This window comes from Dipteris shenzhenensis, chromosome 7, assembly GCF_047967505.1.
Source record: "Dipteris shenzhenensis isolate YYH24624 ecotype China chromosome 7, Dip_SZ_1.0, whole genome shotgun sequence".
Classification (NCBI taxonomy): domain Eukaryota; kingdom Viridiplantae; phylum Streptophyta; class Polypodiopsida; order Gleicheniales; family Dipteridaceae; genus Dipteris; species Dipteris shenzhenensis.
Genome location: NC_141602.1, coordinates 53,397,402 through 53,541,580, shown reverse-complemented (window position 1 = coordinate 53,541,580; position 144,179 = coordinate 53,397,402). Strand labels below are relative to the sequence as shown.

Genomic DNA, 144,179 nt, shown 5'->3' with positions numbered 1-144,179 from the left:
TCTGCAGCTCAAACAACCTCTTCATGAGGTAAACTTTATTAGAGGCAGTTTCCTTCTCATAAGTGGCACACAGTTTCTTCCACAAATCTTCCGTAGTCTGCTCATTTACTACTGTGAAATAAACTGACTCTGCAAGATGAAGTCTAATAGTAGACTTTGCTAATGCATCCAACTCATTCCAATCATCCTCAGACATATTTGCAGGCTTAGCTTCAATCCCTGCCAAGGGTTTAATCTGCTTCTTTTGAATAAGCACATCCCTTATCTGTTCTTTCCACAGAGAAAGGTTTGTCCCATCAAACTTTTTAATGCTGAAAAACTCCTTTTCAGACATGGAAGAGGATGCCATGATGCAAATGAAACAAAATCCCAAATGCTAGTGCCTGCAAGAGAGAATCACACCAAATACCAAGTGCACCCAAATGTGTATGCCACAATAAAGTGAAATATCACCAAAACTCATGTCTCAAAGCATCTGACTCATGTGCATATACTATGCATCCATATGAGCAAATCTGGCCCAAAAGAAAATGCCAACTACAATGGCAATCCAAAATGCCAATAAGTGCCAAATGACTCAAGCATAAACACCGTCCACTAGCATATGCATCAATAATATCTCATCCAAGAGAGCATAACACTATCAGTGCATCACTTGCAATGTGTCAAAGCTGTCCCTCAGCATAAAATAGCATCCATGTGCAAAGCGTCCATAAAAAATAGCATCCCACAAGGCAATTTGGGCCTATCAGCGCATCCAATAAGGACCGTAATGCATCCAAATGGCCTATAAATCATCCACTGCAACCCAATGCATACCACAAACGAACGCACACTGCTCAAACTGCAACCAGAGTGATCTGCATAAGGTATGCTCAAGAAATCATAGTCCCATGGTAATGACCGCTACTGAAAATAAAACCTGAGATGCCTCAAAACATGGGCGCCATTGCATAATCGGACTCAACAAGAAAATCTGCAAATATCTCTCTTCTACCAGAACTCTAAAATCCCAACCGATGAGTGAGTGAAATCATAGTCCCACGGTAATGACCGCTACTGAAAATAAAACCTGAGATGCCTCAAAACATGGGCGCCATTGCATAATCGGACTCAACAAGAAAATCTGCAAATATCTCTCTTCTACCAGAACTCTAAAATCCCAACCGATGAGTGAGAAATGGGAGTCAACACTTATCCATTGCCATGTGGCATAAATCTAAGGTTTCAAAACTTTAGAATGAAAAAATGCATAACACAGAGACGAAATCGAATACACAGAGATCTATAACTCTGAAAATCCTTCACCGAATCGTGCAAGAACTGACAGGTAGGGGTTTTTGGGCGTCAGAACGCAATGGGACAGACGGTTTTGGAAACCGTGGTCTCAATCACTAGGTCCAACACACGGACTGAAAAACGTTTTTGGAAATAGAGCTGTTTGTAAACTCCACCGGAGTGCGAATGATGAGCAACATATAAGTTTTAGGACCTCTTGAGTCCACCGGAACTGACAGATCTGCAAATGGTTGCTCTAAACTTGAGTTCCAACACCCGGGCAAAAAATGCAGAAACTGACACAATGAGTCAGAAATCCAATGAAATGATCCCAGATTCAAGAATGAAGGTGTTTCCAAGCTCCTGAAGTGAAGTGGACACCAAAAGCAAGCAATAGTTGCCTCTACAAGTCAATATGGAGTCTCTGTCATCGAACGAAACAGGGAAAAGCTCAAAAAACGACTTTTTCTTTGAAAGCTCTTAATAGGCTCTCAAAACCACTTCGCAAAGCCAAAGTGACTTTTCCAAAGGTTCCTCCAAGGTCTCTGCACACTCGGATGCAAGTAAAGTCACCCACAAAGCTTCCCATAGAGCTTCTCCTTCCTCCCACAGAGCTACTGAGCTTCAAGCATTCACGCACGCTCAGCTAGATCACCCGGGCTCTGATACCAGTTGAGAGTGCTCTCAACGGAAGTAAGAATGGAAGAAGGAGGGAGAGAGACAGAGAGCCACACAAGTTTGGTGGGTGCAGAACCACCCTAATCTTCTTTTTCATTCATTTATATATGTGTTTGAGTATTGTACATAACCGGGGTAAAGGCACAGTGACCTTTAACCCCCACATGTATAGAATAAAATTTTTATGTTTTTGACTAAATTGTTATATAGCACTTGCAATGCTTTAATAGTCTCGTTCTAAATCCTTATTCCAAAATTTTTTGCTCTCATGTTCAATTTGGAATGTGGACTACAACTTGAAGAAAGTTTGCTGAATTTCGTTGAGCAATGCATAAGTTATGGGTCATGCAAGATACCTATATGTAGAAACATCCCTGAACCTCACCAAAACATTAGGGGAGAATTGGGGTCTCAAAAGGGCCTCCAATTAGTGTTTCCTAATTTCAAGGGATTAGAGAGTGATTTGAGGTGTACCAATGAAAGTGCTAGAAGGTGTGGGGCAATGGCATGTTGAGGTGGAGGGTGGGCATGTTGAGATATCGAGCTCCACTCGTGATATGCTAGGATGACTGTTGTGCATTTATGTCACCGACTTGTTAGCTGCAGATGCGGTTGGTACACTACCCATGAATAATAGCTGGATGATAGCTATCTTTATGTACTCTAGTTAGTGGCTCAGTTAGTATGCCACCTAGGTTAGCTGAGTTTGGTTTGAGACCCACATATAGGGTTCACCTATTCCTTTTGTACTAAGAGAGAGTTCTTTTGGCTTTCACAACTAAGAAGAGGAAAACGGTTTTCAGCTTCCACCTTTGTGTGTATTCCACCATTGTGTATGTGACAAAGCTGCAAGTGAGACTCCTTACTTCTCTCCCACTCTCTTCACAGGGCAGGCCTACAGAGAGCCCCTATTGGTTGCTCCCCTTACACTAGGGACCACCCAAACCATCCCCCCCCTTTTAACCCATGTTTGACCCTCCTACCAGGTGCACCTCCCCCACATGAGCCCAAAACTACCTTCAATGGCATGGTAGGGCCCTTGTGGCGAATTTTTCTTCTCCCTTCCTCTTTCTAGGACCTCTGCCCCCCACTGTTCTGGTCTAGCCTGTCAAATCACTCAGATTTGAACCAAATCCCACGCATTTTCCCTCTTCCCCCTCTTTCTCTGCTCCCTCCTGCTCTGGCCTACTTGCTGTAGCTCCTCTCTCTCTCTCTCTCCCCTGTCCCTCTCCTGTGCCCCTGTGCCTCTGTTGGAGCTACTCTGTCCCTCTTCTTCTCCCTCTCCTGTGCCTCTGTTGCTATTGCTTTGTCCCTCTCCTTCTCCCTCTCCTGTGCCTCTGTTGTTGCTGCTCTGTCCCCCTCCTGTGCCTCGGTTGTTGCTGCTCTGTCCCTCTCCTTCTCCCTCTTTTGTGCCTCTGTTGGAGCTACATTGCCTTGTGTAGGAGTCCCATTCTTGCTGTTGCAACCGCTGCAAGCATGATGAGGAGAAAGGCTACAAGACCACACAATGTTGTGACCTCTTGTGTCTTCCACAACATCAGAAATGCATTGGATGAGTGGATCCCTTGCACCTACAACTTAAATGATTGGATAGTGATGAAAGGATCAGCCAAAGGTCCACATAAGCTTCCCAAGAGCAAGAGAGGTGACATCTTGCATGAGTGGAAGGGGCGCATCTTGAAGTTCAAGTTTGGGAAGAAAGGATGGCTCGCAAAAGTGCAACATGTTTACATGGGAAAAGATATGCGGCTTCCTTCATCATTCAATCAATCTAGGATACCATCACACTATAAGCCTTTCTATCTATGTACCTTTTTCACTTGTAAATGTAATGAGTCTATTTGGAAATTTTGTGTTTGGTTTCTAAGAGCTCTTATTCATGGTGGCAAATGTTTTCCCTTTGGACCTCAAGGAGTGGGAACCAGTTGAATCATTCATAGGCAAGTTCACAACAATTCATGAGGATTTAGGTAAGCAAATGCATGCCAGGGAGAAGTTGGCCTCCTTGCGAATGAAGAATGTGTATTGGTATAATGCAACATACATCACTCCAATGACATCATCAAGCTATCGCCGTCTGCAAACCATTGCACCACCACAACTTCAAGACATGGATTGCAGCAACGTGGACTCGAGGACATTGCAATCGTATAAAGACAAGATTGCAAAGGATGTGGGCATGGCCATGAAGTTTACACTTAGATCCAAATGGGCAAGGTTATCTTGGTTTATGCCTCTACACATTTTTGCTTCTTTATTTCAGAATATATACATATGCATAGAACAAAAACTATGTGGTCCTGCAAGCATGTAGATGAAAGTGCTCTTGAAGATTTACTTGGGAACTAGGTCAAGTGAATTAAGGAACTAGGTCAAGTGAATTAAGGAACTAGGTCAAGTGACCAAAAGGGTGATGTGTTTCAATGTCATGCATGTAAAGACAATGTGGTTATTGGATACCATTTGTCACGCCAAATGTTGTATTTAGCTTTTCAGTATAGGCACTGGAAGAAAACAAATGGCCGGTGGCTTCCCCTAGACTCTAATGATGAAGACAATACAAGGGTAAGTTTGTCTATTGATGGAAGAGGGAGATGTCAAGAATGTGAATGTCACATTGCAATGGACTCTAAGGGATGTGTGAGAACACCTATTGGTTATGGAGGATGGCATGATAGAGTCCTTCTACTTTACCTTAAATGGTGGTAAGATCAGCCACTGTGTGGAGAAGTGCATGCATAGTGTCAATTTCATTCCTCCTGCAACTTTGAAGATTGCTAACAATGTGTTTGACTAGTGCAGCATTTAATTTTTTGTCTATCAAATCCTAGTTATTGCTTCAAAAGATGATGGACAATTAAATTAAAATGTTATTTCTTTTAATGTTTTCTCCTTTCAGTTCATGGTGGTAAATGTTTTTCAAAAAATTTGGGAATTTTATGATTAATTTTAATTTTTAGGGTTTTGATATATATTAAGGGGTAAGAGCCCTTTTTACATCACATTCTCACTTTCACATTTAGAGATCCATAGAAACTCCCGTCCTCAGAAGTTACTCCCTCCATCACTTGCTATTTGCCATGGATTCGGCTAGAACTATGTTCCATGACTTCATCTCACGAACTGCATTTGCAGATCGTGAGGAAGAGCTATTTTTAGTGTTTGATAGGACTTTAGATGTCCTAGGCACATATATGCGAGCCAAGGATGACTTCTCAGATCTCATCCTTTACATGCAAGATAATTTCTCAAATTTTGCCTATACACTTGACCACACTTCAAAGAGATGGGTTCCCATAGATTACATAAAGTATATGTTCGTAGAGGAACCCAAGTTTGTAAAGCGCTTGGCCCGCTTTTGTGACAACCTTACTGATGAAGGGTTTAGGATAGTCGAAGTTCAAGACATCCTAGACGCAGGGATCACAAGAAATACAGGCACCAAATTTCTTTCATGGGAGATGACATTTATATTCCTTCTCCAAGAAGGAAATTTAGAGGAAGAAACCTCATCATGTAGCACCCCCTCTATTAGAACTGCTGATCTGGTCATCCCTTGATGATCCAACAGAGGAGATGGAAGCAACTCAAGCATTGAGTCTACTTCAAGAGCCCCTAGTATAGCAAGAATTTGCATCGGAGACCATTGACCCAGACTCAGAATTATGGTCCTTGTCCCCCCTCATCATCGATGGAGAACAGTACATATTTCTCCATGACATAGAGATTCTTTTTGGACTACGAGAGGATGAGGCACTCGGAGTCCTATCGGGGTTCAATGTTGACTTAAGTGTCAAAGATCTCAGGGTTTTAGGTACTGAAGACCAGACAATGGAAGACTTTCTCTTGACGACGCTAGTTTCAATGAGGGATGCAAACATGTTCGTATGTGATGCACAACCCTCTCATGTAGAAGCTTCCACCTCCAACACAAGTCAGGATAAAGCATCCACCCCCCAAATGGAACATCACATAGCACCTGGTTCCATCAACATTGCAAATAAGGAAGGGATAGAAGCCGATGATGATGTAGTTGTAAGTTCAAACAATATTTTTTATTTTGATGTTCTTTCAGTATAATTTGTTTTGTCGGTCTTCTAATGTTTGTTGAATTGTTGCAGGATGCACTCAAGCTTGATGAATTCTCATCTCGACGGGGTAATGTTCACAGAACATTTGGGCAAGATCATTCTTTGGCCCATTACCTTGGCAAAGTCGCAAAGCATATTGTGGTCTTTCATGGCAAATTTTCTCCTCGAGGTCCTTCGGAGCTGTTGAAGTGCAAGGCATTGTCGCGCACTATCAGATACTCTAACATTACTCAGAATGCTGAGAAAGTCATTTTGGTACACCGCCTGGCTACTATCAATGCCTTTGGATCGAACATTCATGGCAGGGTATTGACGGCAACGGCTATATCTTTGGCAACAAGAGAGGAGGATGTTAGAGCTGTTGCAGCTATATTTACATCTAGGAATCCACTAAGGGATTCAAACACCCCTATTCTCAATGTACTTGAACTAGCCAAGAAGAAAGATAGCCTGTGAGGCCTTTTGTGTGTATAAACATATATTTAAATAAATATTTCAATGGATACATGACTACATGTCTTTATTATTTATTTTAAGTTATCATTGCTCGTCATGAATTCCATCGTATTTTGTCTAAGTCGATGATATATTTTCTCTATCATTTTAATTGTGTTAATTTAATAAATTTCTAGCCAATTTAGTATCATTTTCACCAATTCTGGGTATCAAGAGTTCATTTTTGTCAAATCCTGAAGGAATTTCACCATTGCATAGAAGGGAGAAGTGTCCGGCACATCACCAGGACCCCAAAAAGCCCAAAACCCACCACGATGCAAATTTGGGCAATCTGGACTTGCAGGTTTTGGGCTTTTTGGGGTCCTGGCAATGTGCTGGATACTTTTCCCTTCTGCACAATGGTGAAATTCCTTCAGGATTTGACAGAATACAAAACTTAACTTAAAATGATCATTTACTGCAAGCATTGAAATGAAAATATACAACAACGTGATAATGTAGAGAATGTCCATATATTTTATTTTAAAAAATTGACCCTTGGGCCTTAGATACAAGATAGTGCCTTCAAGGGCAAGGGGTGGTCTAAGTCCTAAGAGTGGGCTATAAGAGAATCTAGGGCTTCAAACTTGGGTCACTCCATAGCCACTTTGCTAGAGCCATGTCCTTGTCCATGACTGTGATGCGCTTTGCATGGATGGCACACACATTGGCATACTCGAATAGAGCGGTGGTCACTTACTCTGTAGCCTCTTGGAGCGCCCCCATAGATCCTGTGCTGAAGCGCACGTCATCCTTGTATCCCTGTGCGATCTCTCCTACCACACATTGGAAGGGAGCACACAGGATCAAGTTGTCGGTGGTCTTCTCCATTTGCTTGATCTCCTTCTTCCTTAGGTCCCGCGCTCCTGGTTTTGCTTGGTACGGCTTCCTGACTCTTGATAGAGGCCTTACAAGTACCCGAACACCTTCCCATGGCCTCCTATCTGCCTTGAACTTCTTCTGCTACTCCTGTCTATGTTTGGTCCTCCTCTGAGTCCTCCTCTCACTGACGTCTGGAGCTTTGGCCTTCTTTGGGATGGGGCTTCCTCGAAGTCTACTTTACCCTCCTCATGGGCACAGGGGTCATCTCTGCCATGGGCTGTATCTTAGAGAGAGGGAAGATGGTGCTCTTCCTGGCACTCTGTTGACCCTCAGGAAGCCTCTCTATATTCGGGAGGTTATCGAACACATTTTGCTCAATCGGGAGAGGGATCTCATGGGGAGGGGAAGGCCAAGGGGAAAGTTGAGGGGAAGGCTAAGGGTCAGGCTGAGGGTGAGGGGAAGGCTAAGGGGAAGGTTGAGGGTCATGCTGAGGCTGAGGCTGAGGGGAAGGCTGAGAGGAAGGCTGGGGAGAAGGCTGAGGGGAAGGCTCATGCTCTTGGGGCTAGGGAGTGGGCTCACGATACTTGGAAGGAGAAGAAGGCTCAGAAGACTAGGGAGTGGGCTCATAGGACTTGGGGGAGTTGGGGGAGGGCTCACGAGAGTCAAGGGAGACACCACTATAGACCCAGATAGGTTCGTGTGCATGGATGTCATGGAGGTGGTGGAGCTAGAGGAGGAAGGGTGGAGGCGGCATCCACAGGGTCTAGTAGTGTTCTTCACTCTTGCCATTCAATAGTGAGAGTTAGGGTTTTTTTTAACTTTTTATAAGGGCCCATCATGTTTTGACATTTAGGGTTTCATCGGGCCTCCTAACCCCTCCAACCCCCCCCACCCTCGTCGCCCTCCCCCCCCCTTGCCCTCCCCCTACTTGCCCTACCCACACCTGTCGCCCTCCCCCATACCCCCATCCCCCCCTCCCCCTACCCTTGCTACCACTCCACCCCTCCCCTTGCCCCACCCCACACCCCTCCCTTCTCTCCCCCCTCCTTCACCATGTCCCCACTTTCCCCAACGTCGTGAGTACAAAAATTGTGGTCAAAATAAGCAAGATATTAAAGAGTGTACATAAATTGTGGTCAAAATAAGCAATATATTTATTTCATATTTGTATACAATTACACAAGAGCTTCTATTGGTGGTTGGACCCATCTGCTCCCTTCTCTCACTCTAGCTTGCAACCAACGTGTGACTCCTTGACTCCCTATGGATGCTTTGCAAGCACTATGCCTTCTATTCTTTGATACAATTTGAACTGCTTTTGCAAGTTCTGCTGCCTTTGCCTTTTCAAACTTCAAAGTCCTTCCTAGTAAACATCTAAAAAACTAGTCGAACATCTCATGCAATGCATTGTTGCAAGTAACACCACCACCATGCCTTGAGTTCTTGAAGTAGACTGCCTTGGCTCTATAGTGCGACTTCTCCATGCCTTGTGTATTCCAAATTGACCAAGGACCCCAATTTTGTACAAACCATGGTCCGTGTGCATAAAGAATATGTTGCAAACAGGATGAGAATCAAATTAGCAACAAAAACTATTTATAAAGCAAGTGCTAAATATTATGATGGTGCCAAGATTACCATGTAATGTGTAATGTGCAACTCCCCCCATGCTTTCACCATTAATTGCATAAACTCTTTCACAGCCATCCTTAACCTTTCATAATATATCTCATTGATTTGAACTTGGCGAAGCAATTTTATCAATGCATCTACCTTTGTCCATACTTTAGCTCTCAAAGTTGCTACTTGAGGATGAGAAGCCTTATTGGTCGTGCATTCACACAATGCTTTCCAGTATTCCCAGCCCAAACTACTTTGAGACAATGTATGTTTGTCTTTGTCGAGATTGTGGTTCGATAGGAATCTCCTTGCTTCCCTCCACCCATGGACACTTTTGCAAGAAGATTCTATGTTGCCCCAAACATTTTCTTATCCTCCTTAAGTTTGACATGTTCTCCATGGAATCCCATCTCTAACAACAACTTCTCAACTTCTGCAATGCACCGTGCAGATACTTCTTGTAGAATTAAATTCCAAGAATAAACAAGATGCAAATACAACTTATCAAGTACGCACAGTTTTGCGTGTAAAGTACATATGTGTATTCTCTCAAGTGGGATGGGCAAGATGGGATCCCACTTTGGATCCTTCTTGTTGTCATTCGAAGCTTGCATTTAGCTGCAAGATAGAATGCCATTCTCCCATTGTAAGCCAGCCTTTTTCTTACGTTGCAAACACATGCAATAAAGGCATGTGTTCATTGCATTTGCCCCTGTATCACAACCATGCTAGCACTTGAGGGTTTTCAAATCACCATCAAGATGCCATTCAACTTAAAAGGTTTCATGGCCATCGATTGTCAATGTTTGCCCTTCCTCTTGTCTTCAGATGGTCGATGGGATTTATGTTCTCTCTAGAACCCACTTCAATGTCTCATGGCACTCTTTCGGAGTCTCAAATGCTGCAAGCCACCATATATCTTTCTTTGATTGCACTAAGAAATCTTGCTCTACTTCTTCATCCCCTTGAATAAAAGCTAAGGCTTTATTCATAATGCAAGTGCTGACTCTCTCTAACTTGTGTTCTTTCATCAATTGAGCTTCATCCATTTTGATGACAAATATGAGCTTTCCATTGCAATCTGTACAACAAAAGAGAAAATTCGGTAGGATAAACATGATATAGGAAATGAACTAAGTAGAGTGCAATGCTATAATGGATTTCCTCTTAGCATCTTCTCTCATGCCATAGAATTTGCCATTGCTTGTTGTAGTTTCTCAACATCTAAGTAGACATTGTTGAAAGCATTCATCTCAAAGGTTTGCAAGCTAGATTTCTTTTTACTCTTCCAAGTCATTATGCCCCTTACGCAATGGTACCCTCCAAGCATTTCTCTTGCACATTGGTTTGTTTCTCGCCGTGCACGTCTCACAGACCAAGGTGTGGGTAGGGGCACCTGTAGACTTCTTATGCTTTTCCAAAATAGTAGACTTGAAATTTTTGAAAACAGATGTGTAAGCTTCATGACTTACACCGGCAGTATCACAAGCTGCAAGCATCTCCTTTGCATCCACAATATCCTTGAAGTCCTTCATCACCTCCTCAGCAACTTGCACATGTAGGTGCTTGTGTCTTGGGTCCCTTAGTATCCCAATGGCATCGCTTGACTTCAATAAACTAGCTAGAGCATATGAACAGTCAATATCATCCCCGTCCGTTCTTCCCATCACATCTTCCATGAAGTTCCTAAAGAAGAACACAATAAAAACTTAGTCACAAATAGTGTAGCACAAAAGAGTGTAATCTCATTGGAACATTTGATAGCCAACCTTGTAGCCCATACTCTCCTCTTTCTAGCACCACCAATGGGTGCCAATGCATCCATGTTATGTAAGTACCTTCTTTTCCTCTCCTTCAATCCCAAAGGTGCTTCTTTCATCTTTTGCACTCGTTCTTCTGCCTTTTCTCATTCCTTCTCTATGGCTCATCATACTTGATTGTCTTTAGATCTTTCCAAGCCTTTTTTGGACTCAGCTAGCTTTTAGAGTGACTCTTCTAATTTATGCCGCTCCAAGACCAATACATTTTGCTCCAAGCCTAATGCTTTGGCTTTATCATAAAGATCTTGGTTCTCCCTTTGAAGATCCTGCATAGAGTTATGCATTGCAATAATGGTGCTATTTCCTAAATGTGCTAGCATCTCTGCTTGGGCTCTATGCATCTCGCTTGCTTGCATAGCCATTGACTGAGCATTGCTTAACCGATTGCAATAACCAAGCAACCTCGCATGTCCATTTCCAACAAACCGAACTAGCTCATGCATTGTATGGAAAGGAGGGCTCTTTTGGTTGGTAGGATCTAAAGGATACAAGGATCCTTCTACCCAAAGGTCGAGATGTTTCTTTCCTTGAGAACAAAGACTGTGGATTTTGGAAGCTCCCCTCAATCCTAGACTACATGTGCTTGCATATTCAACCTCCAACTCTATGTGAACCTGGTACTTGTTGGAGACGTCCTCGAATGGTGCCATGAGTAAAGGAGTGTAGAGAAGGAGAAGGTGTGGAGATGCAGGATTAAAGGAGCAGCATGCAAGAAGAGGGAGGGTGAGGAGGAGGAGGGATGGGGGAGGGAGGACCAGTAGTTGAAGAGGAGGAAAGGGGGGCAGACCAGCAGATATGGAGGGTGAGGAGGAATAGGCATGGAGGAGAAGAAGGGAGGAGGGAGGAGCAAGAGGGAGGGGGGAGGAGGAGCAGCAGTGGAGGAGGAGGGAGGGGGAGGGCAGGAGGAGCACGCATGGGGGAGGGAGGGAGGGGGAGGGCAAAAGGAGCCATGGAGGAGGGAGGGAGGGAGGGGGAGGAGGAGGAAGGAGGAGAAGGGAGTGAGGAGGGGGAGGGGAGGAGAGGGGAGGGGGAGGGAGGGAGGGAAGCGGAGGGAGGAGGGGGAGGGAGGGAGGGAGGAGAGAGAAGGAGGGAGGGAATTCAAAATTCGTATTTTTGAATTTTGAATTTTTTGGTTCCCACCTAGGAGTAAGAGTTGTGTAAGAGGTGGGGTCACTTGTGGGCTTAACCCACCTAGGTGAGGAAGGGTTAGGACTTTTTGGGACCTACCTTGGCCCTTTCATTAGGACTAATCCATTCCTTATGAGGCCCTTTTGAGGCCCCAATTCTCCCCTAATGATGGCTACACCCAAGCAAACAATGACCCGAAAGGATTCAAAAAGTTTATGTACTATAAGATCAATGTTGTAGTTAGTTATTCTCACTATATATCCATCATCTATAACATTATTATTAATAAATTCATATGCACCTCATGAGTATCATGGCATGTGGGAAAGATAGAACTCTTTAAAGGAGATCTCCATATCAAGCATCAATAACACTAGGAGTGCCTCCATCAAAGTTGTCTACTTGCTTCATATATCAATGTGATAGCGTGTACTATTGGAAAAGAAAAGTCATTGTTTATTCTGTTGACATTAATTCGAGTCACATCGCATTTGTTTATGCATGTGCAAGGAAAACAAGAGCTTGGAAGAGTGACTAGAATTCATATTGACCTTAGGACCTTCTTTTAGAGTCAACACTGAATTTTGAGCTTGAGCTCACAAGAAAAAGATTTTACTAGATAATAAACTCAAATTAAGGTAAGACCCACGTCGAAAGAGTAGATGATGCCCAATTGTCTTTTTAATGAAGCCTTGCAGACATAGATTGCTCTACCAAACATAGTAATTTCACTTACACAATTTGGTAATTTGCAATATTTGCAAACTTCACAACAACCAAAAGATTTTGTGAAGGCACTCTATCACACAATAGGTGCCCCCAAGAACAAGCATGCTTTATTCTAGAGATTCTGGCAAGAAATTGATAGATTGATATTCCTTGATCTCTCATGCTAGAAACTTTGTTTGCTTATTGGTTTCCCCCTTTATATTTTAAAAAAAAATTGCTGAGTTTATGAGGGGGGGTCTAATTGGTTTTCCCCTTGTATGTATGTATCTTTTTTGTAGCATGAGTATGGTAAATGGTTACTAAGCTAGAGACTTTTGATGAATCTTAAGACTTTTAAAATTAAATAGATGATGATATAGGACACTCTTTACCTAGCATCCTAGAGGAAAGTTTCCTCTTTGTGAGCTCTCCTTAAGCAACATGTCATAATCTTGGACCTTCATCTTGAAAAGATCTAATGGTCTATATTGTGCTTTTTTTTGGGATGTGGATTGCTTTTTTTATTTGCATTAATCACATGATACAGGGCAGTGAGTGAGCAAGCTTGTGGCTGTGGTTTTTCTATGTCGTCGGCTTCCATTGATGGTTCCTCACATGCCCATTGCTATGTAACTCCTCGCCATTGGTTGTTTCTCCTTGCTATCATGTTCTTGTTCATTTTACTTTTCTTAATCTCCACAAGGAATGAATAAATGCAAGGGAAGTACTCAAAACCCATCTAAAGGGCCATAATCTTTCAACACTCTAACTTTTTTGTGATATGCCCATGCTTTGTTGATGGTATGTAGCCTTCTAGGAGGCCTTGGAATTTTGTGCAATTTAGTTATTTGATTTGGAAGAAAATCTATATTTGAGTCCTAGAAGTAGATGGGCAATGCTATTAAGCTATTGAGATGGAAAAAGTCAAAGGCATGATGAGGTTGGCATGGTTTGGAAATCGAGGAAAAAAATAATAATAAGGATGGGATTGATCTTCAAGAAAATAGATAATAGATATACCTTGATGTTTTTTTTTAATAAAAATATAAAAAAGAAAGGGAGGCTGATGTTGTGTGTCAAATTGGTCATGGTGTTGTATCAAAAACTGACATTTAATATGTTTTTATAGATAAAAATTGCAAAATACAGTTCAAATATTGCCTAATCTTGATTTTGAAGACGAACTGTTAGGCAAGAATTATAAGTAGCACCTTGTTCTTCTCATGTTGGTGTTGAAACGTTAATGAGAGCCTACATTTCAACACAGCCAAAATTTGCTATTGTTTTTGTTCTTCTCTTGTAAGCTCCTTACAAGCTTACAATGCTCAAATCTGAGTAGCACTCCATATCCATAAGCTCCTGCATCTCTTTGTTGTTCCTCCTCTTCCTCCTCCATCACCCAATGCCCACCTTCTAGTATACCTTGAACTCCTCCTCCTTTGAAGCTCAGTCATTGCTCTCTTTCCTCCTCCTCCTCCTCCCCTCCCCTTCCCACCCCTTCCTTTTTAATACCACCTCCTCCCTCCCCCCTTGCTCTTGGCTTGGCGTCTCCTGCTCCCCCCACTTCTCCTCCCTCTCCCTCTCCCTCCCCTCCCTCAACCTCTTCGGCTCCCTATCCCCCCTCCACCTCCCCTTCCTCACCTCCCTTAACCTCTCACACAACCACCTCTCTGGCCCTATCCTCTCTTAGTTTTCCCTTCTCTCCTCCCTCACCATCCTTGACCTCCACCAAAACCTCCACTCTGGTCCTATCCCCCCCCAACTCGCCCTTTGCTCCTCCCTCTCCTTCCTCGACCTCAGCCGTAACCCCCTCTCTGGCCCCATCCCTCCCTCCCTTGGCTCCCTCTGTTAGATATCAATGCTCCACTCTCGTGTAACTATGTGGGAACCAGCTAACTCTACTTGTAAGCCCCCACATGAGGAGAAGGCATTTGAGTAGCTCGGTTTTTCGGTAGATCCTGGTTTAGACACCAGATGGGGGCCATGTGTGGCCTAATGGTTGGACGGCTTCAGATAGAGTTGGCACACCACCAACTAGGCTACATGCAAGTGCGGGAAGGCATCCCTTGACTGACCGCACTGAGGGTAGATGGAGCATTTCCCAAGGTAGCCCACTCTTGGGTTGCGGGGCCCATTTGGAGCCTCAGATGATCCCAGATGGCTCTGGGCCGAATGGAAACCGTAGGTCGGTTGCTCTATTTTGCGCATCGATTCTATCGTATGGTCGGTGGCCTATTTCGGGACCGACCCCCAGTCGACCGTTTTGGGCAGACTGGGTCAGTCACCCAATTGAGCCTAACTGACTACGACTGGTGGCTATATAAGAGCAAGCCCGTGAAGCCCATTTCATCACTAGCTACAGCAACCCTGATTCCTTAGCATCCAGCCTCGGTCTTCTACTGTTTCCAACATGCCATCGAAGCTTCTTTCATAGGAGTGCATGGTTGGGAGGCAGCGCCATCTATTGTATCAGTTCTACAGTAATCAAATTTTTGATTCTCCATACTATCTTGTTTTCTCTCTTGCGTACGAGATCCTGTTATCTGTTGAGCATAGACGTTCTATTATTTTCTTACATGGTATCAGAGCCTGGACTCTAGCAAGAAGATTTGGTAGTGTGTTTTGTGTTTGTGAGCAGATTGTGAGAGATGGCCGAGCCCGCAAGACTGCGAATCCCACCGTTCAGCGAAAGCGAAAATTGGATGGCTCTAACTATCCACTCTTGAAGTTCAAGATGAAGACCATCCTAAGTGCATACGAGCTTTGGGACACTACTATTGGGGTGGACGTGAGGCCGATTACGAGACTGGATCTAGCCAATGCAGGACAACAAATGGTACCAACTGCGGATGAGATTCTCACGTGGACAAGAAGAAATGCAGATGCACTGTGTTCTATTGTCTACAGTCTTAGTGATTCCATCATGGCGTTAATTCAACATGTCACCACAGTAGAGGAGGCATGGATGGTCTTGAAAAATCAATACGAGACCACGAATCGGATGCGGATTCAGACTCTAGAGACTCAACTCACGAATGAAAATTTGTATGAGTCTGAAGCGGCATAGAAGTTCATCACCAGGGTGAAGAACCTGCATGATCAAATGACTGCGATTGGCATCACTATCACCAGCAAAAATCTAGCACGAAGGTGCATATGGATTCTCCCACCAAAGTACGATAGTCTTGTTACAGCGTTGAATACGCAGAATAGAAATCCACCCAACTTTGAGGATTTCAGTGCAATGTTTCTAGAGGAGGAGATGCATCAAAAGACGAGGATTGGAGAAGATTCAGCTTTCTAGACTACAGAAGACGAGGACTATAGAAGGCTTGTGGGCAGCTTGATTTACTTGTGCAACACACGGCTAACATCAATTTTGCGACTGGTGTACTAAGCAGGTTTTCCAATAAGCCTCGAGAGAACCATTAGAGGGAAGGGATGCAGGTGCTGAAATACACCAAAGACACACTTGATTATGGCATCACCTATACTAAGGGCAATATCTTGATCGAATTATGTGACTCGGATTGGGCAGGAGACATGGACAGCAGGAGATCAGTGACAGGGTACTGTTTCTCACTTGGATCTGGAGTTGTGTCATTGGTCAACAAGAAGCAACCCACAGTTGCTCTTTCTTCTACCGAGGCCGAGTACAAATCTGCATGCTTTGCTTCTTGTGAGGCAGTGTGGTTGAGGAGGATTTTGGGGGACATGGGTGCAGTGCAGAGAACAAGCCTACGTAGTTATCATGTGACAATCAGAGTTGCATGGCGATTGCAAAAAACCCGGTGTTCCATGCTCACACAAAACACATTGAGATTCAATATCACTTTGTACACAAGCTCATCATGGATGGAGAGGTCGACTTGGTGTACTGTCGGACTACAGAGAATGCTGCGGACATCTTCACGAAGGCTCTTGGAAGAGACTTGCTGGAGAGGCATCTTCATCGACTTGGCATTGGGCTGAAAAGTTAAGTTCACTTGCAGGTGGACATTGAGGGGGGGTGTTAGATATCAATGCTCCACTCTTGTGTAACTACATGGGAGCCAGCTAACTCTACTTATAAGCCCCCCATATGAGGAGAAGGCATTTGAGTAGCTTGGTTATCCAGTAGGTCTTGGTTTGGACACCAGATGGGGGCCATGTGGCTTGATGGCTGGACGGCTTCAGATAGAGTTGGCACACCGCCAACTAGGCTACATGCAAGTGTGGGAAGGCATCCCTTGACTGACTGCACTGAGGGTAGACGGAGCATTTCTTGGGGCAGCCCACTCTCGGGTTGCGGGGCCCGTTTGGAGCCTCAGATGAGCGAACGGTAACCGTAGGTTTGTTGCTCTGTTTTGCACACCGGTTCTATCGTATGGTCAGTGGCCTATTTTAGGACTGACCCCCAGTCGATTGTTTTGGGCAGACTGGGTCGATCACCCAATTGAGCCTAATCGACTACGACTGGTGGCTATATAAGAGCAAGCTCGTGAAGCCCATTTCATCACTGGCTACAGCAACCCTGATTCCTTAGCATCCAGCCTCGGTCTTCTATTGTTTCCAGCACACCATCGAAGCTTCTTTCACAGGAGCACATGGTTGGGAGGCAGCGCCATCTATTGTATCAATTCTACAGTAATCAAATTTTTGATTCTCCATACTATCTTGTTTTCTCTCTTGCGTACGAGATCCTGTTATCTGTTGAGCATAGACATTGTATTATTTTCTTACACACTCCTCCACCTCTACGTGCTTCAGCTCCACAATATCGACAACCTCACTGGTACCATTCCTCTAGAGCTCACTAAACTCTCCAACCTCACCCACTCCTCTTGCCCAATCAGCATGCCCAATCAGCATCTGTGTATCCATGGAAGTGTAAGTCAAATGACCTGGCATAATGTAGTCCATGCTCCCATGTACCATGAAGGTATCTGAGTCCTCTCTTCGCTACTACAAGGAGTTGGAGTCTTCTTGGGATTCTACATGAACTGGCTAAGCACACCAAGTGCATATGATATGTCTGGCTTGGTGATAGTCAAATAGATCAAGCTGCCAATGAGCTATCTGTACTGTAGAGGAACGAAAGCTGGAGAAGTGTCAAGTGGTGACAACTTGATACTGCATTCCATAGGAGTAGGGAATGGCTTGCAATTATGTAGGTGAAACTACTTAAGTACCTTTTGAGTGTACTTTCCCTGAGAAAGTGTAATCCTTATGTGATCTCTCCATATTTCTATACCAAAAAATCATGGAGTTCTCCCATATCTTTCATGTCAAACTCTAAGGTGAGCTGACTCTTTGTTGCTGAGATGAGATGTCTACTGGAGCCAGTGATGATCAAGTCATCAACATAAAGCACTATGGAGCCGGTGATGATCGAATCATCAACATAAAGTGCTATAAGAAGGATGTCTTCTGTAGTCTTTCTAGTGTACAAAATCGATCTAAATTTGATGTCTTTAAATTAGATTTCAGAAAGTGACAATGAATCCTTGCATTCCATGCACGAGGAGCCTATTCAAACCATAAAGTGACTTTTGCAACTTGTAGACCTTTTGTTCCATCCTAGTAACAACATATCCTGGAGGTTGTATCATGTAGATTTCCTCATCTAGAAATCCATTGAGGAAGGCATTCTTCACATACATCTAGTGGATGGGCCAATCAAAGTGAGCTACAAGAGCTATGGCTATCCTGATGGTAGTCATCTTTGCAACTGGTGCAAAGATCTCCTCATAATCTGTACCATACTCTTGGACATATCCCTTGGCTGCCAACCTAGCCTTGTATCTGTCAACCTCACCATTTGAGTTGAGTTTGAATTTGTAAACCCATTTGCAACCTATGGACTTCTTCTATGTAGGAAGATCTATCAATGTCCAAGTATGGTTCTTGAGAAGAGTATTTGTACTATTCATCCATTGCATGTTGCCACTTAGGGACTTGCATTGCATCTTTGAAGGAGGTTGGCTCATTAAATTCCATCACTTTGCATTGAATGCATAGATTCTCTTGTAGGTCCACCTCTCAGGTGTCTTTCAATCACGAGCAGATCTTTAGAGATTAGAAGTGGAACTTTTAGGAGTCTCAGTGATGACTATGGTAGTTGCTGTATCCACTATGTCAAGGACCTTTTCTTTGCCTTTACTCTAAGTGGTCATTGTGGATTACATACTATCTGACTCTGCAGGCAAAGAAATCTGATGTATCACTCACACTGTTGGTTGAGGCGGAGTAGAAACTATAGTCAGACTATCAAAGTATGATGAAGCCTCATCAATGATAACATCCCTGGATATAATCATTTTTTTCTAAACTGAATCATAGAGTCAGTATCCTTTTGACTCTACAACATATCCAAGAAAGACACACTTGACTCAAGTGACCAATAGGCTTAGTTCCTCAAAATGCCTCTTCTGGTGTCATGGTTTGCAATGAAGCAGTGGGACTCCTATTCATCAAGTACACAGCTGTGTCACATGCCTCAGCCCAATACTGTCTTGGAGCATTCTTCTCATTGAGCATGCATCTAGATGACTCTGCAATCACCCTATTTTTTTTGTTCACCAACCCCATTTTGTTGAGGGGTATATCTGCATGGGAACTGACATGTGATGCCATTATATCTACAAAAGGCATTGAACTCTGTGGACTTGTATTCACCTCCATTGTCACAATGAAGGATCTTTAGGTACTCCAAAGATTTGAAGTCTTTGAAAGTGTTAAATGCATTAGACTTCTTTTTCAAGAAGTAGATCCATTGATGAAGGTCATAAAGTACAAAGCCTTGCTAAGAGATGGTGTAGTAGTCGAACTCCATAGATCTGAATGCACAATCTAAAGGACATCGGTACTTCGAGTTACAGATGTTGGAAAGGGCTGTTTCTATTGCTTACCCATGCAACAATCCTCACATACATCTTTTTGAAAGCACAACTGTGGAAACCCGTGTACCATGTTTGTCTTTTTGAGGGATACAAGGCTTCTAAAGTTGAGGTGACCATACATCTTGTGACACAATGTACTCAAATAAGCATCCTAATTTTGATGATGAGCTGCTAGGGCTCTCTGGATCAGAATCACAAAATAAAGTTTGAACATTCTTCCAAATCTTAACACCCTGAGCAATGATGGATTTGGGACTCTTGAGCTCTCTCACGGTAGATCCATACTTGTTGAAGACAACCTCCATATCACTCTCAGTCATCTGTCTAGCAGAGAGAAGGTTCTGTGCCATTGTGGGGACATAGAATGCACCAATGCTCCCTATGTTGCCTGCATTATTGTGCAAAGGTATGCTGCTGATTCCTTCGATCATCCCCCAATGTTCTCTTGGGTTCCGGTTGGGAGGGAGATTGGAGAACCATTCTTTCTTAGGTGTCATGTGGTTGCTCGTACCAGAGTCAAACCATCATGTGTCATCATCCTTTTGAGTTTGAGATGTAGATTGCAAAATGAGAACTTTGTGTTGATGGTCCTGAGAATTGTCCTCATCATAGGCATAGTGGGTGGATTGCAGTTGATGATGGTTTCCTTGATGACAGTTGTGAGACCTATTTGACTGGCCTGCATTGCCTAAATCCCTTTATTTCTTTCTACATTCTGGTTCCCAATGGCCTAGGGTGCTATAGTAGTTGCAATTTCCCTGACGTCTAGGTGTACTTCCTTAATTTCCTCCTTTATGGAGTTACCTATACTCTGGGATTCCATGTCCCTCTTTGTGTGGGAGGACCATGACTCTGAGTAGATGAAGATGGAGATTGGTTGCCTTGGTACTGACCTCTGCCTTGATTGCTAGAGCATCCAAAATTCTTGCCTTTTCCTCTAAATGACCCTCTTGCGTCTCCTCTTTCTGTGAAGGCGGTGTCACGATTCTTTGAATCCATTTTGAGATGAAGTCTCAATTGCTCCCGCATGAGCATGTTTGACATGAGTTGAAACATTGGTGGTGCATCTCGACTGAATAATGCAGTCACAAACTGCCCATAATCTGATCCAAGTCCATTGATGGCACACTGGACTAGTCTCTCTTGTTTGACTTCGTGTCCAAGTGATGTGAGCTGATCGCCAAGGTCCTTCAATCTGAGTAAGAAGTTAGGACCTAATTTCTTTGGAAGCATTGGATTGTTGTTTAGCTAATTCGCCAACAAGAGAATACGTGACATGTTGTTAGCATTGTACCTTCTTTCTAGAATCTTCCAAGCAAGTACAGTTGAGGTCTGGCCATGAAGAAGAGGGATCATCATATCTTTCACATTGAAGTTGATGATATTTAAGGCAAGTCGAGCCTTTGGTATCCCACTCTTTCCATTGCTTCATGAGCACTAGTTACTTAATTGTGGCAGTAAGAGTTGTCGAAGTACGCTCGGGTCTCTTTTCATACTCCCTGACAATGTCCCATAAGTTCTTCAGGTGAAAAATGTTCAACATTTTGAACTTCTAATTACCATAGTTGTTATCATCGAGCTTGCTACTCTGATCAAGAAATATGACATCATCATGTGATTTTGCCATGGTGCACCAAGAATCAAAACTTGTACACAAATAGCAACCAAGTGCCGATGATAGCTAGAGGCTTTACAAGGCTTGAAGAAGTGGTGCACAAAATAGTCGACTAGTGACTTTACAAGGTGGCATGTGAGTGTGCAAAAGGTGCAACTCTCCTGAAACCAAGCTGCCAAGTGACTCAACAAGTGTCAATCTACCCTTTATCAAATAATGGAATAGGTATCGGAATGTGTGAGATGAATACCGATGATTGGTTCCATAGGGACTGATGCCAGTTTGGAAACTAACTGGGAAATTTTGGCTAGGGCTTCAGTTTTGGCTTGTTTTGGAGTTCTCTCCTCTATGGTAGCTAGTCCTATAACTAGTCTACACTTCGATCGAGATGAATAAGAAGCAAAATAGATTTTGTCTTGATTTGGTTTGTGTGGGTTTGGAGAGGATGTGATCTTATCAGGAGGGGTGCCAATGAAGAGGTTTCTGCAAATGCTCTAGACTTGGAATCCCAAATGTCAAATCTAATGTGACAGGTGCATAGAGCGAGAGTTGGTGGCAATTTTTCCTTTTTGGAGCATCTCCAAATTCCACCTGAATAAAAAGATACGGCCCCTAGAAGAATGGAAAATTTTTTAGCACAAGAGGGCCCAAAAGTGATGCATTGATGATGTGGCAGTGGGTGATCACATGCAGTGTGGCTATGAAACATAGATGTTGAGGTGGCACTGGGGGCTAGCACTACCATGTGTCAGGTGAGGTGGCAAGCAGTGAGGTGGTAGACTAAAACTGAGGTCTAACCATGGTTAGTTGGACCATGGCCAGATTGACCTAACCTTAGTGTGCCTGTAACCTTAACTAAGGGTTTTCCCAATAACCTTGGTTACTTGTTATTTACCATGTGGCCAAAACTAGACCAAGGGCAAATCAACGTGTCCTAACCTAGGTGTAAGCCTATCTACCACATGGCAGATAGGGGTGACGTGAGTGAGTGTAGAGAGAGAAGAGGTTGTAGAACCTCTGTGCATGGGAGAGGCACTGATGAGGAAGACTAGCATTGGCTCATCTATTTGGTTTTGCTCGTGTAGATGGTGTTCACAAAGCTTAGCGCTACCACTGCAGTATGGGCATTGGCATATGGAGGCCATTTGATGACGTGGTGAAGAAGGCTTTTCCATCGATTGATACATTGCTCCATCAATCAAGGAGCCATGCAAGAGGTTAGCCAAGCATGGATGGCGTATCTGGTACTACTGTCAGGAGTCTTGTTAGCATTGTCATTGCTTTGAGCTAGTCATACGGGGCAGTGGAAGGTGTTAGTGTCCTAGGTCAACCATCATGAAGGCATGGGGCTTGTGAGCCCTATGCAATAGCCAGTCATTGGAGCTTGATGTGAGCCACTTTAGAGTAGATTCTAGTCAAGACCTTGTTTGCCCATTGGAGAGGCTTGTTGTTGGGCAGTGCTAGAGCTATCAGGTGGCTCTTGAAGGAGCTAGTGCATGCTCAATTCGTGGCTGAGCATGGTGTTGCTTTCATGCTGGTCATGTTGATGTGTTGTGATCTAACAACTAGAGTCGCATGTTTGCTAGGCTTGCTGGTCTGCTTGTTGTAGTCGTTTGCTATGGCTGCTCGCTAGTCGGTGATTTTGTTGTTTCTCTTAGGTCGTCTGTATCTTGTAGTTGCATAGTTGTCCCTTGCTACTATAGGGGCTTAGTTCGTGGTTGTAGATGCTATAGCTTAGAGCTTTAGTCGATCAGAGCTTTGCCGCAAGTCAATGTTGTCGAGTCAAGATTTACACCTCTTTACCTCTATCAAGAAACCTTGATTTCTTTCTTTTTGTGACAAAACTCAAACTTAAACTCTCTCACATACAAAATGAATCTCTCTTGAATAGAGTAGAAGAACTGGCTCACAAGTCTCTCACGAGAGGAATAATGTGTACCAAAAATGTTTCTCTCAAATGAATATAAATCCTCACAAGCACTCAACTGAAATGTTCCTCACAACTCTTAAGAGAAGAGAATGGACGAAATGAGGTTGACAGAAATTTCTCTCAAAATGGACAACTCTCTCTAAGAAGAGCTCTCCAACTCTCAAGAATTCAAAAATGGAGAATGCCTCAAGGGAGGGCTTATTGCCTTGACGACATGCAAGGGCTTAGAAGCACGTCATGCTTAGATACCATGTTAGCAAAGAGAGAGAGAGAGAGAGAGAGAGAGAGAGAGAGAGAGAGAGAGAGGAGTGCACACAAGATTACCAACTTGTACTCCAAGGAAAATAGGAATATATACATGGACCCCTTCAAGTTAGGGTTAGGGTTTTGTCCCATAATCCTAGGGTGCAATTTACACCATTCTTAACAAGAACAAATAGACAAAAAGCTTGAGTACGGGGTTTCAATTGCAAGAATGGAAGGAAATTTGGAAGCCCATCATCTTGGAGCTCTAGGAGGTGGAATTAATTATTGAGAAAATCCAAGTCTTGAAGCGACAGTAGACCGACCTCAACGAGGAATTCCAAGTCATCGTATATGCAATTATCCCTTAGTATACATATGCTTCAATAGCTAGCTAGCCTTTAACATCTTGATTCAATAGTTTATTATTTTTGTTGCCAGCAAGTATGTTGCTAATCCTCAAGTTGATCATAATATAGAGTGTCTGATTTTGTTATAGTTACTCTATTACCAGTGTCTAAGGATCCAAGTGCTCTCTACTATACGTTGTTATTGCCATGGCAATTTTGGGAAAAAGGGAGATAGCTAATTGTCACTCATGAGGATAAGGCCCTTAACGTGGGGACTCAAGGAGGGAGGAAGAGGGCAAGTGACCCTAAGAGCACTTGAGGGCAGTACTGCCATTTGTTAGAGTCCATGAAGGAGATGGAGCTGCGTGAAAGTCTAGCATAGGATTTTCTACCTCTTTTCTTATAGTGTAACAAGTGATGCGATCATAGCAAGCGTTGTCCTACAAATTCTAGAAGAAACAAATGGCAAAGTGCAAATTCAAAACAAAGCACTAACATTGCTCGTTTGCTTCTATGATTGGGTTTATGGGATGCGAATAGCTAAGTAGCTAGTATTTTTTATAGCCATGTTTGATTGTAAGGGCTACAACGCTTCAATGCTAGGCTGCCCAAAATCCACAGGAGTGCAATTTATGAGGACTATGAGTAGAGTGACGTCTCAACCTACTGTGAGCATAGCAACATAGAAAAACTATGGTAAACTACAAAAAAATTGTACAATGAATATTACAGCACAAGCTACAAAGCATTGAACTGAATACCAAAAAGACAAATATAGTTTTTTAAGAAAGATCTTACCTCATGTAAAAGCCAACTAATGCCACAATCACTCAAAACACTCGAATATAGGTGAACCATAATTGTGACAAATGTGGTAGGAAAGATTTAGGTGAATAACTTATGTATGCTTTGCAAGATTTTGAAAATCCTTCGATTGCTTCTAGATTAGATTGATTTTAGATCAACCACCTAGAATCATTTAGATGAAGGGTTTAGAATCCTACACTTGGTGCAAGGAGAGCTCACAAAGTCAAAACATGCTACTAGGCGTCCTACCATAATGATATTTGAGGGTGCTAGTCACATAAGCAAAGAATGGTATTTGGACTCAGACATTTAATAATTCTACTTAACTCTGGACAAGGAAGGCTACTATTGTGGGTGCAATGGGTCAAGAGCAACTTTCCCCCATCTAATAGCTACCTTACCTATCTATGATTTCTCTTTTTATGCTTTGCACAATAACCTTTGTAAGCTCTTGTTTTCTCCTTCGAAGGCATTTTCTCATAAATAGACTAATTGTCCCTAACACCTCCTAAAAACCCCAATCGTATGGACCCTTTGAAATGTTAATTTACATGGCGCAGCGGAACAGAAACTGAACAAAGAATAGAGAGTACACAGCAAACTGGAGGGGAACAAACTTTTCCTTCAATACTAATGTAGTACAGATGATGGCTCCGTCCACCTGTGCACTCCCATAGTAGAGCTTAGATGGCGATCTAGACAGATACTAGGTGAAGAGCTACTAGCTAGAAGATTTGATCTGATTTGAACTGATCTGATACGATGGACTGGGGAGGTTGCCTCTTTATAGCTATGAGGGCGATAGTCGGATCAACGTAGTTGGTGGAGTCGACCAATCGACCTAGTTGATGGAGCTGACCAGTCAACCTAGTCGGTGGAACCGACTAATCGTCCATGGAATATTTAGGGAATATTCCCTATACCGTCGCCTCGGGGGCTTCCACTAGCCCCAAACCCCCACCAAGGGGGCAACTGGCCCCCAAGCCCCAGCAAGAATAAGGGCCTTCCACACAATCACCTTTCTACCATCAACAGTCTCATTGATAGACCTCATCTGACATGCAAGTCAGGATCCACCATTTAGTGTCCCAAGCTCACATATGGCTTCTCCTCATATGGGGGCCTTAAACTTGAGCACCTTGGACCACTGGTGGTTACCAGGAGGGTGGGTCATTGTGTTGAGATATCGAGCTCCACTCGCGATATGCCAGGGTGACCGTTGTGTATTTATGTCATCAACTTGTTAGCTGGAGATGCGGTTGGTACACCGCCCACGAATAATAGTTGGATGACAGCTATCCTTATCTACTCTAGTTTGTGGCTCAGTTAGTATGCCACCTTAGTTAGTTGAGTTTGGTTTGAGACCCACATATAGGGTTCTTCTATTTTCTTTGTACTAGAGTTCTTTTGGCTTTCACAACTAAGAAGAGGAAAACTGTTTTCAGCCTCCACCTTTGTGTGTATTCCCCCATTGTGCATGTGAGAAAGCCACAAGTGAGACTCCTTCCCTCTCTCCCACTATCTTCACATGGTATCAGAGCCTTGTTTGTGGTAAGGAGCTCAAGAAAGCAAACCAAGTTCGCGGTGTCCTAGTAAGAGGACCAGTGTTGCTTTCCTATTTCGAGTTTGGGGGCAAATCTCTGCAGGTAGCACAGCCAGAAGTGCAAGAGTGCATTGTCTCATATTGAGATGCCCTTCGTGGTGTGGCGAGAGCACAGTATATGCTGCGGGAGTGGGCATAGCCCTGAGTGGCTTTATTTTTCTGATTCGAGGCCATCTCAGGGCCCGTTTTGAAGGCGGAAGTTCTTCGCAGGTACTCAGAAAAAGGCCCTGTTTTGGCTGTGCGACCACTGCTCGACTAGTCGGTGAAAAGTTGCCGCAGAAATTGCATCGTATGCCTGTGTGCAGAGATATTGGGAGTTGCAGATTCATGCTTGTTGCCTATTGATGCAAAATCGTCACTAGGAAGTGACTGTGTGGTGAAATACCACTTTCGTCAGTTTTGCAGATCTGCCCGTGTGAGGCAGAAGCTGTGTTTTTTGCAGTGACAATATATTTTGCGGTGTTCTGAAATGGCATCTGATTCTCTTTCATAGATTATCACTGAAAAGCTTGACAAGAACAACTTCCAGGCATGGAAGTTTAGAATGACGAATTTCCTTATGGGAAAAGGCTATTGGGAGTTCATTACAGGAAATGAAGAAGAACCTGTTCTTCCTAATGTTCCCAATCAACAGGAAATGCAAGCATTTAAAGGATGGCATGAGAGAGCCAAGAAAGTTATGTATTGGTTGTCTATCAGTATTTCGGACTCCATGATTGTGCATATTCAGGATGCAAGTACGCCAAAGGAGGCATGGGATACTTTGGCAAAAATGTACAGCACAAATACGCAAGCCACGAAAATGCAGCTCAAGCAGGAGCTACACAATGTGCAGAGAGAAAATATGAGCATCAATGACTACCACATGAAGGTGAAGAAAATTACGGATGCACTTGCTTCCATTGGGTCACAAGTGGATGATGACGATTTAGTTTCTGTGACCTTGAATGGTCTAGGAAAGGATTATGCACAGTTTCGGACATCATTGCCGTCCGTGAAAAATTTCCTAATTTTGAGGAGTTGATTTCTCTTCTAATTTCTGAAGAGCAGAGAAATAGTGGTGCATCTTCTTCAGCAGGAACTTCAAAAGAAACTGTCTTCTACTCGAATGCTGGCAGAGGTAGAGGCAGAGGTAGAGGAGGCTGATCTGTAGGCCATGGTAGAAATCAGAATATGCAGCAAATGCAAGAAAACCAGTCCTATGCAGGAGGATGTGGTAACTCTAGAGGCAGGGGGAGCCAAAGAGGTCGTGGTGGATGGCAGAGAGGCCAAAATGCAAACAGCAGTGTTGAATGCTACTACTGTGGTAAAATGGGGCATATGGCTAAAGACTGCTACAAAAAGTAGAATGACATTATGAATGGAAAATTGCAGCAAGGCAATTACGCATCCTCTAGTAGACAGGGTGATGACAGAAATGAGCATTTGTTTATGGTGCAGCATATGACAAATTCTGTGACAAGTGCAGAAGAAAGCAATGATGTGTGGTATGTTGACTCAGGTGCGTCAAACCACATGACAGGTCATGCTGCTGAATGGATGCAGGATGCAAGGAAAATGGAAAAACCAGGATTTATGGAGACTGGTGATGATACTGCACATCCTATTGTGCAGATTGGCAAAATTCCTTTGTCTATGCAGGATGGGACAAAGAAATACTTGTCTGATGTATTTCATGTCCCGAACATCACCAAGAACTTGGTTTCTATTGGTCAGATGGTTGAGCAGGGCTTGCAGGTCAGATTTAATCCTCATGGATGCTTTGTTGAGGATATGAAAAATAATGGTCGCTTGATAGCAAAAGGAAAGAAGAAGGGCAGGATGTTTACGTTGGATGCGGACATGCCTGAATTGAGTGCAGCAATGTTTGCACATGGGACCGGTGTAGTTGCAGATATTGATATCTGGCACAAACGCATTGGTCATGTTAATATACAGCGACTTAAATCAATGCAAGCCCAAAATATTGTTGCAGGATTGCCTAAATTCAAGGTTGCAGAAATGCACAAGGTTTGTGAAGCCTGTCAATTTGGGAAACAGGCAAGGAAACCTTTTCCTAGGCATGTTCAAGAGAGTAAAAAGCCATTGGAATTAATCCACTCTAATGTGTGGACTACTAAAGCTGCATCTATTGGTGGTTGTCACTATTTTGTCACATTTATTGATGACTTCAGTAGAAAACTTTGGGTGTATTTTATGAAAAAGAAAAGTGAAGTGTTTGGGCACTTCAAAGCTTTCAAAGCTATGGTTGAAAAAGAAACAGGCCTGCAAATAAAATGCCTAAGGTCAGATGGAGGGGAAGAGTACCTCTCAAATGAGTTTGCAAGGTTCTTGCAGGAGCATGGTATAAAGCAGCAATATTCATGCAGTCATACCCCACAGCAAAATGGAATTGCAGAAAGGAAAAACAGGCATATTGGAGAGGTATCTTGGGCTATGCTAAATGAAAAAGATCTACCAGATTATTATTGGGCTGAAGCAGTTGCTACAGTAGTTTATATAATGAACAGGACCCCCACTGCAGCAATACATGGCATGACGCTAGAGGAGATGTATACTGGTAGGAAACCAGATATTTCTCATTTGAAAATTTTTGGTTGCATTGCCTATGTCCATGTGCCAGATGAGTTGAGGTCCAAGTTGGATCCAAAAGCTGAGAAGTGCATCTTTATTGGTTATTCTCTGCAACAGAAAGGGTATAGATGTTATAACCCTTCTACTCGTAAGTGTACAGTGAGTAGAGATGTTGTTTTTTATGAGATGAGCAGCTGGTATAAACCAGTAAATGTGATGATTGATGTAGATGCACAAAATGGAAATGCTGCACAGAATTCACAGCAGCAATCACAAAATATCAGTGGACCTGCAGTGTCGTCTAGCAGTGGTTCACATACTTCGCCATGGACAGGCAAATTGAGATCAAGAGAATCTCCTCAAAGCAATGCAGAGAGTGGTATGCAGGTATCACGAAAAGGAAAAGAGAAGGTAGATCAGCCCATGTTTGATGTGAATGCAGGTCACTCTATTGTGGATGGTGAATCCAGTGGCTCAGAACAGAGCATTGATGATGAGTTGGGTATTCCATCTATTGTTACACCTAGAGTAAGGAAGACCAGGGATGTTTTGAGAGCACCTGGAAGTGAGCCTATTTTGCATAGGTCTACCAGGGTTAGGTATCCTATGGATAGGCTGAAATATGATGGATTTACAGCCATTCACTATGCCTATATGGTCAAAGTGATACAGGAACCAGAACCCACTTCTTTTGAGCAAGCCATGGGAAATGAAAAATGGGAGAAAGCCATGGATGAAGAAATGGATGCCTTGGATGCAAATGCTACATGGGAATTGGTGCCTTTGCCTAAAGACAAGAATGCAATTGGCTGTAAGTGGGTTTATAAGATCAAGCACAATGCAGATGGTTCTGTGAATAGATACAAGGCAAGATTAGTTGTCAAGGGGTATGCACAGACATATGGCATTGATTATGAAGAAACTTTCAGCCCGATTGCAAGGATGGCAACTGTAAGAGCAGCCATTGCTATGGCCGCATCAAAGGGATGGTCTTTACATCAGATGGATGTAAAGAATACCTTCTTGCATGGTGATTTGCAAGAAGAGGTCTTTATGGAGCAGCCAGCAGGTTATGTTCATGCTATTCATCCTGAGTTTGTTTGCAGGTTAAAGAAAGCCTTGTATGGCTTGAAGCAAGCACCTAGAGCATGGTCTGACAAGATAGGACAGTATCTTGTCACTATTGGCTTTCAAATTTCCAAGGCAGATTTCTCACTCTATGTGAGAAAAACAGAGAAAGGGATTATGCTGCTTGTCATTTATGTTGATGATTTGATCATCACAGGTGATAGTGATGAAGATATCCTTCATGTGAAAATGCTATTGAGGCAGAAGTTTGAGATGAAGGATTTGGGAGAGTTGTGTTATTTCTTGGGCATTGAGGTGATTAGATCACCAAGTGGGATACAGCTCTTGCAGAGGCAGTATGGATTGGACATGCTATCCAAATATGGGATGACAGGCTATAAGCCTATTTCAGTTCCTTTGGAGCAGAATGTGAAGCTGAGCGCAGATGCAGGTGAGCTTCTGGAAGACCCTACTATGTATAGACGCATAGTAGGAAGTTTGATTTACATGACTATTACCAGGCCAGATTTGAGCTATGCTGTTGGGTTGGTAAGTCAGTTTATGCAGGCTCCAAGGAAACTGCATTTGGATGCGGCTAGACGCATACTCAGGTATGTGAAGTCCACATTGTAGTATGGACTATTTTATGAGGCTGGGGTTCAGATACAGTTGCATGGATACACTGATGCTAATTGGGCTGGTAGTAGTTCTGATAGACAATCTACCAGTGGATATGTGTTCTCTTTTGTGAGTGCTGCAGTCACTTGGAGCAGTAAGAAACAGCCTACAGTTGCCTTGTCGAGCAAAGAGGCTGAGTACAGGGGTGTAGCAATGGCTGCATGTGAGGTAGCTTGGTTGCATAAGCTACTCTATGATATGCATCAGTCTACATATGGGCCAGTTGTCATTTATTGTGACAACATGAGCAGCATACACTTGGCAAAGAACCCAGTCTTTCATGCTAGAACAAAGCACATTGAGGTGCATTATCACTATGTGTGGGAGAAGGTTTTACTAGGTCTTATTGATCTAGTTTATGTCAGCACAGAGGATCAGGTAGCTGACATATTCACAAAAGCATTGAGCGTAGAGAAGCTGCGCAAGTTCAGAGACCTGCTTGGTGTGCAAGAATTGGGATTGAGCTCGAGGGGGAGTGTTGAGATATCGAGCCCCACTCGCAATATGCCAGGGTGACCGTTGTGTATTTATGTCACCGACTTGTTAGCTGGAGATGCGGTTGGTACACCGCCCACGAATAATAGTTGGATGATAGCTATCCTTATCTACTCTAGTTTGTGGCTCAGTTAGTATGCCACCTTAGTTAGTTGAGTTTGGTTTGAGACCCACGTATAGGGTTCTTCTATTTTCTTTGTACTAGAGTTCTTTTGGCTTTCACAACTAAGAAGAGGAAAACTGTTTTCAGCCTCCACCTTTGTGTGTATTCCCCCATTGTGCATGTGAGAAAGCCGCAAGTGAGACTCCTTCCCTCTCTCCCACTATCTTCACACATTGAGCATATCTAACATGAAAATGACACAAGAATTCTACATATTTGCTAGCTCATCTATTTCTCCAACTTTGATTGGGTGTTAACCGTCAAGCCATGGATAATGTAGTTGTGTTATCTTTCTAACTTAGGAGCATACAATTTGTCACCTTTGGCAAGTACCTCCAGAATCCCCTCTACCTCAGTAATAGACAAAATTATCCATTTAAAGTAGAGCCATGCAATAGCAAAAAAACATGAAGTGTCAATATACTAATTTAAGGTGCTATACATGAAGTGTCAATTTATAAATTTCTAGAAGGTGCTATACATGACCACCTAAATAAAAGACAATCTTTGGGAGTTAATAGGCTCTAAAATGGGAGCATGCTCATAGCCAAGTCCATAGGGACCTACTCGCATCCTATTCTTTGGCCATGACTTTGTGATGAGTTGCTACATAAAACAACTCATGCATCCATGTATAATTTTTTACCAAGTCTAAAGCACACACTCCTAGATTTTCTTTCTCAAGGACAACTCCACAACAAGATCCCTCTACTATCCTTTAGGTGCCCATCTTGTGTAATTGTATCACTTACTTTTATGAAATGTCAAATAAGATAAGCATCTAATTTTAAAAAGAGAGCATGGATATTAAAGGGAAAATCCTTTAAGGTGTGAGCATATATGTCAAGGGAAATCCATTTCCCCCCTTTTAATGGGGTGGTTGCAAGCTAAGGGTTTCCTACTTTGATTGGTTTTCGAAACTATTTAAAGGGAAAAAACAAACATTTTTTGACAATAAATGGCTAATTACACCTAGTCCGTTCGTTTCAAAATGATATCATTGATGATGCTCTCATGTTACTAACGTGGTGGGGCTGAATGTAGGAACAAAGAAAAAATTGGGAGGCACTTGATAGGATGACAAAGGAGGTAAAGGCAGGCCTCAAAAAGGAGCAGGCACAACAAGACCAGCTCATGCGGAAGGTGTGAGACCTCATGGTGACCTACGCACATGAGCTTCAAGAAAAAGAGAAGGCACAAGAAATCACTCAAAGACAATAGACGTTTTCCCTCTAACCCCTCGATCAATGGCACCAAGTGCACCAACCCACTCTCCTATCTCACCGAAAGGAAGCAACTGAGGGGTGAGAGGGAAAGACCATCAACATTTGGTAATCTTGCTAGGGAATGCTACAAGAACAAGCAAAAGAAGCAAGAAATCAATAGACATCATTAGGCATGAGTGCACAATCACAAGAGTAATAGTTCATGTTGACAAGCAAGAAGCTACATCAATTGTGTAGAATGGCATATTAATACAAACAAGCAAGAAGCTACATCAATTGTGTAGAATGGCATATTAATACAAACAAGTAATATGCATGCCCAAAGACAACTTGCATCTTCTCAATTAGGTCTCTAGAAAAAGAATTGTTCCTAAGAATTCTATAGGGTCCTTGATGATGCCTGAGACACACTCAAAATGATGCTAATGAGTTATCCCTATTCCCCTCTCATGGCTACCATTCTGAAAGCTTGGGGTAGCTTTAGAGGCACTCTTTGAAGAGTTCCACGCTTCCTCTTGTGAAGAAATAGGCAGCCAGCCAGCCAGTCATGTGGAACGACTCTATTTTGGATGTGCATGGCAAATCACTTAAAGTTTCACATTATATGCAGTGGTCTAGATGGGAGAGGGGACCTGCTTCCATAGTAGGTGCCTAGAAGGCTTTCAAGAAGCTTCCAAAGGATTAGAGACTCTTATTAGTTGGCCACCTCAAAGGGAGTACAATTAGGATGCAGTAGATAGATGGAGCCATAACAACAGAGTGGATAGATACAGATGACATGCCTATCATAGAAGAGTCCACTTGGTTGGGAGCTTTTATAGGGATGGGTATTCCTTTATAGGTTATTGCCTTATGGGATGCACTTGTCTTTGATGTTTAGTCGGAAGGAAAACTTCTTAGATCTTCAGACGATATTCTTTTGGAGGTGGCAGGTTACATGGAGTGGGGCAAGGACTCTCAATGGTATCTTAATCTTGACCCTTGTTCTCCTAGCACTTGGGTCTTGGAGACTTTGGTTATATGGTGGTTCCCCCATCAGGTTCTTGTAGTGGGACCCAGGGGAGTGGGAGTGGATTGAAGGGCACTGAGAGAAGAGCATCCCCTTCTTTCGTTACACTATAAAAAATGCTAGGAGATTTCAACTTAGTAGTAGAGGTTAGAGGCCCTCTAGATCTCCTTATTGGGATAGTTTTTGGATTTTTGCAAAGGTGCAAAAGAACTTTTGGAGGAGGCTCTAGAAATCCCTCAGAAATAGAAAGATCACTCTATTATTTTGGCTTTCTATGCATGGACAGATTGTAGTAATAAAATTGTGAAGATCTAGGTTCGGGGCTGGCCCTACTTGTCCTCGATGCCATGCAGCAGTTGAGTCAATTCAGCATTGCCTCTAGGAGTGTAGACAAGGGAGGACATAAGTTTGGACACTATGAAAGAGATTGCCGCAAGAGGCAGTATGACCAAGGAGGTCAATCCAGCACAGCAATCAAGGGAATTTTTGTGGAAGAGGAAATCATCACATTGGACATTCAAGTCATAGTCATTATGCCAATGGACCTCAGAATATGTTTCTTGCAAGTGAGGATATGCAGAAGACTGATACATGTATTTTAATATTGATTGCAATTCAAAAGGGGAATGCAGTTATCAAGTTGATCAAGCAGATCAGGATCCTTGGTACATCAACAGCGGCACATCATCTCACATAACAAAGCATCAAGAATGGTTCAAAGAGATGAAACCATTAGAATGATAGAAGAACGTCATCTACACTACAGATAACACACAAAATCTAGTTTAAGGGAAAGGCATTGTCCCTATGAACAATTTCACTAGTACGAAAGGATTGGTGAAAGATGTACTCTTTGTTTTAAAGCTCAGCAAAAACCTCTTGTCAGTTGGTCAAATGACATAACATGACTATAGTCATCTTCGGTGGAGATGAATGCACTATTAGAGACAAATCCAGAGGAAATCAACTAGTAGGAAAAGTAGTCAAGGAAGGATGCTTTTTTAGAATGCTAGGTTGGAAGCTCTAAGTGTGTATTAACTATCAAAAGCTCAATTCTTTCAATTTCTTTCACGATGGCATCTTGGACCAGGTATCAAGACATGAGATGTACGTGTTCATGGACATTAATCAAATTCCATTGGCACTTAAGGATAAACAAAATACTATCTTCATGATCGCATCTTGGACTAGGTATCAAGACATGAGATGTACTCATTCATGGATAGTACAGTGGGCATAATCAAATTTTGTGGGCACCTAAGGATAAAAAAAATATTGTCTTCACCACCAAACAGTGCCATCAAAGTCATACCATTTGGATTAAGGAATGCATAGTCAACATTCCAATCATTCATCGTCAAGACCTTTAGGGAGTAACTAAACAAGTTCATAGCAATTTACTTGAATGTTTTTACTTGGCACCCATTGATCACTTTATTTGCCCTAAAATATTCTTTGCTAGTTGCAAACAAGCAACACTATCTCTCAATTGACTAAGTTTATCTTTTGTGCTAGAGAAGGAATAGTCCTTAGGCACATCATTTCCAAGGAAGGCATATAAACCAAGTCAAGAAAGTTCAGGGCAATAGAGTAGATGCCAAAGCCCAATAATCTAACACAGCTCAAGCCCTTTACTAGATTAGCTTTTATAGGTTGATTCAAGTTGGCAACCACTTCTTGTAGCTTGCATTGAAAGTTTCAATGTTTGCAGTACAGGATTTTTGGCTCGTTGCCTTCATATTTTATCTCCTGGTTTCCTTAGCTATGATTCAGCTCAAGTAAGGCCAAAGTTTTGAGCTCCCTATCTTGCTATGTTGTATGATAGACATGTCAAAGTTCCACGCACCCCATTTTGAAAATCCGCAACAGAAGTGATTTTGCAAAACAAAGGAGGACTTTAATGCTAAGTATGAGCTCAGCTTAAAAGATGTGAACCCCTACCAGTTATTATCCTCAAATGTCTTGAATGAGCTATGGCTCTTTGTTTTCAAGGAGGTCTAAAAGGACAAGGCCAATTAAATGTATAATGGTCCATGAAGACAGCAAAGACATGCTCTCACTCCACTACAAAGTGTATCAAGAGAGGCCCATCAATAGCGAAGTAAGCCTCGCATTTGCAAGGGGCTTTGCCTATGAGTATGGCAAGCGACATGCCCATAGTGCTAAAAAGCTGCTCCCTATGGCGTGGGCAGAGTTTGCAGAGTCAATAAAAAAATCAAAGAAGAAAAAGTATTTAGATAGCAAATTATGGAGGTGGCGTATTGCGAATGGATTCTCCAAGAATGGAGATCGGCCTGACTAGTAGGTAGTGTTCGAAAGGACATATTTGAACTATATTTCTCTTTCATTGTATAGATCGCAAACTAGTATTTGTTATCAAAATGGATGAAGCTCAATTGGCGAAAGAGCACAAGCTACCAGCAAGCTGGGTGCATGTGCCACCGCTCCTCCTCCCTCATCCCATTGAATTATTGTGATCTTGGCTTTGAAAATGACTGAGAAATTTTCCCATGGCAACCATCTAATCGCACATCATGGCTATATGATGATTTATATAACTGCCTATGCTAGGTTGGGCTACCAACAAAATCCAACGGATGGATTGCGTGCTCTTAGCAGTGACGATAGTCACCCAGAGTTGCACAAACTGACATAAGAGAGAAAGGGAAAAAGAGTGGAAGGGTGGAAATTCTAGCTATATAAAGGCCTTAAGAGTAGAGAAACAATTCAACACACCAAGGAAAATTCCTCTCCTAATCCTGTCCACACTCTCCAAGCCCCCTTCCACCCCTGTGATCAATCTTCTGCTACAACCTCGATGCCCCTTCATAATGCGGCCCAAGTCATGGGATCCATTGTTTGCCTTGGCTCTCCATCCTGCAACACTCCATCAACCATAGCCATATTCAAGTAGCCAAGGTTTTTTCAACATCATGCCCTTCTTCTAGTTAGTAAGCTTGATGGCAAACAAGCTGGTATTGATGCTGTGCCTAGAGACTGCTGCCATGAAGAGGTGGAGACCGAGCCTATAGTGGCAAAGAACCAGCTACTGCTACCTAAGCACATGAGGCCTTTTCTATGCCTATCCCCACGGGCAACGGAGAGGAGAACTCAACCTGGCAGCATATAATCATTGTTCCATCGGGCACTGGGAGAGAACTCAACTTGGTGGAGAGCCACTCATAATTGAGCACAACCTTCGGCATTAGGGGAGGAGAAGTCAACCTGGTGGTGAGCTCCAACACACTGAGAGCATCAATGTGTTGGAGCTCACCACAAGATTGAGTTTTTTTGTCCACTGTTAAAGGTTGTGCTCGATTATAGGGAGCTCCCACTGAGTTCTCTCTCCCAGTGCCTTGAAGGAAGTTGCTATGAAGAAGGTTATGTTCAATTACGAGGTGCTCGTATTGTCCCCTACATCCGAGGAGTTCTAGGTCAAAAGTGTAAGAAAGCACTAACTACAAGGTTCTCATATTGTCCCCTATATACAAGGAAATAGGTCAAAAGTTTAAGAAAGTGCTAACAAGGGCAAAAGTGACACAGGTCCTACCACAATGTTAACAAGTGCTAAAAGTGTTTAAAGAAGTGTCACAAAGACAAAGTGCTAGCATATTTGGATGTAATCTCTTTTGTTAAATGTTTGTTTTGGATGTAATTTCTTTTGTTTCAATTTTGATGTAATACTATTATTGCAAAAACTATTGGATGTAATTTCTTTTGTTTCAATTTCAATGTAGTACTATTATCACAAAAACTATTGTTGCTATTGCTTTGGTAGTGAAATTGGCTCTAAAGAAGAACAAATGGCATATTTCTACCCTCGCTTACATTTTACTACAACCATAGGGATTGTTGCACAAGAAACTATTGAAAAAACTGTTGGGTTACTGTAGTGAAAATGGTTCACAAATGCCCTCATTTAGGATTTAATGCAACCAGTGCAACCGGTGCGATTCCTACATAAGCAATTGTTGCAAAAGGACTAAAATAGCTCTAAAATAGGACTACATTTTCCTTATCTTGGAACTAAAATAGCTCCAAGAACTAGCAAAAATTGTTGCACAAGGACTAATAGGACTAAAATAGCTTCAAAATAGGAGTGTATATTCCTTGGTTTAGAACTATAATAACTCCAATAACCAGCACAATGGTTGCAAGGAAGTTATCATAAATTGTAAATGTCTACATTTTCCTTAGCTTGGAACTAAAATAGCTCCAAGAACTAGTGCAACATGACTAAAATAGCTCCAAAATAAGACTATATTTTCGTTGGTTTAGAACTAAAATAGCTCCAAAAACCAGCATAGTGGTTGTGGATATGGACCTTGAGGGATCCCCTTTAGGGATTAACATGCCATGGTGGTCTTCATGCCAACGTGGTGGTCTCTCCATGCCATCATTGCTCAAACTAGCACAATGGTCAGCGCAACAAAAGATCATGTTGCGTAGCGATAGATGGCAAAGCTATGCAATGATAAGTTGCAAGGCAAAAGTTGTGTGATGTAGTCATGCCAACATGGTGGTCGCTCCATGCCAACATCATTGCTCAAACCAACACAGTGGTCAGTGCAGCAAAAGATTGTGTTGCACAGTGATAGTTGCGCAATGATAGGTGGCAAGGCAAAAGCTATGTGATGTAGTTAGGCTAGAGACTATGCTGTTGTGCAAAGGAGGGCAAAGCAAAAGTCTCTGTGCTCATGAGTAAATGCATGTAGTGCCATGTGTTGAGCTTTGCATTGTTGATAATGATAAGATTGTGTCTTATTATTACGCCAGTGTGGCAATCATGATGCTGGGAAAACTTTCGATGAGAGTGTGGATCCATGCAAAATTCAAAATCTCACCCACCAGTGCATTACATCATAGCCCCAAAATGGCCCCAAAAATAGTTCCACGATTGGGTACACTCAAGCAAATGTTGACCCTTTTGCGAGGCACTACAAATCAAGCTTCACATATGCAAAAGTGTGGACAAAGTTTGATGCATTTATAAAGTAACGTAGAGAGGGTCGAATGGATGAGCTTTAATGATAATAAATCCAGGACAACATTGGGAGAATTTATATCATTGATGGTAGAAGCATGGCACGAGTCATATATTACACATTAATGGTAATCCTCTTTAGGTTGCAATTTTGTGCATTAACCTTGAGTCAATTTATGTTGCTAATATGATATTTTTCTTTTCAACATATTCTTTATGCACATGCACCGTGGTTTGTGGAGCAATGGGGGACCTCTATCCATTTGGAATACTCAAGGCATGGAGAAATCACACTATAGAGCAAAGGCAACCTACTTCAAGAATACAAGGCATGGGGGTGGTATCGTACGAAGCAATGCACTACATGAAAATTTTGACTAGTTTTATAGATGTCTAGAGGCCAGGACTCTCAAGTGCAACAAAGTAGAGGTTTGGAGTCTCACAAAAGTGATTCAACATGTCAAGAAGACAAGGAGATCTACTGCATAGAAGTCCTCCATAGGGAGTCAAGGGATTGCGCTTTGGTTGCAACATAGAGTTAGATAGGGGAGGTTCTTAGTCCTAAGAGAACCCCAAATGTAAAATGTTCTAAGAATAAATTTAACACTATTTTGATTCAATCACATATTCCAAAATTCACAAATTTTTTGGGAAATTGCAGAGTTGCATGTGCATGTGTGACATGGAGGGTGGAGGGGGAAGCGACAAAGAGCTAGCATTAGCAAACGGGTGACAAGGGGGGGGCACTCGACAAACCCTAATTTAAAAGGGCCTACAAATAAAAATACTAAAGTGCTGTAAAAAAACTATATAAAGTATTTCAAAACCCTAAAATCCCACTTTTGTATGGCATGAGTTAAACAAACCACTAAACCCACTAGACACCATTTAGACATTATGTGTTCTCCTCCTCATAACTTCATGGCCTCCAAACACACTTCGAGCCCCAGTGACCAACATGGCAATGATCAACACGGATCCCAAGGTGGTTCTCATTAGCAGGAGTCCTAGCAATGTGAGTCCCCATCCTTCAACTCTCATAGGGGACCCTAGCATAATTAGGGGTCTTCTTAGACCTTCCACGCACCTAACCGTGGAAGTAGAGAGGTCTCTCAAAATAGTCGCAATAGTTGTGATTGACAACAAACCCTCCCTCCTCAGTGGGGTCTTGGCATGGAGCATCTGGGTTGATAATCCCAAGGGGAGCAAGAAGGGCGAAGCGAGGAGATGGAGAAACAATAGGAACCAAAACAGAAGGAAGCTTTTGGTGGGCTCAGAGATATTATGAACCTTTGCCCCAATCTTGCAACAAAGCACACCGCACGAAAGAGCATCATCAACCCTCTATGCCTCAAAATTGTCCGATATGTGGAGCCTCTACTAGCACAAGCTGAACAAGAGCCTGAGCTTGAACTTGAGCCTAACTCATAGCCTCATCAAAAGGGAAGAAAGACAAGGACAAAGAAGACCTCGAGATGGAAGAGGCCCACTGCATAAACCCGCCAGGGACAGGAAGAGCCGACTGAAGAGGAGGTTGCAAGGATGGAGAGGTGGAAGAAGTTCAAAGTAGACAAGTAGCCATGGAGCCATGTCCAAAGGCTAGTGAAGGCTCCCCCAAAGATTAAAAGGTGCAAGAAGTCAGGAATGAGGAAATTCAAGAGATCCGCAAGTTCCAAACTGCTGTCAACAATATCATTCCCCTTGTGCCCTTCCAATGTGTTGTACGTGAAATAGCACATGTATTCAAATCTAATCTATGTTTCACTTCAAGCACTATGGGATTGATTCAAGAGGCGATGGAGCTGATGGCAGTAGGTCTTTTTGAAGATGCAAACTTATGTGCAATCCATGCTAAAGGAGTAACAGTGATTGACAAGGACCTGCACTTGCCAAGCACATCCACTCCGATCCCTCCCTTAGGATATAGATGTTTTTGCTCAGGTTTCAAGGTGTTGCTGAGATGAGAATGGGTTGACATAAAATGGCTCCTACAATAGTCCAACATTATGTCAGAAGGCCAATAAAGCAACACAAACCTATTCCTTGGGGGAGAATTCTTAGCATATAGCCTTTCAAGCTCATGGAAAGGGGGCTATGCAGATATTATTCCTTCTGCAATTGTAAAGAGTTGGATGAGTTTGTTTTGTGACTTGGTGCACTTTTGTGCATTTTCAAGCTTAGCTTTTGAGGTTTCTATGGTAGATTCAGTCTCGTGGATTTGAAAGGTGAGGGAAGCATAATCCATATGCAAATTCTTCTACAATTCTATTAAGGCATCAAACATGATACATTTTACCTAGCTGTGATGTTTGCTCTCCATGGTCAATTACTGTGTCCCTCATGCTCCTGAGTTTTGTGGCAATTATAGCAATAGTACTTGAGGGGGCACTCAAAATGGAACAATATTCCAAAGAGTACAGATAGCAACAACATCTTCCTCTTGAAAGCATGCTAGTTCTTGCATACTTGGTCTACTGGTAGAACCATCTCATTGGAAATATTTGTTCCACCCTGTGCAAGCAAGCACATTCTATCGTGTGAACAAACTAGTTGGAGGTGATGCTCAGATGAGGGTTACTAAGGGAAGGCAGGTAGCCTATTGGTTGCCTTGGCCTTGCGCCTACTTGAACATCCCATGCTCAAAAGCACCTTGGAAGATGCGGCTTAGATGGAGGTGTACTATCCATAGCTTGGTGGCTCCCGGCTCCTTGGCTACTTCTTTGTCCCTACGAAAATTAAAAACTATATTGGAGAAGAAGGTACAAGTAGAGGATCTAGCAAAGGAAGCAAAGCCAAAGGGCGAAGCATTGATACAGGTAGGCAGGACAACACTCTTGTGTGATTGGTAATGCAGCCAAGTAACCTATCCTAAGTAGAAATGGTACTTGATCATACATAAATGAAACCCAATATTATATTGAGCTTGGACTTTGGCATCTGTTAATAGGGATTTGAAGTTCTTGGTGAAAATACCAAGCTAGTTCACTACTCTCTTTTTCTCATAGCCCACTAGTGCCTTTGACATCAACGTCCATGGAACATTATCAAACTTTTCTTCAACCAAATGTATTCACAATAAGAAATCAAAAGAATGGGCAAACACCTTCATCGATCACATTGTTTATCAAGTAACCCTAAGATGCTATGTAGCTTCCCTCTTGGGAGTACGTCTCACAACGTTCATTTACTGGGGACTGGAGGTTCTTGGGCCCAACAAGAAATAGAGACAATTGATGGAGTAGCTATCTACTCACAAGGAGATACTTGGCCCAAAAGGATGTGATTACTCATGTTATTGGTGGTGGTAGAGCTTCAACAACAATGGAAGCATCCCAAGCATACATTTCTTGTGAGTAGCTACTTCTCACAAGAACATACTTGCCCTAAAAGAAAAGGATGTGATTTCTCATGCCATAGGTAGTGAGTAGAGCTTCAATGATGGAAGCATCCCAAGCATCTTCCCATGGAAACTTTTCAAACAGTCAGAGTTGATTGCATGCGATCATAGAGTGTCATTCTAACATCATCTTGATTGTGTGTGGAGCATGATGATCCCTTGCACTAATTTCAAATGAGGGGCTTCTTAGGGCTAGATGGAGGGGACACCATGGCAAATACTATGGAAACAAAGGTGGAAGCTTGAAAGCTAGGGTTGGGAGGTCATCAAGAGGCTAAAAGAAGAAGGAAATGCATTAATCAATTCCAATTGAATCCCCTGAACTTTATGCATGACTAAATGGATCATTTGAGCTAGGTCATCATCATAATGGATAATATAATTCAATCCATGCATTGTCAATCATGCCAAGTTACCTTTTTTGTTCACATCACATATACCCGACATGGAGTAGATGTGCAAAAGAACTTGCATTTCTTCATCTCAGATGATAGAGTGCTTGACACTATTTTTCTTCAACATTTCTTTACATTGCATTACAATGGTGATAGGGTCAAGAACTCTCATTATCAGAACACTAGGTTTGGTCTAAGGTTGCTGCCTCCTAGTTCAAGGCTAAAAGGCCATTCTACTTTGCTGCTAGATATGTAGGACTCATGGACATGAAGATGACCTGGAATTTCTTTGGTTCCGGACATGGCAAGGGTGAGCGTGATGAGGTAGGTGTAGTAGTGAAGAGAGCTTTAACCCATGAGCAACTAAAGATAAATGGGAAAAAATTACTATGTGCTATAGATGTTGTGGCCTTCTTGAGAGATAACTTGTCCCGTGGTGTGAAATCTAGCCATACCTCAAAAGGGAGGGACGTGGAAAAGATGCTTTGGGAGATCAAAGATGGCGAGGTTTGTAGAGACAATAAATGGGACTATAAAGCCATTCAAAAGACTCATTCCTTACACAATGTTCGAGGGTTTTCAAAAGAGGATGGTAAGGCATTAAGAGTAAGAAGCCTATCACGCTATTGCAATGCTTGTATATAAGGTAACTACAACACATGAATCAACAAATCATGTGTGAAGCCATGGATCTATCACACAATCATACACATTCTAGATGAAAGCGAGGATGACAAAGTAGAAGAGATCACTATATACGATGAACCTTCTGACAACCTGAGTAATGCTCTTTGCATGGATGGCAATTTTGATGTGAATGCAAAGCTAGGAAATGAAGAAGGTGTTTAAAATGCACTAGAGTAAAAAGTCAAATCATTAACAAAACTAAAGACGGATGGGGTGGCACTATTGTAGCAAATTCCCATGTGGTCAAGGGATTGTACTATGAAAAAATTGGTGACTATAGTTATCACCTTCTCATACATAAACATGAGGTCCTAGTGTACTCACATCTAGTACAAAGCATCACAATTCCTATGCAGATTATGGATAGTGATGCAGAAATAAATACAAAATGTCTTAAAAAATGCATGAGGATGTCATGGATAGCATGCCATTTGAGATGTAAACCCAATAATTAAAACTTTTCTGCATGGCCACTTGCCCCTTCTCCCATCCCTCTCTCCACATTACCCCATAATTCTCACAAAGTATTTCTTACAAAGGGTGTCATTTCATATTTAAAAACCTAAAATATGATGTCACTTTCAAATCTTTTATATGAACATGCTCTCTCTTTGATGGAGCATACATTTCACCTCCTCCATCTGCATAGTTGCTTTTTTGGATTCTTCCATTGCTTTCGTCAGCATTGCCTTTTTGTTAGTAAGTAGCAACTAAATTTTTTATATTTTCATGTGCTAATGTGTAGATCAGAATACATCAACATTGCCTTGATGTTTTGCCACTCCACCTAAGCTACAAGGAAAAAAAAATTAAAGATAAATTTATGTGGAGTATTAGTGCATGAATTTAAGAATTTTTTTAGACATGTAGATTGATTCCTTACATCCACATGATAGCAATAAAGCTATAACATCCATTATGTAGGCAATTCATAGTGTACATGCAGCAAAAGGTCACCTACCACCAATTTTGAGAATATAGACAGATAATTGCTCATGAGAGAATAAGAATGTATTCAAGTTCTCATTTTAAACAATGCTAGTTTCTCATTGAATCTTCAATGAGATTTAAGTTGGATTTTTGTATGTCGGACATATACATGAGGATACCAATCAGGTTATTGGCGTAGTCTCAAGAGAGTTGAAAAACAAGGATGTGGACACAATATATGACTTTATAAGGACATTTGGGAGACAAATTGGTGGCTATAAAGAAAGTATAGTATACAATAAGCTCAAAAGAAGGTATGATTGGAGAAGCTTTATCTGACCTTTCCTACAAAAGGGTGGTGATGCCCTGAAAGATCATAGCTATCCACATTACTTTTGTTTTTTTAAAAGATGAAAAACCTATAATGTAATGTCAATACTATTCCCTTGACACAAAATGGGAACCTAAAGATCCTTACAGTCTCTTAACTTCAATCTTAAGAAAGGAATTGCATCCAAAATGGGCTTCTATACAAGAATCCACAAATAAATATCAATGTGAATAGATGGCTTAAAATCTTTTCTTGAGTGCAAATGAGAAATGATGGTGAAATACCCTTGTTGGTAGCAACACAATGCATTGGTAGTTGAAAAGACACACGGATTGATAGAATAACTTGAGGAAGAATGCACTTTGTTTTGGCCAGACGTTAGTAACAACTTATGCCTAGCTCAAAACTTTATAAATGAGTTCGAATTGTGACTTCCACATCCATTTTGCGGACCATCTAGAGAAAAATGCCAAAAGTGAATATAGAAGATTGGTTTGTTGCATTAGGAAAAAAGGGAGCTCATTTTGGGACCCTGAGAGAAATTCACAATTTTTTCATTTTTCTTTTCTCTAAAACACTAAAATACGACATAACTCTGCTGACTTAGGTGCAGAATTCGATACTTCTGACATCATCGACACGTCCAAAGTGGGCCAAAACCCTCGGAATGACATTTGAAACACTAAAAATGGGCACCTAGAGGTGCCAACCTATCAAATTGCCTTCTTTACTACAGTTTTTTTGGGGCCTTTTTGCCCTTTTTTGCGCCTCCGGGTGCCCGTTTTCAATGTTTCAAAATGTTGTTCCGAGGGTTTTGGTCTGCTTTGAACGTGCCGGTGATGTCAGAGGTATCACATTCTGCACCGTGCATCTATATAATAAAGTAACTCACGTATCCTCATTGAATGCAAACTTGACAATATTTCTTTTTTTCTTCCTTTTTTGTATTTTTTCAACATTACGTTGGCCCTCCTTTGATTGGTGGAGGGCTAGTTTCCTTCTAGGCTAAAAGGCCCCAAAATGAGTTTCCTTTTTTCTAATGTTAGCCATTAGATGATGAAAATGAGAATGTGAAGTTTTGGGTTGCAAAAGTAATGGACATGAGTAGGGATGATCATGGAAGAGCTATAAATTTACATCAGTATGGTTTGATCCAAGAGCGAGGAAGAAGAATATGGATAACAACATGTTGTATACTAATTGTATAAAAAAAGAATGGATCCCAAACCATGAACTGGTTTTAGAGCAATCCATAGAAGTTGGCTTGGAAATCAAGGACAAAGAAAAGCAAGAAGCACATGAATCAATATTCTGTACAAGATAAAATAAGAATAGATTCAACTATTTTGCATATACATTTATAAGGATGCTCACTAAGGAGGTGGTAGAAGGAGACAATGCAAATAAAGAATTACCATGATTTATAGCTCTGTATTGAAGTCTTGTGTATGGCAATACAATGAAGGTAGCAAGTGGTTGAACCATGCCCTTCAATGCTTTCTGCACCAACACCCTAGGGCATGCATTCTCGGCATTCATCAGCTTGTCTACTTTGTCTCAAAATTGGCGGGTCATGAGCTTTGCTCAATTGACTCACCCTTTCACCCGCATGCCCTTCAATGCTTTCAGCACCAACACCCTAGAGCATGCATGTGCCAAGGTCTTCAACCGAAATCAAAGAAATTATTGCCCACTAAATCATTTGCCTTGCTCTTTACATATCCCTATCCTAGGACTCCATGTTTTTTATGAACAAATTATCATGTATAGCCTCACATAGCTCCAGGGATTTGTTATCATTTCCATACTATTTTGAAGGGTAGGGGCAACTTTAGCCTTCTTGGTCATGATCTACTTTTCCTTTGCCCAAAATATTTTTGCTACTTATTCACATGTGTTGCTGGCTTCTAGGGCGACATCTTTGTCAAAGGTAACATTCCACAGGAGTTTGTGGAAGTCTTAAAGTTTCATGAGATGTAGCTAGTTGATGACTACCAAAGCCCATTGTTGTGTTGGGGGAGGATGGATTCCAAGTGCTTTGGTTAGTTAGCCTTCATCTTCTTTATTGTGAGTGCAATCTTTTGGTAAATGTGCCCCTCTACTTTAAGTAATAATTCAATCAACATATCATATAAGGAACATAATTTGGCTATCACTAAGTCAACTCCCTATCCAGACGCCTATAATTGTAGTTGTAGCATCAACGTAGAGAGATAGCTGTCATTATGACTCTTGGTGCGAAGAACAGCTCCTTCTATGTGGAGGAAGCTATTGACGTTAATGAAACTTGAAAATCTTGGTAAAAGCACTTCAGGAACAACCAACGTAATGGTTTCTTCTGCCTTGCAATCACTCAAATCACCTTTCAGAAGTTTTGGCTAGGGCCCCTTTGTAACATGGAAGGTGTCATATTTGACGGGGACTTTCCTCGCAAAAGCAAATCTGAGTATACAGTATGAAAGCTCACTTATTTGAAGGATAGGGAATGCCTCAACAAGTTGCAAGGGCTGGATATTCTCAATAATAGCTTCTGCAATAGAGGGCCTATCAAATTCAACCTTGCAAGTAGTTGACTCTGTAGTACATCTTTCATGTCCTGTAAGTATTCAAAGTGTTGATGCCAAGCAAGCAAATCTCCATGAAGATTAAGCTTAGATGGGCTACAAATAGCAAATGTTGACCTTTTATCATAGCATGCTTTTGTTTGAATGTAGTTGCAAACCTTATGGCTCTCTTATAGCCAAGGTACAATGCATCTCTACTTGCAATTCTCCTTTTCGAAGGGCTTTTTCTGAGGTGTTATGGGTGAATGAGAGAAGGAGAGTGTTTGTCTCATAGGGAGGAGAAGCTTTTCCACTTGTGGTAGATGACACATTCAATGACTTATGAGAATCTGCTACGCAGAATGTTTGAGTGTAAGTTCATGGAATTCGATAAGTGAGTTCAAGTTTGAGTTCAAAATTTCACAGCAATCCTTTCAAGTATTCATAAAGCAATTACCATATATTATGTCCATTGGTTGGACTTCGTCAAGGACTTCTACTTTCTTCTCTGCCATACAATCATGATCTCTCTTCTATTCCATAAATGCTAAACTGCAATGATTGGATGCGCATAGAGGAACTTGGCCTAGTTTATATCATAATGACTTTTTACTTTCTGCTATTCCATGAATTATGAGAAGACCACAAATTTCCTATCATCAATTTAATGATGCTCAACAGCACTCATCAGTGAATTAATAACTGCATCTTATGAAAAAATGATTGCAATAAAAAAAGGAATAGTTTACTACAAGCAGAATCTACTTTTAGAAAGCATTTCTACAAGCTTCAAGCAAAATCGCAAATGAAAGCTACACACTTTGAATTTGCATTTCCTTCCAAAGTGCACAGAAACACAGAGTGTCCAAAAGAGAAGAGTTCTGTCCTTTTGTCATCCATAATGCAAAGTTCATAATTAAGAGTAGGACTATTTACTTTCCTACAATGATGCTTTTCAAAAAGCATTTCTGAAAGACTGAAATGGTTCGAGAACTCCTTCAAAAAACAAAGGAATATATGAACAATGAACAGTTTAAGAAACCCTTTAGAATACCATGAAACATGTCGTTTTAAAATACTCTATCACAAACCAGAGCTACACAGAGACAACTGCAGATGGAGGAACAGAAGCTGCTAAACCTGCAGAAAAAGGTGCTAAGTATAAGCGCGAGAAGGAAGTAGCAGAGCTTCGTAAAGATTAGGAAAAGCTTATGCTTGTGCAAGTATTGAAATTTTATGCTTAGGCACTCGAAAATGGTACTACCATAGCTCCATAAAGACTAATCAAAGCGTTTCCAAAGATAGAGCCTTCGAATAACAACGTTCATTGGCAGGACACCCATATGCACTCGAATATAGAATAAAAATAGCACGTTCAATGAGCAAGCTCGTAGCCAGATGCAAGCAAACTGACAAACGAAACTCCCAAAGGTAATGACGAATACGAAAGACATCAAATGTGCAAACGATAAAAATCGATCTTCGTAATGAACTTCAGCCTTCCACAAGGCCGATTTAGAAGGTTTGGATTCAAGCCAATATACGAAAAGCACCAAAGGATCTTATGTGTGCATGCAAAGTCGTAGAGCATAGCAAATCGCGAATGCCCAATGCATGCATAGTCGGAGAGAGTAGGAAATACCAGACGCATATAGAGTCGCAAAGAGCACGAGATACTGGATGCATGTAGTGTCACAGAGCATAGGAAATACCCGATGCCCAATGCGTTTAGAGTCGCAGAGAGTAGGATATACTAGACGTCGAAGAAGAAGATAATATCTGTGCTTTCACAGTCGCACACCGTAGAAGATCACACAGGAGAAAGCTGCGAATAGAATCTGCTAATCTCTGCAAGGCAGAACATCAACCAAGACCTCACTGCCGCTACTTCGCAAAGAGCCAACATCTCCATAGAAGCTAGTTGCGATCAGTGAGACGACCACGATGAGGAGATTCAATCAAACCGTCAAAGAGCAATCGAAGAAGACTAAGCACGAAGATGGAGGAACAGTTTCGACCGCCACGCAGAGAAGAAGAGCTAGCGAATGCGAGGGGAGAGGAAAAGGCGGAGCGAAAGCCATAGTTCCACATGATAGAATAACCTACCCTAAAGAAAACCCTATTGTTACCTCCACATCCCGACCGTAACCATTATATGCCTAACTAGCCACTATCCTACCTTCCCCTCCTAAACATCATATGCCTAACTAGCCACTACCTAAGTTTTGCCCAAGATCCACCATGTATTAAAATCTCCAGAGTATCCCAACATCATAGCAAAACCCCCCCCATGGATAGAGAAAAAGAGAAATCGATAGCTTAGGCTTTCATGACAAAAAAAAAAAAAGAGAAAAAGAACTAAAGCCTTTTTACTTGACCTACTGGATGCTACAAACAGCAACAAATCAAATCCAAAGACGGTTGAGTTCTAAGTTTAGAGCTTACAAGCACCAATTCATCTCAGTTGCAGAGAACAAGCCCTTTTCTAGGTGAAGCTTCAGTTTGCCGGCTTGTCGAAGCATTCACCATGTTCTGTGCTAGTAAGTTACTCCCTTCTCCTTTCTCCTTCGACTATAGGATTTGCTCGGCAGCCGTCTTGGTATTTTCGACTTCCTTGCATTTACTGGCGTTTTTGATTGTGAATTGCTTCTGAATTCCATCCTTATGCTTATTTTCGGTAGTATCGGGTGCCACGCCCGAAGAGCCCGTCGTCTCCAGTCGCTCCGGCTTGCTGTTCGAAAGAAGGCTCATCGAGAAGCATCTTGCGGTGAGTCGACAACCTTGAGCTTCGAGACGGAAGTTTGTATCGTAAAGTAAGGTCTAATGATAGAGATGTGCTTGACTTTCCACACAAACCCGCAGGAATATGGCACTTGTCCGATCACGAGTGAAAGACTGTCCATGGACGAGCTCATTCCCGTCAAGACAAACAAGGTAACTGAGATTTGAGTAGTTGTCTATCTGGCGTGTCCTGCAGCGTGTTCTGAAGGATGCTTTTCTTTTGTTTTCAGGCCGTTAAGCCAAGACCGTTGCAAGCTGCCAGCATACCAGGGATGCTGGGTCTCTTCCAAAATGTAAGTTAGTAGTACCCATTCCTTAATGCAAGGACGGGAAAATCTACCGAACTCGATGTATGCAATATTAATATGAGAAATTTAAGCAGAGCTAATGGATATAGTATTGGCTTGAAATTTTGTGTTTGAGCATTATACGAAGTCCCCCAACTCTACCTAGTTGTCTTGAGGATCATTTATAAGAGTTCAAGTTCTCCGCAGGGGAATCCACGTCAGCTTTGATAGTAAACAAGTAAGAAAATGCTGGGCTTCTGCAGACATCATTTACCTGATGATGGGCTCAAAGATGTTTGTTAACTGGCTACGCCATGCAGTCTAGTGTTTAGTCTGCTTGAGATGTCAGCTGCACTTATTCTGGTCTTTATTTGGGCACTTCTTATTTGCTAATGTGTTGTGGGAAGTTCGTTACAAATCACAGCAGCTGTTGACACATAATTGTAGAGCCTATGCTTGCTTTTGTGAGTTCAAGTCTCCTTTGTGGTTTTGAAAACGATTACATCACATCAGAACTCCAACAAACTGTAGAATTTTTCATGTATACAGGAGATTAGCTTGGGGCATAAAGGAGTAGGTTGAGGATGGCATGCAGTCCTATTATTGTGGATGAGATAAGAGGTTGCGCACACTTCAGCATCGCTGTACATGTGCTGAAAGATATCCTAAGGCAAAATCTAAGAATAGGAGCCACTCAATTGATGCAACTTTTGGTCCTGACGTTTTTGTCATGGTACTCGATAGAAGTCACTTCCGATGATTCAGGATGGTATTCGATCATGCTATTGCCTATGAGATAAGGCATTGTGGAATCACGCATTCCTATGACCTGTGTAGAAATAATTTTTATACATAATAGGAAAAATCTAAGAAAGGGCCTACTGGATTGATGTAACTTTTGGTAGCAAGTGCTATCATGATGGAGACACGAGTGCTCAATTGAAGCCACTGTGGATCCTTGCAAGCTATGGACATCCCGAACAGATGCGTGTCAGAAAAATTGTACACATACAGTTTCAGGGAAAGGAAAACGTTGTTTTTCTTTATTATTTGGAGATTTATGGGACCAAGGTGGTACCAAACGTACGAGTCATGAGCTTGGAGTCGTGTATGGAATCAAGACCCAAACTTTAGAGTTCTAGCTGCTACGAGTGTGCCATTTGTTTGTTATTTTATTTTCTTGCTAAAGAAAGGTGGAAACTAAAAATCAGCGATTTTAATATTATATCATGTTGCAGCAACACTAGATAGAGTATCCCACTCTATGAGTCTTGAATATATAGTGATTGGTGAACAGTCAAAAGTTTCAGACTTCCAGAGTCATGAATCTAGAGCTTGCGAACTTGGATATCCCTTTGGTGTTTCTCTGTTTAGCGAGGAGGAGCGGGGAACCTAAGAAATTAATCATAGGGCAACATGTCAGAGGGGTGAATAAGTGGGCCTTTTACGTCAATCATTCCTCTGCAAAACTAGCCTTGCCCCTTGTGCGGGTTTATGAAGGGCCAAATACTCTATCTTGTTACTTCCTACCCATCTTATGGTCTTCCTAATCTGATTGTTAATGAGAAACTTAGGTATTTTTGTAATAGCATTTCATCAATTAAAAATAGATCTTTTGCTGTTTGTGGTTGTCTAAGATTACGAGCAAGGATGTTAGCCTATTTCCACACTATTAGAAGAGTAGATAGCCTTAGTCTGGTATAGTTTGCCTAGGGGCTGAGCTGTACATATTTTATTATTGGGCTTTGGGAGGCTTCCACGTGTTTATCGTGGGCAAGGAGCTGATCCCATTGAAAATGATGTCATTAGCATCCACTTCTATAATTGCCTTGTAGTATGTATCATAGCTATATTCTCAGTAATATCTTTAGTGTAGGTTTCCCATTTGGACTTCTAGCCTTTTTCATGGCTGAGTCAACCTTCACCCGTGGAGTGCTGACAGAAACTCAGTATGAAGACCTTGTATAAACGGAAGCTCAAGTATGTGTGGGTGGGTGGATTTGTATATGTGAGAGAAAATATTTATACTATGGTCTACACCCACAGTTGGGTGTGATGACGTTGGTGGGGATGTCATAGTACTATGTGTGATGGGGTTCATGGTTTTCAATCTTGTCTCAGTCATGAGATTAAATTGCACTATGTGTTGCGTTTTTAAAGGCATGTTCCTGGATTCACCTAGACACAGCTATCACATTTGACATTATATTGGAATACAACTTCACAATTTTGTACCATTCCAAGGTCACTCTAGTGTGCACTATATTCATAGACTTCAAGAAAGCATTTGACACTGTAGCTTGCAAGAAACTATGAGAAAGAAAAGAAAGAAAGATCTATTAACGTCCGCGGGAGACCTCACGGGTCTATGGGACAAGGTACACAAAAAAAAGAGTTGTAAATACATCTGGGTATCCAGAGAGTTGAGGGAGTGCTCAAGGCAACTCAGCCCCAATTATTCAGATGCATAACTAGCTACTAATTCTATCTTAGACAAATGGCTTGAATAACATCAGTTTAAGACTGAGAGTCCTTGGGTTTAGATTTGAAATCACGAATCAAGGCTTGTCCATCACGATAGACTGCCCATTTTCCAGCTTTGCGTGCATCCTTCACTTTAGCAAGTTGAACATTTCTTTTTTTGAGCTGAGTTGGAGTGAGCTCCTCAGATATCCATATCTGTGTACCTTTCAGCTTGTTTGTCTGTCGGAGAATCTTGGTTCTTCCTGCCCTCTCTATGAAATAAACTTGTACTTGTGTTCCCTTCTGAGAGATACAACTGATGTCAGTTTCATCCCATTCTATCTGTGGTATCTCCTTCTTGAGACACGTGAGCTTTTCTTCTTCTGTGTATCCCTCAGTAAATACATCAACTTGACAGCCTCTGGCAGCCCCCCAATGCGCAATATTTTGCTATGTTTTCCTGCTCTTTTACCTCTGTGTAAAGATCTGCTCTGTTGATTTTGTTGTTGGCTATAATAGCCATCTCTCTCTTGGCTGAACTTACCTGAGTGATAATCATCTCTTCGACCGTGGAGACAAGTGTTGGTGCTGGTGGAGATGAGCTGCATTTTTGTAGAACTTCAGCAATGATCTCCTGCTTACCAATATTTTCCATCTCCTTCACTTTCTTCCCGAGAGCTGCTACCATAAGCCTAAGCTCTCTTCCTTCCTGCTGTAGATAGTAGATTTGCTCCTGTGGGTCTGATCCAATCCTTCGCTTAAAGTATAGTGCATACGGGCTGGGTGTCGCTGATGAGGCTGCAATATCAGAGTTCGAGGGCTTGTTGACTGGTGTGGTGGCGAACTGCTGCATCTTAGGGAAAGAGGGGGACTCCATAACGGTAGCCTGTGCAATCTATGGACCCCTTAGCTGAAGCTAACCTCTCAAACTGGCCCAGGGGATCAGCCCAGTTTGAGGTGTATTAGATCTATCCCCTTCTGCTCTGCTTTGGACGACTTGGACGAAAAAGCTGATCTGCTGCTGTACGGATGACAGCGGCGGCTGTACGACGAAGGCTGAAGGCGACTGTATGGTCTGTACGGGAGGTTGAGGGACTAGGAGACCAGAGGGAGAGGCGATGAGAGAGAGAGAGAGAGAGAGAGAGAGAGAGAGAGAGAGATTAACGTCCGCGGGAGGCGGGTCTATGGGACAAAGTACACAGAAAAGTGAACTCATACAAGCCTCAGTGGGCTGAAGCAAAGGGTAACTGCAGAGTGGGCCATATCAATCAATCTATCTAGGCGTTGGGATGAAACCGAAGCTTGGTACAGTGATGGCTCTCTGGTGGGCTGCAAAGATGTCTCGTATCTGCATCTGTCGAGCTGTTTCGCGCTGCGGTGGGGGACGCGGTCTCCTCGCTCTATGTCTAGAGTGACCCCTTGTCTTTGTCGGTCTCCCCTGAGGAAAGTTGTGATAGGTTGGACCTCAATAGAGTGTACTCTGGGGGCTCTCTGTCGCACATGTGGCCTCTGCGTCCCTCTCTCGATGGTACTGTGCCGGCTACTCATCCAGACTGCTCTCATATCGGCTAGCTCCTCCTCCTCCACTCCAATGTGTTCGGGGGCTGACTCAAATGTATAGAACTCTGTGACGTGTTGCTGTGCCCGGTCACCCTCTATGTCCTGTAGTGGTCTGACCATCCCTTGTTGCTCTCTGATGTGTCGTAGAAGCGTCTCCCTATGTTGTCGCATCTCCAACAGATAAAGCCCGATACAAACCTGGTCATGGAAATGGATTAGTCGTGACAAAGGACCGAAGCCACTCCCCTCTCCCCGAATCTCGTAGTAGGCTGGGCAAACACAAAGAAAATGCTCCTTTGTCTCAACCGCCCCCAGCGTACATAGTGTGCAGACCCGTTACTCTCTAGGTATACGCGTTGCTCTCCTTGCCTCGATCCTTAGCTGATGGGATGAAACCCGCATCTGACCTCCTCAGTGCATGGGAGACTCCTCTATCCTCGAGATATTGGGGTCTGATAATGAATCCCTCCTCTGATACTCTCAAGAAGTGGTCGCGATAAAACTGGGTCATGGTGGGGAGCTCCTGGTCCTCCCCCCAAGTTCGGGATGTGTGAAGTTGGAGGAGGTCTAACCGTATGATACGGTTGATCTCATCTTGCGGGATCAACTCAGGAGGTGCATCCATGCTGTACTGAAAGGGGGGAAGCCTGATCATCTGGATACCGTGCCTGGCAAGCCATGTAGATATGCGTGCATACCATGTGTCTGCCCCGCTCGCTGCGAGTCGTCTGGATGACTCTAGGGCCAACCTCGGAAGTCTCCAATGGGGTGAGTCTCAGACTCTGTGGATGAAAGTCACTGTCTGAAAGATGGCATCAACTTGGAGAGGTGTCATGCTGAACTCTGCCTGTACTATCTTATGTGGAATTGAGGGCTTACATCGGATTATCTTGGATCCCATCGTCACCTGTAGCCGCTCGAAGCTCCTCCAGTCTGTCCTCGTAAGATCTCACCCCCAGAAAGGTGCTGCATACATGACAGTCGGTCGCACTAGTGTGTTGAAAAGCCAGCTCTTTGTCGAAGATGGCATCAACTTGGAGAGGTGTCATGCTGAACTCTGCCTGTACTATCTTATGTGGAATTGAGGGCTTACATCGGATTATCTTGGATCCCATCGTCACCTGTAGCCGCTCGAAGCTCCTCCAGTCTGTCCTCGTAAGATCTCACCCCCAGAAAGGTGCTGCATACATGACAGTCGGTCGCACTAGTGTGTTGAAAAGCCAGCTCTTTGTCGGTGGATCCTGGAAGTGCGCCTGGAAACACTGCCGCCCTAGTCTAGCCAAAGCACTACGCCCTCGTGTGAGTCGTGCCTGGGCTGCATGTTTCATTGTGAAGATGGGTCCTGTGAAGAGAGAGAGAGAGAGAGAGAGAGAGAGAGAGAGAGAGAGAGAGATCTCTCTAACATGGCTTCATCCTCTCTTCTTTTATGCGAATGTCATGTTGATCTTATTATAACAGATTTTACTATCTATTTCATTGAGTCTGCTTCCTTGCATTGCGCCACGGTCATACTCGTTTATGGGATTTTGTTGATGCTAATTGTTTATGCTGAGAATATTGCAATTGTTTAAGCTCAAGCTTAAAGTTGCATGCGTTAACTTGTGCACTATAGTGCTGACTTTAGACAAGAACAATGAGTTTGATATGGATTCTTATACTTTTGCATGGGCGAGGAGCTTTCCTCCTTGAGCATTTGTTACGAAACAAGATTTTGCTAGTGGTAGGGCGAGTGTTACGACTTAAGTTAACCCTAGTTAGCTTGTACCTAACTTGGGTTGTGTCAAGGGAGGTGCAATGGTACTAGCAAGGGTGAGTAGCCCTCGAGGATAAGGATCGATTCATCGGAATCTTAAGGGGAGGTTACTGAAGCCACAAGGAGTGAGGCTATATTAGTGACTTTGACACACATTATTTGGCGATCGATCATTTTTGTGCTTGAACTCCTTAGTCTTAGCCTGTTTAGTTGGACTTCAGTACGACACCCTCAAGGTGTGTCTATGCTTTAAATGATTGCAGCCCAAGTTATGGGTCATGTGTATATTAATACTTTTTCTTTGCTCTATTTGACATAATCAACATTATCTGATCAATTATGGGCACACCAGGGTGTGGGTTGCTTGACAATTGTTCATCTCATACCTTTACCAAATGATTACTCGTATGTGATTGACCCACATGTACGCAGTTAACTAGGTTAAACACAGGTTAGGGACTTTATTGTTCCAAACACCGAGCTCTGGATGGAAGATTGTCAAGAGGAGATGAGTTTCCACTCGATAAATCTGACAAATATGGTGTAATTTTGAGAAAGACATGGTTTTATGATAAGCATAATGACCAACAAGTTATTTACAAGACCCATGTTTTCTGTATTATCTGTGAATTGGATATTAATGATTCTACATAGTTGCTTTTTGTAGTTACAAAAGAGAATAATAGGATGTACAAAATTTGGAGTATGACTGTCTTATTATTGGTTTAAAATGAGTTTTATTGTTGTATTGTTAATCAAATCAATCAATAATTTTGTTTTTTGTTGAGAACATTGTATTGTATAATTGTGAATTAGATAGCATTTCTTTGCAAAAACAATTATTACAACGTATTAAGTGTGACTACCAAGACATAGTATGGTCCACCACTGCATGGTAGTGTGTACCATGGTATTGATTTACTTTCGAGGAGTCAACCTGTCTTTCGACAATCGTATTGGATTAGCTACTTAGAGAAAGACAATGTTGTGTGGGAGTATCTAAATTTGGATTATATTCAGCCTTGTGAGATTTGATTTCGTAGCTAGATCTAATTTGAATAGACTTCATTATTCTGGAGAAGATTCATCTAGGTATATGCTTCTGCCGTATTAGCGGACATGCAAATTTCACCTTGTGAAGTTTTGGTCCAAGTTGCGGCCTACTGGTATTGCGATAATTCTTTCTATCTTAAATGGTGTGTTGCCCTATCAGCTAGATTTAGATGCTCGTTTGGGAGAGACTAAAATGAAATCGTTTAGACTTCACAAGCAGTTGTAGCTTGAATGAAGAGATTTGGACTACTTTTTGATTAGCCTTCTCCTTTAGTGCTAGCCTTCGTCATGGCTGAGTTTGCCCTTCACCTCCGGAGTGCCGACAGAAACTCAGTACGAAGACTTTATATAAATGGATGCTCAAGTATGTGTGGATTTGTATGTGTGAGAGCATACTTTTATACTATGGTCTACACCCACTGTTGGGCGCTGATGACGTCAGTGGGGATGTCATAGTTGCTAGTCCCTGCTATGCGTGATGGAGTTTATGGTTTTCAATCTTATGAGTGACTATCGTGAGATTGAAACTGCACTATGTTGTGTTTTTAGGGGATGAGTTTGGGAATGTTCCTGGATTTATCTAGGTATAAAAAGGTTCTATGAGATGGATTTGATTTCGTAGCTAGATCTAATTTCGTAGCCAGTCGATATTGGTGAGTATAGATTATACTATATAAGATCCTCAATAAATTGAGACGTCTTAGGAGCAAACATTTTCTTGAATCCTTTCTTGGTTTTCCTATTGAGCATATAGAAGGACAATTTGCTAACTCATACAGAAATTTTGAAGGCAGCTAGGCCCCGTGAACTTTTTTGGATGAGACCATTATGTACCATCTTGAGGAATTGAGCGCATCACAAGAGTAAAAAGGCTGGTCAAATGAATCCTATGGTTTGGGGAACAAATCAAGTGTGGAAGTTGAAAGTGATCTATGTTATTTCTCCCTGTTCCCTAACAATGAAAATAGAAATGTTGCGTCTACTTCTAGATCGATGCATCATGTTTCTTGTGATTCTTCTTACTCCTGAAACTGAAGAATAGAGACTATAAGACAAACGAGATTATAGTTCTTGGATTGACTTATGTTTTTGGGATAAAATCTGTTAAGGTATTTGAAAGATATAATGTTAAGGTTCATTTTAAACTTCTACATACGGTTAGAAAACTTCTCTTCAATTAGCATTTCGTTCAATTGGAAGTGCTGTTTCTAAAATCTCAAGTTCTTGGCGCTTAAAAGTGCTCCGATCTTTAAAAGAAATTCCATAACACTATGGCATATTCCTTTTTATCTTCAAACAGGTTATAGTTTTAAGCAATAGTACATGGGACTTAGTTCATTAGTATTTGGTGGTGGGAAAGCTCATTAGTATTACATTTTAAAGCAATAGTACATGGGACTTAGCTCATTAGTATTGTGGGAAAGTTGAATAAGTTTTTACATGTTTCTGAAACTAATGTACAAGTCCAGTGCTTGTTGAGTATTCCATTTTATATCTTCAGCTTGTTTTTTTGCCTTTGTATGAAAACTAACCATGTTTTCTATGCAGGAATGGGATGCTGTGGTATTGTCAAATTATGCTTTAGAGCAACAATTGCACACTGCTCGACAGGAGCTTAGCCATGCATTATATCAGGTAAATATGCACTGAAAGTGGGACAATATTTCTGAAAACAAGTAAAATTATCTTACAAGCTGTTATAGCTTAGATGAAATGCAGACGAATTTAAAATTAGCCATCCAATTATGTGCTAGAATTTGGTGTGACGTCAGCTCCGGTGTCCTTACAGAAACTCCTGAAATAGATGTTCAAACTTGTGTACATGTGTGGTTGACTATCACACTTTACAGCATAAGTGTGGGCATACATATTCTTGTGTGTGTGTGTGTGTGCGCGCGTGCATGTACACACCAACACACACACACGGACATACTTATGTGTATCTTAAACATTATAACTTCAGATGAGGAAAGCTCTCATGTATTCTTGAGTTATTATCGTGGAGGCTATGCAGTCATGCTTCAAATTTTTGTGGTATTACACAGGCTCACAAATGCAGGGTTTGGTTGGTAGTAATGTCTTTTAAATTGACAACAATATGTTTCATATAGACTTGCTAAGTGTTTAAAATTACCCAAACTGTGATAACCTGCTCTGATTGCTCTCTGGATTGCTTTTAAGTGTTCAGGTCCTTGTATTTGCCTATTATCCTTTGTCAACGAAAGCTATTTTTTCCCTTTGAGTGGGCCACAAATAAAATCTATGGCATTGTATTTTGCATCATTTTTGTGTGCGGATGTAGTCATTTTGCCTTTTCACATCTTTGATGGCAGACATAAAATATTGTTGTGAGAGAAAATTTGGGAGCAGCAATCTGTATTTCATGGGTTTTGGCATGGACAAAAATAAACTTATAGTTCCCGCCAGCATGATGCTGCCTGCAGGGTTATTGCAAGATTAAAAAAGGAAAGGGATGAGGCACATGCTATGCTTGCGCAGACAGAGAGGCAATTACCAGCTTTACCAGCTCCTGTGCCAAGTGCACCATTATTGAGCAATGGAAAACGAGGTTTGATGGATTTGCGCTGTGACTTGTGAGCCCTAAGCTGCATAGGAGTCTGTGTGATCTTGAAGTTCGTTTTCTGTTTTAAGATGAACTCAATACTATAATACTTTGGTTTTTAAGCTGCCCCGGAGGATGAGCAAGAGCCTGTTGCATCTGGCAAGAAGCCACGCCAGGGAATCACTCCTGAGATTATTAAGGAACTAACTGATTGCAATACAAGGTTGTCTGGACAACGAAAGAGGCGCCAGGTTTGTTTAAGAGATTTATAGTATTATATTCTCTCTATCCTTTTGGTTAGAGCTCAAGGATAATCTCTTCTATTTGTGAATTAGATATCTCATGAACTTGCTCCTCTTGAAGCTGTGGAGAGCTATACACAACTTTCAAGTCATCCTCTTCATAAAACAAGCAAACCTGGCATATTGTCAGTGGATGTTCATCCTACCAAGGTGTGTTGTGCTTTTCTTAGTTTTTGCATCAGACAGTGTCAGTAGCTTTTGTATGTAATAGGATTCCAAGTTTCAAACTGTAGGAGTTTCGATATTGAATTCTAATGCTTGCTTTGTGTACTTGTCGTGGTTTGCATCTCTTCAAGTAGAATCTTCTTCATGTAATAAGATTTGAGATCTCATTTGATATTATTGGAGCATTATTCAGCCTTCTAAGTTCCACTAAAACAGAACACAAGAATTGTAAGGACCTGTCATTATTGCCCCCCTGGCCGCCTCCGCTCCCCCGTGAGAAGAACTTTCTATTAATGCTTAAAAAACTAACCTTACAAATCTGTGAGGCACTGATCATGGGAAACAAAGAGAACTGTTGGTCAACCAGCCTGTTTTCAGAGAACGTAGCTCACTGCCTAGGGTTTTTATGAAACAGGGGCCAACAAACAGGGTAGGTTATTACACATCCAGCGAGTACCTCGCTTTTTGAATACATAAAAGACATCTGCATGCCAAGCCTTGCAGAAACACGCCCGTGTCTTAACAGTCACCCTAGATCTTGACTTCCCGTGCTCCCATATGGTGCGCAGGATGTGTCAGAGTTGTACTTATGCAGATTAAATTGCTTAATAAACTTAGAATTTCAAATAGCCATTACTTGGAAATTAACAATCACAAAGATATCATCCAAATTCCACACAGAGGATGGGGAAGAGGAGAGAAAAAGGAAAGACTAGCACCGGATGGGGTGCGAATGAGGTACACCTACTACTTGGATTTCTTCATTACAATGATGCACAGCTTTAATTATAATAGCAATGCATTATCCTCGGGCAGAACCCAAGAAGTCCTAGAACATTAATATTAATAGTCTAGTGTATACAATGATCTCCCCAATGAAAGAAAATGGGAGATGTGAACCCAAAGTAGAGGGAAACTGCTGAATAACAATAGAAAATAACCACTGGCAGCCCCGAGAGTAACCAGGTGAAGAGCCCGACATAAAAAATCAGGGCTGAGTACCGTGATCAAGGTATGAGGTGCATAAGGTACGAAACTCTAACTAGTCATGTTTTTTATATTTTATGTTTCCAAGTAGACTTAAGACAGATTCACAAGACATGTTGCTGTACTCATAGAAGACAACCATCATTGATCAGCCTGCATGATAGAAGTGTAAATTGCCTTGAGCCATGAGAACTGAGGCTAGAATCTAGAGAAGTTTAACACTCAGTAACTAGGAAACTGGCTGCAACTACGTGTCACAAAGCAAAGCAGTTGGTTTCCCAAACATGGAGATATTATTGCATAACATGAGACGTCGATCCTCGAGCTTCCTCATAAGATTTACATCACCATCCACCAATGTGGTAATGTACTTTGTCCAACCCTGCTCAAGCTCCTCACACAATGCCTTGCTCTCACTCCTCCATAGAAGATGCAATATAGGTGCGACCGCATGGATTGGCCTATGAAACCAATCCCAACGCTTGTTCCATATTTGCTTGATGTCTTGAACCCTATATAAGAGTTCAAAGGTTAAGGATGCAACACGAGCTTAGCAAGCATTGCAATTTGCCTATGGAAAATAAATATATTCAATCGAGAGCTGCAACTTGCAGTAAGAAATGATGATTGGTACTAGGTGGCGTGAACTTACCAGGCTGGCGGGCTGCATGCAGCAACCTGTATCTTGAAAGAACTATGTGGATGGGAGATGCATCCTGCGAGGGTTGATGAAGGGCTTGCTTGTACGGGCTGTATACCTTGTACCGTTCGAAGTGTACAACCTGTTTCATACAGACTCTGCTGTACGGACATGTATGGACTGGTTTGACGGGGCTGTATGACATGTACAGAAGCATGGAGCATGCAATCGACGATTGGATGGGTCGTACGGTGATTGTAGGCCATTCTATGGGCAATCCATAGGTGCCACTCATTCCTTGGTATGTGCCTTGTAGGCCTAGTTATAGTCAGTTAGGACTATTGGTATAGTTAGTACATGTACCACCTTGGTCAGTTAGGACACTTAAGTTGGGGCATTTAGCCCTAGGGTTTTGTTATGTTGGCTCCCTCTTGAGCCTCCACTCTCCGTTTTGCAGCAATTCATTATAGCATCTCGTTTTTCTTCTTCTCACCTCCAGTTTTGAGCTTCCATTGTAGCCAAGTAGGGTTTTGTTATGTTGGCTCCCTCTTGAGCCTCCACTCTCTGTTTTGCAGCAGTTCATTACAGCATCTTGTATTTCTCCTTCTCACCCCCATTTTTGAGCTTCCATTGTAGCCAATAGTGGTATCAAAGTGGGTCAGGGATCCATCCTCTAGTCATTTCCAGCTGGTCGGTTTCCTTCCACACGTGTGAGCATTCAGGGCTTCTCCAAGCATTTCTGTCGCCAGAAACCTCTTCCAGAAGCTGCTGCTGCATAGGTACCTCGATTTCGGTGCACCAAAACCCTTCTGCAGAACTGTAGGGAACGTTTTACTGCAGGCGGCTTAACATGTGTGAGCCGTACTGTCCGTACAGACTGTACGGCCACTGACAGCTGCATTTAATGCTGTATGGCGCATTTCGAGCTCATTTGAGGCGGTTTTGAAGGTTTACAGACTTGTTAGAGTTGCATCAATTGCTGTACAGACCTGTCAGGTCTGCATTTAATGCAGTACGGGTGCTGTAGGCTCATAATTACTGTACGGGACTGCTGTGCCAGCATTTATTGCTGTATGGGTCTTCTTCGGGGTTCGTGTCGACCATTTTGAAGTTTTTCCAGCACTTTGGAGCTGCCTCGTGAAGCGTGCAAGTGTTTTGAAGCTTTCTCATGCTGCGTATCGGAGTTTGAAGGCTTTCAGAGATTGTTGAAGCGATCCGGCGGTCTCTCTTTGAGCCCATTCCTTCTCTTTTGGCTTCTCTTTGCCTCAGGCTGCGAGCACCCCTCCATTAGATCACTCTCCCCTCATTTCCGAGTGCTCTCCTCCTTGTGGGAGCACTTTTTCTTACTGTAATTCTCATTTCCAGCCGTCTATTGGGATTCCTCATTGCCATTTGCTCTCATTTTCACCTCTGCTTCAAAGATGAATCTTTCTGCTCGCAGTCAGAGCCTTTTCATTGCTGTCCTTTTGGGCTACATCATTGGGTAAGCCGTTGTTGCATTGGTTCTTTCCAATTTCTGCTTCATTTGCATTTTGGAAAGGCCTCGTGTTGCCTTGGAAAGCCTTGTGTTGCCTTTTGGGGGTTTTTCTTGCAACAGGTACACCTTGGGACAATAGAGTCTCTTGCAGGAATAAGCTTTGAAGCTTGAGCAGAATTTTGTCACTTGATTTTGAGAGGTTGCCTTTCTCTCATTTGCTTTGCCAATCGGTGCATTTGTCTTCAATTTCAGCACCATGACTAGTAGCAAGGATGATTTGTTTGGGATGCTTGGGGCTGATGAGAAGCTTGATGGTACCAATTATCCCATGTGGTCATACATGATGGGACATGTTTTGGTTGCCAAGAATTTATGGCATGTTGTTTCAGGTTCTGAGGTCAGACCTACACGTAATGCCTTTCTGGTGTTGCACCTACTGCCTCTGGTTCTACTTCAGGTGATGGGTCTAATGCTTCTTCTAGAACACTTGCAACTCCTGTTACAGGTACTTTGCCTCCTACACAGGAGCAGATTCAGTGGGATGGTCGTGATGCCAAAGCACATGCCTTGATTGCTCTTTCATTGAAACGGGTTATTATCCCTCACATCCGGTCTTGCAAGACAACTAAGCAAGCACGGGATCAACTTGCATCTTTGTATCAGGTGCGGAATGAGGTGAGGCTTGCCTATCTCGGCAAGCAGTTGAAAGACTTGAAGCTTGAAGAGGGTGGTAACATGGATGCCTATCTCACTAATGTGAAGAATTTGAAAAAGCAGATGGCCAACATTGATGAGATTATGCCTGATTTTCAGCTTGTTTCTAATACCCTTGAGGGGTTGCCTGATTCTTATCGAGGCTTTGCTACTACATTGTGGTTGGTTGCCAACCATTACTCGTTTGACCAGCTGGTTGCTCTTCTTCTTCAAGAGGAGCAAAGTCGTGCAAATCGCAACGCTTCTATGGCTAGTGATCAAGCCTTTACTGCCCAGCATAAAAACAAAGGCAAAGGCAAGGGTTCAGCTGGTAAACCCTCTCTTTCACATGCTGGTCATTCTCATGGTGCCTCTTCTTCGGGGGATAACAAAAAGAAGAAGAGATGTAACTACTGCAAGAAACGTGGGCATGATATTTCTGAATGCAGGAAGCGGATTGCATCTAAAAGAAGAAGAAAGAGTCTGGTCTTGCAGTATCTGGTTCTTCTAGTGCAGAAGATCGACATGAGTCCGCTAATTTTGCACAAGACCAGCATTGGGCTTTCTTGGTTACATGTGAGTATAATCCTGATGTTCATGATGCTTGCATCGCAGATTCAGATGTTCATGATGCCTGGTTCTTTGATAGTGGTTCTAGCAAGCATATCACTTCTTGCAGGAAGTTATTCATCTCATTAGAGCATACATCTAAGGGGGGCAGTGTGCATCGTATACCGTGAAAGGTATTGGGCAAGTTGTTAGAAATGACCCAACAGAGGGTACGCACAGCGGAAGACTGATAGAATAGCCAAGGAGATCACACAGTGTGGTGTGGGGTGTGGAATCACAAACTTCTTAACTTATGTGCATAAAATAGATGTGCAGACTCATCAATAGACAATGAATGAACCAGCCAGACAGAGAGACCACCAAAATAATATATTTCCGTCCAAAGCTATGGACACAATACAAAAGAGATAGATCCAGAGTCCCACCAATGGTGTGGTCCTCTAATCTTACCATAAGGTACTCTTCCTATCTGCTAGCTATCTCTAGACTCGAGCCCGTATGCTCCACCTCGAGCGTAAGCAGACTTTCCGTCCAGATCACAACACCTTGCTGTCCTAGAAGACAGCCAAGGTCCAGCCTCTAGGGAACTCAGTCTGCAGCACACCTTTCACTCTCCTTCACCCCCAGTGTGAAGCCCAAGGGAGTGGCTTTTGGCTGCTCTTGTCTGCTCTTGCTCTTGCTGGATAGTTGGATGAATTATGAGGCCCAAGGCCTCTCCTTTTATAGGCCCAAGGCCTGGTCAAAATAGCCGACATGTCAGCCCTATTTTGGCTGACTCAGTCTGGCTGAAAACCGACCTGGTTGGCTGCCCCTACCAGCCCAACCAGGGCCCTATATAAGGGTCTTTACTAGGCCCTTTACAGCCTTTGTTCCAGGTAGGAACCCAGCCCTCTTGACCAGCCTAACCAAGGCCTGGTTGGCTGGCTCAACCAGCCCCAACCAGCCCTACTGTTGGCCGACCTGTTTGCTGATCTGTCCCGCCATATCCCTGCGCCATCTTTAGGGTATGTTGCAAGCCATGTGCCTACCCACATGCCTCGCCAAATAGCTCGCCATGTAGGTGCCTGCACCATGGGATGCCCCGCCATCTTGTGCTGCTCCAGATCTGCTCCTTCTAGGCCAGATCTATGCCATGTATGCATCGCCATGAGGACACTTTTCCCTCTATGAGGTTTTTCCCAGTCTAATCCCTAACTACGGTTAATAGATAAGATAGGGTTTTGTCACTTAGACAAAACCCCTTACTTCTCTTTTGTACTTACTTCATTTCAGTCCACTATTCAGTACACTTACGTTCAGCTTACTCTTTCTCTCCCCCTTGCTCTCCGTTTGTTCACATTTGGTGTTAGAGCCACACCAAGCTCTTGAGCCTCACCAAGCTTCTAGCTCCCAGCTTCCTGCTCACAGCTCACAGGTGCGACGCCGCTGTCCGTACACCTGAGTCCGTACGACCTGCTAGCTCAACGTACAGCCATGGATGAGGGAGATTCCATGAATACTCACCTCACAAAGCTTCAGGATTTGAGGGAGCAGTTGCTGAATATTGATGAAGTAATTTCGGATTCAGAGATGATTACCACCACTCTGAATTCTCTTCCCGAGTCCTATCTTGGTTTCCACACCTCGCTGAATTTGTCATTGAGGGGGGGCATCAATCCTCTCTCTTTTCACAAGTTGGTAGGATTTTTTTTGCAGGAAGAGCAGAAACGAAGAAATATGGCAACACGGCTGGCGAGCATGCCATGTTTTCTAAGTTTAAGCCCAAGGGAAAACGGCAGCAAAAGCAACATGCCAATCAGCCCGCACATCAGCATAAAGCTAATTCAGGACAGCCCTCTCATAAGGCTAAGGGTGATGCAGATAAGCCTAAAAAGAAGGGCATTTGTCACTACTACAAGAAGGCAGGTCATTATATTGGTGAGTGCAAGAAGCGCATAGCTAAAGAAAAGAAAAGGGATTCAGGTATGGTTGTGTCAGATGCATGAGCTCCTCATGCACATGATGGGGGAGATGTTACAGCCAACTTTGTGGAAGAGCACTATGCCTTTTTGTCTTGCATTTCAGATTCTTCAGTGGGTAATTCAGATGCTACAACCACTTTTTAGGATGATCCTTATGCTTTCTTGACTTGCAGTTATGATCCTTCAAAGGATGCATGCTCTCTCAGTGCCAATGAGACACTGAATATTTGGTATTTTGATAGTGGTGCTTCTAAGCACATCACTTCTAAGAAGAGCCTTTTTGCATCTCTGCATCCACCACCTACTAAAAAGAAGGTGACTCGTGCAACTAATTCTTCTTCTTATTCAGTGTGTGGAGGGAGGGACATCATCCTTACATCCACTGATGGCACAGATTTCAGAATTTCCGATGTTCTTTATGTGCCAGGTATAAAGAAGAATTTGCTTTCAGTGTCCTCTCTCAATAGAGGAGGATTTCAGGTTATATTTGATGATGCCAAGTGTGCAGTCAGAGACAAAGAGAATGACTATGCTTTGATGTTGTCTGGCACTTTGTATCGGGGTTTTTTTCAGCTTGATATATATGAGAAAAGATCCGATCTTGCACTTTCAGTGAGCTCTTCCACTGTTGCGATGCAGAATGCGGAGTTATGGCATGCTAGGTATGGGCATATGAGCTATGGCAGCTTAATGACACTTCAGAAGCATGCTTTGGAGTCACCTCCTCCTCATACATGTGAGGGTTGCATCCTTGGCAAGATGCATAGATTTCCTTATAAGAAGGATGGTGCAGTGAGAGCTACACGTAAATTACAGCTCATTCACAGTGATCTCTGTGGTTCCATGAGGACACCGGCTTTTGGTGGTTATCTCTATTATGTTACATTCATAGATGCCTTAACCAATTACACTTGGGTCTATGGTCTTAAGGCAAAATCAGAAGTGTTTGTGCATTTCAAACATTGGCTATGGTTGAGAATGAGACAGGACTCAAGGTGCAGACACTTCACACAGATAGAGGGGGGGAGTATATGTCTCATGAGTTTGAGGCATTTTTGAAGGAGAAAGGCATCACGCATCAGCTTACAGTGAGGCTTACACCTCAGCAAAATGGCAAAGCTGAGCGCAAGAATCGCACTCTTATGGAGATGGATAGATGCATGCTTACCAGTAAAAAGTTGTCTCATAGGGTTTGGCTCGAAGGCCTCATGTGTGCAAACTATGTTTTGAATCGGGCTCCCACAAAGGCTTTGAAGACAATCACTCCCTATGAGGCATGGCATGGAGAAAGCCTTTAGTGGATGACTTCATAGTTTTTGGTTGTGTTGCATATGTCCACATGCATGTGGAGTTTCGACATAAGTTGTTAGATAAGGCACTTAAATGCATTTTTGTTGGGTACAGTGGACAAAGCAAAGGCTATCATCTCTGCAATCTTGATTTTTGTGAGTAAAGATGTTATATTTTCAGAGAATTCAGCACGTACACATGCTGAATTTTCTATTCCAGCTTCTTCAGATGATGTTTTTGAGGGGATGCTTCCTATAGCATTGGGTTCCCCACTTGAGGCTCATGCTGAAAATCAGAATTTACAGCAACCTCCTCCTCATCCACATCCCCCGATTCAGGTTTTGTACCTCCGTAGGGTGTGGATGAAGTTGTAAGGCAAGAGATTCAAGAGATACACGCAGCCAAAACAGTCCCGAATTGGTTGCTACAGACTCTAAGGGAGAGTAGGCTTGAGGCCCTATTGCCTGGCAGGACTCGTAGTGCAGTAAGGCACGCCAGTGGGGGACTCTTTCAGTTGAGACAGCTTATGCAGGTACTCTTCTTGACAAAGAAGAACCTAACCTGACTCTTTTGAAGAAGTAAAGGATAATGTGCATTGAATGCATGCCATGCACAATGAATTGCAGTCCATTGAGAAAAAATGGACTTTGGATGTTGTGGATTTGCCACTAGGTGAGCATGCCATTGGTACCAAGTTGCACGTGGGACTTGTTTCAGCCCATAGAAAGCTTTGTTAAGCTTGCAAACCTGAAGTGCATTGTTAGAAAGTTCAAATCCAGGAGGTTGTTTGACATAAACCTCTTCTTGCAAGTCCCCATTAAGGAAAGCTGTTTTTATGTCCAACTGATGGAAATTCCAAACAAAATTTGCAGCCATGGCAATAATTGACCTTAAGGTGGTCATCCGGGATGTAGGAGCAAAATTCTCCTCATAATCTATGCCCTTCTTCTGTGCATAGCCTTTGGCAACCAGCCTTGCCTTGTACCTGTCAATGGACCCATCTGGCTTCCTTTTCACTTAAAAAACCCTGGTATGCCAAGATTGATGCATTCTTGGCGAGTAAGGGGTTACATAATAGTCCCACGGAAAGCACCCTCTACATCAAGAAGGATGGGGGAGATATTTTGGTCATCATTCTTTATGTAGATGACATGCTGCTCACAGGGTCAAATGAGGAAATAATTGCAGATTTCAAAGCTGAGTTGAAAGCTGAATTTGACATGACAGATTTGGGCATGTTAAAGTTTTATTTGGGGATCTAGTTTATACACGACAAGCGTGGCATTATTATGTCTTAATCCAAGTATGTGCAGAAGCTCTTGGATAGGCTCAACATGCATGATTGCAAGCCTATAGCCACTCCCATGGAGCCGGAGTTGAAGCTTACTATGTATGATGTAAGTGAATCAATGGATGTCACACTTTACAGCCAGGCTGTTGGATGTCTCATTTATTTGTGCAATACTAGGCCCGATATTCAGTATGTAGTATCTGAGGTGAGCAGAGATATGCACAGTTGAAAGACAACACATTGGTAGGCTGTAAAACGCATCTTCTGTTATTTGCAAGGCACAAATTATTATGGCTTGATGTTTACGAGGGGGGGGTGACTTGCAGATGCATGCTTACAGTGATTTAGATTGGGCTGGAGACTATGATACCAGACAGTCCACTAGTGGTAATTGTTTCTTTTTGGGCAAAGCTTGCATCTCTTGGCTGAGTAAGAAGCAATCTACAGTGGCTACTTCCTCATGTGAAGCTGAGTACAGGGAAGCTTTCACAGCGACAATTGAATGTGTTTGGTCGTCTACGTTTGTTCGTTGATCTTCATCTCTTGTTGGAGGGTCCTTCTCCAATTCTCACTGATAGTCAGAGTGCTATAGCAGTGGCAAAGAATCCTGTGTTTCATGCTCGCATGAAGCACATTGAGGTTCATTATCATTATGTCAGAGAGAAGTTGCATGCAGGGGAGATCAGTATGATCTATGTGTCAACACATGACAATTTTGCAAACATCTTCACCAAAGCACTTCCACGTGAGAAGTTTGAGGCATTTCGCAGTGCCCTAAACTTATCTCCTTTTGGTGATTGATCACTACCTTGTACACCACTTTGGCACTGTAGGGGGGTGTTTGAATTATTATCATATTCTAGGCAGTGGCCAATGTATTGTAATAAGTAGGTTAGGGGCACTTTTCCCTCTATGAGGTTTTCCCCCCTAACCACAGTCTAATCCCTAACTACGGTTAGTGGATAAGATAGGGTTTTGTCACTTAGACAAAACCACTTACTTCATTTCAGTCCACTATTCAGTACACTTACGTTCAGCTCACTCTCTCTCTCACCCTTGCTCTCCGTTTGTTCACAAAACAGCCCGTTGTTGATGCCCCATGTATTTTTGATAGCTTGATGCCTTTGTTTCCATCCGATGCTCAGGATGATGTTCCATCTGAGGTTGTACCTCCTCCATTTGTTGGTCATTTGTAGCCACATGTGCAACCAGATATTCAGCCTCTCATTGATCATGACCATTTGCACAGGGTTCTTGACAAGGAAAGAGCTGAAATCTAGGAGCCCAAAAAGGTCCCTCGTTGGCTCTTTGACATATTAAAAGACAACAAACAAGATACTCCTCTGCCAGCCCGTACTAGAGCCGCTGTCCGGAAAGAGCATGCTAGTTTTGTTGCTTATGCTTTGGTTGCTACAGCATGCAATGAAAACCATTATGTCATCAAGATGCCTTTCAGAATGATTGTTGGTTGAAGGCTATGCAAGCTGAATTGTATTCTATCCATTAGAATAACACTTGGGAGTTGTGTCATTTGCCTCCTAGCAAGAATGCCATTGGAACTAAGTGGGTTTACAAAATTAAACGGAAAGCTGATGGTTCAGTGGACTGTTACAAAGCCCGTCTTGTTACTAAGGGCTATGCTGAGCAACAAGGCATTGACTTTGAGGAGACTTTTTCTCCTACTTCCAGGATCACTACTATTCGCATTGTTATTGCCTTTGCTGCCCACTTTCATTGGGAGGTACATCAGCTTGATATCAAGACAGCTTTCCTTCATGGGCATTTGCAGGAAGAGGTCTATGTTTCCCAACCTTTTGGCTTTGAGGTTGAAGGTTCTAAAAGCAAGGTATGCTGCTTGAAGAAAGCCCTTTATGGATTGAAGCAAATTGCAGATTTTAAGCTTGATTTGCAGAAGACATTTGCTATGCCTGATCTTGGTCTTTTGCACTACTATCTGGGCATCCAATTTGCTAGTAGTGAGGGGGGCATTTTGATGTCACAATCCAAGTACATTGGACAGCTTTTGCAGTGTTTTCAGTTTGAGGATTGCAAGCTAGTATCCACACCATTAGAGCCTGGTTTTCACTTCTCTTCTGAGGATGGCAGCGGTACATGTGATGTCACTCTCTATCAGCAGGCAGTTGGTTGTTTGATTTACTTATGCCATATGAGACCTGATCTATAGTATTGTTGGAATGGATGGTCACCTCCCCATCTGTAAGCCCCCATATGAGGAGAGCATGGGGGAGGCGGACCTAGGGATGTATAGATTGCCACATGGGCAGAGAATGGGGCTGCCACATGGGCAGCACATCAGCTGTCATGTGGACAGCACAAGAGACCTTGTGCAAGAGAGATGGCGGGGGCATGTAGCCTTGGATCTGGCCTGGCAAGACAGAACTTCAGAACATGTGTACGGGCTGGAACAGGCCCCGAATAGAGGCGCACAGGTGGTGCTGACACCAGCAAGTGTATGGAGTAGGGTACAAGGCTGTGCAGACCTGGGACAGGTGGCATTGACATCAGCAACCGTACGGAGCAGGGTCCAAGGCTGTACGGGGCTGGATGAGGCCTGTTGGAGCAGCAAAGGAGGCTGCTATGAGGCAGGGACCTGCCTTTATATAGGGCTGGGCCCTTGCCTTGATTGGAGGCCCTAGAAGAGTGGGCCCAAAAGGCCCCGGTTTGTGAGCCCTGATAGGGCTGGACCAGCCACAGACTGGTTGGCCAGAATGGGGCAGGCTGGTCCGTTTTTGCCAGCCCCCTTGGGGGCCTATGAAGGTGACACTCAGGGCAGCAAGGTAGAGAAGAACACTCTGGACAGAGAGTCTACATACGCTCGATGTGGAGCACGCGGGCTCAGAGATCTACAAGTGCTTCACATCTAGTAGGAGAACCTTTTGGTATTGTATCTTGTCCTACTTTGTGGATAGACGGAAATATAAAGAGTTGCTTCTATATTTGTTTTTGAGCATTGTCTATTTATTGGCTTGCACATCAAGTTAAGAAGTTTGTGATTCCACACCCCACACCACACTATGTGAGCTCCTGGGCAATACTGTTAGTCTTCCACTGTGCGTACCCTCTGTTGGGTCATTTTTAACAAGTATGCCGTCTCACAGTTGAGCAGATACATGCACAGCCCATCTATGCACTATTGGCATGCCATGAAGCGTGTTTTCAGATATTTCAAAGGCACTCAGAATTTAGGCCTTCTTTATGGGGCTGATACTTCACTTGTCATGCATGGATTCACTGATAGTGATTGGGCTGGCTGTTCGGACACTCGTGTGTCACATAGTGGGAACTGTTTCATGCTTGGTACTTCATGTGTTTCTTGGTTCAGCAAGATGCAGAGTGCAGTTGCTACTTGTAGCTGTGAAGCTGAGTACAGAGCAGCCTTTATAGCTACAGTAGAGTGTGTTTGGCTTCGGAAGGTACTTGCACATCTTTATGCATGTTAGATTGCTCCTACCATCATCTGTACTGATAGTCAGAGTGCTTTGGCTATTGCACGGAATCCTGTTTTCCATGCTCGCACAAAGCATATTGAGGTTCACTATCACTATGTTAGAGAGCGATTATCAGCAGGTGATATTCAGTTGTCTTATGTTTCCACTGAAGAAAACTTGGCAAATCTATTTACGAAGGCTCTACCTCGACCTAAGTTTGGCTTTTCGGCAAGCTTTAAACTTAGTACCTTTTGTAAGTGATCTGTTGTACTCTGTACAGTCATAGGTTGCTATATCCCTACAGGATGAACATGTGCAACCATGACATTAGATATTTAGGTATCGTGAGCCATGTCCAGGATACTTCAGCCCATACCATGGAGGGAGGTTTGTAGGCCATTCTATGGGCTATCCATAGGTGCCACTTATTCCTTGGTATGTGCCTTGTAGGCCTAGTTATAGTCAGTTAGGACTATTGGTACAGTTAGTACATGTACCACCTAGGTCAGTTAGGACACTTAGCCCTAGGGTTTTGTTATGTTGGCTCCCTCTTGAGCCTCCACTCTCAATTTTGCAGTAGTTCACAACAACATCTCGTTTTTTTCCTTCTCACCTCCATTTTTGAGCTTCCATTGCTTGCCATAGCCAACAACGATTTGATGCGCGGAGAGTCCGTATGGCGGCAAAATCGTGACGCTATGCTGTTTTTCCAAAAAAAGATGCGGTTTTGGGGATTTTGAAGCTTTGGGGTTTCTTTGGGTGGCCCAAAACGTGCGTTTCATTCCTGAAAAGTTTCGGAAACGTTTCGCACGTCTTGGACACTCCTTCGGGCCTACTATGCATGGCTGTTGCTAACTAACTAGTACCCTTCTCGGGCTTCGCAGAGGGCACTTTCTTCAATAGTGACCCTTCCATCCATAGTGGTTACATGCCTGATTCGCTTGCAAGGCCTCTTGGTTTGCATCAAACTTCTTTTTAGAAGATTTCTTGTCGGTATTGCTCCACCCTTTTGCCTGCGGGATGGCTAAGGCTTCCGATCCTTTGTCCTCCAAAGCGATCTCTTTTCCTGCTTGAAGGACCTTCTATTGAAGAGCTTGCAACTTATTGATGTGCTCCCACATTATGGGGGGTTTAACACTTTCCAAGGAGACAAGCTTCATTGGAGAGACCTGTTATAGAGAGATGCCAAATGCTTCCAAATACTTTTGGCTAGGGGATACAATTTAGCAAAATATAGGAACAGACTCGGGGATTGACCTGATCCCACAATTGGGCCAAAGTCTCTTGCTTCTTCTGCTCCATGATGCTAAGATCCTCCTCCAGATCTGGCCTCACAATTCCAGTAAGAATAAAATCAGCCGAGTTGTATGATTGCAACATGGACTCCATTGTCACTCTACACACTTTCATAATTATTGCCATCCAAGTGACAGTCTTTCGGGAATGCTGGTAAAACTGAGAAGGCTATATGCTAGACCCTAATGCAAGGGAAATTTCTATTTTCCTATTACTGTGCAATAGCTTTTCCAGTGGTACGTTCGCTCGCATTGAGCAATCTCTTAGATTCATGTGTTTGAAGAAAGCGGTTTGCAGTTTTCATGTCCTTTGGTGATGTGTTGGGCATTAGTGTAACCTTGGGCATTAGTGTAACCTTTCTCTGAGGCAGCGGTATTGGCTCATTGAAGTGCTTTCGAGGTCAGGAGTACTTGCATGGGAGAGCATGTATAATTGCTTGCGAAATGTATGACATAATAAGAGCAAGTATAGCATGTTCTCATAGAACAATCTACATACTATTAAGGGTCCATACCATTCACACACACACGCACGCACGCACACACTTTTTGTTTTCAAATGAAGATACAAGATCAAAGAATGATTAGACTTTCGAATCTCTTTACAGACCTTGGGGGACAAACTATTCGACATGATACCATGGAGTAGGACTAGGAGGTGAATAATCATGGCTAGTTTACAAAGCTTTTTTAGATCATGCCAACGGCAAGGTGTTAGAGAATAGGGTAGCACACATGTCTGTACCCCAATATGTGCACACACGTATAGATGATCAGATCTGAATGATGCTACTGAGCTTAGTAATCCATTGGGCTTGTCATGCGTATGTTGGAATTCCTATGTTTATGAATCTAGTTGCTCAAAGGTAGCGAAGGAACGTGCAAGTTATAATGGACAATTTGTCTATTTGTGTTCTGCAAATTTACAATTGCTAGCTGGTTTTTTTGCTGACAAATTGGGCACCCCATTGTGTGAACATATCTGATGGGATGTGAATTTCCTTATGTGGGCTGAAATTGTTTTATTGTGCTAGATATCTTTTACATGTGTGGGCTGAGGCTGTTTTGCTGAGTTTGGGCATGCCCTTGTATTCATCTAAGTATATGTCTCCGCCGTATTGGCTGACATGCAAACTTCACCTTGATCTAGGTATATGTCTCCGCCGTATTGGCTGACATGCAAACTTCACCTTGTGAAGTTTTTGTCCTTGTTGCGGCTTCTTGATATTGTGATAAATTCTTTAAAATCTTAAGTGGTGTGTTTCCCTACTAGCTATCTTGCCTAAGCATTTTTGCTTAGAAATGCTCGTTTGGGAGAGACTTAAATGACATCATATAGTCGTCGTAGCTTGAATGAAGAGAATCTTCTTTTTGATTAACATCCTCCTTTAGTGCTAGCTGCCACAACTGAGTTTGCCCTTCACCTCTGAATTGGTCAAATATGTGTGGATGTGTGGATATGTATGTGTGAGACCATATGTTTATACTATCGTCTACACCCACCGTTGGCCGCTAGTGAAGTATCTAGTCCCCTCCTATGCGTGATGGAGTTTAGGGCTTTCAACCTTTTGAGTGACTATCATGAGATTGAAACTGCACTTTGTATTTGTTTTTAGATGATTAGTTTGGGCATCTAACAGGTTTCATCAGATAGATGTTTCCGCTGTATTAATGGACATGCGAATTCCACCTTGTGAAGTTTTTGTCCATGTTGTGACTTCCTAATATTGGGATAAATTCTTTCTATCTTCAGCTTGTCTAAGCATTTTTGGCTTAGAAATGCTCATTTGGATGGAATTCTCTTTATCTTGCTCCTAGATTCGTACATAAGATATAAAAAATATCCCGATATAGGTTGACGAGAGTGGTGGTAGAATGAACCTGCTACCCTCCCATAACCAAGATGTATCATGCTACTCGAATGTTCCAGGTAGAGACTAAAATGAAATCGTATAGTCTCACAAGTAGTTGTAGCTTGAATGAAGAGAATGTGGGCTATTGTTTGATTAGCCTTTTCTTGTAGCGATAGCCTTTCTCACGGCCGAGTTTATCGTTAAACTCTGTATTGCTAATAGAAACTCAGTACAAAGACCTTTGTATAATGGATGCTCAAGTATGTGTGGGTGTGTGGATATGTATGTGTGAGAGCATATGCTTACACTATGTCCTACGCCCATTGTTAGGCGCTAATGACATCGGTGGGGATGCCATAGTATCTTGTCCTTGGTATGCATGATGGAGTTTATGGTTTTCAACCTCGTGACTTTCATGAGATTGAAACTGCTCTATGTGTTGTGTTTTAAGAGGATGAGTATGGCCATGTTCTAACTTCTTTTATTCATCTATATATATGCTTCCATTGTACTAGTGGACTTACAAATTTCACCTCGTAAAGTTTTTGTCCATGTTGCTGCTTGCTGATATTGTGATAAATTCCTTCCATCTTAAGTGGTGTTGTGTCCTATCAACTAGCTTGTTGGTTTCTAAAGACACACATACTTGAGCATCCATTTATACAAACGTTTTTATACTAAATTTGTATCAGCACTCCAGAGGTGATTGTTTTATTGCATATACAGGATCTGATTTTGACAGGGGGATCGGATGCTAGTGTTGTTGTCTTTGACCGATCTTCTGGGGAGATCAAGTCTACTCTATCTGGACATAGCAAACGGGTTTGTATTTCCTCTATATGACCATTTTTGGGAAGGATTTGTCCTCTTTGATACTTCCTTTGGTTACTTTTCATCTTTTCTCCTTGATGTATTTGTTGATTGCCTGGCATTTGGGCAGGTGAACAGTGTAAAGTTTGTTCCTCGAGATGGCTTTCTTCTGTCTGGCTCTGCTGATAAGGTTGGAGAATTTATCTCTGTTCGAGGGCACCTTTGTTGTCATTTTTCAATTAATGAGTAGTTGGAGCTAAAACTTACCACATTTATGGATATTGGTTTTTCAGACTGTAAGAATCTGGCAAGAAAAGGAGGATGGGGTTTACGATTGCAGGCATACCCTAAGAGATCACAATGGAGAGGTACGTGGTGGGACTTTCTTAAGCTATGTGCATGGATGAAATTTGGATAAACATGGGATGGCCATTGATTATGTGGAGTTTTCTATAGTATAATCAGTATAATCAGTATGTGCCCCCTGTTATTGAAGAATGGAAAAATCAATTAGCATTAGTCTCCGTCTCTGCCCCGCAAATAATTAACTAAGCTACTGGCTCCCCTAATAAAAAATTATTTCCCCTAAAAAGTTAAGCTAAGGTGTCTTAGAGCCGTCGCCATCTATCGCCATCACTCTGTGAAATATCTAGTTGCTTCGAGAAATATTTCCTCCCTTGGGTGGTTAATTTGTTATGAGGGAGATAATTTGAATGGTGCCTAGCTCTTCTTTCCCTTTCCTTCCCCCCACGAGTCGCCTTAGCTCTCCCGCCATGCATTGCCTCGTGATGACAAAGGTAGTGAGGGCTGAGCAGAGGGAGGGAGAGCGAGACTGAGTGGAGAGAGAGGGCGAGAAACGAGGAGTGGCTGAGCGAGGGAGAGGGCGATAGGGAGAGGAGAGAGGGAGGGCCGATGTAGAGAGGAGGGACTGGCTTGAGTGGGACGAAAGAGAGGGGGAAAGGGGAGGGAGCGAGTTGAGTTGAGGGAGAGAGGAGGCAAGAGGGTGAGGGGGGAGAGAGAAGAGGAGGGGACAGAGGCGTAGGAGGGTGAGTGGAGAGAGAGGCTAAGAGATTAGTTTGAGGAGGCGAGGAGGGGACAGAGGTGAGGAGGGTGAGGGAAGAGAGAGGAAAGGAGGGTAGAGAGGCGGCCTTGAGCGGAGGAGGGCGAGGGAGAGAGGAGAGGAAAGAGGAGGTTGAGGAAAGAGGGGAGCGAGAGAGCTGAGCTAGAGAGCCTGAGCAGTTAGGAGGGGGAGGCACAGGGAAGGGTGCCAGAGCTTAGGTTAATTGAGGTAAGTCACTAACATAGGTTAATCGAGAGGGAGGGAAAACTAATTAATGTGATTTTATTTTTTGAGAGACAGTATGTAATATGTAGTGTGTATGTACACTAAAAAAATGTGTGTTTGTGTGTGTATGTACATATAGACATCTATACATGTACATATACATATACATTTATCTACACCCAAATTGTTTTTTAACAAGTTGAATAAACAAAAGAAAGAAACAACTTTGCCCAATCGCTTGAGTAACAGTTGTAAATGGCTCATGCCTTGCATTTCTCTCACAAGGAGTAGCTTGGAGTGGAGGTTCCCTTGGCTTTGAGGTTTAGTACTATTTGTTAAGGATTTAAGCTTTTTAAATCATAGATCTTAAGAAAGTAAACATGCATGTAACCTTATTTTTAGGGGCACCTCTTTCAAGTTTCTTTGGTAATGCATAACAACGTTTATTGAGAAATTTAGCTTGTTAACTCCTAGATAATAATATGAAGTAAACTCTCTTAAATGACATCAATGTAGAAGCTACCCCATCATTCATGCATTCAAAAAGATCCAAGACCTCTTAATACACACACTCTTGGATAAGTGTTGTGAAGGGAGGGGCATTGGCCATATTGGTTATTATTTCACTACCATTTAGCTTTTTACTAAATTTTTATCCTCGATCTTTCAAGAAATGTGAACAAGCATCAAATAAAGTGACAAAGTGTGAAAATAGATACTTGACCTTTAAGGCTTAAAGAATGACACATGATCAAATCGTGAGTTCTTTTCTTCATCACACCTCCTTGTCCCAAAGAGAGGGACTCAAGATTACAAACATCAGAAGACATCATTATATGACAACAAGGCTGGAAAATCTATGTCCTATGCATGTAGAAAATTGTAAAATGATTGTCGTAGAGACGTACAGAAGAATTGATATTTAGCCAGGGAGGAATTACCAAAGACCCGATGATTACGGTCATTCAAAAGCGTAGAGAGCCTAATAACAAACCCGATAGAAAAAAAGATCATAATGTTAGAAATCAAGAGAGTGAGAGAGCATGAAGCAAGAGAGCTGAATGTAGTGTTTGCAATAGAAGAAGTGACTATTACAAGAAGTGGGATGGGTTTTGTCTAAGTGACAAAACCTTATCCTTCACTAACCGTGTCACTGCTGAATTATAATAATAATTCTAACACCCCCCTGCAGTGCCAATGCCATGTACAAGGAAATGATCAATCACCAAAAGGATATAAGTTCAGGGCACTACGAAATGACTCAAACTTTTCACGTGGAAGTGATTTGGTGAAGATGTCTGCAACATTGTCATGTGTTGACACATAGATCATACTGATCTCTCCTGCATGCAACTTCTCTTTGACATAGTGATAGTGAACCTCAATGTGCTTCGTGCGAGCATGAAACACAGGATTCTTTGCCACTGCTATAGCACTCTGACTATCAGTGAGAATCGGAGAAGGACCCTCCAATGAAAGATGAAGATCAACAAATAAACGACGCAGCCAAACACATTCAACTGTCGTTGTGAAAGCTGCCCTGTACTCAGCTTCACATGAGGAGGTAGCCACTGTAGACTGTTTCTTGCTCAACCAAGAAATGCAAGCATGTCCTAGAAAGAAACAATTCCCATTGGTGGACTGCCTAGTATCATAGTCTCCAGCCCAATCTCAGTCACTGTAAGCATGCATTTGCAAGTCACCCCCCCTGGGAAACATCAAGCCAAAAGAATTTGTACCTTGCAAGTGACGGAAGATGCGTTTTACAGCCTGCCAATGCATAGTCTTTGGGCTGTGCATATACCTGCTCACCTGAGAAACTGAAAACTGAATATCAGGTCGTGTATTGCAGAGATAAATGAGGCATCCAACAGCGTGACTAGAGAGTGTGACATCAATTGATTCACCCGCATCATGCATTGTAAGCTTCAGCCCCGGCTCCATGGGAGTGGACATAGGCTTGCAATCATGCATGTTGAATCTGTCCAAGAGCTTTTGAACATACTTGGACTGAGACATAGCAATGCCACATTTCTCTTGAATAAACTGGATCCCCAAAAAGAAATGTAACAAGCCCAAGTCTGACATATCAAATGTAGCTTTCGATTGGGTTTTGAAATCTGCAATTACTTCCTCATTTGATCCGGTGAGCAGCATGTCATCTACATAAAGAATGATGACCAAAATATCCCCCCCATCCTTCTTTATGTAGAGGGTGCTCTCAGTTGGACTATTGTGCAGCCCCTTGCTGGTTAGAAAGGCATCAATTTTGACATACCATGCACGTGGGGCTTGTTTCAGCCCATACAAAGCTTTATTCAGCTTGCATACCTGAAGTGCATTTTCTGAAATTTGAAAGCTCGGAGGTTGTTTGATATAAACCTCTTCCAACAAGTCTCCATTAAGGAAAGCTGTTTTAATGTCCAACTGATGAACATTCCATTCAAAATTTGCAGCCATGGTAACCGACCTGATGGTTGTCATCCTGGATGTAGGAGCAAAAGTCTCCTCTGATAGGGGTAAGAGAGGAGAGGAAGTGAGCAAGAGAGTGAGAGTGACACAATAGTGCGGGTGTGAAGTGATGAGTGAGCCACACCACAAACTCACTTATGTTATATTAGGATTAGGTTTATTCTATGACTGTCTTAAGACAGTCATAGGTGTCCTATCTTTAATTCTTTTAATTAAGGGTAGGCAATGTGCCTTTACCCCAACAACCTCCCACCTAAAGGCCAATGTGCCAAAAGGGGAGAAAAGAATAAAAATTACAGCAATATACAGTTACTGTATACTAGACCATAAAGTAAGAATGGTCTCATCCTAATCCCATGATGTGGCGGCAATGTGCAAACCGCTCTGTAGGCAAGCTCTTAGTGAGCAAATCTGCAGGATTATCATCAGTATGTACTTTCACAAGCTCAAGACGCTTGTCTTCCAGTACCTCCCTGATGAAATGATATTTCACTTCTATGTGCTTGGTCTTCTGATGAAAGACCGGATTCTTTGCCAACATGATAGCACTCTGACTATCACAATGCAAAACTGGCATATCTCCTGTAATGCCCAAATCTCCCACCAGCCGAGTAAGCCATATTGCTTCCTTGCAAGCCTCAGTGGCTGCAACATATTCAGCTTCTGTGGTTGACAGTGCAACGCATTTCTGCAACCGAGACACCCATGATATAGCACCTCCTGCAAATGTGAAAATATAACCGGTAGTAGATTTCCGGTTATCTGCATTCCCTGCATAGTCTGAATCTGTAAAACCATGCACCAATGCATCCTTCCTACCATAGCATATGCACAAGTCTTTGGTACCTTTGAGATACCTCAAGACACCTTTCACTGCTTCCCAATGCCGCTTGCCTGGATTTGCCATATACCTGCTGATGACTCCCACCGCAAAAGCAATATCCGGACGAGTGGCAACCATGGCATACATCAAAGATCCAACTGCAGATGCATACGGAACCTTGGCCATTTCAGCCTTATCATCATCTGATCTGGGGCTGTCCTTACTGCTGAGTTTTAAATGTGGAGGCAACGGGATACTAATGGACTTCCCCCCCTCCATTTTAAACCTCTGCAGTACTTTGTCAATATACTCTTTTTGTGACAGAAACAAAAGTCCCTTGGACCTGTCACGAGTAATACGCATGCCAAGAATATGATTTGCATCACCCAAGTCTTTCATGTCAAAAGACTTATGCAGTTGTTTCTTCAAAGCAGTAATCTCATGCTGAGATTTACTGGCAATAAGCATGTCATCCACATATAGAATGAGTAGCATCAAACTGCCATCCTTTGCCCGTTTGGTGTATAAGCAATGATCGGTCTCACACCGAAGATACCCTTGGGACTGCATGAAGGCATCAAACTTCTTGTACCATTCTCTTGGTGCCTGCTTGAGTCCATACAAGCTCCTTTTGAGCTTACATACAAGCTGCTCTTTCCCTTTAACAGTATATCCCTCTGGCTGACTCATATAGATCTCATCATGGAGATCTCCGTGAAGAAAGGCTGTCTTCACATCCATCTGACATAAATCCATGTCATCATGAGCAACAAGAGCTAACACTGCTCTCAAAGTAGTCATCTTGACTACAGGGGAAAAAATCTCATCAAAATCAATGCCCTTCTCCTGCTTAAATCCCTTGGCAACCAATCTGGCCTTATACCGAGGTAAAGCATTTGAATCCACTTTGACTTTGTAAACCCACTTGCATGGCAAAACCTTTCTGCCTGCAGGTAACTGCACCAAGTCCCATGTATCATTCTGAAGTAGGGAGTCCATTTCTGATTGCATGGCTTTCTCCCACTTCTTTTTCTCTGCTCTTCCCATAGCTTCCTTGAAGCTGGAAGGCTCACCACAATCTGTCAACATGATAAAATCAGCCACATTATTGGCTCCTGGAACAAACCTGACAGGAGGCCGTTGTGCACGGGAGCTCCTCCTAACAAAATGTTCCGGATTAGGCTGCTGTCCAGCCTGTTCTTCATGAATGACAGGTGGCTGTACCACCATATCTGGCTGTGCTACAGCTTCATCTGCTGGCATATCCAGTGGTACATCATTGGCAAAATCATCTGGCTGATTTCCAGCCTGTATACCCTCTTGAACAGGGTGATCTGCAGCAGGCTGCTGCTGCATATAAATGGGCATTCTTGGCTGTCCGACATCATCATAAATAACCCTCCTGTATTCCACAGGTTGCACGGGTTCCTTGTGTACACTATCTTCTTTAAAGATGACATCATTGCTGCGTATAATCTTCCGTTTAACGGGATCCCATAACCTGTACCCCATTTCACCTTCATCACCATATCCCATAAAGATGCATCTGATAGACTTTGGATCCAGCTTGGTGCGTAGATCTTTGCGTACATGAGCAAAGCACTCGCAGCCAAATACCCGTAAGTGCTTATATGAGGGTGGCTTGCCAGACCACACCTCCTCTGGCACTTTCAACTCCAAAGCCTTATTTGGTGACCTGTTAATAATGTGAACTGCTGTTTGCACGGCTTCTGCCCAAAAGCCATGGGGTAATGCAGCATAAGACAACATACATCGAACCTTCTCCTGAACAGTTCGATTCATCCGCTCACTTGCACCATTTTGAGATGCATTATGAGGGGCTGTGAGTTCCTGTTTGATGCCCTTAGCTTGGCAAAACTGCACAAAAGCATGTGACACATACTCACCCCCATTATCGGATCTGAGGCATTTCAGCCTACGACCTGTCCGATTCTCCACCTGAGCGACAAATCTCTTGAAAGCATCTAGGGCATCTCCCTTATGCTTCAAGAAATAGACCCACACCTTACGTGTGGCATCATCAATGAAAGTAATAAAATATTTGGCACCCCCTAGTGATAACTGTGGCATCTCACACAAATCAGTGTGCACTAGATCAAGTGGTGCTCTATTCTGAGGAGTTCTCCTCCTATGAGAAGTCACAGAATGCTTGCCAAAAATACAATGATCACAAGTAGGCAAATCTGAAAAAGAGAGAGGCGGCAGATAACCCAAACGTGACAGTTCTTGCATTCCCTTAACAGACATGTGTCCCAACCGGCTATGCCACAATGAAACCTTTGGCAGCTCGGTTATGGCAACAACATGATTACCCACACTGGAAACATAAAGAGGGTACAAGGTATCACTCTTAAAACCCTCAGCCACTACAGTATGGCCATCAGTAATCACCCATTTGGAATCTCCAAATGTGGTGTGGTAACCACTGTCATCCAATAAGCCAGTGCTAATCAGATTTTTCTTGATTTGCGGCACATGGCGAACACCATCAAGCATAAATGACTGTCCATCAGGAAGTACTATCTGTATACTGCCAATCCCTGCAATCTGACATGCATAGTTGTTCCCAAGATGAACAACTCCATGAGTACCTGTGTAGGAAGTAAACCACTCCCTATGAGGTGTAACATGAAAAGAGGCACCTGAATCCAAGAGCCAGGTATGCATGTCATGGCCATCAATAACCAAAGCATGTGCTATTACAGCAGAAGAGCATAAAACATCATGTATGTCACTGTCACTGTCCTCTACTGCAACATTCACTGCATCCAAGTCATCTGCCTTGGCCTTGCCTTTGCCTTTGCTTGCATTTCCTGCATCCTTCGTTTCAGCCTTCTTGGCTTTCTGATCCCGTATGAACTTGAAGCACTTCGACTTCACATGTCCCTTCTTGCCACAATAAAAGCATTCAATGTCCTTTTTGCCACGGGACTGACTACGGGATTTGGACTTACTAGCAGATCTCCCCTTCTGCTGAGTCCTGCCTCTGTCCTGTACCTGCAAAGCACTTGAAGACTTGCTGCCCGCATTATTCTTCCTGCTCATCTCCTCCATAAGGAGAGAGCTCTCTACATCAGCATAAATAAGAGTGGCATTTGAGTTTGACAGGGTGGTCTTGAAAGTGTCCCAACTCTCAGGAAGAGTACACAACAAGAAAGTAGCCTTGAACTCCTCATCAAGGTTCAACCCCTGTGCAATCAGCTGTGTAAAGATAGCATTGAACTCACTCAAGTGTGAGGTCATAGCTGTACCTTCCTTCATGCGAAGATCGACCAGCTTCTTCAGCCAATAAACCTTACTGGCTGAGCTCTTTTGGGCATACAGTTCTTCTAGTCTTTGCCATAGACCATAAGAGGTCTTTTCAGCCTGTACATTGAACACAAGAGTGTCTGAAATAGTGAGCATGATAGCTGCCCTCGCAGACAGATCAAGCTCTTCCCAGTCATCAGCTGCCATATCAGATGGCTTGACACCCTTTACCCTTATGGGCTTAGCAATCTTCTTTAACAGAAGAACATTCAAGCACTGTTCTGCCCATAATGCATAGTTATGTGCTCCTTCCAGTTTCTTTATGTTCAGAATTGAAGAATCACCTCCTCCTGATGCCATATCAGATGAGGAAAGTACCTGACTCCCTGGAAGTAAAAAGACTGAATAAAAAGTTCTGATTTCTCAGAAAAGCCTGCTCTATTCAAGAGCCAGAAGCACTCTCAAAGGTGCTGTTTTTACTGTCAGTAAAATCTGCAGCAAAACAGTAAATGTCCCTGCAAATACTGTACCTTCTGACAAACTGTTCTGAGCTCAAAAAAGCATAAAAACAGTAATTTCAGACTGCTGCTGCTGCTCAACAAGAGCTTAACAGTGCATAATTATCTGACAAAACCACCAACACTGCTGTAAACACTGCTGTACTGACTGTACTGATCACTTCTCCCACCTCAGATGAGGTATGTCACTGACTCAAATTGCAGAAACCACTTGACAGACACCCCAAAAAAACAGTAAGTGACCCTTCAGCCTGTCACAAAAACCTGCAACAGTAAATGGGATAAATCCCAAGCAATCACCCTTATACCAAGGGGAGAAAATGCATCTGAAGATCTCTGTCGGTAACCCAAGTGCTGTCAAACAAAGTCTGGGCAAAAGCCCCTTGATCTGACACCTGAACCAAGTGGAGAACACCTCAACACTGAGGTAGCATGCAATATGAAAATCTCTCTGACAAAATCATCCACCAGTGTAATGCATATACTGCCCTGTGTAGAAATGACATACACAGATCCCAACGTACAAACACTCAATGAGGAACCTTTTGAGCACTGTCAACGATGGACAGTTAGGGACCGAGTAAACTCGATGCGCCCTGGCCAAGCGTGGCTCAACTGAGGTTCTCTGAGTGTTGCACAAGAATGTGATCTGCAAGAAAATGTCTCCTTAACACTGCGGAAATCAAGACAAAAGTGTGCTCTCTGGCACCACACTGCCTCAAGGCATACAATGCATCACCTTCCGGGCAAAAGCCCTATGATCTGCTCACCTGTAAACTGAGATTCAAACCCAGTAAAAGCATATGTCCTCTTGCAAAATCAGGGCATTACCTTGCCAGAACAAAATAACTGTGCAATCAACCACACACTGTGGTTCTCATCACCTCAAGCACGAGATGAATGAAAGTACTTGCTGTACTTTCAAGATAACACAGTTTTGTGAACTGAAAAATGACCCTGAATCAAGAGGAATGAAGAGCAGAATGCTCTTTCTCCTTTCTTTCTTCCCCAAACAAAAATGTACCTTTTGTACTTTCGTACTTGCTGTACTTGTGCAAAAGCCAGATCCAAGGAGAGAAGTTGCCTCTGACACAGATCCCGAAAACAAGAAAATGTACCTCCCTGCTGCACAAAATCGGAAGCAGCTCCCTGCTGAAAGACCTGTCAACGGACAGTACGGTACAGGGCCGTCCGTACAGTTGTACAGACGTACGGCCACCGTACGGCTGTACGGCGCCGTACAGATGAAGCAGATGTACGGTGCGCGAGCCTGCGCCTGCGCCTACGCTACCCCCTGCGAAATGGCAAGCTGCTTCACTGCCCTGCCTTGCGCGATGCGCCGCCTGGCCCTGCCTGCTCGCTGTGCCGCCTGGCTCTGCCTGCTCGCTGCGCCGCCTGGCTCTGCCTGCTCGATGCGCCCGCGCCGCTGCTCAAAGCCCTTTTCTGCCTACAGCCCTGCGACGCCCGTCCGTAGACAGGGGTTAGGCTAGGGAGTGGAGTAGGGAGAGTAGGATAGGGAGAGGAGGCTTGGGAGGGGAGGCTCTGATACCAGTTGATAGGGGTAAGAGAGGAGAGGAAGTGAGCAAGAGAGTGAGAGTGACACAATAGTGCGGGTGTGAAGTGATGAGTGAGCCACACCACAAACTCACTTATGTTATATTAGGATTAGGTTTATTCTATGACTGTCTTAAGACAGTCATAGGTGTCCTATCTTTAATTCTTTTAATTAAGGGTAGGCAATGTGCCTTTACCCCAACATCCTCATAATCTATGCCCTTTTTCTGAGCATATCCTTTTGCAACCAGCCTTGCCTTGTACCGATCAATGGACCCATCTGGTTTTCTTTTGACTTTGAACCCCCGTGTACCTATGGCATTCTTACCTGGTGGCAAATCCACAACATCCCAAGTCTGATTTTTATGAATGGACTGCAACTCATCGTGCATGGCATTCATCCAATGGACATTATCTTTTGCTTCTTCAAATGTCTCAGGCTCCTCCTCATCAAGAAGAGTACCTGCATAAGCTGATTCAACTGAATGAGCTCCCTCCATGTGCCTTACTGCACTACGAGTTCTGCCAGGCAATGGAGCTTCAAGCCTACTCTCCCTGAGAGTCTGAAGCAACCAATGCGGCACTGTTTTGGCTGCGTGTATCTCTTGAATTTCTTGCCTGACAACTTCATCCACACCCTACCAATTCAGCTGGGGGCTGAATCTGTACTTGTGGAGCTGGCGGAGGTTGCTGTAAATTTTGATTTTCAGCGGGGGAACCAAATGCTATAGTAAGCATCCCCTCAAACACATCATCTGAAGAGGCCGGAATCTGAAATTTAGCATTTGTATGTGCAGAATTTTCAGAGAATATGACATCTCTACTGACAAAAATCTTGCGTGTAGCAGGATTGTAGAGACGATAGCCTTTGCTTTGTGAACTATATTCCACAAAAATGCATTTTAGTGCCTTATCTGACGACTTGTGTCTGAACTCCACAGGCACGTGGGCATATGCAACACAACCAAAAACTCTGAAGTGGTCCACTGAAGGCTTTTTCCCATGCCATGTCTCATAGGGAGTGATTGTCTTCAAAGCCTTTGTAGGAGCCCGATTTAAAATATAGTTTGCACACATGAGGCCTTCCAGCCAAAACCTGTGAGGCAACTTCTTACTTGTGAGCATGCATCTATCCATTTCCATGGTGGTGCGATTCTTCCGCTCAGCTTTGCTATTCTGTTGAGGTGTAAGCCTCACTGTAAGCTGATGCATAATACCTTTTTCTTTCAGAAATGTCTCAAATTCATGCGACATATACTCCCCCCCTCGATCTGTGCGAAGTGTCTGCACCTTGAGTCCTGTCTCATTTTCAACCATAGCCACAAAGTGTTTGAAATGCATAAACACTTCTGATTTTGCCTTGAGACCATAAACCCAAGTGTAGTTGGTAAAGTCATCTATGAATGTAACAAAATAGAGATAACCCCCAAAAGCAAGTGTCCTCATGGGACCGCAGACATCACTGTGAATAAGCTGTAATTTTCTTGTAGCTTTCACTGCACCATCCTTCTTGAAGGGAAGCCTATGCATTTTGCCAAGAATGCAACCTTCACATGCATGAGGAGGAGGGGACTCGAAAGGAGGTAATGCATCAACCATATCATGCCTCTGAAGTGTCATTAAGTTGCCATAGCTCATGTGCCCATACCTGGCATACCACAACTCCGCATTGTGCATTGCAGCAGTGGGAGTGCTAACTGATAATGCAAGATGGGATCTTTTTTCATATAAATCAAGCTGAAAAAGACCTCGATACAAAGTGTCAGACAATCTCAAAGCATATTCATTTTCTTTGTCTCTGATTGCACACTTGTCATCATAAAAAACAACCTGAAATCCTCCTCGATTGAGTGAGGACACTGAAAGCAAATTCTTCTTTATACCTGGCACATAGAGTACATCTAATATACTGAAATCTGTGCCATCAGTGGATGTGAGAATAATGTCTCCCGCTCCACACACTGAATGAGAAGAATTATTTGCATAAGTTACCTTCTTCTTGGTGGGTGAAGAATGCAAATTTACAAACAGATTTTTCTTGGAAGTGATGTGCTTTGAAGCACCACTATCAAAATACCATGTATTTAGAGTCTCATCAACACTGAAAGAGCATTCATCCTTTGAAGGATCATAACTGCAAGTCAAAAAAGCATATGGGTCATCATCATTAGTGGCTGTAGTATCTGAACTACCCACTGAAAAAACTGAAGTGCAAGTCAAAAAGATATAGTGCTCTTCAACCAAGTTGGCTGCAACATCTCCTCCATCATGGCAATGTGGACCTGATGCATCTGATACAGCCATACCGGAATCCCTTTTCTTTTCTTTGGCTATGCGCTTCTTGCACTCTCCAATATAATGACCTGGCTTTTTGCAGTAATAACAGATGCCCTTCTTTTTTGCTTGTTTGTATCACCCTGTGCCTTATAAGAAGGCTGTCCAGAATCAGCTTTATGCTGATGTGTGGGCTGATGGGCATGTGGCTTATGCTGCCCTAAAGACCCTTGGGCTTGAACTTAGAGAGCATAGCATGCTCGCCAGCCCGGGTTGCCATATTTTTACGTGTTTGTTCCTCTTGCAACAGAAGTCCTACCAACTCGTGAAAGGAGAGAGGATTGCTGCCCCTCCTCAATGACAAATTCAGCGAGGTGTGGAAACCAAGATAGGACTCAGGAAGAGAGTTCAGAGTGGTGGAGATCATCTCTGAACCCAGAATGACTTCATCAATGTTAAGCAATTGTTCCCTGAGATTCTGAAGCTTCGTGAGGTGAGAATTCATGGAATCTCCCTCCTCCATATGTGTATGGGAAAGTTCTTGCTTGAGAAAGGAAACTCTGGCATCGTTTCTTGCTGCAAACATACTCTCCAGTATTACCCAAGCTGCCATAGATGTCTTGCATGACCGAATATGAGGTATAATGAACCTCTTGACAGAAAGAGAAATTACTGAAAGAGCTTGTGCATCTCTAGAGTCCCATCTTTTTTGCTCTGTTGTGGGAGCTTCTGGAGCGGCTGCTCCAATTACTTGTGTTGTATTTGTACCTCTACCCCTGCCTCGAGCTGTAGGAGTGACAGGTATAGGCGTTGTATCTGGTCTTTCTTCATCTCCATTGACATAATCCCAAAGATTTCTGCCAACTAAGATATTTTGAACCATGAAACTCCACAAGGAGTAGTTGGTGCCATCCAACTTATCCTCCTGTGTGAGAACCCCGAACACCTCATTTGAGTTGTTATGTGCCATTTTTGCCAGATAAACTCAGAAATATAGCAAACTGAACAAGTAAAATCCCTTCCTGGGATGTAAGATGCACAAGTAAATTCTGCAAAGAAAAATATGCCCACAGTGACAAATACTGTCACAGCCTGTCAAAGGCTCAAAATGCACCACAATGCTCTGCTCAATGCCCAAAAATCTGCAAAAGGTGGCAAAAGTCTGCAATTTGACTCGTAGTGAGTCCAAAACTGTCTGCAAACTTCCAAAATGCTCTTTTACCTGCAAAATTGCAACCCAAATGCAAAAGCCCCAATTTCTTGTGGGAAATTGCATACAAAAGAGGGCAAATGGTCTGAAAGCCCCAAATGTTGCACAAATTGCACTCTGCCTGCAAAAGCCCCAAATTTTTGCAAGAAATTGCACTTGAAAGGGGCAAATCAACTAAAAGCCCAAATTTTTGCAATTCTCTGCAAAAAATGCAAAAGCTCCCAAAATGCAAACCAAACAATGGTTCTTTGTGCAAATGCCTATGAGAAAACACCTTCCAAAGTCCACCTGCAAAGAAAAACTCTGCACGAAGTATGGGCTCCTCAACGTGTACGGAACTGACAGTACGAATTTCGTACAACGTCGTACGGGCTGTGTACGGCGACTTGTACGGAGCTCTGTGTACGGACGAAATAATGTACGGATGTACGGATTCCTGTACGGACAATCGCCGTTGATCTGTACGAAACTGTTAGTACGGCGGATGTACGAAACAGGTATGGCGGATGTACTAGCGGCGAAGGTACGACGAATGTACGGCTGTACGAAACAGTCCGTACGACTTGTATGATCAGCAGCGCAAAGAGCAGGTACTGACGACGAGCTGTACGGAACAGCCGTTGTTGGTACGGAACAGCCAACGAGCTGTACGGGACAGCTAGCTATGGCTGTACGAAATGATTCGCAGGTACTTGTACGGGATGTCTGCGTAGGTTAGTACGGGAGCAGTATGGACGAAGTGACGCAGGAGCTGTACGGACGTGATCTGCGAGCAGGAAGCTTGGAGCAGGGAGAGCTTGCAGGCAAGGAAGCTAGGAGCAGGGTCTTGCTGCTCTGATACCAAATGTTAGAAATCAAGAGAGTGAGAGAGCAGGAAGCAAGAGAGCTGAACGTAGTGTTTGCAATAGAAGAAGTGATTGTTACAAGAAGTGGGTCATTGCTGAATTATAATAATAATTCTAACAATCCTTGCCTCACGGGATGATTACCAAACAGCCAAAAAATCGTGCCAAAGGAAGCACTAAGAAAATGGGCTTGAAGCTGCTGCTGTATAAAGAACAAGAAATCACGAGACTCTGGGCAATGCCAAAATAGATGAGGCATAGACAGTATCGTCGACAAGTGGCAGGAGCATATGACGACGAACTAATATCTGTCCAAAGGAAGAATCCCAAGCATAACATGCCACAAGAAGAACTTCTGTCGAAGAGGGAGTTTGGAAACCCAGATGTGCTGCAATCTTTTGTGCCACCACCGAGAGCTGCATATCATATACTAGATGTGATTGTCATAATTAGAATGCCAAGGAGGACTCACACGAGCTTAATTGAAAAATAAGGCAACTGAATAGCCAAGGTTGTAACCATCTCTGGAACCTCCAAACCCTTCCTAGGACTGATTCACAGAAATGACAAGTGCTGGAAGAGAGATCACAGCAAATAAAAAGACTCCCAGATGGGCTGAAAACCAGTTCGAAGCAAGGGTTCCACCTCTGCATCAATTGGCCCAAGCAGAAATGGAAGTGATGGCGCTGCATTGACCTGAACAATGCTTGGGGAACGCGTGTGCATGCTTTTGGAATAATTCGCAACAAAAAGGATGATTGGGAGAGAAGGGAAGGAGGAGAAACACTACACTAGGGGCCAGAAAGAAGGGCCTTTATGGCAATAGAAATAACTTTGTACAAGTGGCTCTGAGAAGAGCATGAAGCTGAGTACAATTCTTCTTGATACTTACAGATGTGACGCTCTTCTTCTTGGGCTGGAAATTTGCAGGGTATTCACTTGCAGACATTTGCTGTCATTTTTTGGACAGCCAGCTCTTTGCAGTGATAGCCTTGAGGCTTTTGTGTTTTCAGGTCTTTTCTTTTCAGGGTATCCCATTTGCAATGGCTGGCAACAATCATGATCTATTTGGCATTCTTCGTGAAGATGATAAGTTGGATGGCACCAACTATCCAATGTGGTCTTATATTATGAAACATATTCTTGTTGCAAGGCATTTTTGGAATATTGTTTCTGGGGTTGATCTGAGGCGAGTCAATGCTACAGTGGCTGCCCCTACTACTGGTCCCTCTGCAAAGGGTACTCCTGATGCTTTATCCTCTAGCACCCCTGCTGCTGCCCCTCCAACTCAGGAACAAACAAGATGGGATGCAAGAGATGCAAATGCACATTCTTGTATTGCTTTATCATGCAAGAGAATCATTATTCCACACATTCGGTCTTGCAAGACAGCAAAGGATGCTTGGGACAAATTGGCTTCTCTTTATCAGATTCGCAATGAGGCACGTGTTGCATAATATTTAAGAAGGCAATTGCAGGAAGTCAGTATGAATGAAGGTGACTCTATGGATGCATACCTGAGAAAGGTCAAGGACCTCATGGAACAACTTGCCAATATTGATGAGGTGGTGCCAAATTCTCAGCTTGTCAGTACCACATTGAATGGACTGCCAGATACATATCAAGGGTTTGCTACAACCCTTCGATTAGTGGCCATGGGTAATTCAGACCACCACTCTTTTGATCAGCTAGTCACTTTGCTTTTGTAGGAAGAGCAAAGTCGTGCTAATAGGCAAGCTATTATTCTTGATCATGCATTTGCTTCACAGTAGACAGGAAAAGGCAAGGCTTCCAAGCCTATGGGCAAGCCTAAATATGCGCCTAACAGTGGCAATTCCTCCAATGTATCTAAAAATACAGCAGATAAGTCAAAGAAGAAAAGATGCAACTGTTGTTGCAAGCCCGGGCATGAAATTTCAGAATGCAGGAAGTGCATTGCTTTGGAGAAAAGGAAAGCAAGATTGACAGTTAATGCCTCACATGCAATTGAATCCCACGAGCCAGTAGATGCCTCACATGCACTTGCTCTCCAGGATGATTGGGCATGGGCTGTCCATTGCTCCTTTGATCCCTCCCAAGTTGATGCATTCTTTACTACTAATGATGCTCAGTCTTGGTATTTTGATAGTGGTGCTTCCAAGCACGTCACATCTTGCAGACAATTGTTTCATTCTTTAGCTAATGCACCTCGAGGGGGGATTGTCACATGTGCTAATAATGCCTCCTATGCTGTAAAAGGAATTGGAGATGTGCAGCTCACATCCATTTGAAGCCATCTTGTCACTTTGACTAATGTTCTTTTTGTGCCCGGAATTGAAGTCAACTTGATTTCAATTTCAGCCATTGCCACTTCCGGTTTCAGAGTGATTTTTGATGGATACAGATGCCTAGTGTATGATCTTCGTGATGACAATGCCATAGCTCTCACTGGCACCTGGAAAAGGGGACTTTATCACCTTGATGATCACTCAGCTGCACTCTCTATTGAAGCATTTGCTATTTCAGATTCACAGCTTGCTGAAACTCATCTTTGGCATGAGAGAATGGGTGATCTAAATTATAGAGCTCTTGCCAAGTTACATTCACAGGTCATGGCAAATGATGTACCTTAAACTCACACAGTTTCCAAACATGTGTGTGAGGGTTGTCTTTTGGGTAAGATGCATCCGTTTCCTTTTCAAAAGAATTGTCCAAAATTTTCACAAAGGAAATTACAGCTAGTGCACAGTGATGTCTGTGGCCCAATGAGGACAAATGCCATTGGGGGATACAAATATTTCATGACTCTCATTGATGACTTCATAAGATATTGCTGGGTATATGCTTTAAAAGCCAAATCTGAAGTGTTCTCATGCTTTCAGGGGTGGCTGAATATGGTTGAGAATGAATCAGGATGCAAGCTTGTCACCCTCAACACAGATAGGGGGGGAGAGTATATGTCAAAGGAGTTTGATGCATTTTTGTCTTCACGGGGCATTGTTCACTTATGCACTACTCCTTACACTCCTCAGCATAATCCTTTTCTTGAAAGGAAGAACAGGTCCACTATGGAGGATCACCTACAAGGGCATTGAGGACTGCCACACCTTATGAAGCATGGAAAGGCAGGAAGCCTTCACTTTCACACATGAGAGTTTTTGGGTCTCTTGCATATGTTCATGTACCATCTCAGCTGAGACATAAGCTTGATGACAAGGCAATCAAATGCATATTTATTAGTTACAGCCAGGAGAGCAGAGGGTATCGGTTATACCAACCAAATACTAGGAAGATTGTTGTCAGTAGAGATGTAATCTTTGCTGAACATTCGGCTTCTCCTCTTGTGGACTGCAAAGCTAAGCCAGAAATTGACATGTTTGATGCCTTTGACTCTTGGTTACCTCTGCGTCCCTTAGAAGGAGACTTTGACCAGCAACATGAGCCTCCTGCAGGCCCTCCAACAAGCAATGATCAGCCAGTACCCCATGCTGATTTGCAGGTTTCTCTTCGAGCACAAAATGATCCCACTATTCATGATGCAGTGATTGAAGAAAGAGCTGTTAATAGACAGCAAAGGCAAGTTCCCAAATGGCTTTTTGACACATTGAGGGACAACAAACAAGATCAACCTCTTGCTGCCCGGACAAGATCAGGGAATAGACAGATGCATGGTCACTTTCTTGAGTTTGCACTCCTTGCTACAACTTGCAATGAAGAGCCTTTATGCCATAAAGATGCTTTTGACAGCAAAGAGTGGATGGATGCAATGAGAGCTGAGTTACAATCCATTGCCAAAAATGACACATGGGAATTAGTAGATCTCCCTCCCGGCAAGCATGCCATTGGTACCCGGTGGGTCTACAAGTTAAAAAGGAAATCTGATGGCAACATAGATCGACACAAAGCCCGTCTTGTTGCAAAAGGGTATGCCCAACAACAAGGCATTGACTTTGAGGAGACCTTTGCTCCCACTTGCAAGATTACTACTATTAGATGTGTTATTGCCATTGCAGCCCATTACCATTGGCAAGTGCACCAGCTTGACATCAAGACTGCCTTTCTTCATGGGGATCTGCAGGAAGAAGTTTAGGTGACACAACCTCCTGGCTTTGAGGTTGTTGGTTCTGAAAACAAGGTATGCTGGTTGAGAAAAGCCCTTTATGGTTTGAAGCAGGCACCCAAGGCATGGTATGCCAAAATACATGCACACTTACTATCCCTTGGTTCTCAGAATAGCCCCACAAAGCCTACTCTTTATGTCCGTGGGAGTGGATCTGATTTTTTAGTGCTGATTTTATATGTGGATGACATGTTGATCACTGGCCCAGATACTCAGCATATTGCAGCTTTCAAGGCTGATTTGCAGCAAGCTTTTGAAATGTCAGACATGGGACAGCTGCACTATTATTTGGGCATTCAGTTTGCTCATGTTGAGGGGGGTATCATGATGTCACAGTCCAAGTATATTATTAGAAGGTCTTTAAAACTGCATTTAGGACTTGCTATGTGTGGGTGTGTGGATTTGTATGTGTGAGAGCATACTTTTATACTATGGTCTACACCCACTGTTGGGCGCTGATGACGTCAGTGGGGATGTCATAGTAGCTAGTCTCTGCTATGCGTGATGGAGTTTATGGTTTTCAATCTTATGAGTGACTCTCGTGAGATTGAAACTGCACTATGTTGTGTTTTTAGAGGATGAGTTTGGGAATGTTCCTAGATTCATCTAGGTATATGCTTCTGCCGTATTAGCGGACATGCAAATTTCACCTTGTGAAGTTTTCGTCCAAGTTGGTGCCTGCTGGTATTGTGATAATTCTTTCTATCTTAAATGGTGCGTTGCCCTATCAGCTAAATTTAGATTTAGATGCTCGTTTGGGAGAGACTAAAATGAAATCGTTTAGACTTCACAAGCAATTGTAGCTTGAATGAAGAGATTTGGACTACTTTTTGATTAGCCTTCTCCTTTAGTGCTAGCCTTCGTCATGGTTGAGTTTGCCCTTCACCTCCGGAGTGCCGACAGAAACTCAGTACGAAGACTTTGTATAAATGGATGCTCAAGTATGTGTGGGTGTGTGGATTTGTATGTGTGAGAGCATACTTTAATACTATGGTCTACACCCACTGTTGGGCGCTGATGACGTCAGTGGGGATGTCATAGTAGCTAGTCCCTGCTATGCGTGATGGAGTTTATGGTTTTCAATCTTATGAGTGACTCTCGTGAGATTGAAATTGCACTATGTTGTGTTTTTAGAGGATGAATTTGGGAATGTTTCTGGATTCAACTAGGTATATACTTGCTATGGCTAGTGCAAGCTCTTGATCTTGCCATTTTTAAAGCCAAGAAGCCAACTAGTTTCCAACAAATAATGAATTCCATCTGCATCCGAAAAGTTTATATGGTGGTGTTCTTTGGTAACATACTCGTTTATAGCAAGTAGTTGCATGAGCTTGAACAACATCTCTATATTGCCTTAGATATGTTGTACTCTAAGGAGTCAAATGCGGGTCTTTAAGAGTAAGTTGCTTTACCTTGGACACATCATATCTATTGATGGTCATTAGATATTTGAAGAAGAGGTACAAATTGTGAAGAATTTACCAATCGTGAGAACAATTCGTGCTAAGTGATTTCTTAGATTAACGATTTCTTCCATAAGCTCATAAAAGATTATGCCAAAGTGGGAGCTGCATCGAATAATCTTCAAAAGGGGAAGAGTAAGAAGGGTAGGCCAAGTCCACTAATCATTTGGAATGAGGAACTAAATACGAGTTTTGAAATATAATGTATTGACATTACATGTATTAGTTGATCGGAATAAAGCCCTTTGTGGTGCTAGTGACTATGCTATTGGGACAACGTTATCGTTATTCCAAGATGGTAGGTCGGTGGCATTTGAAGCAAGAAGCTTTCTTAGGGTAAGTGGGTGGCATTTGAGAGCAAGAAGCCTTCTTAGTATGTGTGTGTATCAATATATCTATATATGGGTGGTGTCTGTCTGACCTAGATCACATCAGTTGAGATGTGATCTGGCTTTGGAGACCAAGCAACATGCCCATTTGGAGTATATAGGATAGATTCTACCACATTCTAGAGAGTCGTGACACCCTTGTCCACATCCTTGTGCAGTGCTATGGCACTTAGTGTGCCCAAGTCATGGAAACTTCTTGGGCATTCCCATGACATTAGACACACTATTAGCAGTGACACTAATATTGCTGCCCCTGCCTTGCATGTTACTTCTTTGGCTACTGTTTTAATGTTTTTCCTTGGTCCATTAGGCTGTATTCAGCTCCACAGGATCATCCCTCCCCATCTTCCCCACCCCCACCTTGTAGACCGAGGACATACATGTCTCTCTACATGCTGCCTGGGGTAAACAGGGAAATACAATTGTAAAGTTTTGTAGCTCCATGACATCCAAAAGTAATGTTTTTTAAAGTATGTTTGTGTTCAGTAAACTTGCCAGTATTTTAAACATGAGGTTTGAAAATGCTTAAATACCAAGCCCCCCTCCCGGTTCACTCTATTCATTTTATTAGGCTTAGGTTCTCCAAGTGTCTCTTTATCTTTTTGTCTTCTAAGGTGTGCAAGAAGACATTGATTGACCTCATCTCTAACAAGTTCTGCAGTCTAGAATGACCTTTTGTAAATTTTTGATGTACATTCTCTATTATTGATAACAATTAACATCTTTGAGTGAGCGTGTGGTTTTATCTTGTGTATTGATTTTGAAAGTTACTACTGATGGTTATTTTTCTCATGGGTGCGATGAATTTTCTTTCATCTCATCCATCAAATTTTCATAACATTATTTGGGTCACTATGTACATTCGCTTTTGGTGTGTGACATTTTCTTTAGGATTTACACTCTAGTATGCTGGTAAAGACTTCTGTATCATAGTTTGGCCTTTGATTTCTTTTACATGCGGTGCTCTCAGGTGAGGTCTGTGACTTTACATGCAACACATAACTTCTTTGTAACAGCATCCTCCGACAAAAGCTGGTGTTTCTACGATCTTTCAGTAGGAGAGTGTTTGGCTCAGGTCAGTTGAACTTGGAGTAGTGTCTTTGATCTATTGGAAACATCATTTTTTTGGATCATTCTGGGGAGGAGCCTTTACATTGAGAACAGATGCTGTTGTTCTCCTTTCTCTTGTAAACAGATTTAAGTTTATAAAGGCATCTGCGCCAACAGCATTTAGGGACGCTGGCTAATATTTAAATCAATAGACTTTACTTAAATTTTCTCCGTTTACCAGCTTCTCACAGAATCTTTGTTGTACTTAGCTGCACTGTATTGGTCAAGAGACATGGTTCTCATCTTGAGTGTGGTTTAAACAAATACAAGTTAAAATTCATGCAGGTGAGTGAGCCTTCAATGCAGGACGGGTACACCTCAGCAGCTTTTCATCCTGATGGGCTTATATTGGGAATGGGAACTGCTGAATCTCTCGTACGCATTTGGGATGTCAAGTCTCAGGTATGTCTACTTTATATATCTTTATCTGCTATTATGACCTTGCAGAACATTAGTTTTGTGAGTGTCTTTCCATTGTGAGTGATTTTTGTCGGAATGTATTGACCCAAATGGCTATTCATGGTTGCAACAGCAAAATGTTGCCCAGTTTGAAGGGCATGCTGGACCTGTGACTGACATATCTTTCTCAGAGAATGGTTACTTCCTTGCTGTGAGTATCATGCCCGATTTGCTCATGAGATTTTGTTGTCTATTTGTTTCCGGCATGTTGTCAATATGTATACTCTTTGAAGCTATAAATCTGTAACACAGCTTTGGCCGGGGATCACGTTTGTGATTATGATCGTTTTTTATGATCATGATATATACCCTAAATTATGGAGCATGTTGGCTGGAATTTATACAGTGAGAATCCACCCGAAAATTTGAGATGCATGCTGAATATTTCAGGTTAATTTGGTCCACAAGATGGTATGTAGATGTAAATAAGAACTTAACCTCATTTCTACCAAAGTTTCAGTGCCTTAACTCTGGGGCATTATCTCAAACAACTAGCTGAAGCTTAGTGACTAGTGACTTATGTATGGAATCTTAAGAGTTAGCTGCCACCTCATATTTGAAGAGACAAATATTAGGATATTTTGTCATCTCACGTTTAAGTCTCAGGACTTGGACATGCCTCGTGGTATTTCACACACATCTTAACAAATCAACATAGATATGTAAGGGTAAGGATATGTTTGCTATTGTCGTTGATTTATTGCAAGATGTGAAAGGGTGTATACTCGGATATTAATCAGAACTAAAGGGTAACTTTGCTTAGAAAGTGTCTTCTTTTTTCGATTAGGCCTTTTGTTCCCTCTCTCTCTCTCTCTCTCTCTCTCTCTCTCTCTCTCTCTCGGAATATGAAAGGTCACCTCCCTGTCTGTAAGCACCCAAACGAGGAGAGCATTGGGGTGGTGGACCTAGGGTTTGAGGGAATGCCACATGGGCGGCATCTTGGTTGCCATGTGAGCACCATTCAGACATCAAGAGAGAGAGGTGTGGGGCTGCCACATGGGCAGCAAACAGACTGCCATGTGGACAGCACACCTCACACCATGCCTGGCTGGTAAGGGAGGCCTGAGGGTGTACGGAATCATGAATGACCACACAAGGAGCATGGGAGCTGCAGTACAGATCTGATGGCTGCAGGACAGTGTGGAGGTGGCGTAATTGTACGGCTACATGGCATGGACCCTTGCAGCAGGAGTTGGAGCAGAATTTGGGGCTGACTGGATAGAGGAGGACCAGCACGGTACAGGAGGCCAGAAACAAAGGGGGGTTGGGCTGGTAGGTGTCAGTGTCAATGCTTATTAAGAAATGAAATGTTTTCCTACTTTCAGTTACGGTCAATGGGGACTAGGTCTAGCATTTGAGGGTGGACCCCTTTGCTTGGGGTTATGGGCATTAGTGACCCACAAGAGTGATGGCCTCTCCTTGAGAGGGACATTTGGAAACCACACTCCACCTGAGTACCCAAACATGGGACCAATCAAAGCACAGATTGCATACTGACCTAGGAACCATTCAAGAGAATGTTCCCTGAGCTTTGGGTGTGAGCCTGGCAGCATGCCAAGAGTAATGGAGATACAAGATAAGACGACAAACAAATGAGCTCAGTATGGCTCAATTATGACCTTAGAATATGTCAGTAGATAGTCCAAGCTGTTAGGAACCCGTGGGTGTGTTCTGACAACTTTAAAATTTTAGGGGTTTTGGGAGTGACGTGGCAGCTGACACTTGGCAGACTGCCACATGGAATCTGAGCTGGCAGGTCAGTCCACCTGTCCCACACATGTGGCAGCATGCATGATAGGGCATGCAGGCCAAGTGTCTAGCCCCCTTTTGGTTCCCCCTTTTGGTTGATGCAGCAGAACCTCTCCAGCTCCTTGGGTGCAGCCAGCTTCTCCCTAAGCCATTCTCTCACCTCAGCAGCATTTTCTCTCTCTACAGCAGCACACTCTCTCTCTCAGCCCCTCCTCTCCAGAAATCTGCCCCCTCTGAGCTCTTCTGGAACAGCAGCAGCCAGCATCTGGAGCAGCCACAGCCCCTTTCTCTCTCGTGCTACAGTCTTTCTCTCTCTACTGCAAAATTTCTCTCTCTACTGTTCCAGCCCCTTACCCTTGCAGAAATCCACCTTTCTCTGCACCTTTGGAACAGCAGCAGCTCCTCTCTTACATCCCCTCCCTTGGGGTGAGCATTGGCACTCTCTCTCTCTACAGCTATCACTCCGTAAAGGCTCTCTCTCTCTAGCCTACAGGCTGTTTTTCTGAGCTGTTCTCATTCCAGCTCCATTTTCACACTCTCCTCACCCAAGGGAGCTTTAGAGGCATCAAGGACTTCATCTACAAAAGGGTCAAGTCACGAAGGGACTCTGTATTGTCAAGTTTATCTCATTTACAGCACTATTCATGTTGTTTCTACTATCTTTCTAGAAACTAGTGCTTGCCTCTAATGTTGGATGTAAGTGGTGATTGTTGCAGGCTTCTTCCTTATGGATTGGGCAAGCCAAGAGTTGAAACCTGAGCTTGGAGTCCTCCTTTCTATTGTCTACCTTGTACATATGCTCTTGAGTCTTGTATCTAGGTCCTAGGCTTTCACTGAGTTCATCAGTTTGGATGGTGCTTTGCACCTTGGTCTTGTATCTCCATTCTCAAGAATAAAGTGAGCCTGAATAGGGCGGGGGGGGGGCGTCTTGGCCCCTCAATCATATTGCAATTTCCAATGATGTCACTTTGTGTTTAAGCTGTATAAGTCTTAATTCCAGCTTTATTGCAATCTCTTAAGTTCAAGTATATGTGTTTGACAACTCGCAATCATTTCATTCAAACACCTCTGCAAAACCTGTTGTCTGAATTGATAGAAAGCACCGAGCAGCCAGCCAACATGTCGGCTGATGGACCTGTAGAAGTAGGCCGGGGGGGGCTGCAGGAGGCGGCTATTTTCCCCCCTCCTGGTCGGTTCACTTGGAGGGCCGTGTGCCCTATAAAAGGGAGGCCCCAAGGCCCCACATGTAAGAAATCCTAGATTTACTATATTTAGAAATGTGCTAAGGAACAGAAAGGAGACTGAAATAGCAGAGAACAAGGAATAATTGTATTGCTTAAGTGTCTGTAGTGTGTCATCCATACAATTGGGCCTCTCTTATATAGAGAGTGAAGAGTCACACATGAAAAGGTGTGTACTCCAAAGTGTATGTGCATGAAGAGGTGTGTACCCCTTGTGAAGGGTGTGACCCTTGATGAGAGGGTACATTACAATAGGAATGTCTCTTGTGAAGGGTTGTGCCTCATAGGAAGTGTCTCGTCGAAAGGGCAAGGGTTGTGCCTCATAGGAAGTGTCCCGTCGAAAGGGCATACCCTTCCACAAGTGTCCATTCATCAAACCATCCATAAGTCTAGATATAGAGAAAGGAATACGTCACAGATCGTGACATCCCCTCCCACTCAAAATAAGACCTTGGTGAAGATAATGAACTGATGTAGAAAATATCAAGGTAAATTCTGAAAATACTGCTGTAAAATGTCAGGGTACTGCTGTAAGTCTTCATCAGTGGTGATGTTTGCTTTAAGGACATCAATGCATAACGAGGGATTTAGGCCCGAGATGAAAGCATGAAGGCGATCATCCTCAGTTAAACCATCAATCTCCAGCACCAATGTGGTGAACTGAGAGATGTAGGAAAGACAGGGAGCCTGTTTGCTCCAACTGTCGGAGTTTTGAACGTGCTTGGAAGTCCGCACTGGCAGGTATGAACTGCTTGCGGAGCACATGTTCAAAACGTTCCCATGTTAACACACTTTTGCCGTCCTTTAAGCGTCTTTGCCACCATAGAAAAGCTGTATCCTTGAGGAGGGAGGTTGCCAAGGCAATCTTTTTGCCTTCAGAGAGGTCAACAGTATCAAAGTACATGCGCAATTTTGCGAGCCATTGGTCAACTGTTCGGCGATTTCGTTGACCAGTGTAGGCTTCCGAAAGTTTAATGCCAAGTATTTTAGTTTTGGAAGCTTGAAGTAAACGGTAGAGGGCACGTAGTTCAGTGTTTTCTACCTCTGGTGGGAATGAATCCGCATAGTCGTTTGGTTGCGTCACGTCATCCTCTGTATGTGTGGTATTGCGAGAATCTTGAAGTTGTTGAACTTTTTGGACCAAGTCGGAGATGCTGTCCTGAAGCTGGGAAATTTGAAGTTGCAGTAGTGTTTCGCCTTGTACGTTGACTTCAGGGGTCTTTTTTGGACTTGAGTCTTTGATCTCTGGAGAGGCTTCACGCGAGCGTTGCGACATATCAGAGATCCTTGTGAGAAAAGCACGAACTTGCGCTCTAGTTTGTACCATTCGTGGAAGAGGATTCGGGCTGCTCCTTGAGGTTGCTCATGTTGGAGAGGGCAGGCGAGGCAGGATGGAACCACCCGTGGAAGTATGGTAAAGGAGGTTCTGTCTGAGGTAACACTGGTGATGCTGAAAGTGGTGTTACTACTCGTGAGAGGACAGGAGTAGGTTGCAAAGTCCACGGATCTGAGAAGGGATAAGGAGTTGCTGTCGGAAGTGGAGGATATCCAGGAGAAGGAGTGCTTTCGGAGTGTAAATATTGTCGTGGGGAAGGTACAACCTATATAGGAGGATATCTGGGAGTTGAAGGAGGTGGAGAGTACCCTGGAGATGCCGAAGGTGAGGGGTAAAATTGTCTCCAAAGATGGACAGCACACTCGTGAGGAATATCGGGTTCTGGGTATCTTCGTGTCTCGTGGAACACAACCTGGACTGTGCTGAGGAAGTAATGTAGCTGAGGTGCCTCACGCAAAAGGTATAGGATGTGGTCCAAATCACTAGGAGGGCACGTGACACAGAAGACCCAAGATGCCAAAGCTCCGAAATGGGCTGGTTGTGCAATCTGAACACGATATTGTGTGGTAGATAATGCCTGAGGTGTCCTTGAAATGCTGGGTGAATTACCAGAGGGTTTCCATGCTTTAAGGAAGCGTCTTTCATTTGCTGTAATTTGATAATGACAAGAGAATCCTTAGAAGTAGAATGGAAAGACTCCACCTGGCAATGATTTAATCTGCCAAATTGTTGCGTAGAAGAGGCCTGCAGATTTCTGTCCGGAGGTCCATGTTGCAATGGGTGGGGAGGAGCAGATCTGGGCCTGGCATTTAACAGGCTGTCTTCATCGTGATAGGAGGCTGAAACAGCTGCTGATCTGGTAGGAGAATGTAGCGCCACAAAGGGGCAGGTTGTCTATGGCGCAACAGGCTGCAAGGCACCCAATTCTGGATCGCGATAGGGGCTGGCGCACCAGGCTGCTGATGTCAGGAAAGACTGGCGAAATAGAAGGGGGGGAGGCAGGCTGTCAATGGCGAAAACTGGTTGCAGGCTGGATCGCGGCAGAAATGGCGGGCTTCCAAGGCTGCAGGTTGATTTGCGGCAGAAAAGGCTGGCTGGCGCTGTTTTCGCGCTGCAGGCTGGCAGGAAACAAGTCTGGAAAACTGGCGAGGCTAAGGCTGCACATGGCGAGGGGAGCAGGGCAGCGAAATGGCTAGGGGCTGCGCAGGTAGGCTGAGTGAACTGGCGAGGCTAGGGGCTGCGCAGGTAGGCTGAGCGAAATGACGAAAATCTGCATGGGCGTTGAAAAGGTGCGCCCTTTTTTCGTTTGGGCTGCCTACTTTGGGTGGTTTCCCTAAAAAATTAAAGGGTGGGTTTATTTAACCCTTGGGTATCTAGTGTAGACCTAAGGTTTGGGGCTGGGTTTTCCTTTTTAACCCCTCTAGGTACCCTTTTTATAAGTGCTTGGTGCCAAAAGGTGTGCCTATTCGAAGGGGTGTGACCCTTGGAATAGGTGCACCTTTTCATGAAGGGGTGTGTCCCTGTTTTTAAAAGGGGTGTCCCCACATGAAGAGGTGTGTCCTTTTTTCCACGATGGGGTGTGTCCCTTGGGTGAGGAGTCAAGACTCTTGATCAAAAGGTGTGCCCGATGGTGGAAAAGGTGCGTCCCTTGGTTTTGGGACAGCCCAAGCACATGAAAAGACACGATCTTTGTCGTGTCCATTCACATCAACTCGTGATGCGTGGGAGATGGAGAGGCCATTGATGACTTTAGGTAGGGTTGGCGCTAAAAATTTTAACGCTCATTCTCTCCATCTCTTCCATGCACAATGTGCACGGATATCCTTCTAGCGGAAAGAGATGTATTAGATAGGCGGGTGGAGGGCATTTCCTACAGGTAGGAGCGAAATTTGCTCTGATACCACTGTAAGAAATCCTAGATTTACTATATTTAGAAATGTGCTAAGGAACAGAAAGGAGACTGAAATAGCAGAGAACAAGGAATAATTGTATTGCTTGAGTGTCTGTAGTGTGTCATCCATACAATTGGGCCTCTCTTATATAGAGAGTGAAGAGTCACGCATGAAAAGGTGTGTACTTCAAAGTGTATGTGCATGAAGAGGTGTGTACCCCTTGTGAAGGGTGTGACCCTTGATGAGAGGGTACATTACAATAGGAATGTCTCTTGTGAAGGGTTGTGCCTCACAGGAAGTGTCCCGTCGAAAGGGCAAGGGTTGTGCCTCATAGGAAGTGTCCCGTCGAAAGGGCATACCCTTCCACAAGTGTCCATTCATCAAACCATCCATAAGTGTAGATATAGAGAAGGGAATACGTCACAGATCGTGACACCACAAATCATCACGTGGCGCAGCCTTCCAAGGAGCAGCAGACCAGCATCTTCTGGGAGGAGGAGAGAAGAGGGCTGGAGAGCTGCAGACTAAGCTTGAAGGAGGTGCCCGCCTAGGCTGAGATTCCGGACAGCTAGGTGGAGGGATGCTTTGGATAGAGAGTCTACATACACTTAGTGGAATAGGCAGGCTTAGCGATCTAGAGGTGCTAGGCATTTAGTAGGAGAACCTTTTATTATTGTATCTTGTCCAATTTGTGGACGGACGGAAGTATAAAGTGTTTCTTCTATATTTGTCTTTGAGCACAGTCTATTTGCTAGTTTGCTCATACACATGAATGTTGTGAAGTACACATACTTGATGAAGCAGGAACCACTTCCGCGTGTAATTCGTGGGCTAACTATCAGTCTTCCGCTACGGGATACCCTCCGTGTGAGAGTTCACTTTTCTAACGTCTCTCTCTCTCTCTGTCTCTCTGTCTCTCTGACCCCACATCGTTTATGACACCTCCTACCAACCTACGCCCCACCTCGTGCTGACTCTTCACCATCGGTGATGTCAAACACGCAACTCTCAAGCTACACAAGGGGCTACGTTCTGAGTACTTTGCATTGGGCGTAGTATCCTAGTTCAATTTTGGCAAAGCTATGTAATGAATCTACTTTTCTCACATGTGGACTCCTTTACCAGCATTATCACGATCCATAAGGCAAGGGGATACCATGAGTTTGAAAAACTACAAGACCATCATGACTAGATATTTAATGTCCAAGGTTAGCCGGTCTACGGAGTGAGAGGGATACACAGCTTTAGGAATGGTTTGAGTTATGGGAGTAAAGTAGGTGGGGAAATGGGTTGTTTATAGAGATGGCAAAATCATCGTAAGGGATAGGCCAGAAAGGGAGGAAAGGGAAGATAGGGATGCAGGCAGCACATGACGATGTCGAACTTATATGATTGTGCCACAAAGAAGAGTAAAGATAGCTGTATGGAACTGTAGTGGTACTCTTTGGTCAAATCCGTGAGGCTTTTCATAGACATACACTGATAGAGACATCATTTCACTTGACACCTAGGTTGGCCGGTCTACGGAGTGAGAGAGATACAGAGCTTTAGGGATGGTTCGAGTTATGGGAGCAAAGCAAGTGGGAAAATGGGCTGTTTATAGAGATGGTAAAATCATTGTAAGGGATAGACCAGAAAGGGAGGAAAGGGAAGATAGGGATGCAGGCAGCACATGATGATGTCGGATCGATATGATTGTGCCACAAAGCAGAGTAAAGATAGCTGTATGGAACTGTAGTGGTACTCTTTCGTCAGATCCGTGAGGCTTTTCATAGACATACAATGATAGAGACATCATTTTCTATATGAAGACACACGAGAGTTTAGTGAGAGGGCTGCCAACGGTAACATGGTACACGTGGAAATTAGCTTACAGGAAGACACTAGAGTCTGAGGGTCGGGGGGTTTAGGTGTCTCGGCGGCTCATATATGTGATGTGTAGAGAGGAACATGCACGACACATGTAGGTCCGGTTGCAGCCACAATATTCAAGTGTAATTTTCATTGCAGTATGCTACTTTCCTCTAGATACATCATCATATGCCCATGACGTCACCATAGAGGGGCACAGCCCATATGAGATGATATATGATGACAGTATGGAGTTCTCTAGGCAAGGGGAGATAATCCTATTAGATAAGTTAACTTGCTTGACTTCGGAGACTACCGTCTTAGAGTACCGGAGATCGACCTAGCAGCTCAGTATAGTGAGACACTAAGTGGATGCACAGGTCATATGATATAGTTGACACCTACTGGAGATGGGAGCAGTGCATGACCTAATCATATATAACGGCCTTCTTAGATGGCTGGCATGCGGAGGACGTACTTGCTTCCTACATGGAGGGGGGACAAGTAGAGTAGACTATCTGATGGGCTCCGCAACCTTTGTGACACAAGTACATGACCTCACGGTCCCTCCTCCCCCACTTGGCGCGGATCACTCCTACTTGGCATTTAACATATCGACCACTACGCCAGTAGCAGCACAGGATCAGCTGAATTTCACCCGTATTCAAATACACTTTGATCATGCTCAGGATGTAGTGTACATGGGCCACGTGTCACACGAGCTATCAAGCCACTTGGGAGATGACACAGACTTTTCACATGCTTCAGACATTTTGGTTTCGGTGGTCGAGGATGCTGCCACTAGGTCCTTTGCCATGACTCGCTCTACAGCTTGCTCCCCATCCGGGAAGATGTCCTAGAATCCATGGTTTGATGACGAGTGTTGAGAGATGAGATCTCACCTCACACGAGAGTAGGCTTTGGGACATCTGATGAGGCTAGAGGCACATCGGATCTATTGGCGCTTGACACGACGTAAGAATCACATAGGATGGATGAGGCGATTCAATCTTTTCAAGGAGGTGACTCCATCTTTGCTTGGGGACTTTCGTCTGAAGGAAAGTCACCTATCCCCATTGCAGATCTTGATGTTTGGCAGACTTATGCGAGATCCCTCTATGATGTCCCATCTCATACACCACCGGACATGTCTTCCCTCCCTAGACCCACCACATGCAAGTTGTTCACATTACATGATGTACGGGCTACTTTACGTCGACTCCACAATCGGGAGCCCAAGACCAGGAGGGGCTATGCATTGAGCATCTCATACATGGACATGAGATCTTGGTCACGATCCTAGCACCGATGTTCAATGACGCTGCGTGCCACGGGTTCCCCCCTGCTTGGAGTACCACCACTATTGTGCCAATTCACAAACTAGGAGATCCAATGGATAATGGGAATTACCGCACCCTCATGATGGTCATACATTGGCCAAGATATATGGGTCAGTACTAGAGAGAGAAAGAAAGAAAGAAAGAAAGTTTATTAAATTCTTCGGGAGAACGTGAAGGTCTATGAGACTAAAGATAACTGATACAATGAGCATAACGGTGGCGGTCTCAAAATGGGCCAGCCAACCGTTTCTACAAAAAAGACGTTATGAAGGACGGTGTGTCTAGTCCTGATACAAAAAATATGTGTCTACCTCCAGATGATACAAAAAAGAAGGGGGGGGGCACCAAAAATGGGGCAGAGGGGGGAGATACAATATATATGTGCAGGTGGTGATCGTCAGAGACCAATCATAGAGGGGCCGTCAAATGGGAGGCCGGAAAAAACCCTGCGATAGATGATTGGCCTCTGACGTCACGCAACCTAGTCGAGCTCGATCGTCGGGGGCGGCGGGTGGCCCTGTGGATGAGGGCAACGGTAACCCCGGTGGGGCGGGCAGAGAGCAGAGACGAGATGTTATGGACCCGGATGTGTGAGTCTGTCCGCTGGCGCAGCTGTCGTGGCTCTGGCTCTCGCTCACGTCCGCGTCGTCGGCTAGACTGAGGAGAGGTATCCTGTGACTGGAAGAAATCAGTGATGGGCTGTTGGGTGTCCTCACGCTGTGTGTGCTGCGCGTGTCGCCGTGCTCGGAGAGAGGTATCTCGGTGGCGAGTCATCTCATGTAAGAAAGCGGCTAGGCATCGCTGATCCGGGAACTGCAGCATGTGTAGGAGGGGGCCGAATCCGTCGCAGAAGAGGCAGTGGTACCGGCCTCGAATGGCATAATAGATAGGACATCTGAAAGCAAAGTGCTCCTCCGACTCGATCTCCTGCAAGTCGCAAAGTGGGCAAAGGCGGCCCTTTCGTGGGATACCCTCTGCGCATCCGCTCTCGATTCGTAATCGGTGTGACGAAACCCTAAACTGACCGAGGGAGATCCGGAGCGCATGTGGTAGATGAAGCTGTGTGTAACCCGGAGGTGTGATGAAGCCCTCCTGTGAGATCTGGAGGTAGTGTCGGCGGTAGAAGTCGAGCTTCACAGGAAGCTCGGAGTGAAGAAACCATGTCCGCCAGGTGTGGAGCTGGAGCAGATCCGCTCGAATGAGCCGGTTGACCTCCTGGTCAGTGGGGGAGAGGGGAGATGGTGGAGCGTCGAGGCTGTACTGAAAAGGAGGCAACCGGTCTAAGTCGAGGCCCAGTCGGGTGAACCAACTGGAAAGACGACTATACCAGCATCGCTGGTCCCCATCAACGGATCAGGCCATAGAGGAGGATAGGGCTAGCCAAGGTCGGCTGAGGCGACCGTTGGCGGAGGAGCTGAAATCCCTGACTCTGTGGAGATAAGTGATAGCCTGGAAAGCCGCATCAAGCTGTAGGGGTGAGGCGCCGAACTTTGCTAGAATGATCTGGTGTGGTACCGATGGTTTGCTACGGATCATCCGAGCAAACATCAGTATTTGTAGGCGCTCGACTCGAGCCCACTCTGTGTCTGAAAGGTCGGCTTCCCACCACGGGCTACCGTACATGCCTGTTGGGCGGACCAAAGAATCAAAAAGGAGAGACTTGGTCCGCGGGTCCTGGAAGTGGAAGTGGTAGCACTGTCGCTCCAACCTGGCAAGAGCGGCGTAGCCCCGGCTGATCCTGGCCTGCATGGTCGGGCGCATCATGAAGATCGGGCCTGAGAAGACAACGCCCAAGTTTGTGTAAGAGTCAACTATCTCAACAGGGTCGCCGGCGGAGAGGAACTGCTCTCGGTGCATAGCGACCCTGTTGAGATAGTTGACTCTTACACATACTTGGGCGTTGTCTTCTCAGGCCCGATCTTCACACGGGCAAATGTGGGCAGAGAGCATTGGGACAGGTTGGATTTCGGAGACAACACTCCACCCTTGATCACATCTTTACCTTGCAGATAGTCATCGAGGAGATGAGGTCGAGATCCCAAAAAGTCTATGCATGTTTTGTAGACTTTCGGAAGGCCTTCGATATAGTCCTACGATTCTTGCATGATTAGACGACTTCTAGAGATACATATTCAAGGAGACATGATATGGGGAGTGAGGAGTTTATACGAGTCATTCTGAGGGAGAGTAAGTGCTCTCGGAGGCTTATCAGAGTGGATCAAGAGCACGATAGGGGTGAAGCAAGGATGCCCATGTGTCACTGACATTATTTGGGCTTTACATCGGTGAGATCATGATCTTTATTGATCGTATGAAGGGTTAGGGATCATTGTTGGCTGATCTGATAATACAGATATTATTGCATGCAGATGACATAGTCCTCCTATCTTCCTCAGCAGCGGGCCTATGCTAATAGAGAGGTTTCGCGCGCGCGCACACACACACATAGATAGAAAGACAGACAGACAGACAGACTGACTGACTGACTGATTGACAGACAGACAGACAGACAGCCTGACTGAGTGACTGAGTGACTGAGTGAGTGATAGATTGATTGATAGATAGATAGATAGATTGATAGATTGATTGATTAGATAGTTAGATTGATTGATTAGATAGTTAGATTGATTGATTATTAGATTGATTAGATAGATAGATTGATTATTAGATTGATTAGATAGATAGATAGATTACAAGATTGATTAGATCGATCGATTATTAGATTGATTGATTAGATAGATTGATTATTAGATTGATTAGATAGATAGATTGATTATTAGATTGATTAGATAGATAGATTGATTATTAGATTGATTAGATAGATAGATTGATTATTAGATTCATTAGATTGATTGATTGATTATTAGATTGATTAGATAGATAGATAGATTGATTATTAGATTGATTAGATAGTTTGATTGATTGATTATTAGATTGATTAGATAGTTAGATTGATTGATTAGATAGTTAGATTGATTAGATAGTTAGATTGATTGATTATTATATTGATTAGATAGATAGATTGATTATTAGATTGATTAGATAGATTGATTAGATAAATAGATAGATAGATAGATTGATTATTAGATTGATTAGATCGATAGATAGATTGATTAGATTGATGGATTATTAGATTGATTAGATTGATTGATTGATTGATTATTAGATAGATAGATAGATTGATAGATTGATAGATAGATAGATTGATAGATTGATAGATAGATTGATTGATTGATTGATTGATTGATTGATTAGATTGATTGTATTAGATTGATTGATTGATTGATTGATTGATTATTAGATAGATAGATAGATAGATTGATTATTTGATAGATAGATAGATAGATAGATAGATAGATTACTAGATAGATTGATTATTAGATAGATAGATAGATTGATTATTAGATAGATAGATAGATAGATAGATTATTATTGATTGATTGATTATTAGGTAGATAGATAGATAGATAGATAGATTGATTATTAGATAGATAGATAGATTGATTATTAGATTATTAGATAGATAGATTGATTGATTGATTATTAGATAGATAGATAGATTGATTATTAGATAGATAGATTCATTGATTATTAGATAGATAGATAGATAGATAGATTGATTATTAGATAGATAGATTCATTGATTATTAGATAGATAGATTGATTATTAGATAGATAGATAGATACATAGATAGATAGATAGATTATTAGATAGATAGATAGATAGATTGATTATTTGATTGATTGATAGATAGATAGATAGATTATTAGATAGATTGATTATTAGATAGATAGATAGATTGATTATTAGATAGATTGATAGATAGATAGATTATTAGATAGATTGATAGATAGATTGATAGATTGATTATTAGATAGATTGATACATAGATAGATTATTAGATTATTAGATAGATTGATAGATTGATTATTAGATCGATTGATAGATAGATAGATTATTCGATTATTAGATTATTAGATTATTAGATAGATAGATAGATAGATTATTAGATTATTAGATTATTAGATAGATATCGAATAAATAGATAGATTATTAGATAGATAGATTATTAGATTATTAGATAGATAGATAGATAGATAGATTATTAGATTATTAGATAGATAGATAGATACATTATCAGATTATTAGATAGATAGATAGATAGATAGATTGATTATTAGATAGATAGATAGATTGATTGATTATTAGATAGATAGATAGATAGATAGATTGATTATTTGATAGATAGATAGATAGATAGATAGATTATTAGATAGATTAATTATTAGATAGATAGATAGATTGATTATTAGATAGATTGATAGATAGATAGATTATTAGATAGATTGATAGATAGATTGATAGATTGATTATTAGATAGATTGATAGATAGATAGATTATTAGATTATTAGATTATTAGATAGATTGATTATTAGATCGATTGATAGATAGATAGATTATTCGATTATTAGATTATTAGATAGATAGATTATTAGATTATTAGATTATTAGATAGATAGATAGATAGATTATTAGATTATTAGATAGATTATTAGATTATTAGATTATGAGATTATTAGATAGATAATGAATAAATAGATAGATTATTAGATTATTAGATAGATAGATAGATAGATAGATAGATTATTAGATAGATAGATAGATAGATAGATAGATTATTAGATAGATAGATAGATACATTATTAGATTATTAGATAGATAGATAGATAGATACATTATTAGATTATTAGATAGATAGATAGATAGATTGATTGATTATTAGATAGATAGATAGATTGATTATTTGATAGATAGATAAATAGATTGATTGATTATTAGATAGATAGATTGATTATTACATAGATACATAGATTGATAGATTGATTACTAGATAGATTGATAGATAGATAGATAGATAGATAGATAGATTATTAGATAGATAGATAGATTATTACATAGATAGATAGATAGATAGATACATTATTAGATAGATAGATAGATAGATTATTAGATTATTAGATTTTTAGATAGATAGATGGATTATTAGATAGATAGATAGATAGATTATTAGATAGATAGAAAGATACATTATTAGATTATTAGATAGATAGAAAGATACATTATTAGATTATTAGATAGATAGATAGATAGATTATTAGATAGATAGATAGATAGATAGATTATTAGATAGATAGATAGATAGATTATTAGATAGATAGATAGATAGATAGATTATTAGATAGATTATTAGATAGATAGATAGATAGATAGATAGATTATTAGATAGATAGATAGATAGATAGATAGATAGATTATTAGATTATTAGATTATTAGATAGATTATTAGATTATTAGATAGATAGATAGATAGATAGATTATTAGATTATTAGATAGATAGATAGATAGATTATTAGATTATTAGATAGATAGATAGATAGATAGATAGATCTTTAGAACAACAAAAATCTAAATTTGTATGATTGGACTTATTCTAGTCTTACAAAGGTATATTAGATAGATAGATTATTAGATAATTAGATTATTAGATAGATAGATAGACAGATTATTAGATAGATAGATAGATAGATACATTATTATTAGATAGATAGATAGATAGATAGATTATTAGATAGATAGATACATTATTATCAGATACATTATTATTAGATAGATAGATAGATTATTAGATAGATACATACATTATTATTAGATAGATTATTAGATAGATAGATACATTATTATCAGATACATTATTATTAGATAGATAGATAGATAGATTATTAGATTATTAGATAGATAGATAGATTATTAGATTATAAGATAGATAGATAGATAGATAGATAGATAGATTATTAGATTATTAGATAGATTATAAGATTATTAGATAGATAGATAGATTATTAGATAGATAGATAGATTAGATTATTAGATTATTAGATAGATAGATAGATTATTAGATAGATTATTAGATTATTAAAGTCTTGGAAGACCGATGGGTCTATGAGACGGTGAAAAAACCTGAATACAATGAGCTGTGGTAGTGGAGCTACTAAACGAGCATCCACACCAATGCAGAATGCAATAAAATGCAAAATGGCAGTACTAAGTCGTAAGTACAGCATAGTCATATCCCGACTATATATGTATATATATATATATATCAATCTCAGCATCATCGTCGGCATCACCATCATAACCATCATCATCATCGTCAGCAACAGAACATCAGGATGGATGAGGCTGTGGAAGCGAAGGCATGAGGTCAGCAATAGAGCGCTGTCGTCCCCTCAAGGGTGCAATCCTGGTACGTCTCCTGGTTGTAGCTGTGCGTCTAACCAAGGCCACTGTGACCCCCGTCGGTCGGGCTCCGACCCTAAACAAGAAGGGGATGTCCCCAAGTGTGATCTGTGAGTGAATCCTCTGTCTGAGCTGTCGGGTCACAGGCTCTAGGTCGCGGTCATGTCGAGGTCTTGCCTCATGGGGGTCTATGTGATCTGGTTGAAAGAACTCCATGATAGGGCTCTGAGAGGTATTAGTCAAGGGAGAAGTCTGCTCTTGTCTCCGTGCTCGGAGTATCCTATCTTGATGTCTGAGCATCTCATGAATGAAACCAGCCAAACATCGCTGGTTTGGGTAGGAGAGGACACGAGTCAACATCCCATAACTATCTCTGAAGAGGCAATAGAAACGTCCTTGGATCTCATAGTAAACAGGACATCTAAAGATGAAATGTCCCTCTGTCTTAACCTCCTGCATGTCACATAGTGTGCATGGGCGCCTCTCCATGGGTAACCGCTCTGCTCGGCTGCTCTCGATACGAAGTCTGTGTGAAGAGACCTAGAACTGCTCAAGGGAGATCCTCAGCAAGTGGGGTAGGTGAATCTGCGTGTATCCTGGTGGATCAATGAAACCCTCCGCTGTGATATGTAAGAAGTGATCTCTGTAGAAGCCCAGCTTCACTGGAACATCACTCGGGCCCAACCAAGTCCGGAATGTGTGTAGCTGTAGTAGATTCTCACGGATAACCTGGTTGACCTCGTGTGATAGGAGGGGAGAGAAAGGAGCATCCATGGTGCACTGGAAAGGAGGTAGTCTGTCCATGTGGAGCCCTAATCCTGCAAACCATCTCTCTGTGCGTGCATACCAACACCTCTGATCTCCCCCTGCTGCAAGTGCCATAGAAGAGGACAGTGCTAGCCATGATATCCTGCTACGCCCGGATGTGTAATCCCCATACTCCCTGACTCGATATAGATATGTAATGACTTGAAATGCAGCATCTAGCTGTAATGGGGGTGACCCAAACTCCGCCCGAATGATCTGGTGAGGGACAGATGGCTTACCACGGATCATCCGTGATAACATGAGAACGTGTAGCCGCTCCACCCTGGCCCACTCTGTATCCGACAAATCTGGTCCCCAACATGGGCTGCCATACATCACTGCAGGGCAGACCAAGGAGTCAAAAAGCAACCCTTTGGTCCGTGGATCCTGAAAATGAGAGCGGAAGCATTGGCTCTCAAGTCTAGCCAATGAAGCATATCCTCTGCTCAGGTGCGCCTGCATTGCGGGTCTCATGGTGAAGGTGGGTCCGGAAAAGACGACCCCCAGATAAGTGTATGATGAAATTACCTCAACAGGGGACCCCTCAAAAGTAAAATGCTCATTGCGCATGACGACTCGGGATGTATTAAAGATCATAACCTTCATTTTACCCAAGTTGACCTTCAAATCATGAGACTCACAAAAGGACTGCAGTGCATCAAGGTGTCTCTAGAGCCCCTCTGCTGAGGACGACAAGAGAGCCATGTCATCTGCATAAAGTAATATCCGGATCAGTGTGCCCGCTAGAGAGCAACCTACCCCACTCTGTGCCTGCATCACTGTCTCGAGCTCGTCGATGTAGAGGCCAAAGTAGGTGACAATGGGCACCCTTGTTTGACCCTGATAGAGCTCATGATCTCGTCTGTCCATCCACAGAGAGAGAGAGAGAGAGAGATCTATTAACGTCCACAGAAAGCCTCATGGGCTTATGGGACAAAGTGCAAAACATAAATCCTTACATCATCTGGATAAACTAGAGAGGGTCGAGGAGCGAACATGGCAACTCAGCTCGAGCTTATTATACCACAATTCTAAGTTGTAGTCCTATATCAGGAAGGCCTTCATTACATCAGTTTAAGACTGAGGGTCTTTAGGATTAGATTTGAAATCTCGGATTAATGCTATTCCATCTCGATATACTGCCCATTTTCCAGCTTTACGTGCGTGCTTGACTTTGGTGAGTTCGCTATTCCTTTGTTTGAGCTAAGTCGGAGTGAGCTCCTCAGATATCCATATCGTTGTACCCTTGAGCTTATTTGTGTGTCGGAGGATATTGACTCTCTCTATCCTTTCATTGAAATAAACCTGCATTTGTGTTCCCTTTTGAGCGATGTAGCTAATGTGGTTTTCATTCCATTCGATTTGAGGTATATTCTTCTTGAGGCATATTATTTTCTCATCTTCTGTGAGAGCTACATCCTCACTAGAGCCACCACAACAATCTTTGGGCAACCCCCCCAATGCGTAGTATCTTCTTGTTATGTACTACTGTTTCCTGCTCTTTAACTTCTGCATAGACATCTGCTTTATTAATTTTATTGCTGGCCACAATAGCCATCTCTTCCTTGGCTGAGCTAACCTGAGTCGTGATCATCTCTTTGACCGTAGAAACGAGTGTTGGTGTTGGTGGGGATGTGCTGCATTTTTCCATAATCTCTGCAATAATCTCTTGCCTGTGCTTACTCTCCATCTTCTCCACTTTTCTTCCAAGAGCTGCAACCATAAGCATGAGCTCTCTAATTTCATGCTATAGGTAGTAGATTTGTTCCTGTGGGTCTGATCCAATCCTTCTTTGGAATGTCAATGCAAGAGACTATGCTTTCAGGCACATTTTCAGGACCCCCCTGACGAAGGGCTGGCTATTCGATACATTAGTGAGACTGATGGCCATGTACGCAACAACCGTTTGGGGGTTGATCCATCAACAACTGAGTGGCGGCGTTTCAAGAGGTTGTAGGTGACGATGCAATCCAGGATGATTTAGAGTATATCCTCGGTCTCCCACCAGATCATATAGTTAAGAGTTCGGCTCGGCATGACACCAGACGGTGAATTATCTCCACAGGGTCTGGGCCTTACCTAGAGGGAGACTACCAAGATTGGCACTAGTCGTCTATACGCCTAGCTAAGAGAAAAAGTAGCATGGCGTGATATGCACGCATATCCAAATGGTTTTGCAGCCAGGGCATCGAGATGGACCATCTCCCCTTCTTTCAGTACAACTTAGATACCCCAGACCACCCGATTCCACCTTATGAGATCAATTGTATCATACCGTTAAACGTACTCTAGCTCCACACTTCGGGGACTTGGGGAGTGGGGACCAGGAGTTCCCCACCAAGATTCGATTCTACCGTGATCATTTTCTAAGAGTATGGATGGAGTGGTTATCAAACCCCAGTACTTGGAGGATAGACGAGTCTCACATGCCTTGAGGATCGTTATCCGATAGATGTGGGTCTCGTCGTATCTGTTGAGGATTGAGGGAGGGAGAGCCACAGTGTTAGAAATGACCCAACAGAGGGTACACACAGCGGAAGACTGACAGTAATGCCCAGGAGCTCACACAATGTGTGCATGGGGTGTGGAATCACGAACTTCTTAACTTATGTGCATAGATGTGCAAGCCAGTAAATAGACAATGCTCAGAGACAAATATAGAAGCAACACTTTATATTTCCGTCCGTCCAGAAACTAGGACAGGATACAATACCAAAAGTTCCTTCTACTACAAGCCTGACACTTCAGACCTCTGAGCCCACGTGCTCCACCTCGAGCATATGTAGACTCTCTGTCTTGATCCCTTCCACCTTGCTGTCCGGAAGCCAGCCTAGGTAGGCAGCCACTCTAGCTCAGTCTTCAGCTTCTCCTAGGTCACCTTGTTCTCCTGAATGTAGGCCTAAGGCTCCCCCTTTGCTGCTCCTGTCTGCATGTCCTGAGGGCTGCTCCAATTGGTTATTATGGAGGCCCCTAGGGCCCCCTTTTATAGGGCAAAGCCCAACACAAAATAGCCGACCCAAACTGGCCGACTTCAGGGTCTGTTTTGGCCGACCCTGGTCTGCAGGAATACATGCTGTAGGCAGCCCCTTTTAGGGCCCTCTTTTCCAGGGCCGTTGGCCCACACTCCAAGGGCTTTAGCCCTGCTCCCAAGGCAGTCCAGCCCCTTCTGTCTGCCTATATAAGGCTTGCTTGGCTGGCTCCAACCAGCCCAACCAGCTCAACCAGGATGGCCGACCCTGCTGCTGGTACACCCGCCTCTGCTGTGCCCCTTTCTGGCACCCTATACTGCCCACACGTGTGCGCCTTGGCTGCACCACATGTCGCCTCAGTCCGCCCTCCTGTGCACCTCTGTAAGGGGCCTGTTCCAGCCGGTATGCACAGTCCTTGAGGTGCCTCTGCCAGGCTGCTGTGCTGCCCACATGGCAGCCCATGTGCTGCCCATGTGGCAGCCCCTTTGGCCCTCTCCTTGTGAGGTGCTGCCCATGTGGCAGCCCCCTCTCCACCATGAGTCTTTTGGGCACATGCCCTAGGTCTCCCTCCCCCATGCTCTCCTCATATGGGGGCTTACAGATGGGGAGGTGACCTTTCCAACACAGAGGTGCACCCAGAGAGCTACGGATCTGTAGACTATGCACCTTGGAGGATGTGGAGACAGAGGAGCACTTTCTGTGTAGTTGCCATAGTTCCCAGGAGTTTTGGAAATGGGGAAGTGCGGGAAACGATGTTTCGGAGTTACAGCCATTAAAAGAAACGGTGGAAATGGAGTTTCGGTTTTTAAGGCTAATTTTATATATATATATATATATATATATATAAGATTATTATTAGTACATATTTCATACAACAAGGCTTGAGAGGACAAGGAGGAGGAGAGGAGAGGCCAAGGTTTGAGGAGAGCAAGGAGAAGAGGGCAAGGGCTGACGAAAGCAAGGAGGATTGGAGAGGAGAGCAAGAAAGAGAGGTTATAGAGGAGAGCAAGGAGGAGAGGAGAGGGCAAGGAGGAGAGGTAGAGATCATCAAAACCACTAAAAAGAGGTTTGAAGTAGAAACTCTAGGAGTAGTGCATATTGAGCCACTTCTATCCAAAGCCCAATCATCAACATAAAATCTGTCAATGCGTGCATGGAATGGACATCTAAGGCCTTCTCTTTAACCATGAGAACTGGAATGACTGCGACGGAGTGTGAAAGGAATCATCCAACCAAACATCTGTGCCCCACTAAACTGCAACAAGAAGGCATCCCAAGCTGCTCTTTCTAAAGAGTGAATTCCTCCTTCTCTATCCCCTTCTTGTCTAAAGGGAACTCCACCATGTTGAAGCCCCCTCCAATAATCCATGAATCTACAATGGGGGCCCAGGAGAGAAGTTCCTTCCAAAAAAAGGACACAGTCCCCTCAATTATTAAAGGCATAAAGGTTGAGAAAACCAACCTTATGTCCCCCAATCAAAAGAATGACCCATTGAGCTCTAGAGGAAAAAATGACACCATGTTCAACAACCAGGGAGAGAGGAGAATCTGAAACTGCAATGCGAATCCCACCCCTACTACCCAAAGCATGTGACCAAAACGTATGACCTGAAAGAAATTTACCTGACTTTGCACAGTAAGAAGAAAGAAATAAAGAAGAAAGAAAGAAATATTAACGTCCATAGGAGGCCTCGCGGGCCTATGGGACAAAGTGTAGAATACACCATCATACAAGCCACAAAGGGCTGGAGCAAAGGGCGTGCTAAGGCCCTTGCCGAGTACCGTGCTGAAATAAAGAGCTAAAATGTTCTAGCAAAACCAAATATAAAACATGCCATATCATATCATATCCTGTACTATCTGAAGTAGGATGAAGAGCTGGAGTTGGAGCTGGAACTCAGAATCGGAAACCTGGCATTGTGCTGGCTCGTCTATGAGGGGTGAAAATGTCTCGGATCTGCGTCTGTCTGGTTGTCTCATGCTGTGGTGGCGGAGGTGGCGTGGTCTCCTCAAACTCTGAACCTTCTGAGCTATGTTCAGAGTGACCCCTCGTCTTGGGCAATCTCCTATGAGAAAAGCTGTGATAGGTCGGACCTCAATCGAGTGTGCTTTGGTCGCCCTTAGTGCCACGGGTGGCCTTTGCAATTCTCTCTCGGCAATCCATACTGCCCGCATATCTGCTAGCTCCTCCTCCACCCCATTGTGTCCTGGAGTTGACTCAAATGCATAGAAATCTGTGGCCTGCCGCTATGTCTGGTCAACTTCTGTGTCCTATGGTCTGGTCACCTCTTGCTGATCTTTGATCTGTCGTAGAAGGAAATCCCTGTGTCGGGGCATCTCAAGCAGATAGAGCCCAATGCAAACCTCGTTATGGAAGTGGATCAATCTCTTATGGAGGTGAGCCGGTGGAGATAGTGCAGTCTTACACATATCTGGGGACAATCTTTACAGATCTGATTTTCACGATGACCCTAGAGAGGCAGTGCGTTCAGGTGCACTTTGAGGATCCGTCGATGAGGAGCTGGCTTTTCGACACCCTAGTAAGACCGATCGCCGTGTGTGCAACACTTTTCTTTGGGAGAGTGATCTCTTGGCGACAGAGTGGAGTAGTTTTGAGCGGCTACATGCGATTATGGATCTAGGATGATTCAGAGTAAGCCCTCAATCCCCCATCAGATGCAGAGTTTGCCATAACATCTCTCTAGGTTGATGTTATTTTTTAGATAGTTACATTCCTCCACAGAGTTTGGGCCCCTACTTGCATGGAGACTGAGGCTGGCACTAGAGTCATTCAGACGGCTAGCGAATAGTGGGCTTGAAACAGTATTGGTTGCTAGTCACGGTATTTAGATGGACCGGCTTTTTTTCTTTCAGTATAGCATGGATGCACCACGTGAGCGGATCCCACGAGATGAGATTAACCGTACTATATGGTTAGATCTCTACCATCTCCATATGTCTCGGATTTGGGTTGGGGGGGGACCAAGAGTTCCCCACCAAGATCCAGTTCTATCACGACCACTTCTTGAGAGTATCGGAGGATGGACTCATCATTAGACCCCAGTACCTGGAGGACAGAGGAGTCTCACATGCACTGAGGATTGCCATTGGATAGATGCGGGTCTCGTCCCATCAGCTGAGGATCGAGGCAAGGAGAGCCGTAGGCATACCCAGAGAGCAACAGATCTGGAAGTTATGCACGCTAGGGGAGGTTGAGACGGAGAAACTTTTCTTATGTGTCTGCCCAGTCTACTATGAGATCCATGGACGATACCATTGCTTTTTTTCACGAGGGCCACAGCTTTGGTTCACTCTGAGATTGAGCAACCTGATACAAGCAAGCTGAAAGGGTGGAACTACTAACTGAGCATCAACACCCATGCATAAAGCAAAAAGGTAAATGCTACATAGTAATATCAGAACAATCCTCTACATCATCACTCATCATCAGATCAATCTTTTGTTAGAGGACAAAGTGGAATATGCTCCAGCGTCACGACTAGGTCCCCTCTATCTTCTCTCAACAAGGGTGAGGGAGTGGGAGCATGAAATCAGAGACAGAATGCTGCCGGTTGCCTACGGGCAAGTCCTATGTTGTGTCGTGGTCTTGCTTTTATGTCTAACAAGGGCTATAGTGCTCCCTGTTGGTTGTGCTCCAACTCTGACAATGAGGGAATGTCCCCAAGTGTTATATGTGCGTCAGCTCTTTGTCTGAGTTGTCGTGTTACTAGCTTTGGGTTGCGGTTGTGGCAAAGATCTGTGGGGTGGGAGCCTATATGGTATGGCTGGAAAAGCTCAGTGATCATGCTATAAGAAGAGTCTACCAGGGTACACTACCCCCGTCTCTGAGATTGAAGTAGGCACTCACGGTGTCTGGCCGCCTCGTGAATGAAGGCGGCTAAGCATCTCTGGTCTGGAAAAGAGAGAGAGCAGGATAACAACTCTCTGAATAAGCAATAGAAGCGCCCTCAAATCTCATAGTACATTGGGCATCTGAGACTCTCTCTTGTAGGTCACACGCATCTCTCCTTGGGTAAACCCTCTGCCATGTCACTCTCAATATGGAGTCTATGTGAAGAGACCCGAAACTGCCCAATAGAGATCCTCAGTGAATGGGGTAGATGAATCTGCGTATATCCTAGTGGGTAAATAAACCCCTCCTCTGAGATATGTAGGCAAGGATCTCTGTAGAAGATGAGCTTCATTGGGAACTCATTCGGTTCCAACCAGGTCTGGAATGTATGTACATGTAGAAGATCCTAGTGTATGACCTGGTTGACCTCATGATGCCGGATTGGGGAGAATGGCGGGTCAATACTTTACTGGAGGGAGGAAGTCTATCCATGTGGAGCCCCAGTCGCTTAAACCACCTCTGTGTGTGTGTGTGAACCAACATCTTTGGTCACTTGCAGTTGATAGTGCTATAGAAGAGGACAATGCTAGCCACGGTAATCTGCTGCCTTCTAGAGGTGCAATGCATGTATCCCCCTGACTAGATATAGGGAAAGGTAATAACCTGCAATGCTACATCGAGCTGCAATTGAGGTGACCCAAACTTAGTTTGGATGATCTGGTGAGGAACTGACGGCCTATTTGCGAATCATTCGTGATAACATGAGAATCTGTAGGCGCTCCACATGAGCCCACTCTGTATCTGACAGACCCGGCCCCTAGCAAGGGCTGCCATACATTCCCACTTGGCGGACAGGGGGAGAAAGATGATATCGGATATGATTGTATTAAAGTCCGCGCGAGACTCTTCAGGATCTATGGGACTGGTGACCATTATGAAACTAATAGTGGTCTTTTACATCCAGTGAAACAAGCTTCTCACAAAAAATTTACACATTTAGTACTTGTTGTGCCAGCCATAGTTCGGCCTGTATGTGTACAGAAAGTTTTTTCGTACGGCCTTTTTTACGCGCCTTTCTTTGAAGGGAAAAATCGGGTGTCCAAACCTTAGAGCCATGCTCTGTTGCATGTCGGAAGTATCATGGACAAGATTCTGAAGGCAATGGCACTCCCAATCCGTACGCCTACAATCCGTATTGTCCCGACTCCCGACTGCTCCTAGTTGTTCGTGACTCATCTTGAGTTCCGACTGTTGGTCGACTTGGTTGTGGTTGGCTTCAAGGCTGGTCTCAAGGGCCCATATAAGCAACGCTTTGCCCCTTTCTTCAACTAGCCCTACGCCTTGCATCTCCAGCCCTTGTGCAGCCTCTACTTGCTCCAAAAGTCATTGTACAGCTGCTTGCATAAGGCTGCATTGGAGGTTGCCTCAACTCTTGCGATTTGTACGCTACCTGCGTTGGAAGTTGGAGCAAGCGTCAAGATATGGCTATAGTTGCTCTCTTTTCCAAATTTTCAATAGCTATGGCTGCTTTCTTCTAAGTTCTCTAGTGAGATCTTCAACGTGGCTTCGAGTCCTCTTTTACGAATTGCTCCTTTGTCTTATTTGCCCTCTTTTGCAAATTTGCAGCTTGCAGGTCTGCAAATGGGAAGACAAAAAGGACCGGAATGGGAATTTGGAGGGAAGGGCCAGTACACTTGTCAATGCAAGTACTGCCCTCATAAATGGGATGGAGGACTGACCCGCATAAGGGCACATTTTCTTGCACTTGGGGAAGTGTACCGCTCCTCTAAAAAGTGTGAAAGATACTTGTCAAAGATTGCAGGCAAAGGTAGCTTGGAAAACGGTTGTAGCACAGATTGATGCAAATTTGGGGGATGCCTCAGTGAGTGGTATTGCAAGCGGAAGTGCATCTACATATGGGCCAAAATAAAAGAAACATAAGAAGTCAAAGGGAGCCTTGGCCAAGGCATGGGAGTCACAGGCACGGAAGGATGTAGCTCTTTGTCGTTGCTTTTTCTTTACAAAGGACATTCCTCATTGGGAGGTGAGGAACCCTTATTTTTTGGAGATGGTTGGCCAAGTTAGCCTGCATCCTATAACATTTTGCGCACGAAGGAGCGAAATAATGAAGCAATATGCATAGATCAAGAGATGCTATAGCCCCGAGATAAGTGGAAAAATAATGGCTACAACATAACTTGTAATGGCTGGTCTGACACTCGGTGTCGGCCTATAATCAATATCATAGTCTCATGCATTTTTGGTTGAGCCTTCTTGAAGTCAGTGGACACAAGTAGGCAGTATAAGTCAGGGGAGTACATTTTTGGGATATTGAAAGATGCCATTCTTGATGTTGGGGCTGAACATGTGATGTAGGTGTGTATGGACAATGCATCTAACTGTGTGCGGGCCTTCTTGAAGTCAATGGACACAAGTGGGCAGTATAAGTCAGGGGATTACATTTTTGGGACATTGAAAGATGCCATTCTTGATGTTGGAGCTGAAAATGTGGTGCAGGTGTGTATGGACAATGCATCTAATTGTGTGCGAGCAGGTGAAGTGGTGGAGGAAGAGTGGCCCCATAGTTTCTACACGATGCACATGCCATTGCCTTGACCTCCTATTTAAGGTCATTGGAAAGCTTATATGGGTGAAACCAGTGTTAGTACATGCTAACATGATTGTTTCATTTGTTATGCGGAGAGACATCGTATTAGCAATGTATAGAAATTTCAGCAAGAAGGAATTGATGAAACCTGCATAAACACGGCTTGCTTATATACAGTGTAACCAAAAAACGCGTTTCTAGCATGCGTAACACTTAGAAATGTTTCTAGACAAAACGTTGAGCGAAACTTCGTAGTACAACTTGTCACATGTGTCTTGAATTTTTTGAGAGTGCTCAATGTGTATATGCGTATTTGAGAGCTCTTTTCAGAGAGAAAGAAAGAAATATAAACGTCCGCAAAAGGCCTCGCGGGCCTATGGGAATCTGAAGATAATAATCTATGTTATACATATAATTCATATAAAACTAATATTTTAAACCTGTTTCTAGACGAAACGCCTAGCAAAATCTAGAAATGTTTCTAGAAACGTTTCTTGTGACTATGCTTACATGTTTATCATGTTAGCAAACTTGTTGGGTGAGAGGGTATACAATGGATTGTGCCGCATGGTTGTCAGTGATAAGTATTGCAGGAAGAAGATGCCACACACTGTGAAAGCACAACAGGTGTCTTCTATTATATTGGGTGCTTCATTTTGGCAGGATGCAACTTACAAGATTCATTGTGAAGCTTTGTGCACCTATTTTGAAGATCCTTCGTCTTGCTGATAGGTAAGGGGCTACCATGGGACTTGTAAGTTGTATATGAGCTCACTGATTGGATGGTGGAGAAATAGCAACTATTGATGGGATTGACTGATGTTAGAGCCTTGTGTGTTGATAGGTGGGATAGGATGCACTCTATGTTTTGTTCTCCATCCTATTTGGAGAGAGAAAAATCTAGATGGTGACAAGGAGTTGCATGATGGGTGGATGGATGTCATAAAGCAGTACACAAAGTATGATGTTGAGAGCCGGGGCACCTTATGTGATGATGTCAGGCACATTTACACATGCGATTGCGACGGATGAAAAGAGATTGCACCAAGGGGTGAAATGGTGGGGAGACATTTGGGGCTCACATACCAAATTTGCAGCGGTTGTCTCTTCGAGCGCTCTCTTATCCATACTAAAAGAAGGAATAGGATGCTTTGAAGAAATTAGTATACATCCATACTAATTAAAGTCTCATTCAAAATCAAGGAAAGGGGATTTGAGAAGATAGAAGTGACCTTGGAAATGATTAACAAGGAGAAGGATGATCATAGGCTGCTCGCTTTGCAAGCGGATACGGAGGGAGAAGAGATTGCAGCCCCTATTGTTACAAGAAGGATGGATGTTGCTGCAGCTTCAAGCAGCTCAGTCTTTTGAGTCCCATGACAATGCAGATGAGGATGATAGTGATCAGGAGGAGGAGGATGAGGGCACTGATGCTGATGAGCAAGAGGATGAGGATGAGCTAGAGGATGAGGATGCAGCTTGAGGCTTGAGCCTCATCGTTTCTGAATCGTGATGCATTTCAGGCTTCAGGCTTCAGCTTGATTTCCTAGCTGTGGCAGCCTTTTCTTATATGACGTTTTGCCTTTGATGTTTTGGTGTAGTACCTACTTCCTTTGATCATGATGTCTTGGTATAGTAATGATCTATGATCTATCATCGACACTATGTATCAGAATCTAGACAACTATGGTCTTTGGAGGCTGGACTCTTTTATGATTCATGAGTCATGACTTTAAAATTAATACAAGTTTCAAGTTTTGTAGCTCTATGTCTATTTAATATGTACAATGTATATTTTTCTGTTTTTTTGGGGGTAAAATTAGGGTCATGTATGTTTCAGCCCGAGGGGCTGAACCATACTCCAATTATACTTCCGTACTCGTATGACATATGCGTATGGTAACGTATGGAGAATACATCGGTGCCAGCTTGTGTGCTAGCCGCAGTATTTTGTTGCGGTGTTCCAAAACTTATTTTAAGTAACTTCCTAGCTTTTTGGCTAGATAGATAGATAGAGAGAGAGAGAGAGAGAGAGAGAGAGAGAGAGAGAGAGAGAGAGAGATGATTTGATTGTATTAAACTCCGTGGGAGACCCTTCAAGATCTATGGGACTGGCGATCACTATTAACTAATAGTGATCCCTTACATCCAGTGAGAGAAAACATTACAAACTCGTCATGTATGAGTACTTGTTGGGCTAGCTTGTGCACTAGATCTAGAATCTTATTGCAATGTTCTAAAATCTTTTTTCAGGTAGCTTCCTAGCTTTTTGGCTGGCTGCTCCAGCAGATTTTTTAGATCTCTGCTGTCCCCATAGCCTTCTCTGGCTCTACACCTTAAAAGTACATTCTGTTCATTTTCTACCTCCCCTATGGGGCAGATTTTGCTGGTTCTTTCCTCTTTGGGAATCCGTGGCCTTGGCCTTATACCGTTCTCTACCTCGAGATCATGTGAACTAGTTTTGATTTTGCAGATTAGATGTCGTTTAAATGTTGATATGCCTTCCCCAAGGTATTTCTGCATTCCGTGGCTGTCCATTGAGTTAATTTCTTGTTTATATGTAGAGCCCCAAGAATCAGTGGTGGCGATGTGGAGTACATGTTTTTGTAGAGCATTTCCGTGAAGTATTACTTCCAAGTAGTGAGTTTGTTAGTCGTGGAACTGCCCTACTTAGGGCAGGTTAATAGCCCAGCACCTCCAATAGCTCATAGTCCCTATCTATGGGGAGCTGTTGCTGCCACCCAATAAGAACTTACCTCTTGATGTTCGAGCTTCCCCTTGAAAGAACAATAGCTAATAACCTCACAACAGAAGTCCACCCCTATCTACTAAGCTCTATTCAGGCTATTGCCTCACTGATATTGCAGGACAATGAGCACATGCAGGACAATCATAAAATAAAAGGCACAGGCAGACATCATATGTTCAGTGTCATGGATCTGTTAAGGGCTGTAACATGCAAGAAGACAAAAGTGGACTCATTGGTCCCAAATAAAAGTAGAAGACAATGCTCATAGAGTTGATGTTGTGATTATGTAATTTTTCCCACAACTCATGCAAAGATTACCTAGCCTTTTGTGCTTGCATCTTGTTTTTGGGTCTATAAAAAGCCCTACTGTATTTTTGTGAATATAGGTTCCGCATGTATATTTGTGTCACATTCTGCCCTGACGTCATTTTCGTGAAATTGCAGCAACTGATATTTTTTGCCTGGGACTTTTTGCAGACAGCTGCACATGATGGTGTGAAGTTATGGGATTTGCGGAAGCTGAAGAACTTTCGCTCTTTCACTCCATATGATTCCAACACCCCAACAAATGCAGGTTGGCTTGCCAATTTTCTGTTTAACTTAGTACGATTGATTGATTTATGCAGTAAAAAATTTCCGTTGTACACTTTTCAAAACAATATGGTTCATTGCCCTTTGAACAAATTATTTTTGCCCTGGAGCTCTAAAATTTAGTACTGTCTTCGCAGTGGAATTCGATTTCAGTGGAAGCTATCTTGCAATAGCTGGGTCTGATATAAGGTAAGCATTTCCAGGCTGTTCTAAGGACTGGTTTCCAGTTTCTGATGCATGTTTCACATCTTATTATAGAGTCATCATGAAATAATCTACACCCATATTGCTAGTGTTGTAACATTTCCTAAGAGTTGATCCTACTAGACTATCATTCAAGTCGTCATTTCTTTATGAATAACCTAAAATACTAGATGCACACTACATCTCTTTAAAAGAGCATATGTCTTTAGAAATGTTGGATGCTCTGCAACTCGGACTGTAATGACACTCTTAAAAAAATTGGTGCCCAATGTCTTTATGATCCGGAATAGAAGTTCTACCATCGTAGAGTAAGTATAGCTGCTTCACCAACCATAGTGACAATTATCTCATCTTGAAAATTGCCTCTACTTTCACAAAGTTTTGATATTCGTTCTTCAACATCAACCATTGGCGTTGAAACAATAAGATAATTTAATAGATGTAGCCTCCGTAGGATCCCTTTCATAGTAACTTTCACAGGTGGCATCCCCCCCCTCCCTCTTCTATGGACCCCTCTATCCATCTCTCCACATTTTCGAGTATTTATACTTGAAGGATGCATTTTTTAACGATATCTTAGTTGGATATCAAACTCCTACGTCAATTTAGTTTGTCTAGCCTTTTAGTCTTTTTATTCAAGCTAATTTCACTATCACTTGGTACTCTCTTCGTCTAAGATTTCAAATTAGTACCTTAAAATTGGCGGCCGCACGTCTTCAAAGCGTAGACAATACTATAGAGTTCTCGAATGAATTCTCTATGTCGGATCTAGCATTTTACCTTCAAATGCTACTGACGGGCGAGGTGAGATTGAGATCCTAGAAAGTCTGAGCATGCTTTGTAGACTTTCAGAAGCCCTTTGACATAGTCCCGCGTGCCCGTATGATTAGGAGACGCTAGGAGATGCAGATCCCAGGGGACATGATCTGGGGGCCTCTTATAAACACTCTTTGGGCTCTACATTGATGAGATCATGACTTTCATTGATTGCCTAGTAAGGGAGGGATCCTCGCTTACGATCTGATGATATAGATACTTTTGTATGCATATGACATAGTGCTCATTTTCTCTTCAATGGCCAGCCTATAGAGACACCTAGAGGTCCTAGAGGTGTTTTGCAGAGAGAGAGAGAGAGAGACTTGGCAGTCAATCTTGGCAAGACCAAGGTAATGATCTTCAGACTTCAATGCCTTCTGGATAGTACTTCATCGACACAGCTTCACTTACCGAGGGGAGCTGGTAGAGATTGTGCAGTCATACACCTATGTAGGGCCAATCTTCACGGGGCCAGTTTTCATGATGGCTCATGGAGCCAGGGCACAACTCACACAAGGGCAGGGAGCTTTGGCTCGACTAGAGCGATAGTGCTTTGAGGCACACTTCAAGAACACCTCGACGAAGAGCTGGCTTTTTGACACACTTATGATGTCGACAGCCATGTATGTAGCTTTTGGAGGAGCGACCCATTGGCATCCGAGTGACGGAGATTCAAGTTACTATGGGATCCAGGATGATCTGCAATAAGCCCTTGGTCCTACCTAAGATCATACATGCAGAGTTTGTTGTGACATCACTTCAGCTTGATACCATCTTTTAGACAATGACATATCTTCATAGGGTGGCCTTACCTAGTTAGAGGCTGCTGAGGTTGGCATTAGAGTCATCTAGGCGACTCGTCAAGAGTGGAGTTAGCACATCCTAGTACGCATGCATAACGAGATGGATTGATAGTCAAGATATTCAGATGGACCTCCATAGGGTTGGATCTCTCCAACTCTATACATCACGGATTTGGGGAAGGGAACCAGGAGTTTCCCTTCAAGATCTAGTTCTATTATGCTCACTTCTTGAGAGTATCAAAGGATGGAGTGATTATCAGGCCCCAATATTTGGAGGACAGACGGGTCTCACACGCACTGAGGATTGCCATCGGACAGATGTGGGTCTCGTCCCATGAGCTGACCAGAACATGCATGATAGAGGTCCATCCCATCACTGCTCTACTCGGAGGAGACCAGTCGAGCAAAGGTGTCACTCTTGATATGACCCACCGGATATATAGATTATGGGTACCACATCTCGTGCCTCAGCAAGAGATGGTTCGACGTAAATGGCAAGGGCATAGAGTTAGAGGCTAGACCTTAAATGTAGAAACTTGAAACATATGATAAGATTTTGATGGCCAACTTTTGTAGCTCTGTAGTCTTCCCCCACCAAGAAACATAACGTGGAGCCACTCATGGATTCTTGCTGTTGCATGGCTTAAAAAACCCCAGTGGTAAAATAAGATGTGTTCTCTATCATTAGTCGCACAAACTTTTCCACCCCCACATCCTATTCAACATTATAGGTAGCCAAGGTGCACCTGCATTGCAAGAAGAGATAAGCATATTATTTAACCCTCTTTGCAGACATCGACCGATCCATATGTGAGAATAATGCATCCATATGTTGGCCATAATGCCTTATGATTCATGTGGAGTTTTGAGTGTGTTCAATCAATTGAGACAAGCTACTTGTCAATATATGCTGGGCATTCATTGTGCATAGAGGAGCTTCAACTTGAGCTACAATATTGATAAAAGTTTCCCATTGCGACATACAAAAGATAAAACGGCAAATTACATGCTTCACAACTTCTATCTTATTTGCACAGTTAAGATTTCAAAAAAGGAAAATAATACAATAAGGTTTTGTGCCTCAATGCCAACTTCTTGCATGAACCTGGATTGTGGCCAAAATATCTTGATCTTCATTCCATGGACTCGCTTCGGTAGCTTTGCTCTATTGAGGTCTTCAAGAGGCACCATGCCATTATTGAAGCATGTTTTGATTTGGTATGGCCCTGTCCATTCGTAATGTTGTAGGTTTTGCTTAGTTTTTTCTTAATGGTGAACTATAGAGGAGTGCCAACATGCCATCTTTGAATTTTTTCCTTTTGATGTGGCCATCATGCCATGCCTTCCTCCACCTGTGGATGATTCCTTGTGTCTAGGCTACCCTCAGCTTAACTTCATCTAGCTTTGTCAAGGCATTCAGTTTGTCCTTGATGGCTTCTTCTTGGCTATTCATATGTTGTACCACCACGCAGACTCAGTACCCGATGCAAGAAGGTTCAGCAAATTTACATTCAAGATCTTATACCCAAATCAAGACAGGGATTAGAATACGCTTGTAGATGCGTATGCACATAAGAAAGTCCAAAGGGGAGCCCAAGATAGATGGCCTTGATTTACAAGTGAGAACTGAGAACTGCATCGCTTGTGGCACTGTGTACACGAAGCACGTACGTCAAGCATCTGTACAGTGCACCATAATGTCAACCATACGATCGTACATATGTATGGAACGATGCCACATACGGTACAATAGCGGCGCAGCCTCGAACGAAAGATATTTGATTCTTCCATGTGTGCATCTACATGTCAACCGTGCTCTCTGTACCAGCCTTCAGGGAGCCCCCTTGCTGTAATCTTGAGTGCATTGTCACATCTGCACAGCGAGAGAGAGAGAGAGAGAGAGAGAGAGAGAGAGAGAGAGAGAGAGGTTTGGGCATAGACTCGAAGAGAAATGGGAATAAATCAGACATCTGCTTATTCCTTCAATAATGAACAATTGATGGAAAACACACAATATTTCTCGAGCACCTACGAGTTTTGTGCTCAGTTAATATGATAACCACCTTCCATTTGATGGATACGTTTACAAAGGTAGGGGTTCTCGGATGTAAGAATTTCTTATACTCAAAACACTTCGTGTTTAGCTGACCGAGTTTATTATCTGGTTCCCGCAGGGTTTATCAAGTTGCAGGTGTCAAACAGGACTGGAACACCATCAAGGTTCTGCCAGATTTATCAGGAGCAGGTTTGTACATGGACAACTTTGCCCAGGGCTATATACCCATTTTTCCATAGATCTAAATCCTCTGTGTTTGCAGGCAAAGTTACCAGTGTTCGATTCGGTCCAGATGCAAATTATTTGGCTGTTGGAACTACTGACAGAAACTTGAGGATATTTGGTGTTCCACCTGCAGCATCAGAATCCTGATATTGCATAAGGCTACTCATCCACAAGCCAGTACTATCCAGGATTGCAGATGATCATATCAACAGGGTATGGCATGAGTTTCCTTGCGAAGTCATGTCAGGACTCAGAAGTGCAAAGGAGAGAGTGACATGCTTTGTTTGAGTGCTCCAGGGTCATAAAAGGTCTTTTGATCTCTTAAGATAAAAAAATTTAGTGAGTCTCTGCAGTGCAGGCTTCTGTTTGTGATTTGCTACGATACATTTTTTGGAAAGGACTTCATGATTCTATAGATTGAAGCCTCTGTTGAAGCCTTGTGTTCAATACATAGATGGTATATTTTGGATCAGGTCGAACCAGCAGTCTTACAGCTCATAAAAAATTCAGTCCTAACTATTGCTTTCAGCATAGGGTTTGCATGTGGCGGATTTATTATTTATTTTCTGTCACATTCAGATTACAGTTTAGCTGCGTCTCAAGTGTAACACTTCTGTAGTCCAAAGAGCTCATCAATTATTCTGACTTGATGACATTGAGTGAGTAGTTGTTGCATGTGTTGAATACAACCGATTTCCTTCAAAGCATGCAGATTTCATGTTATCCTTTTGTGGCCATTCATCTCATTTTTACGCTGTTACAACTGATATGATAGAATGCGTTACATTAAAAACAGCAATGCCTGAACGGTGTACGTTGAAAACAATGTAGAGTAGTCAAGGCCTTGAGAATCTGGTCCAAAGGGGGAGTATCTACATCAGAGGCCGATGTAACTGAATAGGGGGACTACGAGAGAAAAAAATCGATTAATTTGTCTAGGGGAAAGTGAGGGGTTAAAAGGAAGGGCTCAGAACCTAAGCTACAACCAAAAAATTAAAGATATTTCTAGATGTGAGGTCTAGATCTCCTTTAAAAATCTCCTCCCGTGCCATCGCTTGCTGCATCTCTCACAAGCCGTTGCGCCATCCCCCATGGCCACTCGCTCCTGCTCCTGCTGATCACCTCGCATATGCCCAGCCTCATCCTTGTCAACGCCTAATCTTCTCTGGGAGCTTCCTCACCTCTCCTCTTCCTCAACATTTCCTCGCCCTTGCCTTCTCTCCCCTCCTCTTCGCACTTCTCTTGATGTTTCTGCAGAGCTTGTAGTTTTGCTGCTGTCCTGCATCAGCTGTCCTGCATCAGTTTGAGGCAGTAGGTGCCTTGCTCGCAGCTTCTCCTCAGTGGAGATGACGATAGAGACGCCCCCTCATGGCTTGAAGAAGATGCATATGAAAGGGTGCCTCAAATGGGGCTACAGAAGACGCACGGGAGGGGGGGGGGGAGGGGTGAGCGATGAGAGAGGGGGCAGGGTGCGATGGAGAGAGCGGCCTGTTTCTGCAACCATTGGAGGGTGTCATCGAGAGGCGAGAGTTGGAGGTGAGTGGATGGTCGAGGGGGACGACGAGGGCGAGGGTGTGAGAGGCAAGGCTAATTGAGTTAATTAGGCTAATTAATTAGATTAGGTTAGGGGGTTTTAGGTTAGGCTAATTGAGTTAATTAGGTCACCAAATAATTTTTCCCGGGGAATCTCGCAAATTCTTGAAGTTTTGTAGAGCGAATGTTATTTCTGAATGCCTAGACAATTGAAACACAAATTTACAAACCTGGTGGAACAAATCCTATGGAACTCCGATACAGGTTTGTGTAGATCAAGAATTTTTTAGATTAGACCCATTAGTAGTCCATGTCCCAAAACAGCTTTGGCTCCATAACCTTGCATCAACTTGAAGATCCATCAAGGTCACCACGGTTAGTTTATTTGTATGCTACATCCCTCTCCACCCAAACATTCAAGCCTCTATGAACCTCAAATCAAGTTTTTAGAGCCTCATGTGCAATCCCCCTTTCAAAATATGGCACTTGTAACATTGCTTTAAACAAAATAATGCTAGAGACCCTTATCCCATGCAAGGATAGCACGGACAAGAAGATCATTTGCCTACTTGCAAACCAACCAAACGAGGTAACAGAGCACCTGTGGAGAGCAACCTAGAAAAGCCTCTAAGCAAAGATGTGTGGATGAGAAAAGAACAAGGAAGATGCTTTCAGAGCAGAAGTGGGGTTAGCGTTAAGTCTATGAACCAAGAAGACATCACCAACTTTGTGAGGTGGTCTATTTATACTATAGGTAAAAGTGACAATTACAAACATAACACGAAAGATATTAAAAGAGAACCTAAATACGAAGAGCAAATAAAGCTAAAACACTATGTTGTTATTGCATGTGGAATTAGTAAAGTACTTTGCATCCCTACGGGGCGTGTTGGAGTAACAGAAGCATTACAAAGGCACCAAGCTTTAATGAAAGACTACTAAGGTGATTTTGCTTGGAATCGGAGTAGTGGAAACTATTGTGAAGATTACGCAAGTACCATGGGTACGAGTTGTTGAATCACTCTTCGAATGGAGACAACTCCAAAACCCACCTTCTATGCTATGGTTGACGACTTATCATCTTCCCATGATTCTCCACCAAACTCATTCAAGGTCGTGGTCAGGTTCGCTTCCCCCCATTAAAATTGAAGCAGTGGCAAAGGCACATGAACAGTGACGAGAAAAAGTTCGTCAAACTTTGAAAATCACAAAACAAAGTGTTCCTTTACATAAAGACGAAACCAAAATGCCCTTCACAAAACAAGAGAAAATTGGCCTTTGCCGTTCCGTCCTCCAGACCACTGACCAAAGACCCTTCACCATATAAAAGAGTTGCACACTAAGTTGCCATGTTGGGAAGTTTGTATTTGTGAAGACCACGAGTTTTGTCAATTTCACCTTGGTTTCCATTTCCACAAATGTTGCTTTGATACCAATGAAGTAAATTAGTTGTATTCTACATATGCAACTACTACTAACTCAGAAGCATAACCCGAAAGATACTGAAAGAGAAACTTGAATACTAAGAGCGAATAAAGCTAAAATACTACGCTCTTATTATTACATGTGGAATCAATAACAAAGTGTTCTACATGCACGGATCCTTTGCATCCCTATGGGGCCTCAGAAGCGTTATCAAAATTCAGAGACCAGAAGCAACTCGAGTTCATCTTACCTCCACATCTTAGTAGGATACCTTGTGCAAACTTTTGAACGTGCCCTCGGGGTGAACCTATTGACGGTTCTGTAGGGTCTCTCATCAGGTACCTCTTAAAGAAAACAAATACGGTCTTCATGTTTCTCCTTCCTCTTCCTCCTCGGCCTCCTTTTTCTTATCGACATCCTGATCCTCACCTCCTCCCCTCCCTTCTGCTCCTCCTCCTCCTCCTTCCTCTGAGGATGTTCAAGATTTAGACACCAGAAGAAGCTCGACTTCATCTTTCCTCAACATCTTTGTAGGATAGCCCGTGCAAAATTTTGAAAATGCCCTCGGGGTGCCTTGACGAAACATGAAGACCGTATTTGTTTGCTTCAGGAGGTACCTGAAGAGAGGAGGAGGAGGGAGGGGAGGTGGAAGGAGGGGAGGAGGTGAGGATCATGAGGCTGAGGAGAAGAGGAGGTCGAGGAGGAGGAAGAGGGAGGAGGCCGAGGAGTAAGAGGAGAGAGGAATATGATTAAGCAATGCAAGAAAGTACTTGGGCAATTCACGTTCTCTCGTCAGGTACCTCCTAAAGCAAAACATATATGTCTCGGTCGATGTTTTCTCTTAAGCCGAATTAGGCTAGCCTTTACGTCCTTCACAGGTGTCTCAGGATATGCAGAAAACAACTTAGCCTAGTCGAGTATTGATGATAGAACCCTGTAGGTTTTTCCACACACCAGGACAGGGTGATTCAGAGGAACAAATAATCTCTTTGCCCATTTGAAATCGGAGCTAAGACAATTGGATGTATGTGGATTGACCTATTTGTTTGATGGAGAGGGAGAAGACATTGATAGCCATGTCAGCACCTTGAATTGCACTCAAGCTTTCATGGCTCCATAGTGGATCTCACAGTCTTTTAAGAGGAGAGTTAGTGAATTGCCTAGTGAAGAGACCACATATTCAGGGCCCAATCTGGTGGCTCTTTGGCCAATGGGTCACAAACAGAGTCTAAGTCTTTTGTTGCCATTCTACTAAGCATTGCCAAACCTTTTGCATTTCCTACCTCACCTTATCCATGTCTGCCTTGAGATTTTCTTCCTTGGTGTGGACTGTCTAAAATTTCTCTCCTTCTGCCTTGAGATTTTCTTTCTTGGTGTGGACTGTCTAAAATTTCTCTCCTTCTGCCTTGAGATTTTCTTCCTTGGTGTGGACTATCTAAAATTTCTCTCCTTCTGCACCTACTCATTCTAGAATGACTTCCGGGTGGCTATCAATGTATCCATGTATTTGAATTTTGTTTTGACCTTGCTTCTCATTAGTGAGAGCATAGTTTATGCTTAGACCCTCTGCCTCTTAGGCTTCTAGAACCGAATTTGAAGCTCCTTTTTTGGCCTGTTTATTTGTTGTTTGTAGGGAGACTTGGGATGATTCAGTCCATAGTTGGGGGCCTCTTCATCATTCTCTCTGTAGGTTTTCTTATTCGGGTTTCCTCCTCTTGGAACCCAAGCTTTAGAATGTGCACCTCCATGATCACTCAATTAGATTGCACGATCATAGAGCACGACCATAGAGGTCGTTACCCCTCTATGGGACTATGGGTGGGTGCGTGCGGGGTGGGGGTGGGGGAACTTATGTCAATGCAAAATCTCTTGAAGTTGCATATCGTGTTGGAAAAGTGAAGCCGAGTAACATTCACTATAGCTAAGAAGAGCAACGAGCTCAACCAAATACCTCATCACAGAAGAGTAGTTTTGAGGTAAGGAAGTAGAAGACCCCTTGAATTCCTCCCCTCATTGTCCACCTCATTCTCAGTCTCCATGAAAGCTCCATCTCCCCCACCTACAATGCCCATCCTACCATAGGTTGAGTTCAAGTTTAGGTGAAGGAGGATAGAGCTTCCACTGTCACCTGTAAATAGGCAACCTCATTTTGGATTTTGCCTCTATCATTAGACGCTCGAAACCCTCCACTACATGCACCACAAAGCTAGAGCCATGGCCAATGTGCCCTTGTACATCAAAGGTGCAATTTGATGAACTGAGAGGACAATGGCTAAGTATAATTCTAGAGCGGCGAGCGCAATTGGCTCCAACCAATTGTTTTCAAAAAATATGTCAACCAAAGACATAATTCTTGATGCGAGTCCTTTAATTAGTTTTCAATTTTATATCCAATATAGAAAATTGTATCATTATATCCAAACACCTTTAAGTGCTCCTAGTACAATACATACATTGCAAACCTTGTACTTGGGACAAAGCCTTGTATGAACAATTGGCACACTTGCAAACTGACAATTTCATTTTGAGTAGCCTCTTTCTCCAATTCTACTCCAAAGCAGTCTTACTTTATTGGTGTCCGTTATGTAAGTTCTTCTGACCACAACAGTTTGTTGGATGCACATCCTTGATTACACGTGGATGCTTTTAAGAACTTTAGGAGGCAGGTTATCTTATGCATGACTAGTTTGATAAAAAGGATGGAAGCATTTCACATGCTATTACTTTCATTGGTAGTGGCGATTCATAGAGTAGTTGAACAAACGTCTACTTTGCCAGAATAGAAATGGAGGAGCCATACTTATAGGACTAGACAATAGGTGCTAGTACCTGTAGTAACAACACCCTTTGGCTCTTGTAGAAGAGTCTCATGGCAACAATAACACCATGAGATGATATACAAACAAGGAAAGTAGGAGGAGAAATACTTGCTAGATTGAGTGAGGATGTCTTGCTATAGGTGCTTTCGCTACACCAATGCCTAGAGTGTGGATACACATCGCCCACTACACCTAAAGTTTGTGGAATTGACATCATTTCCCCTACTCCCTTGTCCATCCTAGTTTGACATTCAAAGATTGAAACCTTGTAACTCTGAAGCACTTGAGTACACTCATTCCCTTTGCTTTTGTTGAAGTACTAAATAATTGGCTGATTCCAAGTGCTTTAATATACATCTTTGTTTTTTTCTTTCTTTCATATGTGTTTAGTACCATATGTAAAATACAATGTCTTTGCTACCTCTTTCTTTGCATGTAATGAGGAGCTAAGCTTGGAGTTGAGCGTCTTATTTATGACTGTGTCTTTGGCTTGTTTAAGCCAAGTGAGTTGAGCAGGCCCACTCGATGTACAAATGACTAGTTGAAAGTAGAGTGCACTATGACTAATAAAAAGTAGAGCAACACACCTGAAAGTAGAGCAACACACCTGACGTACAAATTACTAGTTAAAAGCAGAGTGCAGCAAAGAGCCAAAAGGACACAACATAGAAGATCTCGATCATGATAGCATGCTTTGTTAAAGGTAGTAAAATTTCTTGCCTTTTGATGTCACTAACAAAAGCCATAAAGAATAGACATTGCATAATTTTAGATATGACCAGAAGCTTTGCTCCTCCATGATAGGCAAGTGTGATTTGGATTGTAAAGATTCAAGCTAAGAAAAGTTTTTCATGCTTCAAAATTTAAAGGGAGCTTCGTAGTGACCATAATATTTGCACTATAGTGTTGTTGTAGCTTTCTACAATCAATTTGCCTAACCTTTCCACACCTCGAGACCATTGTTGAACCCTCTAAACAAAGCGAGGAGGTTTCCACTCCCAAAGACAAATGGTCAAAGTTTGGGCAACAACGAACAATGACAAGCATAGGAACAAAGTAGTGGATTAGGCAAAGTACAAAGTAAAAGACAAGGCAAAGTAGGAGATGGCCCCTTTTCACATGTCAACATCGTCTTTACCGGGCCGAACCCAAAGTTGAACGCTGCTACAAAATGATGGTAAGAAAGTGAGGGTAGAGTATTCGATGACCACCAAGAATGTTAGGCTTGATTCAAAGCCCAAGTAACGACAGTTACCCTTTTGATGTTTAGGTGCAAAATGGTTGTAAATGTAGGTGGCTAATATCCATCATGCATTGTCAAAAGTTGTATATATAAAATCGTAGATTCTGGGTCATCTTGTTGGGAAATCAACTCCCATGCATAGCATACAGTAGGAGATCCAGTTGTGTATTCCCTTTTTGCTCGTAGAGGCTAATACAAGAGGGCCATGAGGCTAATACAAGAGGGCTTTCTTTCCAATTCCTTGTGCATTCTTTGTTTCATTGCTTATCCATTTTGGTTCTCAGTAATGTGCTCCCATTGCCTTGATGCCTTGGCCACACTACCTTCATTTGACACAAAGCATGGAATCACTTGGTCACCTAGAAAAGGCTATCTTCCTCGCACTCCCAAAGTGAATGTGAAGGCACATCAACTAGAAAAAATGAAGCACCACGACTTGAGCATAAGATTTTGGCAATCCTAATGGGGAAGGCACTTTTCTGTGAGGCTAGTAATGGGAATATTGCGAATGAGAGAGAGAGGGACACAGAGAGAGAGAGAGAGAGAGAGAGAGAGAGAGAGAGAGAGAGAGAGAGAGAGAGATTACAAATTATTACTATGGGGACTGTGTCTTTTGTTGGCAGGCATCTACCTTCCACTATAGCAAATGCAAACAGCACGCTGCAATCAGTCAATCGGTGACTTTGCAAGGTAAAATCATGTTGAGATATTACTCGTTAACAAATGTGATTCTTCAAGAAATCAATGTCGACAAGATACTCGGCCTGCATGAACCTTTCCTCTCTTTGTATGCAAAAAGCTCTTTGAAATCAAAAGTCGACAAGATACTTGGGCTGCATGAACTTTTCCTCTCTTTGTATGCAAAAAGCTCTTTGAAAAGTCACATTGAGTAACTTTAAGAAAGTTGGCACATTCTCAATAAAAGCACAAGGCCACATCGTCAACTTCCGACCCCAAATGACTTCGTGAATCATTGACCTGATGTAGATTGCTCTTCTATGACAGTGAAACTGTTCACAAGTTAAGATTTTTTTTTTTTGGGCAAAAAAGAGACTTCTATTAAGTAAGAAAGAAACTTGCTAGAGCAAGCTCTATGCAGAAATACAACATGCTAAGCATGTAATAAAAAACACCTCAGAGGAATGAGGTAGAAAGAAACCAAGGCTGAGGCTGAAAATGCCAACTCAACCCTATAGAAGTCTCAGCAAAGAAGGGAGAGTCTCTCCAATCTCTGAGAAAAGTAACTCTCTTGGAGGAGGCTGCTCGAGATGATCCCTGCATGGTTGCCTAAATGGCCATCAGAGTGTGTACCGTATCTGTCCAAGTACTAGCCAAGATCTGAGAAGGGTGAACCTGAGAACCCTCCAAAGCCTCAGTGCATCTGGCTCTCCAAATGTGCCATGCTGCAATGCTAGCTAAGACCTCCCATGGAGAGTCGACCGAGGAATGAGTAGCCCCGAAGAGAGTGGTCGGAACATCCTCTAGAGAGCACGACTCCACAAGGTGTCATTGGATGTGAAGAGCCGAAGAGGAGTCAAGTCTCTCATAAAAGACCTGGGGCCATGAAAGAGTAAGCCAAGCCACTGATCCCCAAGTCATATAGAAAGGTAGGTGAACAAAAGTGCTGAAAAGTCTTGCAATCCCCTTCCATATGATTCTCGCTTGTCTGCAATCCCAAAGGCAGTGCTGTATTGTCTCCAAAGCAGAAAGGCAACGAGGGCAAGAAGGGTCAGCTCCGAACCTGGATCTCCATTGATTTACTGCTATCCCAAAATGAATAGAAAGCCAAAAGAAGAGAGTGATTTTTCTATTCCGGTGGGATTTCCAGAGCCTCTGCCAAAAAATTTATGCAAGTCAGCCGAAATCTGAAAGTTCTCCCAATGATGAGCTCTGGTAGGCCTCCAACCCCTATAGCTGAGCTAGAAATTTCTGGCATAAGTTAAGATTTTTCAGTTTTCTCGATGCACAAGAGACTACTGGTTTTGGGACTCCATCTGAAAAACTTTTGTGTAAGCAGTACCCACAGTGTTGACTGCACTTTGTTATGGTGTTGCTTTTCGAAGCACTTGTAAATATTGAACAATACTTTGTGTTCAGTTTTGCAGAAGCAATTTCTGTCCGGGCATATAAAGCTTCTTGTGAAGTTTTTAGTTGAATCTTCTATCGAAGCTTTAATACGATTAATCTTCCATCGTCTGTAGTTGCTTCCATAGGTATTGGAGGAATACTTCCACTGTAACATACTCTTCCATCCATAATTCTATATTTATTGGGAAAACTAACATGAGGCTTAATGCTACTTCTTCAAAGTTGGTACACTAATAGCAGCTGCCAGCTTGAATGCTTTCACACTCCAAGAAAACACATGCTGTTCTATCCATTTTTCAATGTAGACTGCTTTGTAGCTTGAGTCTTGGGTAAGTTTGCTAGAATACAGCTAAAGAAATGCTGCCTAGCATGCTCCATCGACTGCTTGACGCAGACACCACCAATACCGTAGTTACTTCCAAATCCAGCAATTGCACCTGCAATGGAGCGATTTGATCCGGAGACTTTGGTTGCGTTGCATGTGGATTTGACTTTCTTTCAGTCATTACCACTAAATCGAAGCATATTCTTGGTGTTGAGCCATCTACTTGACTATGCATACGATGTCGACGACTTGACAGCGAGGTTGGCAGCAATCATAGTTGTGGACATTCGTACTCAGAAGCCCTCTGCGTTATTTGTGTGGAGGCACTACCTTCGCGATAACGACCTCAACTCTAACGATTCAACTCTGAGGAGGCTATCGCACAATTCTTACAAAGAGCGCACGATTCAAGAATGTTGTTGAATTACATTCCAGGTGTTGTGGTAGAAACTTTTGATTGGGATCTAGAGATAATAATTATGTGCATCTTCGAAAAGTGTCATCAACACACTACAACTCAAAATCAAGCCTGCTTCGTCCCAAGACTATCTTGTTGTTCGATATGATTGAAGACAATTACTTTGTTCTCCTTGGAGCGTTAACTAGTAGCATCATCGCAAGCGCGGGTGTTGGCTCCAAGAGGAATATAATCTCTTGCATCGATTGATGGGCGAAGAACGAGAATGCGCAGCGAGAGATATCTACGCGAAGTTCAAGACAATCTGCCCATCATCAACCATGACAGAAAAACAAATATGTTTAAAACTTAATAAGTTGTGTTCTGCTCAGATATCCATGCCCCAAACAATCCCACGGCAGGACAGGATGAGAGACATGTCAAGACTGAAAGGAAGCACAAAGTATCTGAAACTTATTGTTTTGATACACCCAAAAATTCTTGCGCTTCTTGTAGAAATCTTTTCTTTATGTAGCAAAACTACATAAGCCGAATCCCACTGCAATGAGTGTCCTTGGCAATAGCCTCACGACCAACACTGGAGATATGTACCTAGGTGATGCGAAGCTATGTCAAAGATGTGAAAAATCTTTAAATGCAGGCAAACTTCCCGACCTATGCGCAAGATCTTCGATTCAGCTCAACCAACCAACTGAATTCGTCTCGAAGTTAAACATCGTCGAAGCACACCTAGTCTCTATCAGAATACAGAGAGTTGAACTATGAAGGTCAGTATGGTCTTCGAGGAAGTGTTATAAATGTAATGGTAGACGTGGAGAAGGCGCAACAAATATTACCCCGCTTCTTGGACGACAATGGGAAATTGCTAGTCGGAATCAAGCGCAAGCTACAATACAAGCATTGCTATATGAGTGGATTGGTTCGACCAACACTAACGACGAAGGCTCTACAAGTGCTTATCTCAACGCCCCTATATGTCCAAAGCAATGTTCCGCTTAGCCGTGATTGGACCAATCAGATCAAGTCACTACACGCAACATTGCGCATAGAAGAGATTCCACACTCAGCCGAGATCAATCCAAAAGCTGCTGATGAAATGGACACAGACCCAGTATTGCATGGCCTGTATGCAGCACAACAAGTAGTCGACTACAACGATTGCGCTCTGCATGTCGTGCCATCTGAGGGAAATCATCCCATTCGTCTTTTCAACGACTTCTACCACGAGGAGATGTGCTTTCCAACTTTATTCTTTGGGAAAGGGAGATCATATCACGAACTATGCAAACGAAATTACCAAAGAATCACAAAGAAGGATAGAAGATTCGCCTAGAGCATAGAAAATCTATTCTTTAAAACAACGAAGATATTGGTAGTAAAAGTGTTGTCGTCGACTTGGGTTCGCCTACGCAAAGGGCAGCTACAAGTCGACAAATTGCAAGCAAAACATATCAAAGTGGACACTCACGTATTGCGAGAGATTCACCGTCTATGAACTAATGCAAAAGGGGACACTTTGCAAAATGAGCTATTCACCTGTGCCCACGAATACATAGTAATCGAATCGCTCAACAGAGTCTCATTAAATGCACATCTAGATGACATACTACATGACAACAACATCATGGCAGCTGACATCTTGTGCCTCCAAGAAACAAAGCAGTCGCCGACAGACGGCCATTATCTATAGGCGTTCAATCAAATATGCGCCTATGATGGCCATGGCCTCGCATTACTATACAAAGAGACACAAACACTATGCACACACACAACCTATGCACAAAATAATATAGAGCCAGTAAGCGCAACTTTTTGCAATGACATGCATAGCATTCTGCAGATAATAGCAGCCTACAAATCACCAAGAGCAAACATCCATCATTTTGCACTGTGAGGACACAACGAAAGCTGAGAGGGTGAGAGGAAGCTTGAGAGACACAAGTTTTGGTGGGTGCAGAACACCCTAATCTTCTATTTCATCCATATATATATGTGTTTGAGTATTATACATAACCGTGGTTAAGGTACAGTGGCCTTTAACCCCCACAACCTCCCATTTAAAGGCCAATGTGCCTTTAAGGGAGAACAATCAATGAGCATACTATCCAATGCCCATCAATACTGAGAGTGCTCTCAACGGAAGCAAGAACAGAAGAGGCACACAAGTTTTGGTGGGTGCAGAACCCCCTAACCTTCTTTTTCATTCATTTATATATGTGTTTGAGTATTGTACATAACCGGGGTAAAGGCACAGTGACCTTTAACCCCCACAACCTCCCACTTAAGGGACAATGTGCCTTTAAGGGAGAACAACCAGTGAGCATACTATCCAATGCCCATCAATACATGACAATACTCAAACCGCTGACTAGGTAGACTCTTCGTCAGCATATCTACAGGATTATCATCTGTATGAACCTTGATAAGCTCTATGCGCTTGTCCTCAAGTACCTCCCTGATGAAATGGTACCTGACCTCAATGTGTTTGGCCTTGCATGAAAGATCGGATTCTGTGCTAGCTGAATACCACTCATGGAATCACTATGCAATGTCGGTACACCTGTATGAATCCCCAAATCTCCCACTAGCCGATCAAGCCATATAGCCTCCTTGCAATCCTCTGTGGCTACAACATACTTAGCCTCTGTGGTAGACAAAGCAATGCACTTCTATGCGTGGGACATCCACGACACTACACCACCTGCAAAGGTGAACACATAACCAGAAGTGGATCTCCTACTATCCACATGCCCTGCATAGTCTGAATATGTGTACCCAAATACATGCATGTCTCCTCTACCAAAGCAGATGCACATCTCCTTGGTACCCTTCATGTACCTCATGATGCACTTAACTGCCTCCCAATGCCTCTTTCTTGGATTAGCCATATACCGGCTAACAACTCCCACTGCAAGTGCAATGTCTGGTCTAGTAGCTATCATAGCATACATAAGACTCCCAACTGCTGATGCATAAGGAAACTTAGCCATCATGGCCCTCTTTTCATCTGATTTGGGACAATCTGTATGACTCAGTTTCACATATGGAGGCAATGGAGTACTCACTGCATTCCCCCCCTCCATATTGAAATGCTGCAATACTTTTGTAACATACTCCTTCTGTGAAAGCCAAAGGAGTTTCCTACTCCGATCACGCGTGATGCGCATACCAAGAATATGACCTGCAAGTCCCAAATCCTTCATATCAAAGGCCTCATGCAACTTGGCCTTTAATGCATCTAGCTCATAAGTATTCTTGCTAGCCAATAGCATATCATCCACATATAGTGTCAGGATTATCAGGCTATTATCCTTAGCCCTTTTAGTGTAAAGGCAGTGATTAATTTCACTCCTTCTAAAACCCTGGGACCAAATG

General features: G+C 43.0%; 1 protein-coding gene across 1 annotated transcript; it reads left to right on the top strand.

The window, feature by feature from the left end:
* The first annotated feature begins 48,845 nt into the window (after nt 1-48,845).
* LOC147900497 (pre-mRNA-processing factor 19-like) lies at nt 48,846-131,641 on the top strand. Its single transcript, XM_087376982.1, has 18 exons — nt 48,846-49,089; nt 49,231-49,316; nt 49,412-49,483; nt 49,561-49,623; nt 57,995-58,081; nt 58,874-59,015; nt 59,133-59,260; nt 59,345-59,461; nt 75,709-75,804; nt 75,923-75,982; nt 76,086-76,160; nt 96,965-97,069; nt 97,390-97,506; nt 97,637-97,714; nt 126,736-126,832; nt 126,987-127,038; nt 130,847-130,917; nt 130,991-131,641. Exons 1-18 carry the CDS (start codon nt 49,077-49,079, stop codon nt 131,098-131,100), a joined length of 1,569 nt encoding a protein of 522 aa, XP_087233108.1. The 5' UTR covers nt 48,846-49,076; the 3' UTR covers nt 131,101-131,641.
* The last annotated feature ends 12,538 nt before the right edge of the window (nt 131,642-144,179 follow it).

Bases quoted from the DNA above. Each gene is read 5' to 3' on its own strand.
- LOC147900497 (XM_087376982.1), top strand. The intron at 49,624-57,994 runs GTAAGTTAGTAG...TTTTCTATGCAG, and splicing joins TGCTGGGTCTCTTCCAAAAT to GAATGGGATGCTGTGGTATT. The intron at 130,918-130,990 runs GTTTGTACATGG...CTGTGTTTGCAG, and splicing joins GCCAGATTTATCAGGAGCAG to GCAAAGTTACCAGTGTTCGA.